The sequence below is a fragment of the Monodelphis domestica genome, chromosome 3 (genome assembly GCF_027887165.1).
Source record: "Monodelphis domestica isolate mMonDom1 chromosome 3, mMonDom1.pri, whole genome shotgun sequence".
Lineage (NCBI taxonomy): Eukaryota > Metazoa > Chordata > Mammalia > Didelphimorphia > Didelphidae > Monodelphis > Monodelphis domestica.
In genome coordinates, this window is record NC_077229.1 from 177,261,421 (window position 1) to 177,405,599 (window position 144,179).

Genomic DNA, 144,179 nt, shown 5'->3' on the forward strand with positions numbered 1-144,179 from the left:
GGCCAAGGCCTTGAACTCCTGCCTGGCTCAGCCTGAGTCAGAACAGTTTGAGTTAACTCTTTTCTCTCTCTCTTTCTTTCTTAATTTCTTCCTTCTACTGTAATTAAATCACCATAAAATTCCATTCTGATTTGAGTGTTTCATTTAGGATTTAAGAAATTAAATCCTTGATGACCAATAATTATTACATTCAGTATCAACCCTAAATTTACCCCTTACAGTCCAATATTTGAATTTTAATGTGTTGCCATCTGAAAGAGATTAATATTACTTAAAATTAATAAAACCACTTGAGAAAGGAGAACCAGTACTAATGAATGGGAGTTATAGGAAGGTAGATTCTGCTATATAATGTGGAAGTGCTCTCTAAAGGTTATAAAGAAACAAAAAAAGATGGAATTGACTGCCTCATGAAGCCTTCCACCAGTGGAAATGTTCAAGGTGAAACGAGATGACCCATTGTGGGAAATGATATGCAGATTATTCTTGCATCAGGCAGGGAGCTTGACTAGATGAGCTTTATGGTCCCTTCCAACTCTACCATTTTATGAATCAATGTCTAAAAGAAATGAATGAACTTAAAGTGGTCCACAAAAAGAGAAATGAAATTCTATCACTCAAATAATGCAATGTGCTTGACCTTCCCTTTGTTAAACCTGTGTTTGAAGGGCTGAGAAGGAAAGAGTCTCTTGTTCAGTCAAGCACTTTTGGGACCCTTTGTTTATAACAGGCAAAAAAAAGAGAGAGAGAGTAGTAAGAAAGAAGCAATCTTTCTTGTAGAAAGTAGTAAGAAAGAAGGACTAGGAAGGGGCACTACACCACACTAGAATTATTTTTGCCAAGTAAATTTCTGATAGGCTTCATGATTTTTAATGTTGTTTTGAAAGATGTCATCATAATGATCTCAATCAGTAAGTTCTTCAGGCAAGATCATTAAAAGAATAAAGAGGGAAAAAAAACCTGGATTGAATCAGGCATCAAATGAAATCCAAATATTCTTCATGGATTTTCCTGGTCCAAGAATGCCTCTTTCTAGAACTGGCTACTGCCTTGGAAAAATTGGCCTGAGTACTGTGAGAATTCAACTTTAGGGAAAGCTAGGCACCACAAATTTGATGCTTTCTAATTTTGGTGCTAGAGAAGACTTTTGAAAGTCCCTTGGACAGGTAGGAGATCAAATCAGTCAATACTTAAAGAAATTAATTTGGGCTATTCACTGGAAGGTCAAATACTAAAGCTGAAGCTTAAATACTTTGGCTACATAATGAAAAGAAAGGATTCACTGGAAAAAGATGCTGATGTTGGGAAAGATTGAAGGCCAAAGGAAAAGGGGACAGCAGATGAGATGGATAGATAGTATCATGGAAATAACAAACATGAACTTGGACAGACTTTGAGAGATGGTGGAAAAAAGAAGGGACTGGTATGCCATGGTCCATAGGGTCACAAAGAGTCAGACATGACTAAACAACTGAACAACAAAATTGTAGTAGAGAAGTCATGGATTCACAATGATGTTTGCACCTGGATTACCTAAACAACCATTCAAGTCATAGTTTAGAACTGAAAGGGAGGCATAGCAATGGTGCTCTATCTCAGCTCTCCAGGTTTAGAGGCTGTGCAGGTACCATAGTGATGAAGCTAGAGACCATGTTATCATCAGTCTCTACATGGATGAAAGGCTGTAGATTTGTTCGAATTTTCTGAAGTCATGCAAAATAAAGTGCTACAATTATTGTCTCATTCATAATATGCAAAGAGATTATATTATATAAACCGAGGGTCCTAATAGACATTGGCTATTAAGGAGAGCAAGTCTTTGTGCAACTGTATGGTGATGAAGCAAAATTTTTAAGGCAGAAAAATACCAAGAATTAGCAAAAGAAAAAGAGCACAGTATCTATGTTGAACAATGGCAGTGATCTTCAACATAGATCTCAGTTTCTTATTCCCATGAGAAAATCTAGATTGCCTTGATGATATGTTGTGTTTGGTGAAGTAACAAAAAGAATGGATGTAATCAAGAAATGTAATGAGACTTTTGTCCTTATCATGACATCAAGACTTTGAACCTTATCATGATATCAGGATAAATCATATAGTGATTTTAGATGACCCATTTGAGATGTCCAGTTCTTGATCAATCACTAGAACCAGCCAAGGAACAACTAGATAGTGGCTGAATAGTGTTATAGGTAAAAGTTTATATATATTTAACTTTTACCTACAACAATAGGAAGGGATGAAGAAATTGGTGGTTTCAAAGGGAGATCAGCCGAAAAAAAAACTGAAAAAATATTGGTTGAAAAGAAAGCAATCTGATGCAGAAACCAAACCCTCCAGAAAAATGTCTTGTTTGTCTACAAATTTAAGGTAAGGGTTCTTGATTTGTTTGTTTGGTTTTTTCCACATCAATATTTTTAATGGTTTGCCATGAAATGGTAGAGGGGGAAAAACCCCATTGCCTTCTGCAGATCAGTTTCCAGGGTCTAGTTTCAGTATTTGAGGTAAGTAACACTAGTAAAAGATCTTCCACCTGCTAGAATTATTACTTTCATCTTGCCAACAGTTGCCCATGGCCTTGGAGCACAGGGTTTTGTCACAGAAGAGGATTCAAGAAGAGGCCAGAGCTGCTGAAGTGGAATAGCAAAGTGATTTTTTCCAGGGCAAGGTGTTTGAAATGTAGTGGGGATAGGGGTAGCAGGGAGTGACCCACCCACCCACCCAAGGAACAGGCAGGTCAAACCTCAAGAGTTATTCCTGACATACAGATACTGATTCACTTCCCTCCCCCATCAACCTTCTCATTCTCCTATTTCTTGCACCTCCTGGTGGCTCAAGCCCAGGCAGATTTTTAAATCTCCCCCAGGCTTGAAGATAGATAGTAGATAGATAGATAGATAGATAGATAGATAGATAGATAGATAGATAGATAGATAGATAGATAGATAGATGGATGAGTGGATAGATGGATAGATGGATAGATAGGTTTAAGTCTGGTCAGTTTCAAAGCTGTCAAAGAATCATGGGAGTGGTTGGGGTAAGGGGTATCCAGCATTTGAATAAGGTGATGATTCCTTTGGCGAGAAAGAGCCCAAAATGAATTAGAAATGGAATGGAGAGAAATAATATTGCTATTCTCTTTTATGCTCTGCCCTAACCCCCAAACATCTCTGAAAATTCAGTCCATGACCCAGGGGCTGCACACCTAGTTTGGTCTTAGCTGATAATGGAAACACTTTGGACATTACTGCCATTGCAGTTGACAGTTTGACTCTATTCAGGACTGGAAAAGGGCTTGAACTATTTTTCCCTTTAGTGACTGAGGGGGACAGAATTGTTCACCATTCAGACCTTCTCATCCTCCTCTGCAATAAAGGGGAGGCTCTGGGATTTTTCCATTCTGTTTCTCTGAAATCGTGATGGGTTCCTTGAGTATTAGCCAAGTCATACTCTCATTCATGGGTAATATGTTCAAGGACCCTAGGTAGGTCCAGTAGTTCAGGTTCATGGATAGGAGGTATTTGGGGTTGAAGCTGTTGCCAAAGTTAAATGGAGAGGGAAAGGTGGGAGATATCCCAAAAAGTATTTCAAAGAATATGAAAAGGATCAGGAAAGAGCTTCTTAATTTCTTCTCAAAGATAAAGTAAAACCCAAACAAGAGGCAAAATATGTTCTTGTGCTGGACAAAGAGATAGAAGATTTGAAATCAGATCACACTCAAGTAAAAAAAAAATAAGACGAAAAATTGTTACTGCTCTGAAGAGATTTCTAGAACAGTAAAAAAAAGTCTAAACATTCCAAATGGAAGTGGCATCATAGCAGATATGAAGAAAACATTGTAAGAAGAGGTAAAAGAGTGAAAAGAGAGAGAGGTCTCAAAGCTATCCCCTCAGCCACAGTCATCTTGGGATAAAAATGTCTGTTAGAGTAACCGTAAACCTAAACACCAAATAGCACCCCATGAAAGAGAAAGGGATAAAAAGAGAGACAAAAGCACAAGTCCAAAGAAAGTCAAAGACAGGAAAAGATCTAAGTATCAATAAAGACAAACAGAAGAAAAGGGTTTACAAATTTTCTCTACTGTGGCATATTGTGCTAATTAAGGACTTGTATAAACCCAAATCAAAGCAGTCAAGAAACTATTCTCATCTTTTACTTTCTTAAAACTTTCACTAGAAATAGACATTTTTCAATTAACACAAAGTACACAGGGCAGTGATAGCATCAATAGATTTTTTAAGTTTAAAAAAAAAAAGAACTAAAAGGGAATTTGCCACACATCCTCACACATTTTACAGATGAGGAAACAGAGGCCCAGAATGCAAGCAAGGGAAGGAAATCACTTATTAGTTTAGCAGCAGTGGAGTCACAGGGTCAGAATGAAGGTCAGACCATCATTATATGGATACTTTCATCTATTCTGAATAGATCTATATGTATGTACCTGCGCCATATTGTCTTCTCCATTAGAATGTGGAAGGATGTTCCTGGACACCATGTTTTTGCTTCTTTTTGTATCTCCAAGTGCTTAGCACAACGTCTGGCACATGGTAAGAGAACAGAACCAGAAGACCATTGTGCACAATAACAAAAATGTATGATCATCATCTCTGAATACCTTAACTAGTATCAACAAGAAGACAAAAATCCAAGACAACTCCAAAGAACTCATGATGAAAAAGAATATTTACCATAACAGAAGGAACCAATGGAGTGTGAATGCAAATGAAATGTGCCTATCTTTATTTTATTTCCTTCATGGATTTCTTCTCTAATGTAAGAAATCTGTGTTTTGTTTCACAACATGATGAACAGGGAAATATGTTATATGATAATATATGTAAACTTTTATTACTTGTCTTCTTGGGGATGGGGGAGAGGTGGGAAGGAGAGGGGGGAAAAAAGAATAGGTTTTCAAATATAATGTGAGAATTTGTTTCTCTTGGATAAGCATATTTAATATAATTTATTACTTATTTAAAACAAATAGTATGTATTATTTTACATATTATGTTGTATATTTTATGTTACATATTATATACATATGTATATTATGTTACATATTATGTTGTATATTTTAAAAATTAAAAAATACTAATTCAAAAAAATACTTGCTGGGGGGCAAGTAGGTGGCTCAGTGGATAGAGACTGAGGAGGTTTTGACTTCAAATCTAACCTCAGATACTCCCTAGCTGTGTGACCCTGGGCAAGTCACTTACCCCCAATTGTTTAACCCTTACAGATCTTGTGCTTTGGAACTGATTTAGACAGAAGGCAAGGGTTAATTTTTTTTTTTAAAGAAAGAAATGCTTTCTGAATTCCAAAGGACACCTGATAAAAAATGCTATCTACCTCGAGAGAGAGAACTAATGAACCCCAAGTGCAAACTGAAGCATGCTTTTTTAAACTTTTTTCCTTATTTTGTGGGTGTATGTTTTCTTTTGCAATGCAGTTAATATGGAAATGTGTTTTGCATGACTTCACATGTATAACTGATTTCATATTGCCTTCTCAATGGGTGGCAGAAAGCTGAAAGGGAGGGAAAGAATTTGAAATTCAAAATTTTCAAAAATGAATGTCAATTTTTTACGTGGAGTTGGGAAATATTTAACAATATATGTATGTGAGTATATATAATATATGTGTATTTACATATATATATATTAAAAATGCTTGTTGACTAATTCTTTTTCTTTAGCCCTTACTTAATTAGAATTGATACTAAGTATTGGATCCAAGAGAGAAAAGTGATAACGGGTAAGTAGTTGGGGCTAAGTGGCTCTCCCAGGATGATAGCCAGGAAGTATCTGAGGCCAGGCATCTCTAGGCTTGGCATTATATCCACTGAGCCACCTCAATGCTCCCGATGCTTACACTTTATTTATTATTATTATTAATTTTACTTATTATTTAATATTATTATTTATGTGGAATGCACATAAATAGGCTCATCCCCACCATGAGACACTGGGTTCCATCTTCCTGCCCCTTCAAGTACAAGACTATTTCTTTCCAAAGAAGCAGGAATTTAAGCTGATAGAATAAAATATAGTAACTTTTCTTTCTTTATTTATTTTCTTTCTCTCTTCTTTTGAGAGGGGCTTGCTAATTTTTAAAACCATGTACAGTAAAAAATAACTAGCAGCGGGTCACTATCCCTTTCATGAACCTTGGCATAGCCCTCCCACTGGTGACTGTACCCACAATGGTCCGGCTGCTGTGAGGTCTAATAAACCCTGTAAAGCAGCTTTCTGGCAAGGCCTCGTCCTGTCCTGCTGTGTATCTAAAAGGTCAGATTTAGAAACTGACAATAATTAAGCCCAACTCCATACCGCCAGGGCAGTGCCGGGCACTGTGTGCTCTTTGTGAGGTCTGCGGCACCTGCGTTCCCTGGCACCAGGGACAGATTGGGGCCGGAGGAACCTGTCCCTGGAACCAAGAAGGGCGGAAGGAGGGAAACGGTGATAAAGCTGGTTGGTTGGTGCCCAGGAAAGAAAACATCTCATCATGGGGAAAAAATGTTTCCGTCTGAAAGATAAAAATAATTATTATTAGTGAAGAATGAGATAATTAGTCTGGAAGCAGGGAGCCAAGCTCCGGATGGAATATGTGTCTCATGGAACAATCAGCTCTGGGCACCATTCTGGGGAAGGGACTGGATGGATGGAAGGTGTGGAGGTCGTGGTGGAAAAGGAGAAAAAAAGTCTTTCAAAGCTGGGTACACAGCTGTGGTTGAAGACAAACTCAATCTGAGGCAGCCCTGGCTGGCAAAGGGAATTGAATGGAAAGTCAGAGATGAGATCCTATTACTTTTCAGAGTTCTTATTAGGCTGCCTTGTGGAAAACTCGATCCTGTCCCCATGACCCATCGCACGAAGCACTGTGCCTTGAGTAAAGAGGAGAGCCTCCAAACTAGCCTGGGACCTGGAGAAATGGGGGAGAAGGCAGATGCTCACAAAAATCAGGGAAACTGAGAGAGCCCCACAAAGCTTTTCTCAAATGAAGGGGGAAAGAGCAATACACTGAAGAGAAAAGTTTGCTCTTTTTCTCCTTCATTGGTTCAGAAACTGGAGAATGCCACATAAAAATGAGGAAGCCAGGAATGAGTGAGGAATCCCAACAGAACTCATGCATGCTGAAACATATGGAATAAGTTACTGAGAAAAGTAGCTGTAACCAAGGGTTTATAAGAGCTGAAGGGGGGCAGTTATGCTTCTTTTAGAGACAGAGGAGATTGAGGGTGTGGTGAAAAAATAGCAAACCAGGATTAGGATAAAGTAAAACAGAGGAGAAATGCTGGGCTAGGTGAACTTTCACCTACCCTAAAGTGATTTATGTACTTCTCAATGGTGAGACTGGACTTCATTCCTGGGGATAAAGGTGGAGTGTGAACCTGCACGCATCGAACTTTTCTTGAAGAATTCTGTGAGCCATTCACAGGGCTACCTTCAGGGACTGATCAATCAATCAACAAGCATTTATTAGGCACCTCCAACATACCAGGCATTTTTCTAGGTGCTGTGGATACAGAGACAAAAACTAAAAACAGTCTGACCTCAAAGAGCTGCAGTTTATTATTGAAATCAGTTTTATTTTGTTTTAGGGAGATTTTATCAGTCTGGAAACTCCCCGTGTACAACTCCCTCAGCTGCTACAGATCAGGAACTCTTCTGTAAATTATAGATTTAGAGAGTTGCATGGTGTCTTCAGAAGAGAAGTGACTTACTCAGGGTTGCACAATTAATAGGCAGCAGAGCAAGGGTTCAAAGTCAAGCCTCATGGCTCAAAATGGAATGCTCTTTCTACTGCCCCAGTAGCACACTGGTTATCTGATATATTATTGGATTGACTAGTTATCACCTTGGCAGATGGGCTCCTAAGAAAAGAAAAGAAAAGAAAGGCTAGGTAAGATTAAAGGAAAAAGTTTGGGGGGATAGGGAGAGCTCATGATGAGAGCAACAGTCCAGATGCTCAGGCCCTGGATGAGGGAGAGGAGGAAGAGGAAGAGGAGGGCAAGAAAGAATGATTAAGAATCCTCAAAAAAAGGAAACAGAAAAGAACCTTTGTGGAATACAAAGGTCCTATCCTGCTGGAATTCTAATTCTGCCCTAACGGAGATGAGAGTCTAAGAAAAACCCTTACCCAACATGAGCCTCAGTGATTCGCTGTGAAACTAGCATTTGCCCTTATCGAATAGCCTCATTTTGTACGCCCACTGGGCAAAGACTGGGTCCAATTTTGTGTTTTGTACTGCACAACACCTAGTGTATTATTGACACTCAATAAATGCTAACTAATGTTGTGTTAAGCAATAAATTGCCACCAGATGTTTGCATGGCTTTGGGATCTTCAGATGAAACTGCCTGCACAAAATAGTAGTTTAATTATTACATCATATATCTCAGTAATGGAGAGCGTCTGCCTGTCTTGGGGCTGAAAACTTGCATTCGACTTGTTGCTTTAGAGTATGAGTAAAATGTTCAAGGCAAAGTCCCTGAGGGCCAGTATTGGGGAGAGCCAACAATCAGCCTCCCATGACCATCTTGAATTGTTTTCTTCAAAGGCAAACTCTAGTATCCAAACCCCCTGAAGAAGATGTAAGATGTCAAGCAAGAAAAATAGAGGCCTCCAGCTGAAATGAAGCTTAAGAATGAAACAAATATCCATGGCAGCTGCAGAAAGGCAGCTAAGTCTGAAGATATAACGGCCTGGCTGCTCAGCAAAATTAAAGGTAATTAGACTAATTCACTCCTTTTTTGTGTATGTGAGGTCATTAACAATCTGCATTGGGAGAGGGCAAGGAGTCCTTTAGTTCCCTTCTGGATTTTCACAAATGGGGGTGCTAAAGCCAAGTTATGTTTGCATGCAGGATATAACCAGCTTAGAAAGAAAAGAGTTCTAGAAAGAAGAAAAACAAGTCAAAAAGATAAGAAAGGAGATTGGCCACCATAGTGGCCTGAAAGCAACAACCAGAAAAATCACATAAACAATCAGCTTTGCCTCAGTCCCCTACCCTGCCGCCAAGGAATTATGACCAAAAAGAATTATCCAGCTTAATTTGGGAATCATTTATTAGACCTCTTACATGAGAATGATTCTTCTTAGTCCATAAATGGATAGCACAATATGTTTATACTAGCCTGCTTTCTTTTCCTAACACATGGTACAGATTCAGGCTAAATGTTGCCAAGAAATGACACCAATAGAATTGGGCAGGTTGCAAAAAGCTTTGGTTTTTATAAATATCAATACTAATATTATAATATCAGTTTATTCATCAATTTATAAATGGGTAACATTTATAATTTATATAATTTATAATTATAATAAATAAAAGTATAAATAATCATCCATTTACAATATATAATTATAAAATAAGATTTTAGAGTTGGAATGGATCTTTGCGGTCATTTAACCCAATTCCTTCATTATATAAATGAAGAAACTGAGATGTGGAGAGCTGGGTGAGCTGTTCCCTGCCTCTTACACCCTCTGAGGTTATCTTGCTCTTATTTTATCTTACTTTCCCCAAAGATGATCTGGTACTTGTTCTGTATATATCTAATATGTACATATAGTTGTTTGCATGCTGCTTCCCCAGTTACCCAGTCCTTACCACCCTTCCTCTGATACTTAGTATTGATTTTTAAATGGAAGATAGATTTTTAAGAAAAATATTGGCACAACTGAGGCACCTCCAAGGAAGAGGCTTGTTAATTTCATTTCTATGTATATTCTAAATAAAATGAATGTTTTAAAACTGAAGGGCCTAGAGTGATCTCCATTTCCCTTATCTAATTACAAATTTTAAAACATATTCATTCATTTAACACATTTATTGATTGCCTGGTATATTCTATAAAGGTACATGAGATTCAATTAAAAATTAAATGTCTTCAAGGAATTTATGATCAATTAGCAGAGATAAAACATGAACACAAATTGTTATATGAAGACAACATATTAGGAGAGTCATAAGTCATTAGAAGATTTCATAAAAGAGAAAGGTCATTTCTGACTTAGGAAATGAAGGAAATTACCATAGAAATTATTATAATTGAATTAAGTCTTAAATTAAAAGTTGGGATGGTAGTTGAATTGCTCCTTGGTTATGGGAGGGGGGAGGGGGGGAGGAGGAAGGGAGGAAAAGAACATGAATCATGTAACCATGGAAAAATATTCTAAATTACATAATTAATAATTTTTTCAATTAAGGGGCAGAGGTCAGTTAAGTGACTCAGCGAATTGAGAACCAAGACCTAAAGAGAGGTCTTGGGTTCAAATTTGACTTCAGATACTTCCTAGATGTATCTTGGACAAGTCACTTAACCCTCATTGCCCAGCCCTTACCACTCTTCTGCCTTAGAACCAATACCTAGTATTGATTCTAAAAAGGAAGGTTTGGGTTTTTTTTTTTTAGTTAAAATAATTTTTTTTAAAAGAAGTCAGAGTAAGGAGGCTAGCTAGTCAAAAGTAGATTGAAGCTAACAATATTTAAATTAATCACTAAAATTTAGTTTACACTAAGTGTAAAGTCTGGCACTTTGGGTTAAACTACAAGATAGTTTTAGAAATAGAATAATGGAAATAAAGGTTTAGACAGCAATTGATGTAAAAATATAAGAACAACCTAAGAGTTCCAGTGACCTGAAAATTTAATGAACTAGCAATCTGATATAAATGCCAAAAAAAAGTCAAAGCTGCATTTTATAGATTATTCTCCAGAAAGGAGGAATGGTTCTCCAACCTAGTCAGACCACATCTGGAGTATTGTGTCTCATTATGAGAAACACATTTTAGAAGACACCTGACAAGCTGGAGTAGACCTAGCAGGAGCACACCCAGAGATCAACTAAGATGTTGATAGAATTGGAAATTGTGTTCAATGAGAATTAATCAAAAGAACTAGAAGTAGTTAGCCTGGAGATAAGAAGATCTGGGGGACATGATATTCAAATATCTGAAGGGCTGTCATGTAGGAGAGGATTTGGACTTGGTCCCCAAAAACTGAACTAGGGCCAATGATGGATAGAAGTCCCAGGAAGACAAATTCTGGGAAAAACTCCCTAACTACTAAAAACTATCCCCACCCCCAAAAAAAAAATATGGAAAAGTCAGTCCTGGGGAAAGAAAAAGGTGGAAGGAGAGAAAGTGAAGGGGGTAAGTGAACTCTCCACAAGTGGAGTTTTCTCAAGCAGACATTAGATGATCACTTATAGGAAGCCTTGAGATCAAATTCATGATTTGATGGTTCAACTAGATAACCTTTGAGAATTTCTAAGAGTAATAGAAGATACAATTGAGGAGATAAAATTGAAAAGATGCATGACCCAGCTTGCTAAAAGTATTAAATTTTGGCCTAAAGAATTTTTGCTTTATTTAGCAGGTATTGGGGAATCATTGAAATGTTTTAAGAATTAAGCAAAAAGAATAATAAGAACTTGAGTGCCTCAAGAAAACTGATATGGCAGAAAATTGATATAGAATACATCATAGGAAAAAAGAACCTAGGCATTAAAAATCCAATAAGGAAGCTTTCATAGTTGTTCAGCCAAAATCCTGAACTAAAGTAGTGACCAGTGAAATAGAATGAATGAAATAGATCCAAAAGACATAGCTTTTCCACATAATTTGCAATTTAGTACCCATTCATCCTCCTCAAGTGATCTCAGGCCACCTCTCAAAAGTCGCAGCCCTGGATTGCCATGTCTCCACCATTTAAGCACCTTTGGTGTCCTAACATTTATATTGTTTTTTTTATTCTTTTTTATATGCTTTAAATCAATATATTCATATACCTCACTTAGATGTACAACACAATAATCTTATGAAGTAAAGAGTAAAAGTATTATTATCTCCATTTTATATCTGAGGAAACAAAGACACAAAGAAGTTATTTGCCATGGTCATAAATGTACTGTCTATTCTTTCCACCATTCACATTGTCTCTCCCCTATATTAAATGGAACTTTTATGAAAATTATGGTAAGAAGTTGTGATGACGAGGAGAAAGATTCAGCCTGGCACTTATTCTTATGTGCAAACTTTCTGTCACAGAGTAAACAAAAATTACTCAGGCATGGATGCATTGCATGAGGTCATGGATCTTCTGAAGACCTAAAAAACATAGTTTAATAGAAATAATCCCCTTTGGGGGTTGTCTGTTTGTTTTATACCCTTATCTTCTGTCTTAGAGTTGATAAGTATGGGTTCCAGTGAAGAAAAGTGGTCAGGCTAGGGTAAAGTGACTTGCCCAGTGTCATATAGCTAGGAAAGTGTCTAAGATCAGATTTGACCCCAAGACCTCCCATCTCCAGGCCTGGCTATCCACTGAGTCACCTAGCTGCACTCCCTTTTGTTTTAATAGCCTGTCTGTCACACTTCAGTCAGCTGGTTCTGGAAAGAGATCTTATTCCCCCTGCAAGGGGGACCCCCTCCACAAGTGGGTGAATGTTCTCATTTCAGAAGTACTATCTTCTTTCTTTTTTTCCCACTTCTTTTTTGTTTTACTGATTTTTTTTTACAATACTGTTACTTTCCCCAAACTTTTCATCCCTCAATATAACCCTCTTTGTAATAAGTACAGTCAATAAAAACAAATCAATCTATTGGTTGCACATATATCTACTTTACCACCTTTTTTTTTTTTTAAACCATTACCTTCTGATTGGCTCCAAGGAAGAAGAGTGGTAAGGGCTAGAAGTGACTTGCCCAGGGTCACACAGCTAGGAAGTGGCTGAGGTCAAATTTGAACCTAGGACCTCCCATCTCTAGACCTGGCTCTCAATCCACTGAGCTACCCAGCTGCCCCCTACTTTACCACCTTTATGCCAAGAATTGGGAGGCACACTTCATCATCAGTCTTCTGAAATTTATTGTTTTTCAGCTATACCCTAATCAGAATTCTGAAGTCTTTTAATGTGATTTTCCTGTACATTATTTGAGACATTGTGTAAATTATTCTTTTGGTTCGTTTCTTTTATTCTACATGAATTCAAACAAATCTTCCCAGGTTTCTCTGAATTCTTCAGTCATTTCATTTATATATATACATGAAGCATATAAATATATTTCTATAAATATGTTTATATATGTATACATTTACATAAATTTATATAAATGTAAATTATATAAATATATATGTAATAAAATAATACAATTAAAATGTAAATTTATATACATTTATACATATATTTATATAAATTTATGTATATATAAACTTATATTTATAAAAATTTACATAAATATAATTTTATATATACTTATGAAAATGTAGTTTTTATATATTTATATAAATATATGTATAGCTATATATAATTTTATATAAATGCTATAATAGATGGGGAAATGGAGCCACCCACCACGTATACTTTGAGATTAGAGAGTGAGAGAGGTGGGATGGAGTCAGAAGATAGAGAGGGAGGAGAGATTAGTCCTCCCCTCTCTTTCCCTAGTGAGGACGGCTCAAGTTGTCTGTGGAAGGAACAAAATACGTCCCTTCAGAGACTGAGTTGAATGTAAGTCAAGGACTGAACTGATTTTCCCTCCTTGAGGAGAAACTACAGCCTTCCCTCTCCCCCACCCCCTTCCCCCCCCCCCCCTCCATGCTTCAGATCTCTCTCCCTGGATAGTATGAGGCAGGCACTTGATCTAAAGAATAACTATTTATTCTAAAGGGACACACACAAAACAGGGCGAATAGGGTTGTTGAGTAAGGAAGTGGGAAATGGGAAGTAGGAGATCCCTAAGGCTAACAACTGACCCCTCCCCAAATCCTGAGGGAGCAGGCTGCTTGTCTGACCCTCCTAGGTCAGTTGTGAGAACTGACCTAACTTCTACCCTGACTGTAGTATAAAGTTCAAGGACAACTTTAGAGGATGGAGAGGAAAGTCTTCTTTGGGTGGATGGCTTTAAATAAAAGTCCCCTCCACTCCTTTTCTCGTCAGCTGGATCCAAGACGTTTGGGTTCACAGCGAGATGGTCAATGCTCAGAAGGTCCTCTGTCTCAGAGATTTCTCTTAGACCACCCACCCTTGAGGAGCTTCCAAAAGAGAAGTGAAGAAACTCCTTCTGAATCTTCTCGGCTCCTCCGTTCTTTCCCAGAATTCTCCGTCTTCCCTTGTTCCTCCCACCCCACCCCCACCCCGTTGCTTTTCTGCATGCTGAATCTGATTTTCCTCTTACATATATGTGTATTTATATATAGTCATATTCCATTATGTTCACAGGCCACAATTTTTTCAGTCGTTCCCCAAGTAGCAGGCGCCTCATTGGTTCCCATAAATTGCTATCAAAAATGTAATACTATAAATATTTTCATATACATGGGAACTTTCCCACTTCCTTGGAATATGTAGCTAATAATGATATCACTGAGTCGAGAGTAGGTACAGTTTAGTGACTTGGAGGAGGCATAATTAAATGGTTTCCAAAATGTTTGGGTCCATTCATGGCTCCCCCTCCCCCCACCCCCCAAGAGTATTCTTTCCCTGATCCAGGCTGTACCGGTAAAGCGTTGGCCGCTAGGTGGCGGAGTGTAATGTTAATGTGATTAAAAATTATCCAAGAGACCATTGATTAGATACTACTGTCAGTCACCGAATCAATGCACAAAGATCATTATTTGCATGTTTTATTTACCCTTAGAACGCTCAGGATCACTTGTATGAAAAGGCAGAGAGCCCAGAGCATCAGCCTCAGCAGCCTTATAAAGAATGTGAATACTTAAGCAGCAGAAAGAAAAAAAAAAGAGGAATTCTATGGAAGGTAGGAAGGAAGATAGGAAGGGCTCCTCATGTATGAGATCAAGTAATAGAAGGAGTAAAATATGGGCATCAGTCAACTTGTCGATGCAAGAGCTGTAGCTTCTTTTCTGTACTTTATTTTGCAGGTGTTGTGACATTGAAATTCCAGGAATAATTTCTGAAAGCTCAAAATAGAGCCTGGGGCAGGGTCCTCTTTTTACTGCAGTGGTAGCAAGAAATCTAAGCCAAGACTTTCTTTTCCATCACTGTCTTTTCTCTTAATATAGTGGCAGCAAGAGACTTGAGCCAGGAAATCTCTTGCCACAAGAGAGTGTTGGGCCTGGAGCTAAAAAACAAGTTAAAATCTAGCCTCTGACATTTATGATCTGTATGACCTTGGACAGATCACTTAACCTCTGCCTCAAATTCCTCAACTGTAAATGAGGTTAATAATAACAGTTACTTCCCAGGGTTGTTGAGAAGATCAAATGGGATCATATTTGTAAAAATTTGTAAAAAAAATATTTATATACAGCCATGTGCCCTGCAATGTACTTAACATAGTATCTGGCACATGACCTTTTATAAATACTAATTTTTTATTATATGTTTAACTGGGAGGAGTTGGGAGGGAGAATACATGATTCATTTTAAAGTTTAATCTGCATTTTTTTAATTTATTCCAAATTTAAATATAAAATAAACAAATGGAAAGTGGAATTAAAAAAGAATATTGCACATGAATCTGACTGTAAATACCTTACTTTTCCATTTAAGTTTAATCTGCATTAACATTTCATCTATCACTTTTTAGGGGGGAAAAATGTCTAGACAATCAACAAAATAATTGAGAAGGCTTACACTGAAAATTTAAGAATGTGGTCCTGAGAGAGAACCAGTTTGAGTTGACTTGAGTATACCATTGCACTAATCCTATTATTTAAATCCAAATATGACCCCAAACCACTATGCCCTTAAGAGACTTTTTATTCAGGGACAACTAGATGGCTCAGTGGATACAATTAGGTCTGGAAATGGAATGTCTTGGGTTCAAATTTGACATCAGACACCCTGGGCAAGTCATTTAATCCTTACTGTTCTGCCTTGGAACCAATACTTAGTAATTGATTCCAAAACAGAAGTTAAGGGGGGGGGGGGGGGGGAGAAAAAACAAAGAAGCAAACAAAGAAACAAAATCAAATATGAACAAATGTTCTAAATCCATCTTGTTTAGAGAAATGCAAATTAAAACAACTCTGAAATATCACCTCATACCTATCAGATTGACCAATGTGAAAATAAAGTGATAAATGTTGGAGGGGATGTGGCAAAATTAGGACACTAATGCATAGTTGGTGGAGTTGTGAAATGATTCAAACATTCTGGAGGGCAATTTGGAACTATGCCCAAATGACTATAAAATAATGCATACCCTTTAATCCAGTAATGCTACTACTAGGTTTGTATTCCAAAGAGATTTAAAAAGGGGGGGGGGGGGAGGGACATGGGGAGAACCTACTTGAACAAAAATAGTGGTGAAGAATTGGAAATTGAGGGGATGTACATCCATCAATTGGGGAATAGCTGAACAAATTGTGGTATGTGATAGGGATGGAATACTATTGGACTATAAGGAATGATGAACAGGATAATTTCAGACATAGCTGGAAAGACCTACATGAACTGATACAGAGTGAAATAAGCAGAACCAGGAGAACATTTTACATAGTAACAGCAATATTGTGGAATGACCAAATGTAACAGACTTCGATGCTATCAGCAGTGCAATGATCCAGGACAATTCTGAGGAACTTATGACAAAGAATGCTATCTGTCTCCAGAGAAAGATCTGTGGGAGTCAGAATGCAGATCAAAGCATGCAATTTTTCACATAAGTTTATTTGGGTTTTTGTTTGGGGGTTTCGGTTTTATAGGATTATTCTCTTACAAAAACGATCAAAATGGAAAAATATTCTGCATGATAATACATGTATAACCCATATCGAATTGCTTGACAGCTCCAGGAGGTGGGAGGGGAGGGAGAGAGGGAGGGAGGGAGGGAGATAATTTGAAAAATATAGCTATAGAAAACATGTGGAAACCTTTTATTACACATCATTGGTAAAAATAAAATATCTTTATAACAATGTTTAAAAGAGGAAGGAAGGAAGGAAGGAAGGAAGGAAGGAAGGAAGGAAGGAAGGAAGGAAGGAAGGAAGGAAGGAAGGAAGGAAGGAAGGAAGGAAGGAAGGAAGGAAGGAAGGAAGGAAAAGCTTTTTTAACACTCATAAATGTGAAATGATGAAAACTGGTAATGGTATTATAAACATATACTGATGAACTCTGACTTGGAAATTTTCCCTTAAGAAAAGAATTTAGGAATAAAGGTGTCTAGTTGAGTACTATCACTTGCTAAGGACTCCTCAGGAATTAGAAAAACTTCTCATATTTTAAAGGAGTATTTTCCATATATGTGGGAGAGGAGGAGAAGTGTAATCACATTAAAATAAATAATAATATGTAAAGTTAAATGTTTAAAATAAAATATTATTATGTCAATAAACTTACATTGTCTTCAAGACCAGGATCACATCTAAGAACCATATCTAAAGAAAAGATGGAAAAAACTCTAGGTAAAAAGAAAAAAACTCACCATTACTATCTTCTGAATGAAAATATCACCTCTTCCAGCGAATACACATTCCCTTTGCCCCATTCCTTCACTTATACTAAAACCCCCTTACCTCCCCAGTTATTCCCATTCTCCCTCCTGGAATCAAGCCAATGATTAAGAGTAAAAAGAGGGGGCAGCTGGGTAGCTGGGTAGCTCAGTGGATTGAGAGCCAATACACAGTATTGACTCCAAGAGGGAAGGGAAGGTTTTAAAAAAAAAAGAGTAGAAAAGAATCATTCTCCCAAAAGTAGCAGTATACATGGCCATGGGCTCTGAAACTTTTCTTCCAGATTTAGAGAAATTGGAGGGAACAGAAGAAGAAAGGTAAGGGTGTTGGAACATTGTGTTACTCTAGGCAAAATATGAAGTAACAGCATATTTCTTTTGCAATCCACCATAATTAGAGAATTTAGGCAAGAAGAGTTGCTCTACTCCTGTTTTAGAACAGAAAAAAAAAGGGGAAGAACATATAACCTACAGATTACGGATGTTTAGTTTCCATCTCAGAGATCAGAGATCTGGCTTCCCTTTAAAATGTAACACTGCAAGAAAATTAGAAATGTACAGAGCTTAGAATACTCAAAAATACCTTATTTTCATCAATTTATTCCTTCATTCAACAAACTATATTGCATACCCACCATATGTGTTAGATATTGTCAGATGATAGAAATATAGGGCTGATCTTATCCCATCCCTCTCAGAATTTACACATTTTTATAGGAAAGATAAGGCATTTATATAAGTAACTGCAATTTTAAAAAACAGTGTAGATATGACTCAAGGAAAATCAAAAGCAAACAGTCCTACAAGAATTTAGGGAAGAGAAAAAAGAGCTCACTTTATTAGTATCAAGCACAAACACAAAAAGAATAATCCCCAAACCTTGTGACAGGGTATTAAAGATAGACAGGTCATTTTATGACCACTAGAAATCTTCACAGCTGAAATAACAAATAAGATGAAAAAATAAGATAAACTTCCCTAAGGAAAAGGAATAATCACTCTACATTAAACAGTCTTGTTGGTCTTAAAATGCTCTGATTGAAATATGGGTCAAAGCCTATTGTAATAAATACTGTTACAATGAAAATCTCTGCATAGACAAAAGATTTCCAACTCACTTTTCCTTGCTGGACCACAGTTTCCTCAACAGTTAAAGGAAAAGTTTAGACCAAATTATCTCTGAGACTTCTAGCTCTAAGACTACATGGACAGACTAATGGCAGCCATAGTGATTGGATTATTGGCATGTAGCATCCTGTTTCCAGTAGGGAACTTCTAAATGCTTGTCTTGCATAGTTATGGTAGAATGGCAGAGAACTATAGCATGTGAGGAAACCAACTTTTAAACCCCATAGAATTAACATGGAGAATTGCAGAGATTAGGGATTGTGCCTCTTCTTAGAGCTTCAACTAGGGTTGGGGCACCAAGACATTCTCTCAGGGGACTGAAATTTGGAAAGTGCTACCAGCACTTGTAGCTTTTCATCAGAAAGAAGTAACTGAGCCTAAGGCCTAATTAGCAAGAATCATTAGCAAAAACAGGAAGAATTCCAAATAACATACTCCCTCCCTAATTTGGGCACTCCCCAAGTGAAATCTTCCCATGCCAGCACCATCTTGTTTCTCTATTACCCCATCATTAGGCAATGACCTTTCAACAGTAGCTTCCACAGAAGCCAGGGTCCCAAGATTGCCTTAAGGGCAAGACTTTTCTATATATATGACTTACAACTATATCCCTCATTAGAATATGAGCTCCTTAGGAGCTAGTTCCCTTTTTTCTACTTACAACCCAAGAGCTAAACATAGTGCTTTGTGCTATATATTAAATGCTGAATACATCCATTTCTCGCCCATTCATTTCATTCAGATTCATTGATTTATATTCCCTGCTTCTTTAAGCTGATGTTATGTTAAAGTTAATTTGAGGACATATCTCTTGCTGCTTATCCCAGGTGCAAAAATTGCTTGTTGCAATTCTGAATCTTCCCTTTCTTTAGGTCAGGAGCCCCTGAGAAATTTTTAAAATCATCCCTTCCATCTAGAACATGAAGTCTTGGATTTATCCCCCAAAGGAGCATGGATGGATAAAAAGTAAAGTGTTATTAAATAGTATCCTCTTGACCCAGAAGACAACAACTAAATCAGGGTTACTACTTTTACTCTGATCCATGGCAATCAAAACTGGTTCATACTTGGTTGGTGACTTTTCTGAGAACCTAGTTTGTCTTTATTTAGGACAGAATAAGGAAAAGAAAGGTGTCATGATGCAGAGGAATTTACCTATTCTGGTTCTGTTAATTTCCTTTTAAAACTGAAGCTTAAATAGGTTCCAAGATCAATGTTTATTTCCAAACCATTTAATTAGTTTGACTTTACCCATACAACCACAACCATTTGTTTCCAGAGGACACTTTCAGTCTTTTTTCAGTCATGTCCAGCTCTTCATGACTACATCGGGGTTTGCTTGGCAAAAACACTGGAGTGGTTTGCCATATCCTTCCCCAGCTCATTTTACAGATGGGGAAATTGAGGCAAACAGGATGAAGTGGCTTGCCCAAAGTCATATGTTTCTGAGGCCTGATTTGAACTCATGAAGATGATTCTTCCTAACTCCAGGCCTACCATTCTATCCACCAAGCTCCCTTATTATGTCATAAAAATAATGAATGCAAACTATATGAAACATGTATGAAATGATGTGTAAGCAGCCCTAAAAAAGCAAGATATACAATGGCCAGGTAAATGAGAAAAAAAGGAAGGAAGGAAGGAAGGAAGGAAGGAAGGAAGGAAGGAAGGAAGGAAGGAAGGAAGGAAGGAAGGAAGGAAGGAAGGAAGGAAGGAAGGAAGGAAGGAAGGAAGGAAGGAAGGAAGGAAGAGACGGAGAGACGGGGAGAGAGAGAGAGAGAGAGAGAGAGAGAGAGAGAGAGAGAGAGAGAGAGAGAAAGAGAGAAAGAGAGAAAGAGAGAAAGAGAGAAAGAGAGAAAGAGAGAAAGAGAGAAAGAGAGAAAGAGAGAAAGAGAGAAAGAGAGAAAGAGAGAAAGAAAGAAAGAAAGAAAGAAAGAAAGAAAGAAAGAAAGAAAGAAAGAAAGAAAGAAAGAAAGAAAGAAAGAAAGAAAGAAAGAAAGAAAGAAAGAAAGAAAGAAAGAAAAAAGAGCTCAGTGGATAGAGAGAGGCAGGCCCAGAGAGGGAAAGCTTTGGGTTCAAATGTGACCTCAGGCACTTATTCCCTACGTGACCCTGAGCCAATCATTTAACTCCCATTGCCTAACCCTTCCCACTATCAATTCTAAGATGGGAGGTAAGGGTTTAAAAAGAAGAAAAGGCAGCTAGTGGTTTCTGGCACTGAATGTCAGCACAGGGAATGATGATGGAAGGATGGAAGTTTTGCAGTTAAGCACAAGCAAGTGCTCCAATTTCTTAGGCCATTTGAAATCTGGCCAGAGAAGTGCTTGATTTCAGCATCCTGAGGCCCTCAGTGATGATGCAGCAAGTGATCTTTCCACATGGGATGATGTATTTGAGGGACCAGAGTTTCCTCAAGCTTTTAAGTGCCTTGGGGCTCCTGCTCCTTTTTCAAATTACTGAGATGATAGCATCCCAGGGAGGACCGTGATTAGTCTAAACTCTCCACAGCTGTGAGATGAAGGCACCAATTCCACTCAGGATTCAGTCTCTTCTGGACTGAATTTACCTCCATGACACCAAGGCAAATCGGAAGGACGACTTAAAAGGCCGAAGTCACATCAATGCCATTCAGTTTCTTCCATCACATTAACTGTTGGGACACCCAGGCTCTCCCCACACTGATGCCATGGCCTAGGGCGGGATGGGGATGGTTAGAAGACCTGAGAGGGCCCAGGGAAGGAGAACCCAGACCTGCAAACAAAACTCTGGTGCTTAGGAGTTCAAAGAGGCCTTGCAGTTCATTACTAATAGAACCAGGAGGATGATAAAACACCTTATAAGAGAGGGGGCTTCACCTGGGGTTGTGGGTGCAGGGCGGCCAAGGGCTCCTGGCAAGAAAGAGCAGTCCCTGAGCTTTCTGTCTGTTACCTGGAAAAGGCAGCCAGGTCTTGTTTTCTTAATTTAGCCCTTCTCCTCCCCAAAAATGTGGCCTTGGGTTACTAAGCAAACTTAATAATAGACAGCCTGCCCCTTCATCATTTTTATTAATGTGTTATCCACCAAAGTGGCTTGGCTTTGGGCCCACACAGGCCATCTGACCTTCTGTGAGCCTTTGAAGACTAGGAAAGGGATGTGTGACGATACAAGGAACTCACATCATTGTTTATACACACTTATAAATATAGAGAAAATAAATTATATTTTGAACTCTGGAAAATGAAAGGGAAATGGGAAAGTCCAAAGGGAAATGTTCTCTTAGGAAAAAAATTATAAATAAAAACAAATTGGCCTTACTGGATCACTCATGTGAACTGAGGTAGGGAGACTGCAAAGCCTTTTTAATTCGCACATAGATCTGCCTGCAGAATAACTATCCACTGCAAGTCCCTGCCTACAGCTGGATTTTTAATGGGCTATTATCTATCATCTTGCAGTTTGTAATATGGCCCTACAGAACATCTATAATGTGTGGCCTTCCTTTTGAGGACGAGGAATCCAATCATACTCTTTCCTAAACAAACTGGAAAAAGGAAATGGCAAAAGTCAAGAGACCTATTGAAAATCTGAATGAGCTTTAAACCTGGTTCTCAAAATCTCCAGATCTGAAGGTGGTTCTCCAAGGGAATGCCACAACTTTCACTAGGCATGCTGTGAAATGCAGGCTGCTGCCTTATTGCTGGTAAAAGAAAATATAGAAATTATATTTTTAATATGTTTTACTCACATGGTATATAAAGATGAGTAAGTATTCACAAAGTAAACAGAATTTGCCTATTTTCCTTAACACATTAACCTAAAAAATACTTTGGACCTTGAATTGGAAAAGAACTCAACAAAAACAGCTGTTCTTATTGAAGGTAAACTGCATATGGATGAATCTCACATACTATTGCTAACTTTTAAATGCTCCCTGCACCGCCAATCTATGTGGCAAAGAATGCTGTGCCAGGAATAAAAAAGTTTGGGAACCACTGATCTATACTTTGATTGTATTTATGATTTTATAAAATCAAGAAAGGGCTGGTGCTTTATTTCCAAAGAAAACAAGGGATACAGCCACAAAAAAAAAAAAAACCTCATCTTGATTCTATTTTCTTTTTGTATTATTTACATAAATGCTTGGTATACTCACATTCCTAGTGCTTCTGGTAGGCCACCTTAACATCCATTGGAAAAAACAGTGAGGGGGCAACTAAGTAGCTCAGTAGAGTGAGAACCAGGGCTAGTGATAGGAGATCCTGGATTCATATCTGACCTCAGACATTTCCTAGCTGTGTGACCTTGGGCAAATCTCTTAATCCCCATTGCCTAGCCTTTACCACTCTTCTGCTTTGGAACCAAAGCACAGTATTGATTCTAAGACAGAAGGTAAGGGTTTAAAAAAAGAAATAGTGATTTTAGAGTCTAAGAACTTGGATTTGCTTCCTGCTTCTGCCACCTGTATGATCTGGGGCAAGTCACAATTTTTCTGGCCTCAGTTTCCAATAAATCTGTAAAACAAATGTCCCCTAAGGTTGCTTACATTTATAAATCTATGATCCTATGACCACAGATTATTTTTTCAAAGAGAAACCAAAAAAATTCCCTTAAAACCAGGCAAACTGGATGACTACAAAAGGATTTGCGATATCTAGTCTATCAGGCACTATTGGTATCATGACAGCAGATAATGGAGAGGAAGTCAAAATTATTCAACTCTAATTTTATTCCTACTTTCTCTCCCAAAAAGAATGATTTTCATATTCCAAAGGAGAGAACAAAATTTATTAACAAGAGTTGAAATTCAAGATAAATAAGGAAGTGGTCAGAGAGCATGGAACTGCCCTCAATGTGTTCAAGGCTTCAGGCCCAGACAAACTATATATCCCTCAGTCCTTAAAGGATAGATAAATGTGATCTCTGAGCCACTGTCAACAGAACTGGAAATGAGCAGATATCCTCCCAGTTTTCCAAAAATGGAAGATGTTGGAACTGTCAAATTCTAGGCCAGTAATATTACCTTCAATTCCTAGCAAAATTATAGTCTGTATAATAAAAGGAATAGTTGGCGAGGGTTTTTAAAATGAAGACTCAGCATGTGTTCTTCAAAAGGAGATTAACCTTATGTCAGGTGAATTTCATTTTTTTTTTGAAGGGTTATTAGGTGAGTAGATTAGAGAAACGCTATAGATATGAAATGCCTGGATACAGTGAAGCATCTGGCAAAATTTGTCCTGGTAGCCTTATGGAAAATATGGAGATACGTGGGTTAGGTAGCATTATAGAAAGGGAGATTCTGAATGACAAGCAAAGTATAATGATTAATGAACCTGACAACCTGGAAAAGACCCCAGAGATCTGTCCTTGGCCCTGCTCTGCTCATTTTAACAAAGGCATGAATACAGGCATTTAAAATACACTCATCAAATTGAGGTAAACAAAGTTCAGGATGAAAAGAGGGTTTGAGTTAAAGACAAATAGATGGTATGGTGCCAAGATGTCAAACTTGCAGCCCATGACTGCAAGTCCCAACCTCCCAAGCCTGGCCTGAATCAGATTAAAATGTGGCTGGGAATGTTTAACAACAACAACAACAAAAAAAATACAATATAACATAGAAAATATTAATTTGTGGTTTTCTAAGTCAATATGTAGATGGCAGGGATCTATTGTCCTTTAAATGGTTAGAGTTGGGGACCTAAAATAAGGAAGACCTCAGTCTGAATATTGCAGAGGAACCTTACCAGCTTTAACCTTGGGCCAAACATTTAATTTCTATCAGCAGCCTCAATTTCCTCACCTACAAAATGGGAATAATTATATTATTCTTCATTCCCCACCAGGCTATACTCTGACTCTCCTACTTTTCTCTATTCCCTAGTTATTAGTTCCTCAGACCCCAGTTCTTAATCCAATAACAAGGATCCATGAACAAGACGCTCCATCTCTCAGCTCTAGATGTTTTCTCTGGCAGTATTCCATGGCTGGAATGTTCTCCCTCCTTTGCTCTGACCACTGCCTTCCCTGGCTTCCTAGAAATCCCAGCTAAGAGTTCACCTTCTATAGGAAGTCTTTGCCAACCTGTCTTAATTCTAGTAACTTCTCTTTATTAATTATTTCCTGTGTTTCTAGCATATAACTTGTTTATAAATATTCTTGTTTTCTCCCCCATTAGATTGCGAGCTCTTGGGACAGCAAATGTCTTTTGCCTCTTTTTGTATCCCCAAGGCTAGTGGGGCTTAAATGCTTACTAATTGATTGATTCCTTCAGCCCTTCCCTGTCTTTCAGCTTCCTACTCTAGGGTTAAGTCATCTTTTATAGGCTGATTATAGGTGATCTGAGAGAAGGAGAAGGGCTGGCTCCCTCCCTCAAGATTCCTGGGAACAGATAGATGCTGCTTACCTGCTCTAAAGATCAATTGCCAAGGCCACGATTGTGATAGCCATAACAATCAAGTTGGAGGTCAGAACCAACAGCCAAAATGATTTCAACATGAAAGGACAATGAGCTGCATCTGAGATAGAATGGAAGAGAAATACCTGTAAAGCCCTATGTTTGAGTTTTTAAAAAATAACTGAACAGCTGGTCAATAAGCATTTTTTATTATTTTTTAAATTCTTACCTTCTGTCTTAGAATTAATACTGAATATCAGTTCCAAGGCAAAAGAATGGTAAAGACTAGGCAACTGGGGTTAAGTGACTTGCCTAGGGTCACACAGTTAGGAAATATCTGAGCCACATTTGAACCCAGATACCTTCTAGGTTTGGCACTCTAGCCATTGTGCCACCTAGCTGCTGTTCAATAAGTATTTATTAAGCATCTACTATGTGCCAGGCATTGTGCTAAGGTCTAGGATCAAAGAAAGGCAAAAGACAATCCTGCCTTCAAGGAATTCACACTCTAATGGAAGAGACAAGAAACAAACAAATCTGTACAAAGCTATACACAGGATAAATGGGAAATCATTACCGGAGTGTACCGGGGGTTCAGTTCTAGGGACTGCTCTTCAGGCAGGAAGCTGACAAACTCAAGTACATCCAGAGAGGGGGAATCTGAAAATCATAGCAAGGAGTAAAGCGAGCATAAGGAAAAGGAGATAGAGTGTGTAAGCAGCTTGAGAACCATCTTTAAGGATTTGAAGGGCTTTCGTGTAGAAGGGGATTAAACCTGAGTTAGCCTCCTTGGGCAGAACTAGCAGCAACATTTACAGAAAAGCAGGTTTTCATTTGATATAAGGAAAACCTTTCTAAACAATGAGTGCTATCCTAAAGTCAAAAGGTTGCCTCAACAGATTCTGGGTTTCCCCTACGTCTTGGGTATATCATAGGGATTTTCAGATTGGAGTTATATGGACGTTCTCTGCGATGTCTGAATTCTAAAGTTCTGTACTTGAACCGTAGAGACCATTGGGGGTGAGGGAGAGAGAGGGGAGGGAGAACAAAGAGTTTTGATTTTAAGAGGGGACACAATAAACCAAAGAAATTACTCTCTACAGGTGGCATTGCAAAAGTAGGAGGTGGCAAAGAGAATTTGGGACCTCAAAAGCCTTTCAAGCTACTACACCATAGAAGTGAAATGCTGACCCTCTTCACTCATTACCTCGACTTTGAATTAGCCCCTAGATTGATTCAGGCCCTTATATTTCTTTATGTTCAAGGAACCACCATCACAATCAAAAACATTTATTAAGTGTATATTTTCATATTGCCTGTCCTGAGAAAGAAGTTAAGCAGAACCCCGAAGGAGATGAGAGGACTTTAATTAATTCATTGAGATTACATTGGGAATACAAAGAAAACAACAAAATAGTCCCTGCCCTCAAGGAATTTACATTCTATTGAGGAAGACAATATAGACATAGATCTAGATCTGCTACTGTATATGAGTGTCCTCTCATGTCCCCTTCCTCTCTTTCTCTTTCCCTCTCTCCCTCCCTCTGTCTCCCCCCTCTTCCCCTCTCTCTCCTTCTGTCTCTCTTTCTTGCTCTCCTCCCACCCTCCCTCTCACTCCCTCCCTCTCTCTCTGTCACTCTCTCCCTCTCCCTTTTTCTCCCTCCCTTTTTCTTCTCTACATGTTCTTTATACATGTGTGTATACATATACATGTGTGTTCATGTACCTAAACACGTGTGCAATCATATAATATATACATGTTTCATTGCCTTCTCTATATATACACTCTCATGCATACACAAGTATGTCCTATATATACACACTTGTGTACATATATCCATGTCATGTATATAGGTGTTGTTCATGTACATACCTGTGTAATATATAAACATGTATATATGTATATATATGTGTGTGTGTGTCTCCCCTCCATATTGACTCATTTATTTATTTATATACATCACCTGTAGAGGTGTGTGCATACACATATGTCCTTTCTCTATATACAAGTACACACATGTCACGTGTATGCATACTCTTGAACATATATGTATTCTTCTCTCCACCTATAACATACATACACACATACATGTCCAAGAGAAGACATTTATAGATAAATACCCATGACTAACAGACATTTAAAAAGAGAGTGGTGAGAGAGGGCACACGTATATAAGGCATACAAACACAAGCTTACACTTAAATAAAGAACCCAATTCCACGAGTATTTTAAGTGTTTACTACAAATTAAAAAAAAACAACAGTAGGAGTTGAGAATGCAAAAAAAATACTCTTGGTCTTCAGAAAGTGGGAATGTAGTCAGAAATTGAGGAAAGTTACAATTTTATCAGCCTATCAAAATCATTTACCTAATTTATAGGATCACGGATCTGGAGCAACCAGAAGTTGTTGCGAGGCTTAAAAGAGGTCCTCTAAAGAAAGCCCTTTGCAAACACTCCTATTTTTGTGCTCAGACTCCCTCCACAGGGCAGATAACCACTAGGCAGTTTTCAGGCACATTTGGGGGGGGGGGGGGAGGGGGGAAGGTTGCAAGCTACCTCCATTGCCTCAAAGGCCAAACAACGCTAGTAACCATCACCATGCTAAAAACAATGCCTTGTATAGGTAAAGTGTATAGGTAAAGTGTATAAGGTAAAGTATTTTACAAAGTGTTGGGGGCGGGGGGCGAGGGATGAAGGGGGGGGGGGGACTCCGCGCCGACTTTGAATTTGAACTGTAAGTGCCAAGTGCGTGGGCTGGATGGATAAATGGAGAACGTGGGGTGGTGGATGTACCCAAGGGACCAAGATATGGGCGTGGGAAGCGATTGTCAGAAGGTTCCGAAGACTTGCAGGAAAGGATGTGATCCGGAGAGGTGAGGAGTGGAAAGGGCAGTAGGATGGAATTCCGCCTTTCATTCCCAGGAACGAAACAGGTAAAAAAAGACAAAGCCCGTGACAGTGGCCGTGACCCGGTAGCTCGGACCACGCCTCCCTGACAGTCATCCAACCAGAGAAAGAGGGGGGTCAAGTCTGTGCGTAAGCGAAGAGTAAAATTTTAGAGATTTGAAGGCCTTGGGTTTTGTAGCGCGGGCGACTGAAAGAGACTTTGCAATAACCAAGGAGGAGAGATCATCTGGAGAATTGAGGAGCTCAGTACAACTTCCCCAGAAGAGCCTTGTCCAACGGGACGGGAAAAATGAACCTGTGACGTGACGAAGGAGTCTTGTAGGCTAGCTGCCCAAAAATTACAGCAGCAGTAGTCGTGGCCGAGTGGTTAAGGCGATGGACTAGAAATCCATTGGGGTCTCCCCGCGCAGGTTCGAATCCTGCCGACTACGAGACAGTTGAATTTTAGCCGTCATTATTGTAATAGTCAAAGGTTTTATTTTATTTTTCATCTTTTTACCCGTCCGCGTCCTGCCCCCTATAGAAATATAAAAGGGGCCGGAGTGGGAGGTGAAAAGAGGGACCTTCTGGGCAGGGTCGTGAACAGGGCCCAGGGAGTATGCTGAGTGTTTTTCCTACATAGAGCCAGAAGAGGGAGAGAAAAACAACCGAGACAAGCCAGAGGCCAAGTGGCCGCCAGAATTCCTGCCTCCTCCCCGGCGCAGACTGGCATACCCGAGAGCAGCGGAGGAGAACCCGCGTTCCGAGCCCCAGGGAAATCTCTCGGGTTCGGCCCCACGCGCACCCCGGAGGGTAAGAGGAGAGGGGGAAGGGAAGCGCGTCCTCCAAAGCCCACCCCCTACGCGCCCGAACCAGAGGCTGGCAGCGAAGTTAGTGGCAGGGGGCGCGCGAGGGCGGAAGACAGCGCGCGCCACCGGGCTACGCGTTGCCCTAGGCAACCAGCGGGCACTATGGGATGACAGTAGCGTGGAATGGGAAAGGAGCGGGGGGCGGTGGAAAGAAGGGCAGGGACCGGCCAAGATGGCGGAGGACCTTGACGAACTGTTGGATGAGGTGGAGTCCAAGTTCTGTGGGCCCAAATCGTTGAGCCCGGAATATCTCGAGAGGCCGTCGGCCAGGGGCACCACGACAAGCTCCAGCAGGACCAGCACCGACCGAGAGATGGAGGACTATGACGAAGACGACGAGGACGACGACGACGATGACGACTTCAGGTGACAGAAGGGGTGGGAGGGATTCTGTTAGAGCCTGAGTTAGGCCCTGAGGCCCCTCCGTATCCACTAGGACCTCTGAGGACGTCTCCCCCGAGACGCCCGAAGGAAGGGAGCATCCTTTCCTCCTGACCCTGGAGCGTGTGGCCGGGGCGGGGCTGGAGATCGCCCCGCCCCCTGAGTCCATCTCCCGCTTTGGGGTTGTGTTCTCACGGCTCTACCTCTGGCCCTTGGATCCCAAGCCTGAGCTAGCTACGGTCTTTCAGGGCCTAAAACTGCCCCAAAGGAGACGGAAGAGTGCAGGCCCTGACCAGACACCAGTAGCGGCCTGCAGAGGCCAGGGCTGAAGAGAGTAGATGGGCCGGTCTGGATGGGATGGGGTTTGATGGTTCTGACTTCTCCACTCAGAAGTATGTGTGTGTGTCACTGGAGCCAATATGAAAGGGTGCTGCATATGCCCAGCCTGTGAGAAGTGCTTAAAGCTGAAGAAAAGCAGGACAGACCACTTTATTTTCTCATTTTAATAAAAGCTGCATTCCAATAATATTGCAGACTGTGACTATAAAGTCCTGGTTGGTCTTGGTGTTTTGAAACCATACCAAAATGCATATACATCCAATGAGGCCAATCTCTTTCCAGGTACAATCATAGAACCAGAAGAGACCTTGAATATTATTGTTTCCAGTACTCCTGTTTGTTTGTTTTTTGTTTGTTTGTTGTTTGTTGTTTTTTTTTTAAGATTTGGAGACAAGACTCTTAAGAGGTTAAATAAAATCTAGGATCTCTCAAATTTTAAGTGACTAGACAGCTAGGTGAATGCTATGTTGATGCAGTCAGAAAGGCCTGTCATTCAGCTAGTATTTAAGAGCCTGCTATATGCCAGGCACTGTTAAAATATTGGGGAGTCAAAGAAAGTCAAGACAGTGTCCCCAAGATGCTTACATTTTACCTCAGACAGTTTACTAGCTCTGTGACCCTGGCTAATAAATCAGCAAACATTTATTTAGCCCCTACTATGTGTCAGGCACTGTACTAAGCTAAGCCCTGGGGAGTTTAAAAAAAAGGGAGGGGTAGTAAAAGACAGCCCCTACCCTCAAAAGAGCTTTCTGTCAAAAAGAGTAGACAACAAGCAAAATATATGCAAAGCAAGCTATATATATAGAAGATAAATAGATAATAATTAACCAGGAGAAAGAGCTAGACTTAAGAAGTATTGGGAAAGGATTTTTTTAAAAGATGAGTTATTAGTTGATACTTAAAGGAAGCCAGAGAAGTCAGTAGGCAGAATAGTCACTTAACCTATGTCAGGCTCAGTTTCTATATCTGTAAAGTGGTAGCACCTACCCCATTCTATACTCCTGGTTATTGTGTTATTGTGAGGATAAAATGAGGAAATATTTAGAATATTTGTAAAATTCTTTGTGGCAGGATTTGAACCAGGTCTTTTGCAACTACCACACCATCCATACCTCTTAATTAGTCAAACAGTAAACCCAAATATATTAGTTAACTACAGTGTGCCAAGTACTGTGCTAAGTGCTAGAGATGCAAAGGCAGAAATATGAACCCTGGTTAGGAGGAGCTCACATTCTAATGAGGAATTCATTTACCTATAGCATGTTTCTGAATAACCAGGCATTTGATATAGTGAAAAATATACTGACACCTTTAGGGAAATAGAGGTACAGTGCCAACCCACAACAATTTATGTGATGTACAGTTTGATGATTAAGCAAGTCATTTTTCTGGGGCTTAGTTTCTTTCTATATGAAATAAGAAATGATAAAGTTAAACTAGATGACTTCCATGGTTCCTTACAGCTTTGAAATTCTATAATTCTTTGAATTATTTTTTACTTTTCCTGCATATATAACTTATTTCTACATACTTTTTGCCTGGTGTGTCTCCTATTAGTTTGGGAGCTCCTTGAAGGCAGGGAGTGTCTTTTACCTCTTTTTGTATCACCCTGACTTAACACAGTGGCAGCTGTTCATTTGTGTCTACAACCCCATTTGGGGTTTTCTTAGCAGAGATACTGGAGTGGTTTGCCATTTCCTTTTCCAGCTCATTTTATAAATGAGGAAACTGAGACAAACAGGGTTCAGTGACTTTCCCAGAACTCAGAAAAAGTAATCTTCCTGACCCTCACTTTCTGAGAGTGGCCTGGCCCCTTGCCACCTAGCTCCTTATTCCACTTAGGCCTTACTGTTTTCTGATCTAGTAACCAAACCAGAATTTTATGTAAATGATCATTTTGAGCCCCAGGAAGATTGTATTCAGGCATTACCGTGTACTATGGTAATAGTGGATTAACTTCCATGACATTAAGCATCAGGATTCAATTCTGGTTTTATCACCTTGGGCAAGTCACTTCACCTTTGTAGACCTGTTTTTCTCATCTGTGAAATGAGATTATATTGGATAACCTCCAAGGTCCCTTTCAGTTTTAAGTCTATAATCCTGGTATTTTGTAGCTCTATTTAAACCAAGTATATAATTTAATATTTATTTGATAATAGTTAGCATTTATATGGTTCTTTAATGGTTCCATAATGCTTTACAAACATCCCATTTTCTTCATAACAACCATGGAAGATAGTAGTATATTCTCTTCTGTTTATGGATAAGAAAACTGAGGCAGATGGGGATTAAGTGACTTGCCCAGGACAACTTCACTAGTATGTGCCTGAGGAGAAACTTGAATTCAAGTTTTCTGACTCTAGACCCAGTGCTCACTGTACCATCTAGCTGCTCAAACAAAATTGTCTAATCTAAACATAGTGTGGTCAATCAACTATATAATTTGAGATATAGTGTTCATTCCAGCCAATGAGCATTTATTATTGTTGTAATCTACATTCTAAGAATTGTTCTAGACACTAAATATGCACCCTTTTAAAATTTAGACATAAACAACATTATTTTTAAATATCAAGTTTGTAATTGAACTCATATTCTCTACAAGCAAAAATTAATCATTGCAGTAACCTGAGTAATTAAGAATCTCTACTTTAGATTGCCTTTTAATTTCCTTGGCTAAAGGCAAATGTTCTTTGATTCAGAAACATTGAGACCATCAAGAAAAATTAAAATGTGTTAAGTAGTTGTCTTTTTTTAAAAACAGAAAAATTTGACCAATGAGATTAGTCTATAATAAAAATGTAACTTTGTGTCCTGTAAGACTGGTCAGATATCAGTGATATACTCTTTGGAGAAGGTCAGTAGTAGATAGCTTTTAAAAACCAGAAACTTTGTTTATATCCAACAGTGTTCTAGAATCTAGTTTCTAGATAGCTACTTACTTTTTCTAGAGGGAAGCGAGGTAGTAGCAGAATTATAGGAATGGTGAACTGAATAGTTTATACCTGAGAAAATAAATGAAGCAGAACTGAAACCATAGGAACTGGAGCTATAGCCAGACACACAGCTCTTTTGAAAAAGGATAGCATATTTGATAAGACCTAACATGACTCAGATTATCTGCATACTTTATGTTTTACTTGACATTAACACAACTGATTTACACTGAAGTCAATTGTTTAATCTTTATCCAATAGTTACATAACCTCCCCCAACTATAATATTGAATACTTTTCTTAAATTTTTTCAAATTATATGTATATATAATTTTTAATAATCGTTTTATGACATTTTACAATCTATGTTCTCTCCCACCCCTCCTCAAGACAGCAAGTAATATGATATAGGTTGTATATGTCTTATATAATCATATTTCCATGTTCATTATATTGTGAAAGAAGACATATCACTTCAGAAAAAAATTGTGGAGTAAATAAAGTGAAGGATGGTATGTTTCAAGCTATATTCAGACTCTTGTCAGTTCCTCCTATGGCTGTGAATAGCCTTGTTTTGAGTCCCTTGGAGTTACCCTGGATTCTTGCATTGCTGATAATAGTTAAATCATTCACAGTTGATCAACATATATTATTGTTGTTACTATGTACAGCATTCTCCTGGTTCTGCTCATTTCACTTTGCATCAGTCTTTCCAGGTTTTTTGTGACTATCTTGTTCATCATTTCTTATGGTATAATGATATTCCATTACAATCATATACTACAGCTTGTTCAGCTATTGCCTAATTGATGGACATCTTTCAATTTCCAGTTCTTTTCCAAAAAAGAGTTGCTATAAATATTTTTATAAAAGTTGGTCCTTTCCCACTCTCTTTGATTCTTTAAGAGAACTAGTAGTAGCATTTCTCCATCAAAGATATTGCACAATTTTGTGGCCCTTCAGATATGGTTCCAAATTGCTCTTCAGAATTGTTGTATCATATATAACCCAGATCAAATGGTTTACCATTTCCGGGAAGTGAGAGGGAAGGAAGAGAGGTTAGATAATCTGGATCACATAACTTCAGAAAACTTATGTGGAAAATTATCAGATGAAATTGGTAAAATAAAATATCTTTATTTAAAAAAGAATAGTTGTATCAATTCATAGCTCATAGTTTATTAGTGTCCCAATTTTACCACATCCCCTCTAACATCTATCATTTTTCTTTTCTGTCATATCAGACTGTAGAACCTCAAAGTTGTTTTAATGAGCATTTCTCTGATTCATAGTGAATTGAAGCATTTTTATATAACTAAAAACAGTTTTATTTTCTTCATCTGAGAATTAACCATTTATCATTTAGGAAAATGCTTTGTATTCTTATAAATTTGATTCAGTACTTTGTATATTTGAGAAATGAGACCCTTTTCAGAGACATTTGCTATAAAAAATTTTTTCCAGTTTGTTGTTTCCCTTCTGATCTTGGTTGCATTTGGTTTTGTTTACCGCAAATTTTTTTAATTTAATATAATCATAGTTATCTATTTTATATCTGGTAATGTTCCCTGTGACTTGTTTGAACATAAATTCTTCCCTTATCCAGGGATCTTTCAGGTAGACTATTCCATGATTCCTAATTTCTTGAAGGTATCATCCTTTATTTCTAAATCATTTATCCATTTTGACTTTATCTTGGTATATGGCATGAGGTATTGATCTCTGCCAGTTTCTGCCATACTGTTTTCCCAGCAGTTTTTGTCAACCAGTAAGTTCTTCTTCCGAAAGAAGTTTGTCAAACACTAGTTTACTATGGTCATTTACTATTGGGTGTTGAGTGCCTAATCTATTCCATTCATTCACTACTCAATTACTTAGCTAGTACCAGATTGTTTTGATGCTTACTGCTTTATGATACAGTTTGAGATCCTATATAGCTAAGCCACCTTCCTTCATTTTTTTTCCATTAATTGCCTTGATAGTCTTGGCCTTTTGTTCTTCCAGATTCTTTTTTTTCCTCTAGCTTTATGAAATAACTTTGGAGTAATTTGGGGCAAATAATTAGGTAAAAAAAATTTAGGTTGAATTTTCATTTTTATTATATTGGCTCGGCCTACCCATGAGCAATTAATATTTTTCTGATTGTTTAGATCTGACTTTGTTTGAAAAGTGTTTTATAATTGTGATCATATAGTTCCTGGGTTTGTCTCGGCAGGTTGACTTCCAGGTATTTTATATTGTATAGTTGTTTTATTTAGTGGGATTTCTCTTCCTATTTCTTGCTATTGGACTTATTGGTAGTATACAGAAATGCTGATGATTTATGTGGATTATAACATATAATACATTAAGATTTACAGTGTGCTTTGTATTTTCTTATTTAAGCCTCACAACAGCCTGGTATGGTAGGTAATACACTGGACTTGGAATAAGGAAAACATGAGTTCATTTTCAGTGTCAGACACTAGTTATGTAACTAGGCAAATCACTTGACCTCTGTGTGTTCTTTGGTATCCTCATCTGTAAATGGAGATAATAATAGTACTTACCTTTCAGGTTAAGCATAAGAATAGGTTTGCTATAAGAATAAAATGAGATAATATTTGAAATAGGCTTTGCAAACCTTAAATCACTGTATAAATGCAAGCTGTTATTAACTACCAAGGGGTAATTATTTCTCTGACAATGAAACTGATTTTTTAAAAGGACTGGTTGACTTGATCCTACTTATAATATTGACTTTTATTAATAATAATAAATAGTATTTTATTTAAAACTTTAAAGTTTACAAAGTACTTTTTTATGTTTTCTCGATATATTACATATTCCCCAAATTGTTGATATAATTTAGCAAAAAAGCTTAGCTTTTCTTTACATCTATATTATAGCTTTAAATGTTCTACTACAAATGTAGGGACAATAATATATATGAAGTTTGCCCTGTATACCAAGACACATGGTATTAATGTCCATAACAAGGAACAATTAGAAAAACTGTTAATGTCCTATTTCTCTTTATACTATCAATTCAGATTTTATTGAATTGTTTGAATAACACTTTTCTGATTCTGGTTGATTTATATATTCTGAAGCTTCTGTCTTTTTTTCAGATCAACTAAAACATCATCAAAAGGTGATGATGATCTTGATGGCCTAATTAATGAAATCTTTGAAGAGCCCTGTTTTCACAGAAATCCTGTTGTAAGTAGAATTCCACAAACACTGTGATTTTTTTTTATTCCTGTGTTTCAAGATACATTTAGAGTATTCAGAAAATATGAAGACATAAGTAATGTACACATTTGTTTGAAAGAGCACAGTCTGTAGAATCAAAGGACCTGGGTTCTGACCCTGGCTTTTTTACTTATTACCTGTATAACTTGGGGCAAACTAATTAATCTCTCTGATTCTTAGTTTTTAATATGAAAAATTAGTTTGATTCTTATGACTAATAAATTCCCTTACAACTTTCTAAATTCTGTGATCTTGAATTTCATTGTAAAAAATAGCATTGTTATTTTGACTGTAGATGCAAAAGGAATTTAGAAACTTGGTGATTTATAGTAACAGTTAGAAATCAGTACCAGTAATGACATCATAAATCATCAAAGTCATTAAGCTAACAAAATGTAAGCTTCTTCAAGCAAGAGACTTTTTCACTTTTTGCCTTTGTCTTTTTAGTGCCTAGGATAGTGCCTTCTACATATTGTATATTTAATAGTCAGGTGTAGATTCAGATCCATAATTTATGTTGTTTATCATTGGGTACTTTCTACTACTACCAAGTACTACATCCTGTATAATTGTGCACAAGTTAAAATGGTGACATAAAGCAATATTATGGTTCTTCTAAGAATTTACCTAATGGAGGCAACTGGGTGGCTCAGAGGATTGAGAGCCAGGCCTAGAGACAGGAGGTCCTAGGTTCAAATCTGGTCTCAAACAGGTCCCAGCTCTGTGACCTTAGGAAAGTCACTTAACCCCTATTGCCTAGCCCATACCACTCTTCTGCCTTGGAACCAATACATAATATTGATTCTAAGACAAAAGGTAAGGATTTATTTTTTTAAATTACCAAAAAAAAAAAAAGAAGAAGAATTTATCTAATATTATGTGTTGGTAACTAGAACTAAAGCAAAAAAAAATAAGCAAAATCCAAGTTCAAAAAAAAAACCTAGAATAAATACTGAAGAGCTAAAGGAAATTAAACAAGATTAACCCAAAGAACCCACATGCAGACTGTGCTGTTAAAGAGTGTAATGCCATTTGGTTGTCTTTTTGACAGCCAGCCTGAAAATGAACTGAAACAGGAAGCATTGACCAGAGGCTCTGGAGAAACAAAGACAAAAGCAAAATACCCTCAAGGAGCTTACATTTGATTAAGCAAAACAATATGTACATAAATAAGTGAATACTAAATAAATTCAAGATAAATGGTTGTGGAAGGGAAGAGGGCACTAGCAGCTGGAGGGAGCCCGAAGTTTCAATATAGATGTCACTTGGCAGTTTGGGAAAGACTTGGACTCCTTGGAATAATGTCTTTAAAATTATACTGAAATGCAGTTATCAACTGAAAGTAATTCATGAACTGTGAAGTTAAAAATCCCTACTCTAGTTCAGCTTCCACTCATACTATAAAATTCCTGTCCCAACAAGTGGTTATCCTTACCTTAAAGATCTCTCATGACGGGTAGTTCCATTACCTATTGAGACAGCCCATCAACTGTCAGGGTCAGAAGCCAGACCTCCTGGCTTCTGTTGTGTCCTGAGCAGTGGCAGTACAGAAATTATTTTAAGATAAATAAATGGGATGGTTTTGTGATTACAGATTGTTATTAGGGGTAGCAGCATGGACAGGGCTTGTGAAGAAAGAACTGTACATAGGGGCCACAAATAGTCCTAAAAGAGGAGGAGGCATAACTCCCAAGTCCCTGATTTGATGCATATATGTTTCTCAGATCTAATGAGATAATTTTTAGAAAGTGCATAACACAGAACCTGGCACAGAGTGTTGTTGTATAAATACTTGTTCCTTCCTCTTTCCCTTTCTCAACGCCATACAGCCAGCAATATAAGTTCACATAGAGCATGTTCCCAAAACAAAAAAGGGAGATTGAGATACTCACACTTAGGGAAAAAAATCTTTTCACTTAAAATAGGAAGTTTACTTCAATAGGAAGTTTACTTCTGTAGGAAGGGAAAGGAAAGGGTAGTAAGAGATATTTTTGTCTTCATTTAGTTTGGTCATACACCAGGCAAAATAAAGGTCTGTCTCTGCAGAATTAATCCTGCCATTTCTCTTTCTCTTCATCTTTTCTTGGCAAAGAGCCTGCTTCCTGGTTGGTAGATGTTATATAGTATCACATGCATAGTTAACACTTAATAGGAGCTAGGTAATGATGAAGATGTTATGTAACCATACAGGAACCACTGTAGAGTTGTAACTAAGTATCTGTACATTTCCCCTGATTTTCTATTGGCTAAGACCATTTCATTTGATTAAAATTAATATTACTGAAATTAACTAGGTGTGGGCTAGTTTATTTTTGGTTCAGGTAAATACTACTCAAATACTTTACAAATGAGTCTGTTTCCCCCCCCCCAACTGAATTTTCCAGAATAGTGTTTTAAACAGCATGTTCTTCATATTAAATCATTGAACTGAAATATTAACAGAAGAGTTAGAAAGTGTCTCTAAATCTTCATACATCAATAACAGCAGTATATCATTTCCCTAGACTAAAAGTTAGCAGTGTGATTTGCAGATTCCTCAGGGAGTTCTGTTTATGTTTGCTACCCCTCAAGGATTTGGTCATTTTTATTCCAGAAACTTTCAAATGGTTACATTCAAATTTTTGTTGAAGCTATTTTTAAAAGAATCTTTTTCTTATAAAATAAAGCAGAACTTGAGCTTTACTGTTATATTTCTCTAATGCTGTCCTTTTTGTTTGTTTTGGACCTTTTAAACAGAAATTAAAATCTAAATCTTCAAATAACACATCTGTCAGAACTTCTATTCAAATGCTTGGCAAAAGGTAAGTTGAAATTTTAGTGAATTAAACATATTAGTGAGCAAAAACTAGAAATGTAGTCTAGTCAGTTTTTGTTACTATTTAGAACACATGGACATTAAATAACAAAGCATTACTTTTCAAGAGAAGGACCAAAAGCAATATCTTATAATAGGCTGATGGCTTGTGACCCCATGGTGTAAAGGAAGTTTCCATTTTGGAGATTATTGCTATTGTAAATAATCTTCTGCCACATGAAAAAGAGTGTGAACAGTTGCTCAGAATGAATGTTCTGTTATATTCTCCAGGGTTGGCTTTCCCCCCCTCATATTATTTGGCAAACACTTTTTCTCTGACTCATTTTAACTCCTTGAGTGTTCGAGAATGTGCAGGTTACATCCAATAAAGTAGCACTTATGATCATGAATAAATATCTCCTTTCCTGAAACAATCAGCCTATATGGAAAAGAACATTTTGATTACCAGAACATAGCCTTCTAATTGTAATTCATATTTCTCACATTTGTTAATCACATTTAGATGCAGTCCAGTATACCTTGGAGGAAGCTCTGCTCCATGTGGTATAGGAACAAACACTTCCCAGAGGTAGGAAATTTGAAATAAATGTCACTTTATTATAGTTACTTCTAAAAATGATATTTTTTTTTGTTTCTAGCATGCACGACAATGTGTTACATGTGACAAATAACTTTGTTTTATAATGCCTAGTATATTTTCTTTAACCATCTTTAACATACTTTACAGAAATTTTTAATACTCTTATTGATCAGGAACTCATTAGATCTTTGATGCTTTTTTTTGTTTGTTTATTTGTATAAGGGTAAAAAGACTAGGATCCCAGAGGGCTAGATCATTCAACATGATTTCTTAGGTTGTTTGCCTAAATGCTGCCATTTTTGTGACTACCATTTCTCCTTTGAGAAAAGTTTCTACTTTTTAGTAAGTACCTTAAAAGTTACTTGAAAAAATAAATTAAGAAGTCTAAACATCTATACATCTTATTCCCATACTGAATTTAAGTTTTAGCAGGAAGTGTACACACCTTACCTTTTTTATAGTTTATTAATATTGATTTTTTTCCTAGTTCAATACAAAAGCCAAATAGTAGAGCCAAAACAGTATGTAAAAGCAATGAGAATAGGTAGACTTCAAACTTAGACAATGTTAAAATACTTAAAAAGGTATTCTAAATTGATGAATCTCACTTTCTTGTGGAAACAATATATTACAACAGGGGAGTTACATTCCTGATCAAAGGAATTTAACTTTTATATATTTATATTTATTTTCTAGAAATGATTGCAAATGTATTTAATTAACAATAAAATAGATACACTAAAGTTTTATCTTGGTTAATCAGAGCAGCATAGAAACCAGTTACAGAAAATTATATGAAATACATAATCTACCAAATTATTATCTTCTTAATTCCTACCTTATTTTTAATGCAGCAAAATCAGTTGATGATAAAAAAAAAAACATTTTCACACAGAGTCATGGAATTATAGGGTGGACATCAATGGATCAGTTTGAATGAGGATCTTTGACAAAATTTTGGGTACTTAATGCCTTTTTTTCTTTTACATTTGTTTTATACTCTTTTTCTCAGAGCAACCTGAGTCTTTGGAATTTGATCCTTGGAAAAATTAAAAACATATTAAAAAGATGGCTAGTGATTATCTAAGAAAAAGAAACACTGATCTTAGTGATGTGGATTCATCAAGAATAGGTCATATCAGGATATAGACTCTAAATCATCACCCTAGTGGCATGTTGGCTACGGGAGGGGGAGGGGAGAAGGGAAGAGAAAGAACATGAATCTTGTAACCATGGGGAAATATTCTAGATTAAATAAATAATTAAATGAAATTTTCCCAAAAAATAATAGGTCAAATCAGACTGACTTCATTTCTTGTTTTGATGAGGTTACTAGTAGGCCAGGTGCTGAATGATATGCCTTTATAGAGAGGAACTAGATATGGTTTACCTAAATTTTAGCAGAGCCTTTGGCAAAGAGTCTTATGTTAACTTTCTGAGCAATACTTCCTAACAGAGCTATCCAAAAGTAGAAAGTTATTATGTAGTATGTAGTGGATTTCCCTTCACTGAAAGTTTTCAAGAGAGGGCTAGGTGATTATTCATTAAGAATATTACTGAAAGGATTATTAGGTACAGATTGGACAAAGATGGTTTCTGAGGTTTAAAGAGATCAAACTGTTAGTCTTTCTGCTTAAAAGACTTTCTGCTTTCTTGAACTATTACTTCACCAATGGTAAAAGCCTTACCTTACACTCTGATTTTAAAATTCATGAATTAATGTATACTTTCACTGAATTTTCCATTCTTTGATCATTTTATTGCTTCACAATGTCCAAAAAACAAAAATAAACCACAAATTCACAATTCTGAGTTTGATTTTGGCCTTGCAAAATTCCAAGTCTTTTCATCTCAGCCACAAGTCATAGGATCATAGACACATATTTCCCTTCATCTTGTTAATAAGAAAACTGAATTTCAGGTCAATTAAGTGACTTTCCAATGGTTATATAAGTAGTACGTGTCCGAGGCAGGATCTGAACCAAAGTCTTTTGACCCCAAAGCCAATACTCTTTCCATTCTTCTCAATGCAAAGTATTAAATAATTTTGCCTAATAAAAGCATAGTTTAGACTTTTGAATCCTGTTAACAACAAAATGGAGGACTAAACATTTTCTCCAATCCCTATGACCTCTCAGTCCTCTTTTAAACAAAAATTTTGTTTCAAAGATAAAGCAACTTCAGCTATCTCCCTGTTCTAGGACACCTAGAATCCTAAAGAAGGTTAAAAAAGGCCAACCATGAACTGATGCTCACTTAACCTGAGCTCACTCAGCATCCCTCCCCCAATTCCCATATTACCAGCAATAAGGCTGTACTATCAGACTCAAGGACCCAAAACATGAGTATGGGCTTGCAGCAAAATCTAGCCTGTCCAACCCCCACCCCTGATGCTTTTCTGTACCATGGAATCTGGAAATTTGTTCTGAGAACTTGAAGCAGCCAGCGTAGCTGTTGGCAGTGCACTAAAAAAGCAAAAGGCTTTTGGGGACCACAACCTGGTACCATCAGCATTGCAAAATTCTAATCTGCTAGTGCCACAATAGACAATTCCATGGCACCAGAATTGCTGCTCTCTGAGCCAAACCAAAGAACTGAGAACAGAGGAATTGGATGCCCAGGTAGCCTATAGCTGGGGATGTGGGATGTTGTGCAGCAATAAGACTGAAGGAAAGAGCATGGCATCTAGCTAGAGCCAGTTTTCACTCCCCAGAAGTCCCTTGGTGCAGAGACCTAGGCTGGTAGAGCCATGCCATCATGTGTAAGACTATACTGAGACACTTTGAGATCCAGCCCCAAAACAAACTACTGTCAGAGGCAACAGAGTCAAGAGAGTGAATAGGAGAAAATCAGAGGGAAAAAAGACTGAAACTACCAAAAATCTCAGGAAGAAGGAAATTCAAAGAATTTGAACATGAAAAAAACCATTAACAATAGAAGGAAATATGATCTCTAGATCTAGTAAAATTAATTCAGGAATCTGTGAATAAATATTACAAAACAAGGGGAAATAATCCAATACTTGATAAGACAGAGGACCCTGTAGTCCTTTAGGAAAAGATGGAACCACAACACTGAGTAGTCAAAAGCAAAATGAGAATTATGTGAGTGGGATTTTTGACCAACACAGCAAAAATAATGGCCAAAAAACTGGAATCTCAATGACAGGTCTCACCAAAGAAGCAAAAAAGAGAACAATAGTTTGGGGTTGCAAACATTCAGAAGTGAAGGACCCCCTCTAGCAGAAGAGAAGCAAAAAAATAGGAAAAAGAAATTATGTGACTCAGTGGATAGAGAGAGCCAGGCCTGGAGACAAGGAGGTGTCCTAGGTACAAATGTGACTTCAGATTCTTCCTAGCTGTGTGGTGATGAGCAAGTCACTTACTCATCACGTAGCCCTTATTGCACTTCTGCCTTGAAACCAATACATAATATCAGTTCTAAGATGGAAAGTAAAGGTTCAGGAAAAAAAAGAAGAAAAGAAACTACTCACTATTCAAGAAAAGTATGCTGATCTTAAAAACAGAATACATTGTGAAAACCTAAGGATCATAGGTCTTCCAGAAAAACACCATAATGCAAGAAATAATGTGCTCTAAACTTCTGAATACAGAAAATGAAATACCAATTGAATGAATCCTTAGGTCACATCCAAAAAAAATACTAAAGGCTGGAAATTTCAAGCACAAAGTGGATAAATTTAACAACTCAATTCAGAAACAAGTTCTCTAAATGATGAGAGAAACAAAGGAAAAGAAATCCAAATAACTTAAGACTTGTGTTCCACCAGGTGAAAATGAATTAAGGTCAGCCAAAGAGCAATACAGCTCAGGATGCAGCCCAGGTTGGTCTACAGTGCAAATCTGAGTTTAAACAAAATTTTTTAAAAGACAGATGTTGAATATTTAAGAGGCATTTGAAACATAAAAAAAAAAAAAAACCAGACTTGAAGAGGTTATTCGGTTTTCAAATACCTGAAACAACAGAAATGCAGGAGTGAACTGCAGCCAAGGATAGTAATAACTACAGATGTCAGTAGTTATACACAAGGAGACAAGAGTGAAGGTGGACTTCCTATGGAAGTTAACACAGAAGTGGTGGGCCCTAAGGCATTATGGACAGAGCCTGGTGATCCCCTGCCTATAGGTAAATCACTGTTTTTATGGGAATATTTTACAATGTGAATGTTGGGAAGGTGGAAGTAGAAAATAATTAGAGAACTTCTTTTTGGAAAAGAGCACAGAAAATTCACTTTAAAAACTAATATGGGGCAGTTATGTCACTTAGTGGATAGAGCATCAGACTTGGAGCTAGTCAGTCCTGGGTCCAAATCTGACCTCAGACACTTCCTAGCTGTATGATCCTGGGCAAGTCACTTAACTCCCATTGTTCAGCCCTTACTACTACTATTTTCCCTTGAAATCAATACACACTATTGATTATAAAACAGAAGTTAAGGGTTTTTTGTTTTATTTTGTTTTGTTTTTAAGAGTACCAGATTAGATAAAGAGGAAAAGTCCTGCAATCTGTTGCTTACAAGAAACATATTTAGAAAACACAAAATACACAAAATAAAACTGAAGGAATGGCAGGAAAAAAATTGACTATGCATCAAGTTGAATCCAAAAAATTAGGCATTGCAATCATGCTATCTGGCAAAGCAAATATTAATATTAAAAAAATAAAAAGGATAAACAAGGGAGTTATATTATGCTTAAAGAAACTACAAACAACAAATGAATGTGCTCCAAATGCCTTAACACCTGAATTCATAAAGGAAACAACTGAACTACAAGAAGATGTAGACACTAAGACTTCAGAGTTTCTCAGCTTGGGATACATAACAGATAAACAAAATGGAAAATATAGAACAGAATAAATTGATAGAGCCATTTTACCCTTTTATTTAGCCAGTCTGATAGGTATAAGATATCTCAGTTGTTTTGATTTGCATTTATCTAATCAAGAATTATTTCAAGTGTTTTTATATAATTGTATATAACATTGACTTCTTTATTTAAAAAGTATCTGTTCATATCTTTTGACCATTTATTAATTGGGGAATGGTTCATATTCTTGTAAGTTTGACAAAGTTCTCTATATATTTTATATATGAAACTTTTATCCAAGAAACTATCTATAAAAAGTTTTCCCCAATTTTATGCTTCCATTCTAATCTTGGCTATATTTAGTTTTATTTGTACAAAGCCTTTTAAATTTAATGTATTCAAATTCGTCTACCTTGCATCTCACGATGCTTTCTACCTCTTACTCATAAATTCTTCTCTTATCTATAAATCTAATAGATAATGTGTTCTCAGTTCTAATTTGCTTATGACATCTCTTTTTATATCTGGCTAAGCTTATCTTGACATAAGATATTGATTGATATCTACTTTCTGCCAAATTGCCTTCCAGTTTTTTTTAATAAGATCAGGAGGGAAATAAGAATGCCCATTATCACAATATTAGTTAATATTGTATTAGAAATGTAGGCAACTGGGTAGCACTGTTGATAAAGTATCAGGCCTAGAGCTCAGAGGAACTGGATTCAAATCTAGCCTCGGATACTTCCTAGCTATGTGATTCTGGGCAAATCACTGTAAGGATTTTTTTTTAAGTCATCAGAAATAAACTAGCAATAGCAATAAAAGAAGAAAAAGAAATTGAAGGAATCAGAATGGATAAAGAAGTAATTAAACTATTATTTTTATGGATGATATAATGGTATATATGGAAAATTCGAGAGACTGAAAATTAGTTGAAACTATCAGTAACATTAGCAAAGTAGCAGGACATTAAAATAAACCTACATAAATCATTACTATGTCTATATATTATCACAATCTGCTGCAAGAAGAAATAGTAGGAAATAATCCATTCAAAATAACCATGAATAGAATAAAATAAGTAGGAGTATACCTGCCAAAATAAACCCAGGAACTATGTGAACATAATTATAAAATACCTTTAATGCAAATAAAGTCAGATGTAAATAATTAGAGAAACAACAATTGTTCATCTGTGGGTCAAAGCCCATATAATTAAAATACCTAACCTAATGTACTTATTCAATGCCATCCCAATTAAATTACCAAAAAGTTATTATTGAACTAAAAAATATAATAAAATTCATCTGGAAGATAAACAAAAGGTCAAGAATATCAAAGGGAAAATGTAAAGGATAGAGGTCTAGCAATTCTTTTAAGCTATATTATAAAGCAGTGATTATTGAAATTCTCTGCTACTAGCTAGAAAAGTCAATCAGTGGAACAGAAAAGTATTAGAATAGTAGTAGTGTCTGACAAATGTAAAGATCCAAGTTTTGGGGCTAAGAATTCCCTACTATGTAGTTCTTAAATTCTAGCAGTAACAACAAGGCAAGAAAAAAGAAATTAAAGGCATAAAGATAGGTAAAGAGAACTAAGCCTATTTACTGATGACATGGTGGTTTACTTGGAAAATCATAGGGAATCCGCAAAGATATTAACTGAGATAACTAATAGCTAGTATAATCACAGGCTACAAGATCTTCAAAACTCAATAGTATTCCTATATATTAACAAAACATAAGAAGCAAACATAGAAAGGAAAATCTCAATCCATATAACTAAAAATGCATATATCTGGATATCCACTACCAATGCACATATCAGATATATAGATTCAATTACAAAATTCTCCTTAACAAAAGAAAGAACTTAAATAACTGAGATAGTACTAATGGCTAGGCCATGCCAATATAATAAAAATGACAGTATTACCAAAATTAATTTACATCTTTAATGCTATATCAATCAGATTACCAAGGGGTACTCTATACAACCTGGTAAAATAATAACAAAATCCATTTGGAAAAACAAAAGATATAGAATTTCAAGGGATATGATCAAAAGAATAGATAAAGAGGGAATAGCACTTCCAAACTCGAAACTATATTATATAGCACAAATCATCAAAACCATCTGCTCTGAATTTAAAAACAAAAACAAAACAGGGAGCAGCTAGGTGACTCAGTAGATACAGAGCCAGACCTGGAGATAGCAGGTCCTGGATTCAAATGTGGCCTCAGACAGTTCTTGGCTATGTTACCCTTGTAAGTAACTTAGTCCTACTGCCTGGCCCTTAGCCCTCTTCTTCCATGGAACCAATAATTATTGATTCTAAGATGGAAAGTAACCCAGTATTTTACAAAGTAGAAAACAAATTACCTAGGAAAAAACTCCTTATTTGAGTTTTCTCTTCTGGGAACTTCTAGGAAAACTGGAAAGTAGTCTGGCAAAAATTAGTCTTAGACCTTCACTTTATACTGCACCCCACATATTCATTCTAAATGGATACATGACCTTAATATTTTAAAAAAAGATCATATTACCAAAAAAAATAGAAGATAAACATCCTATATTTCACAGTTTTTGATAGGAGGTATATTCTTAAACCAGAAACAAAAATAATTCCAAAAAATAAAATAAATAACTTTGATTTCAACTGAAAAGCCTCTCTACTGGCATTAATGCATCCAGAATAAGTAGGGAAGTGTTTGAATGAGAAAAAAAATCTCTGTACCCCAAAGAAACGGTTAATAAATCTAGAGTTATACCCATTTCCCAAAAGGTAAGTGGTGAGAGCATGGACAAACAGCTCTCAAAAGAAGAATTGCAAAGTATTCACAATCACTTGAAAAAATGCTCCAAATAGCTAATAATGAATGTGTTTTGTTTATACATATTTGGACAATGCCTCCCTAATTCGATTTTGAGCCCCTTGAAACCCCTTGCCTCTTTTTGTGTCCCCAGCACTTAGCAAAGTACCTGGTATATAGTAAGCATTCAATACATGTTGAATGATTGAAAACAATGATGGTATAAGAAACAAAAGATATCATTAAAAACTTGTTTTTTTGAAAAGTGTTGTAATTCATTAGATCACTTTTTTCCTTTAATCAGTTATCTTAATGGATCTAGAGATACATTAAAGTGACACTTACTTGTCCTAATCCAGCTTACTCATAGCAATAAGTATTGTCTCCTTAAAACAGAAATCAACAATACTCACATTAATAATACTAAATTTATTAGCAAGTGACTATTACCAGTTTATTCTACCATTTCTTCTTTCTGTTATCCCATCTTCTAACTTGATTTAGATTTTCTGGAAAACATTTTTGCTATCACCAACATTTATTTATTTTTTATTATTCATGCATAGTTAATTATAGTTAGTTCTGAGTAGGAAATTAACCTCCTTGCCTTGACGTGGTCATCCTTTGTCTGCTAAGAATTTCATCCTCTCTGACTCATTCATCTCAAATCAAATCACTCTGGCATACCTTTCATACTTACAGAGATTTCCATTCACTTCTATTAGCTTTTACTTACTTATCTTCGTTGGATCTGTTTTTTGTCTCTATAATATTCATTCAACAAATTTATCAAGCTGTATGCAAAGAGTTCTGCTAGGTGGTATAGAAAATGCAAAGATTAGATAAGACAGTTCTCTCAAAGTTACATGCTCATGGATATGACCTCTGTTGAAGGGATGAACTACAAACACACATAGCCATAGTATACCATATTTTTATCTGGTTGATAGAGGAAAAAGTGGAAGGAGATGGTTAAAAAGGGAAAAGATGGTATTAATGAGTGTATATGAAACTAATGCAGTGACTTTAAGCCAAGTAGAATTTTAGTGAGGCTAATGATTTTTTAAAACTACTTGCAAGGCTGGATTATTCCATGGACTGGTATTAATTATGATCTAATAGAGTGAATCATAGATATCACAGCCTCAGAATGATTTCTTAACTGCAAGTTAGTTTTATTTTTCTCTGAGGATACTGTTTGTAGGAAAATGTGGTAGTGTGAATAGATTTGAATAAACTACTATATTTTAAATTAAATTCAAAAGCTGTATTCAACATTATGGTTGAGATTTTACACATTCAAAATGTCAGGAAATTCAGAATTATGGTTCCCACAAGAGCTATAATTCAACCAAATTGCACATATGTATTAAGGCATTAAAGTTAACACTCTCTACAGCCATGTAATAAACTACATATGTGAAAGAAGACAAGTTATGGTAGCTTTGGGAACCATAATTTTACATTTCTTGACTTGTGCATTCAGAATTTCAATTTAACTTTGCACTAATATAATTGTGTTGAATTTTTATATGCATGAATACATCTTGGCAAATTTTTAAGAGTCTGATAAGAGATAATAGGACCTTGGATGTAAATTAAAATACCTTTTGTTGTTGTTGTATAAGTGAACATTTTTTAAGACATAAAGTATTGATTCAAAAGTAAATTTGCAGGCTAATAAAAAAGTATGAAGATTTGAAGTTTAACCCAATCTGAGTTTTTTAAGTGTAAACAAAATAATTTTTAAAGTTTTTAAAGGTCTTAAACATTTAAAACAAAGGAGGAGGGGCCCTAAGATGTTCTTTCCCTCTGTAATTTAAAATGATGGATAAATCACATTTTTCTTAGAAAGCATTTAAAATAAATCCTAGCAGTGAATCCAAACTCTTTCTGTACTTACAGGACACTATAATTTGATTGTTTTTTTGCCACAAAGCCTTTGCACTCCCTAAAAGTACTATATGGTTAATACAATATTTCTTTTTCTTAAATTAACACTAATTTTGTTTTGAGAATTTCTTGACATTTCCTTGAGATATTGTAAAACCAATGCTAAAAATAGCTGCATTTTAGAGTAAATATGAAATTTTTTGCAGGAAAAGGAAATTTGTTTAGGGAAAAAATGTAAGCATTGAATGAAGTTTAATTGAAGGTAATTTACGGTGAAGTTCAACACGAATAATCAAGATCCTTTGCAAACATTCTATATATTCCCTTGAGGAACCACACACAAAGGTCAAGCTCATGATTTCATTTTTTATTTGTTTACCTTTCTTTTCATTTTCCTAAAGAAGACTCTTGGGCAACAGATTCTTGAGATTTGATTTGATTTCTGAATTGAAAAGTAAAAGCATTATTTATAAATGCTAAGCATTCCAAAATTTCAGAATTTGAAGAGATTTCATATTTTATTTAGTTTAACACATAGCCAGGTGATAAATTTTTCTAAAATATCTCATAAGTAGTCACTTAATCTCATTTTAACAAATCTCAACTAATGGAGAATTCACTACCGTATAAAGTAGCCCATTCCACATTGAAACAATTCTAATTTTTAAAAAGTTTTTGCCTATTTAGGGGGACCAATCAGTACATTTCTGATCCATTTTACACATTTTGTCCTTCAAAAAACATTAGAACAGCCAACTCTTCTTCACGCTAAATATTTTCTGTTCTTTCATGCAGCTCTCATATAGTTTGCTTTCAATCTTCTTGCCATCCTCATCTCCTACCTCTGGTGATTTCTTTCTCACCCTTGACTGGATCTCAGTGCCAAAGATCAGTTACTGTTTCTTTTGTCAAACATTTCATTTTGGTTGCCTATAAAATTCCCCAGATTAAAAAAAAAATACTAATCAGGGCACTTCTGGCTACTCAGAGGGTTCAGTTACTTGACCAATTCCAAAACCAGAAAGATTGAATGAACAGTCACTGGATATATCGTACAGGGAATTACTTTTAGGTGTGGGTTGGACTAGGTATCCACTGAGGTCTTTTCCAATTCTGAAATTCTGTAAAGTTTAGTTCCACAGAAAATTTTAGGAATATACTGAATTAGAAAAAAACATAACAAAGTTCATTTGGAAAAACAAAAGATCAAGGATATCCAGGGAAATAATGAAAAAAATGCAAAAGAAGGTGGCATTGCAGTCCCAGATCTTAAACTATACTATAAAGCAGTGATCATCAAAACAATATGGTACTGGCTAAGAGACAGAAAGGAGGATCACTGGAATAGACTTGGGGTAAGTGACCTCAGCAAGACAGTCTATGACAAGCCCAAAGACTCCAGCTTTTGGGACCAAAATCCACTATTTGATAAAAAAAAAAAACTGCTGGGAACATTGGAAGAGATTGGGTTTGGATCAACATCTCTAACCCTACACCAAAATAAACTCAGAATGGGTGAATGACTTGAATATAAAGAAGGAAACTATGAGTAAATTAGGTGAACACAGAATAGTATACATGACAAATCTTTGGGAAAGGAAAGACTTTAAAACCAAGCAAGAGTTAGAAAAAAATCACAAAATGGAAAATAATTTTGATTACATCAAATTAAAAAGGTTCTGTGCAGACAAAAACCAATGCAACCAAAATTAGAAGGGAAGCAACAAATTGGGAAACAATATTCATAACAAAAACCTCTGACAAAGGTCTAATTATTCAAATTTATAAAGAGCTAAATCAATTATACAAAAAATCAAGCCATTCTCCAATTGATAAATGGGCAAGGGACATGAATAGGCAATCTTCAGTTAAAGAAATCAAAACTATTAATAAGCACATGAAAAAGTCTTCTAAATCTCTTATAATCAGAGAGATGCAAATCAAAACAACTTTGAGATACCATCTCACACCTAGCAAACTGGCTAACATGACAGCAATGGAAAGTAATGAATGCTTAAGGGGATGTGGCAAAGTTGGGGCCTTAATGCATTGCTGGTGGAGTTGTGAATTGATCCAACCATTCTGGAGGACAATTTGGAACTATGCCCAAAGGGCACTAAAAGACTGTCTGCCCTTTGATCCAGCCATAGCACTGCTGGGTTTGTACCCCAAAGAGATCATAAGGAAAAATACATGTATATAAGAATATTCATAGCTGAGCTCTTTGTGGTGTCAAAAAAATGGAAAATGAGGGGATGCCCTCCATTTGGGGAATGACTGAACAAATTGTGGTATATGTTGGTGATGGAATACTATTGTGAAGAAAGGAATAAAGAAATGGAGGAATTCCATGTGAACTGGAATGACCTCCAGGAATTGATGCAGAGTGAAAGGAGCAGAACAAGGAGAACATTGTACACAGAGACTGATACACTGTGGTACAATCGAATGTAATGGACTCCTCCATTAATGGCAATGCAGTGATCCTAAACAACCCAGAGGGATTTACGAGAAAAACCACTATCCACATTCAGAGGAAAAACTGTGGTAGTAGAAACACTGAAGAAAAACAACTGCTTGATTACATGGGTCAAGGGGGATACTATTGGGGATGTAGACTAAATGAACATCCTAATGCAAACACCAACAACATGGAAATAGATTCTGTCAAGGACACATGTAATACCCTGTGAAATTGCACGTTGGCTATGGGAAGGTTGGGGGAGGGGAGGAAGGAAAAGAATGAGATTCTTGTAACCAAGGAATAATGTTCTAAATTGACTAAATAAAAAAAGAAAAGAAAATTTAAGGAATATTTCTAGTAGATATTAGAAAGGCATCAGCAGTAATATTAGCAATATTGGTAACAGAGTAGACATGGTGGATAAAATATTAGAGTAAGACTTGGAATCAGAAGAGATCTGGGATGAAAGCCAACTTCAAGTACCTGTCACCACAGGCAATTCACTTAAACTTATTTTACTCATCTGAAAAATGGAGCTAAAAATGCATAGTAGTATCTATATAACAAGTGTTATAAAGATGAAATTAAATAATATAAGTAAAATGCTTTGTAATACTTAAAGTCCTAGTCAATTCAATTAAAGTACTATATTATTACCACTAAATAAGTATTCTTTATACAACTATAGTCCATTTGAGTCAAATCCCACCAGCTCTAATATTTTCATGAATATGTGATCTCTTTGAGTAGAACATGTGACCAGTTGCGCTGTACAGCCTGTGATTTTCGTGTATTAAGCTTTGATGACTACATGTGGGATAAATCCTGTGATTATCTGTTTTTCAGGTATGTTCCAAAATGTCTTAAATTAATACTATCTTTCAAAATTTTGCCTGGTATAGTTTGATGTTTCTTGTTCTGCTTTAAATCTATTTTCAGTAATATTGAATGAATAAATTCTGCATTTAGTGTCTATCAAGAAACAAGATTATTATTATTATTCAAGTTCTCTTTTTGTTCATGGGAATCTTGCTGTACTGTAACATTGTTTATTATGGAGTACTATGTATAATAGAGCATATTTTATTGATCCTCATCCTAGGGAGATTAGTTACTAAAGTACCAGGTGAACTTTAAAATAAGTAGGTCTTATCTACCAGGAATATAAATCTAGAAATAACTTTATAGCAAGAATTCAGTGCACCATAATTCTTGCCATAATGTGCACATAATAAAATCACTAAGAAAACTTTCCCAGAAAGGCAAGCACTTAGAAGCTACAGATGTATGCCTGGGCAGTAGTACTGAGTCTTTACTGCATTGCAAACTTGAAACAAGTTTCGCACATTTATGCAGTCCTACTATATAGGACTTTTATCATGAGAATAAAAAAGGAAGATATTTTCTAGACTGAGATTCACTATCATTTTGGGTTATCCTTAATAAACATACAGAAAGCTTTTCTCCAGTAATATTCCTAATACTTGGTAAGATGCAACTCTTGACTATAATAGAGCACTCTTCTTGATCTGATTCTGATCATTAAGGAAGACTTGGTTGCTGAACTAAAGACAAGAAGCTTGTGTGGCAGTGACCTTGTTATCTTAGTTTATGTGAGAGATGAGGGAAATCTTGGTCTTAGTCTGGTGGGAAGTCTAGACTTAGGGAGTACAAATTTCAGCAAGTTCACAGATAGGTAAGATTCCATGATCTGAGGCCATAAAAAGGAACTTAGCTCAAGAGGGATGAAAATCATTCCAGAAGAAAATCTTGATGACACATTCACTACTGATTTTGATAAGGAAGATGGAGCTGAAGTGGCTTAAAAGAGATCTTACTGATGAGCTCATATTTTAAAAGAACATATGCACAAAAGAAATGGAAGCAAAGTCAAATGATTTAGTGTGGATACAGTAGGGTGGCAAGGTCCAATACAAATAAACTAAGAAAAGATAATAATCAAAGCCCAGTTTGAGCTAGAGCTTATGTTAAATATTAAAGACAATTAAAAATTACTTTTGCGTATGTCAGCCAAAAAAAGAAGATTTTTTTTAAAGGATGAAAACCCCCTGTTTACTGGGGGCAGCTGGGTAGCTCAGTGGATTGAGAGCCAGGCCTAGAGATGGGAGGTCCTAGGTTCAAATCTGGCCTCAGACACTTCCCAGCTGTGTGACCCTGGGCAAGTCACTTGACCCCCATTGCCTAGCCCTTACCACTCTTCTGCCTTGGAACCAATACACAGTATTGACTCCAAGACAGAAGGTAAGGGTTAAAAAAAAAAAAGCCCTGTTTACAACATACATAGGAAGATTGATTATCAATAATGGAGAAGATAAAACTCAATTAGTATTTCGTTTTTGTTTTCCTTACCTTAGAAAATAATCTTTGAAAAGAACAGGTAAATGGAACAGGACATTTAAGCCTAAGATAAGGAAATAGTTAGAGAGTATTAACTGTCCTTGATGAGCTCAAGTCATGCATGCTTGTATGAAATGTATTCTAAAGTACTAAAGACCTTGTTGTTATGATTATTGGACTTCCATCAGTGATCTTTGAGGAAATGTGACAAATGGGAGAGGGCTTAAGGACTGAAAACAACCAAATGTCTTCATTTTCAAACCAGAGCAAGGGGTTTGGGACACTTCAGACCATAGACCAGTGGTGTTTACTAAAATTCTAGAAGAATCAAATGACTTCTGAGCACCTGGAAAAGGCATAATTGATCTCTAAGAGTCAGTGTAAGTTCATTAAGCACAAGTTGTAACAGAATAACTTTTATTTCCCTTTTACAAAGTGATACTGAATTGATACATTAGACAGATACCATGAACACAATATTTCTACATTTCAACAAGACCTTAGGGTTTCTGGTAGTCATAGAGCTAATTGGACTCAAAAAGTTTGGTTTAATAGATTTATGTCATTTTGAGGTCTGTTTTTAAGTCTGTTCTGTTCAAAATTTTTATCATTGCCTTGAATAAAGTCACAAATTACATTCTTATCAAATTTGTGGATGGTTAGTGCATTGGTTGGCAAAATTGGAATCCTAAAATATTTTAAGAAGCTGAAATAGTGGGTCAAAAAATAAAAAGAAAAGTAAACTTAATATGGATTAAGTCTGAAGTCTTTCACCTTAATCAGTTACACAAGTTACAGAATATGACTAAAAACTAGTTCACATGAAAAAGATGGGAGTTTCTAATGAACAACAAATTTATTATTAGTCAGCTGTGTATGTGGCAGTGGAAAGAATTTATGCTGCATTAATAGAAACAGGGCCGGGAAGGTAATAGTTCTGCCCTGGTCAGACCACATATTGGGGATTTTGTCCAATTCTGGATGCCATATTTTAGAAGGGATGTGAACAAGCTGAAGTGTATTGAAAGCAAGGTAATCAAGATGGTAAGGAGATTTGAATCTATGCTATACACAGATTAGTTGAAGGAACTGGGAATATTTCATCTGATGAAGAGACAATTTAGAAGGGTGTTTTCAGATATTGGAAGAACTGTAATCTGGAAGAAGGGCATGTTCTGCTTTGCTTCTGGAGAACAGAACTAATTGCAATGGGTAAAAATTTCAGGAAAAGATATTTCAGTTCAACATAAGGAAAAACTTTCTTCCTGTTGTTGTACAGTCATTGCAGTCATGTCTGATTGTTCACAACCCCATTTGGGATTTTCTTGTCAAAGATACTGGCTCAGTTTGCCATTTCTTTCTCCTGCTTAATTTTACAGATGAGAAATTAACACAGAATTAAGTGACTTATCCAGGGTCACACAGCTAGTGAGTATCTTTGAGGCCAGATTTGAACCTAGGAATGTGAGCCTTCCTGCTCTAGGCCCAGTGCTCTATCCACTTTATTGTCCTTATTATTAGAATTATCTAAAAGTGGAATAAGCTGCCTTGGTATGAGTAGTAAGTTTTACATTACCAAAAGTCTTTAAGAAGAAGCTGTATAATAACTTATTGGAGGCATTAAATATAGGATTTATGATTCAGGTAGAGACTGGATGCTAAAGTCCCTTCCAGCTCTTAAAGTCCTATGATTCTCTGGTTGACACAAGTTCACTCCACAACCCACAGGTTAGGAAAACTGGCTTTTGTTAAGCTTTATGTGCATTTTTACTTTACAATGCCTAACTCTTTGATCCTGCAACTTCTGATTAATGTTTAACTACATAGCAAGATTATATGTATGAAGGCACTTTATAATGTATAAGATGCTCCAGTTATGTGAACTATATCTCTAAATCATACCTTCATTCAACATGCAAGTAACCTCAGTTCTTGAAGACTGTCAGTTAAGAATTAAGGTCTGCAGGTCCAGCCACCAACAGTATCTCAGAGAGACTTATCACTAGCAAGGTGGCAACTTGACATTACTTTTTTTAAGCCTTTATAAAGACTGGCTATTAGGTTATGAAGAGGTTGTAACCTATACCAACAGAGGAAGTATCCTACTGAAATCTTTTGAAGTTTTTACAGAAGCAGCATAGTAATTCAGTAATTAGAAATTATTTTTTAAACCTAAAATACAGTATAATAAACTCACCACTAAAGTAAATGTCATTTCATCTTTTTTTGATGATATATTGGACACTTAAAGGTCATATAGTGCCCCAGAGTCATAAGGAGTATCAGTGGTTGTACTGTTGTAGGCATGTGGAAGGGCTGGTTAATACAGTGTTCTGCTTTAACAGAATGCTGAGTAAAACAGGGTTTATTGTAGCTAAATCAACACTGAGCACCTCCTGGGTGCCTGGCATTGTACTAGATACTTTGGGGGCATCAAAAGAAATAGATACCACTCTTGCACTCTAGGTGGAGATTACACACTCATTTGAGACATATATACATGAAGCAACTAAAGAGTTAGTATTATGAGCATGCAGAACTTCTTATAAATGTGTTTCATTTTGCCAGGCATATTAGCATTTCTGTTTTATAGAAGACTTTGTAACCATTAGTATTCAGCTAAATTGAAGCACTGCGAAGTTAGTTTTGTTTGCCTTATGGAGAAAAGTCATTAAGTAATAAAACATCTAAATGGCACAAAATTTGTTGTTTAAATTGTGGACTTGCCACACAGACCCATGACTAAATAAGGTGCTATTTATGCAGTTCAAAACCCAATAAAGAGTCAGCATGGCATGGTGCATAGAGCTTCACCTCTAAGCTCAGGAAGATCTGAGTTCAAATCCTGCCTCTGACACTATCTAGCTATCAGACCATGAGCAAATCACTTCACCTCTCAGCATTCCAAGCAATTCTTATAAAACCATTAAGTCACAGACCTTGCCCATTTGTATCAGTAGAGGGGGCCAGGAGCCTCCCACACTGATGAAATCACAGATCTAAACATCCTCTCCTCAGAAAAAGGCCCAACTAAAGGATATGATTCCTTAGGAAGAAATATTTGAGTAATCTTTTTTATGGAAGATTGGCAAATGTGAGTTTCAAAAACTTTTTGATTAATTCCTCTTATCATTCTTTCTATTTCTTAGCCCTCTCCTATTTCAAGTACATATTAAACATATTAATGCTTATTAACTGTTGGTAAATTAACTAGAGGATATTGTCTTTAACCAGCTTCTTTTTCTTCTTCTTAAACTGGCATTTGCTATGTAATAATACATTTGTTAATTATATTTGACCACCAGAGGGCACATTATATTTGTGTAACACCACAATGTAAGCAGCAAATACATATAGTTTTGATCTATATTACTTTTCCTTTTGATATCACTGGGACATTTACTTTTTTCTGTCAGAGGCTATTCGTATAAGCTATCTTCAGTTTATTGTGAAAATCATAATCAATGATCTGAGATTAAAACACAATAACATTTTGGGGCAACTAGGGTTAGCACAGAGGATACAGTACCAGTCCTGGAGTCCAACAGAAGTGGATTCAAATCTAGCTTCAGACACTTCCTAGCCATATGACCCCAAGCAAATAATTTAACCTCATTTGCCTTACCCTTGCCATTCCTTCTCTGACAATTTCTATGGTGGTCATTGTCATTGATATAATTATTTTAACCTAACTAAAAGCATTCTAGAATATGCAGTTATGTTGTTAAAAATCAGTGTGACAGAATGAATTGAAGGCCAGTCTTGGAGTCAGGAAGACCTATATAAAAGTCTTCCCTCTGTTTTGTTGTAGTTTTATGGCTGACAAAACCACTTTGTGTCCCTGAATACCAGATAATTTTCTGAGACTGGATGACAGAGGGTTGTAAGTTTATATTAGTAGAAGGAATTTCCACTCCAGAAGTTCCTCATTCTATTGAAATCAAGGATGCTGACTGTGTGTGTGTGTGTCCAAGTTGAATGAATTAGGCAAATGCCTGATACAAATGAAAAAGTACTAACACCAGCTTAATATACAGACAGACCTGCTTGCCAAACCAAGCTGCCTCTAGACCTACCCTGGCTTATGAAATGACCCCATGATGAGGTCATCCAAAACAAGATCTGCAGCCCTATACTTCTCCCCGGTATCCACATGCAGACATGTGCCAGAGATACAGAGACATGTTGGGGCCCTTTGCTGTATCCTGTGGTCCCATTAACTACAAAGTTAGTGATTCTTCTGTTCATTGTATCAGCATTTCTATACTTTGACTAGCAAAATGAACTAGAGGATTTTGCTTCTCATGGCCATTGAAGACATAGAACAAGGACCAGAACAAACTATAACTGCTTTTGTTAGAGGCAGTGAAATGAAGGTTTTATTTGAGCAGTTTTCTTTTTCTTTTTCTTTTTTGTCTAATTTTTCCCAAAGTAACTTTTAAGGTTAGAGAATTACAAATGTTAAATTTCTTCTTTAAAAAAATGTTTATTCACAAGATTACCAAAACAGAAAGTGTTGGACAGTACCATAATGTTAAAATCTGCCTCTTTTACTGTAGGAATAACATGCCTGAATTCAGCAAGTTGAAAGCAAAGATGATAAAGCAGAAAGGCACACGAGCCTATGCTTGCCAGTGTAGCTGGAGAGATATCAAAGAACTCACTGACCTCCGGACTGATCAGCAACTTCGATGGGTTTGTGGTAAACATATCGAGTGAAGTTTTCTCACCTCAAGCCTTTTGTTAGTATGGAAAGGCCAGCTTTTATCTGAACAGACTCTGGAATGATTTTATGGTTAAGTAAGGAAGACAATTATCATTTGTGCCTCTTGGCAAAAGAGAGTGGATTTATTTGGCTGATTACATTTTACAAATTTCCACAAGTCCAACAGGCTAGGAAAGATAATCAGGATTTAACGCTTCAGAATCATTCTTCTCTGCTTACTCACTAATATATGTAAGCAGGATCACAAGTTAAACTCTCCCTATTTCTTGACACCCTGATATTTGCCCTCCTATCTGTCTCTTTTTAGGCCACTTGATGTTCTTCTAGCATCAAATATCTATGAAGTCTTATTAACAACTACAATAATATAAACTAGAGACATCCAATATAAATATTGCTTGTGTATATAGACATTAAAGAAATGCTAACCACTGCACACAGAAAAGTCCCTAGCCCCTAGCTCTAAACCATATGTGCATTGGTATCTTCTATATCTGTCCAATTTAGTATTGCCAAAGACTATAATAAGATGTAGCAGAAACCACAGATTGACAGTGAATTCTTCCCCAGCTGATGTTCTCTCATCATCTCTGGAGACATTTTACAGAATTCTCAAGTAAGATTACCCATTTTTGGCATAACTATCCTCATCTTGGTCACCTTTACACTCTCCATTACACTCAGAAAAATATCTTTTGATTGGCCATTGTATTTGTGCATGGTTGTGTTTGGGCATGAGAATTTTTGGTGAACCAAAAACAAATATTAAACAAAAATATATACATAATACATAAATGCAACAATGATATATAGATGCCATTGTTTTCATTTTATAGGCCCTTTTTAGCTTTTGACATATTACAGGAAGTAAGTACAGAGTAGTGCTCATGTAACCTTAAATTTGCCAATGGATTATTTTTTAGATGTTGGCTAGAGAATAGAATTGAAAAGAAGCCCAATAAAGTGGCATGTCTTCATGGAAAACTCACTCATAATCCCTCTTACTACAGCCATTAGATTGAAGGGAAATATTAGACCAGACTGAGATTATCTAGGAATTTCCCAATTTGCTATAATCCAAAGAAATTCCAAAGAATCTACCAATAGGATCCCTAAATACATAGCTCAACGCATACTAGAACCATACTTTTCATATCACTTTTCTTGAAATATCCAAAGACGAAAAAGCTGCATCTGATCACAAAATCTTTCTCTAGCCATAACAGTAGCCATAACAGTGATGTGCAAAATGCTAAACTTACTCTATTAATAAAGTTGGCATATGTCAATATTGAAAATCTGGTTATGGCATTCAATCTACAGAGGGGCTTACGGCTATTTTTATAGTAACTTTTTATTACTTGAAAATCACTTGAGTCCAGAAAAATTATTATGAATATATTTGCCAAAAAGAAAAACCATTAAAGTCACCTATTCCATAAAATCACAGACTAAAACACATGTACAGGGACTAGACCTACTAGATATATTGGTTATAAATATATCAATATAGCCATTGTTGGGGGAAGGGGAGTTAGGCTGGGATAGAAGTTTCTTTTACTGAAATTTTTGTTCAAAAAAGTTATTTTATTCAAATTTTGGAGGCCCTTATCTTCATTTTTCTGTTTCCATTAGTCTAGTATACCTGACCTGTGCCTTCAATCCAACATTTTATTGATAATAATATCCCAGTGTCAGAAAAATAGTTTTGAGTTCTCATCAACTTTTTAGTACCATACTATTTTGTATCTAAAATGCGGATAAAGTATTATGTTTATTTATAAATGGATATTTTATTATAGATTATAATTTGGTTAAAATATGACTTTTAGTATAATAGAGAAGAAAATTATATCTCCAAATCTTAGAAAAATAGATTTTAAGCTGTTTTCAGATGTCCTACCATTACTGAATTTAAAAATTTTTTGTCTTTACCTAATGTATATCTTGTAAAAAAAAAAAAAGTAGCCAGTGCACTCAGACCTTGATCCTGCCTCAATAAGATGTCAAAAATAAGATTCATGGTCTATGTATTTTCATATTTTCTATATCATTCAATAAAGGTAGTACTGTAAGAGTTAATTTGAAATAGTCATTTTGTTTGTTTGCATGGGGAAAAGGGGTGTGCAGTGCACACAATAAAAATAGAAAATTGCAAACAGTTATCAGTTATTTAAAAAACAAAAAACTAATCCAACTCCCCTATTTTCCAAATGAAATAACTAAAGCCCAAAGATTCCTAATCACAAAATAAGGAGGAAATAGGTGGCAGAGCCAGGACCCCTCTGCTGGGCTTCTCATTCAAGGATCCAGTATTCTTCCCACTACGCCATATTGGTTTGTTGGCAAGTTAGGAAAATCTCTATTATAAGGAGTCATGTCTCTGCAAATGCCACATATATGTATACATAAATACATGTGGTGTTCATCCATATATGTATACACACATGCATATACATGAGAAAACATCTTTTCTGTGTATACCAAAGCATCAGTTGTGCAAACAAAGCAGTTCTAATGAAGGAAAAAAACTCTTAGAATGGTAGATTGTGTGGGTTCTAAACCCTGATTTTTTAGTCAAGTCAGAGTGACAGATATGAACGAAGATCATCCCTTTTCCCTTCCTTAGTGTCCCAGATGACAAAATCTTGGCTGTGACCATAAAGTAAGAAAAAAAGTTGTTGTTTCTGTATATTGTTTCTAACCAGGAAAATTATCATAAAACCTAGCAATATCTTTCAATTGTTGATGTTTACAGATGGACATTTTAAATTTTAAAATAAGAATCCTTACCTCCTTGGGTCATGATTTAAATTACACTAGTACTGGTATCACTCTGTCCTGATTCATTTGACTTGGTGACACTGTCTGGTCCTTGGGCATCCTTTGTAAAAGGGCTCCTGAAGCATGTTTAATTAAACAAATTCATTTTAAGGATTGTAAAAATGGAGATTTGAACCCCAGACTTCAATTCCCAGAAGTCCTTGGAACTTTTTGGTAGCTCCCAGAATTCCCTCTAATCTCCCTGAGTCCTCACCTGGGCTGAGAAAAAAAAGGGGGGAATATTTAAACTGACTGTACATGCGGATCTCTCTCTCTCTCTCTCTCTCTCTCTCTCTCTCTCTCTCTCTCTCTCTCTCTCTCTCTCTCTCGGCTTCCGCTTCTAGGGACAGGCAGCTCTCTACCTAGCCGGCAAAATGTAGGTTGCACGTGCTTTCTTATTTTATATTTTCTTTATTTCTTAATCTTTAATAAACCTCTAAAAATATAATACTTTTAGCAGAGAAACTAAATTTTAATCTTAACAGGATTTACCATCATCTCTTGAAATAATTGGAGATGATCCAATGTCTTAATGAGAGCACCAGTTTCTGGCAGCTGCTGCTTCTCTGTTGTTTAACTGTCATGCCAGCACCCCATGCTTGTCCTTGTTCCTGGCTCCTTGTGATCCCTCATTGTCACAGTGTCTCCTGGAGTTCTTCTTTGTCTGCCCAGAGTCCTGCCTCAGGCCCAGCAGCTGGCACCTTTAAGGATTTAGCCACAGCCTTTATTCATTCTGTTTCTAGATAGAGGAAAACAAACAAGAGCCTCCTCTTCTTAGCTTTTCCTTTTTTTTAACTCTTACCTTCTGTCTTGGAGCCAATACTATGTATTGGCTCCAAGGCAGAAGAGTGGTAAGGGCTAGGCAATGGGGGTCAAATGACTTGCCCAGGGTCACACAGCTGGGAAGTGTCTGAGGCCAGATTTGAACCTAGGACCTCCTCTCAATCCACTGAGCCACCCAGCTGCCCCCTATACTTCTTTCTAGTAGCAGGAACTCCTTTGCAAATTCCCCAGGAAATCCATGTTCATATTTTGGGAACTGCAAAAATTAAAGGGAAAATAGTACCAGATCTTAAACTATACTATAAAGCAGTGATCATCAAAACAATATGGTACTGGCTGAGAGACAGAAAGGAGGATCAGTGGAATAGACTTGGGGTAAGTGACCTCAGCAAGGTAGTCTATGACAAGCCCAAAGATCCCAGCTTTTGGGACCAAAATCCACTATTTGATAAAAACTGCTGAGAAAATTGGAAGACAATATGGGAGAGATTGGGTTTGGATCAATATCTCTCACTCTACACCAAGATAAACTCAGAATGAGTGAATGACTTGAACATAATATAGAAGAAAACTATAAATAAATTAGCTGAACACAGAATAGTATGCATGTCAGACCTTTGGGAAGGGAAAGATTTTAAAACCAAGCAAGACTTAGAAAGAGTCACAAAATATAAAATAAATAAGTTTGATTACATCAAATTAAAAAGGTTTTGTACAGACAAAACCAATGCAACCAAAATTAGAAGGGAAGCAACAAATTGGGAAACAATCTTCATAATAAAAACCTCTGACAAAGATCTAATTACTCAAATTTACAAAGAGCTAAATCAATTATACAAAAAAATCAAGCCATTCTCCAATTGATAAATGGGCAAGGGACATGAATAGGCAATTTTCAGTCAAAGAAATCAAAACTATTAATAAGCACATGAAAAAGTGTTCTAAATCTCTTATAATCAGAGAAATGCAAATCAAAACAACTCTGAAGTATCTCCTCACACCTAGCAGATTGACTAACATGACAGCAACAGAAAGTAATGAATGCTGGAGGGGATGTGGCGAAGTGGGGACACTAATTCGTTGCTGGTGGAGTTGTGAATTGATCCAACCATTCTGGAGGGCAATTTGGAACTATGCCCAAAGGGCACTAAAAGACTGTCTGCCCTTTGATCTAGCCACAGCACTGCTGGGCTTGTACCCCAAAGAGATCATAAGGAAAAAGACTTGTACAAGAATATTCATAGCTGCACTCTTTGTGGTGGCCAAAAATTGGAAAATGAGGGGATGCCCTTCAATTGGGGAATGGCTGAACAAATTGTGGTAACTGTTGGTGATGGAATACTATTGTGCTCAAAGGAATAGTAAAGTGGAGGAATTCCATGTGAACTGGAACAACCTCCAGGAGAACATTATACTCAGACTGATATACTGTGGTTCAATCGAATGTAATGGGCTTCTCCATTAGTGGCAATGCAGTGATCCAGGACAATCCAGAAGAATTTATAGAAAGAACACTATCCACATCCAGAGCTCAATGTGGATATGATGGGTTTTGATGTTAAAAGATCACTTTACTGCAAATATGAATAACATGGAAATAGGTTTTGAACAATGATACATGGATAACCCAATGGAATTGCTTGTTAGTTCTGGGAGGAAGGGAGGGAAAGACGGAAAAGGATCATGAATCATGTAACTATGGGGAAATATTCTAAATTTTAAAAAAGGAAAAAAATTTAAGGAAAAAATGTCTGGTAGCTCTATTGTCTCCTGAAACATGGTGTTAATGGGATATATGTAATGGACATGATGCTCTTTGATATTTAATACTTAATTTTTTTTAATCCTTATCTTCCATCTCAAAATCAGTACTGTGTATTGGTTCCAAGGCAGAAGAGTGGTCAGAACTAGGCAATGGGTTAAGTGACTCCCCCAGGGTCACATAGCTAGGAAGTGTCTGAGATCAGATTTGAACCCAGGACCTCTCATCTCCTGAGTATGTATGGTGCTCTATCCACTGAGCCACCTCATTGTCTCACATCAATTCTAAAATGTCATTTTATTTCCCAAAAGTTCTCTAATTCTTTTCTGCTTCTACCTCCCCAACTTTCACATACCCACCTACATTGTAATAGACTTCCACAAAAACAAAGTGATTCACCCGTAGGTAGGATATCCCCAGCTCTGTCCACAGGGCCCTCAGGCCCACCTCTTCTATGTTATCCTCCATAGGAAGCCCACCTTCACTCTTGTCTCCTTGTACACATTTAAAAGGAAGTTTCTTACTGTTGCTGACATTGGCTACTATGCTTGGCTGCAATTCACTTGTGCATTTCTGTTGTTTTAGGTATTTGAGAATCCTCTTCAGGTCTGGGTTTGGGGTTTTGTTTTTATATTTTATGTTTCAAATGCCTCTTAAATATTCAGCATTTGAACTCAAGACTTCATCTCTAGGCCTGGCTCTTTATCACCAAGCTACCCAATTGCCCTGAGACTTAATATATTATTGACAGCAGAAGTGCTTGATGTAGAAATAAGATTTAAAAGTTCCTGTTTTCCCTCCCACCCATACTCTCATCTTCCCATTGCTGACACAATAAAGATGATAATGTAGGAGCTAATTCAAAGCAGCTTAGATTGGGGGAAGGGAGTGAAAAGGAGGTTTTGCACAGTCCCTCTTTCATTGGTTTGGGAAACTGTAAAGACAAGCCCCAAGACATGAAGTCCAACCCCTGTATTTTTACAGATGAAAAAAGCCCAAGATCACACAGCTAATAAGTGTCTCCCATGACCTTCTTCCAGTGCAAGATGGCAATAAAGGGGTTCATTTCAACAAACATTTAATAGGCATTTGATAGGGAAAGGGAACTGCACTAGGCCCGAAGGGATACACAGATGAGGATGATCCCTTTCTTAAGAAACTTACAGTCTAGGGGGAAAAGGAAGTGAGAGCTTTAATGCAAAATGGAATATGATCATATGGATTATCACTGGATTCCTGTAAAAGAAGCACTGAATTTTGAGTGAGAGGACCCCGAGTTGGAATTCTGCCTCAGCCATTTTACTTTTTTCCTCATTAGTGTGAGGTTCAGCTCGGTGAGCTTGTGGATTCCTCCCAGCTCTCTGCCTTCAAGTGCCCAAGAATCTAGCATGATGTTAAACTCAAGGAGAATGGGCTTCCCTAAATTCCTAACATCCCTTCCAGGCCAAAGATTACATTTGTAGGAGATACATTTCTTTAGACAAAAATAGATATAATTATAGTGATTATTGTATCCTAAACTGGCTCCATGAAATTATTATCCCATCTTCACAGAAGGCCACAGAGCAGCAATTCTAAGCCGTGGTGGTGGTGGCTGCTGGGCTTGAGGAGCCCATAGGAGAACATTTCTCTTGGGGCAGCTGGGTAGCGCAGTGGATAGAAGCCTGGGGTTGGGAGGATCTGAATTAAAATCTGATGTTAGACACTTCCTAGCTGTGTGACCTTGGGTAAATCAACCCCAATTGCCAAGCCCTAGCAGCTCCTATGTCTTAGATATTAGATCCCTCTAGAACCCTTAGGTGGATCCATGGATAGAGAGCCAGGTCTAGAGATGGGAGGTGCTGGGTTCAGATTTGATCTCAGATACTTCCTAGCTGTGTGGCCCTGGGCCAGTCACTTAACCCCCATTGCCTAGCCCTTACTGTTCTTCTGTCTTGGAACCAATATATAGTATTGATTCTAAGATGGAAGGTAAGGGGGGAAAGGGGGACAAAAAGAATTGATACTTAGAAAGCACAGGAATTTTTTTTTTAAGCATTCCTTTCCCAGGCATTCATTCCAGTCATTTGTAGTTGAAAATTTTCTGAATCTCAACAGTTTCTCCCAGAAGTCACATTCTTGTATTAATCTCCACAACATCTCCTAGGAGACTGATATTAGCACTATTTTATGAAAATTTTTATTTTATGAAATATTTTATTATTAAATATTTATCTTATTTAATGAAAGTAAGTAGATCCAACCCAATAATATTGAACTTAAGTTGAAGAGAATATTATTCTTTTATTTTTCTATTCATAATCAACATGATTACGTAATATTAAATGTAAGACCCCCCACTTAACCTAGAGTAGGATTCTCAATTGGCTTTCTTCTACTTGGCCAGAAATATACCCCCAGTCATCCTACAAGATTAGACCACAAAAAAGTCGAGTTGTTTTTCAGGAAGCCTCTTAAAGTACCCACAGTGGAGGACAATGGGGGGAGAGGGGAAGGATGGAAAACTTGGATTAAACTGACTCATTGTTGCCCATGTGGGGTTGACATGGATTCCATTATTAGCTTAGCTGTCACCTTGATAAACAGAAAACTGGAAGGAGAGCTACTGCCCTGGGGACCCCAGGTGGATCAAAGAAACAACAAATGTTTTTTGCTTTTTGTTGTTTTTATCAGCAAGGTGAAAGGCCAGCAAAGAAGGTCCAAATACAGGCCTCATTGGTCATTGGGATGTTATGCAAGTTGGGACAGCAAGGAAAGAAGGATGATAAGCCACTAAGCATTACATGGGAAGATTAAGAGTCAGGAGACATGGACTCTGCCACAGATTTATCTCTGTAACCTCAGGGAAGTCCTTTAACATTTTAGCACTTAAAAATACATTTTCCTATGGAAACAGAATTAAAGGGTCTGGAGAAATTCCCAGGTTAGCCCGTGGAACCTAGCTGATGCATATGGAACTGAAATACAGAGCATTTGCCATGAAAAGGACTACAACCACTAGTGTTACAATAAGTAAATGAAATATTTTTAATGGTTTTTAAATACTGGTGCTTGAAGAAAAGCAGACAAACTGGGGAAGGAGGAAACAGCAGAAAAGCTTTTGCAGATTTAAAAGAACAAAATACCGGAGATGAAGACCTGAGATTTCGAAAATGGCCATATCAGAAGGTGTAAGCAACAGAGAAAAACTCAAGGCGGGAAATAGACATTGCCAGGTGTGGAGTTGTATTATTCATTAGAAAGAATTCAAATATAGGGGGAAAGGGAGATGGAGAACACAGCAGGGCAATGAAGACAGATCCCTGTGATGGCCGCCAGGGGGCAGAACGAGCTCACGCTATCTCTGGCCTCAGTTTCACCTGTAAACAATTTCTCTGCAGGACTAGTTTGATTTCTAGCTGTAAAGGTCTCGGTCCCCGTCTTTGAAGTGACGATTAAGGTTTCACCATTCTGGAAAGGCTTATCTGGGCTCAGAACTGGGGAAGCAAGGGGGGAAGGGAGAAAAGACCGGAACTTCCCTTTCTGACCTAAAACTGCGGCTAGAGACTGGCCTCTGGCCTCAGCCTTCAAGTCCCTGGGAAAGTGTCCCCTCCCCCCCCTCCCCCCATCTCGCTTCGCCTCAGGACTAGAAGGGGGCGGGACTGGGACTGTGGGACCTCAGGGGCCCTCAAATCCAGGCTCTTTGTTACATGAACGAGAAACTGAGGCTCTGTGGCTGAGTCAAAATTTGAACCCAGCTCCACCACTCTTTCCATCGTCCCCCCTGGGAACGTGAGGCCCGGAATCTAGAAAGGAAATACGAAGAGAGAGTAAACGCGAGTCTGGCCCACGCTCCCAGGGCCGCTTCTGCAGCCCCAGTCCTGAATTTCACCCGCCAGCCTGAATTCTTCATCCCCCATTTTCTTCAATCTAATTGGTTCTGTGGTTTCACTGATCTCCCTCCAAGGACTAGGTCTGCATTCGCGCCCTCCCTAGGAGCCCGGCGCTCTTCGGAATTGTTCGTTGATTACCGCTGCGGCGCCGCCTCGCGCTTGTGCATGGCCTTCTGGGTGATCCCTCATCTTTGGTTCTCCCGTGTCTCAGGGTCCCAAAGAAACCCTGATAAAATGCGAGCGCCGACTGGCTGGACCTGTGCTTGCCTGCGGAGCTTGGACTAGGTAAAAGAACTCTTGTAATTTCCCAGCGGCGGGGAAGCCTGAACTCTCCAGGCCTGGGCCGGGAGCTGACTCATCCCGCCATAAGAGCATACAGAGTCCTGGACCGGTTCTTTTGGATGTTGCCACTGGAGCAAGCTTTCTTAGAGAAATCTTAGCCAGTTTTTTCCATGGCCTCAATCCACATGAAGGCTAGGTTTGTTTTTCCTAAAAAGTATCGAAACCGGGGGCGGTTGGGTGGATCAGTGCATAGAGAGAGGTTCAAATCTGGCCACAGACACTTCCTAGCTGTGTGACTCTGGGCAAGTCATTTAACCCCCATTGCCTACTCCTTACCTCCCTTCTGCCTTGGAACCAATACACAGTATTGATTCTAAGAGGAAAGGTAAGGATTTCTAAAAGAAATGCTGAAACCATCCTAGGAACTTAATTGGCTCCAGCTATTTGCACCATTTCCGGGTACCTAGAAAGCCAGGACAGGAGGAGTCACCTGACCCCTCCCTCAGGGTTTCTGACCAGCTGACTAGAATAACCCATCACAAAAATCGTTTTTTAAAGTCTCTGAAAGGATGTGAGGATGACCTGGCTGCGACTCCTGTCACTCCACTGATCATCAAGGTTGATTCGGCTGATCTGGCTGGCTAGGTGGGTGTCCCCTTTCTCCCTCACCACTACATGTGTGTCCCTCCCGAAACTGGACACTGGTTGAAGAGGGCAACCTTTGGTATAGCAGTAGCTGCGCTTCCTTGCTAGAACAGGCTCCCAAGGTCCATTTGAAAAGTCTCAGATATAAGTCTTCTGAGTGTTTGCTTCATGGGGAGGTGTGGAGAAAGAGATCCCAAATAAAAGAGGGTGACAAGAGAAAGGGGCAATAGCAAGCCAGTTCCTAGGCCTTGGACAGAAAGGAGAAATAGGGCCAGACCACAAATGGGGATGACTGTCTGTGTATCTTGGCGGGGAGGGGATGCAAGCAATGACTCTGCTAGAAGGCCTCCCCAAAACGTTTATCCTACCCTAACCACCTTCCAGCCTGCTGTACCGGGTCCCTACAGGATGGATTTGGAGAAGTCCCCAGTGCTTTCCTAGCCACAGAGTTGGGGCAAAGGTATCCCTGATACCTAAATCAGAATCCTAAAAGCCTATCTCCATGAAGTTATTGGGTTCTACACTCCTGCATACATAGGTGCATGCCCACATTAAGTTTTGTAACATCACAAACCCTAACCAATGATGATGAACCTTTTAGAGCTAGAGTGCCAGACCTACCCCTGCCCCACCCCCCAGACCTAGTGCCATGCCCCTCCCCATCACCACATCCTGAGTATGCCCAATCCCACCCCTTACCCAACCCAGGGGAGGAGAAAGCACTCCCATTGGGCTATTGGCCAGAGGGGTGGGAGATATGAAAAAAATGTCATTGTGAAGAAGGGGTGAGGAACAGCTCCTCCCAAGTCCCTCTACTTTTCTAGTAATGGGAGGGGGTAGCACGTGCCCACAGAGAGTACCCTGAATGCCATCTTTGATACCTGTGCCATAGGTTCGCCATCACTGCCCTGACCTTATGCATTACAAAGTCTCCTATGACATTTGCCATAAGTCTAATTGCTAGAGACCAGTTCAGTTTCCCACTAAGGCACCTATTGGTCCTAATTCAACCCAATCCTAGCCAGGCAGAGGCAGTGTGGAAATGGAAAGAATCCGTCCATCACCTCCAGTAAGAAACTCCAAAATTAATACTCCCAGGAACATGATAACCAAAATCCAAAGGCTCCAGATCAAAGTAAAAATATTTCAAGCAGCCAGGAAGGAGTCAAGTCTAAAGGAGTCACAGACAATATTACACACAATTAACCAGCCATTGTTATATTTAAAAGAGCTAAACTATGGCATTTAAAAGAGTGGGAGCCATAAACTGTGAGAGTTAAAATGGTTGAGGTTGTAAACTGTAGTGAGTTAAATAGTGGAAGATATAAATTGTGATAGGTATAAGAGTGGGTGAGTAAATTGTGACCACAGAAAATATGTTTTCACTACAGTGTCTTGTTTAAAATCAAATATAAGGTGGTCGCCAGGGAAATATTCCCGATTATGAATATGCCCAAGTCAACTGGGTTTTATAGAGACTTTAATAATACAATGAGGAATTAAAGAAAGAGAGAGAGAGAAAGGAAATAAATGAGAAAAGAATAGGACAGCCCAGGACAGCCCTGGCCAACCCAGACCTAAGCCCTTAAGAGAAAGAATCAGTCAGTCCTTTATCACTCACCACAAGATTTATCCAAGCAAGGATTCAGAGGGACAGAGTCTCCTCAGAATGAGTTCCAGCCAGAGTCCTCCTCCCTTGAGAGACCTCCTTAGAGATTGTCCTTCAAGAAATTCCTTCTCAAGAGATCCTCCTTAGAGCCTGTCTCTCAAGAGCTTTCTTTCTCAAGAGAATCTCTTATATAGGGGGTTTTCTCCTATGTCACCTCCCCTAAATTCTTACATCCACCAATCACAGTAGACGTTTTTCAAAGGACAGACCATTCTTAGTCCACACCTAAGAAGGCATGTGTGGATTTTTGAGTAATTCACACCAGGAAAGCTCTGAGTAAGTTTCCCAGTTCTTTGTTCCTTGTAAATTCACAAGTTGCTTGACCTTTATAGGTACTTAGCGCCCTTTTTGCCTTATTATAAGTATGGGTTTAAGTACTTTTCATTGTTCTACAAGGAGTTTTCTTCCCTAAAGCAGTCTTAAGTACTGGTGGAGTAGAGGTCCTCCCATAGCAAGGAGTTTTCTCCCCTAAAGCAGTCTTAAGTACTGGTGGAGTAGAGGTCTTCCCATTTCTGATCTAAGTAGAGTTCTCACATGTTAGATCTAAGTAGCTTCATTGTTTAAAATGGGGAATAGTTCCAATAGGGAATTGTCCCAATAAACAATTCCCCAATGGGGAATTTTTTAACATTCACAAGTCTGAGAAATTTCAAGATTCACACCATCACTTTGAAGAAGCAGAAAACTTGGAATATACTATTCCAGAAGCCAAAGATAATAGACTTACAGCCTAGAATAACTTGCTCAGAAAAACTTAATAAATTCCTACAAGGGGGGGGGGAATTAATTTCATGAAGTGGACTTACAAGGATTCCTGATTGGGGGAAAAAAAACCTGCTTGCAAATTTTGAAGTTCAACCACAAAAGTTAGAAGAACCATAAAAAGGCAAAAATGAATGCACACTCATAAGGGACTAATGTAACAAGGGAATCACTTTAAAAGACTGATATATATTAATTTAAGGTCGCCAAGGAATCAGCTATGTAATTCCTAAATGAAAAACTCAAGTCAGCCGTCAGCCTTTTTTGGAGTTTAATTACAATAGGAGTAAGAAAGGAATTAGAGATAGAGAGAGAGAAAAAGGGAGAGAAGGGAATAGGGCTTAAATACCCCTTCTGTTTAGGCTGGGCCAAAAGGCCCAAGCCCTTAGATAGCTGGGGCAAAGAAAAGAGATCAGTCCCTATTACTCACGTGTCCAAAATGGAGAAACAGTCTCAGAGGCCCCCACCTTCAGCTTCCTTCAGAGCAAGCCTTCTCAGAGCCCACAGGAACCACACCGACCAACTCTCCCCCTCCCCTCAGTTCTCCCATCTACCAATCACTGTTCATCAATTTCCCTGTGCCAGTGGAGGCTCTAGCTTAACCCAGGACCGCCCAGAGGTTTCTGGCTTTTGCACATGTCTGTTGAAGGTCATATTTTCAAATGATTAAATCTTTACTCCTTTGCTACAGCCCTTTCTAAATCCTGTTAACCTGAGTAGGGTAGAGATTGGAATAATTAAATTTTGATCTAGGCTGCAGCCCTTACTCAATCCTATTAGGACTGAATAGGGTGGAGATTTATTCCAAGTATCTCCATTGTATCAATTCTAAAATCAATCAAGACTCAAAGAAATTCCTGTTCTATGCTTAAGCATAGGTCAAAGTCCTTTCCATTGTTCAGCAAAGGGTTTCTGTCCTAAAGTAATCTTAAGAAGGGAAGAGAAGGAACCTCCCATGCCAATGGGGTTCCCATTCCAATAGACTATCAGTAAGAAATTTTCCAAGTATGAAATATCCCAATGGTGAAATTTCCAACATTTATAAGTCTAAGGAAATTTGAGGTTTACACTAAACAAGGACAAACTATTTACATTTACCTTCTACTATGGGGAGATGATGCCCATGTCCCCTCTGAACTCTGATCATTAAGGATCACAGTGTGAGTCTAATAAAACAGAAGTCCTGGGAAGGCCTGAATGAAGGTAATAGAAGAATGGAGAGAGGGAATTAAAAGGAATTAAAATACACAGCAGGGGGAGAGGAAAGAAGGTTAGGGGAAATTATCTCATTTGAGGTACCCAAGGAGAAGTCTTTACAAATAAGGACAGGAAGAGCTGCTGACAGTGGAACCTCTGACCTTTGACCAGTTCAGGTAAAAGGAGGGAAGTATACACCCAGAATTGGGTATGGTAATATACTTAATTAAACAGGAAAATAAGAGGGAGAAGAACGAATTAGAAGGTAAAGAGTTTAGTCCAAAGCAAAATAAACTCCAAGAAAGTCCAAAAATATAGCTCTTTTTGAGGTGGTAAATAAGAGGAATCTGAAGGAGTGCCCACCACCTGGACATGGATGAAAAGGTTTGGGTATATAAATGTGATACAATACTATTGTGCTATAGGAAATGATCAGGAGGATGATTTCAGAACTGAGAATGCTTGTAAAAACTGATCCAGAGTAGGGTGAGCAGACCCAGCAGAACAAATTCTACAGTGATGACAATATTAAAGACAACTTTGAGGGATTTAGGATTTCTGATCAGCATAGTGACCAGCCACGATTCCAGAGGACTAGAGATTTAAGCATGATTCCTGAGAAAAATGGGAGACTCAGAGTGCAAAATGAGATATGCACAATTTGTTTGTTTGTTTGTTTGCTTGACTACATGTTTGTAAAAGGAATTTCATTTTTCTTTCAGTCTCAATGGAGGAGAAAGTGGATTGTGGATTCTTACTGATTTTTTTAAAATGTAAAATTTCCATTTTAAAAGTTTAAAAAAATAATTCTAGCCAGGGACATCTTCTTTTGAAGGTATATTCCCTGGAATTTTCTATTCCCCACCCAATACCAGAGCCAACCCACATTTTCTTGGGTCTAAGTCCTCTCCTTTTAATATTTGGGCACTCTACTCTTTAGAGTAGAAACCCTTGACCCTTAGAAACCCTTGACCAAACCAGAATCCCCAGAATTATCCATTCCAACTCTGCTGGCCTTGAGCCCAGAACTTCCCTCAACCTTTTGCCATCCCAAATGCTGTACCCAAGAGTAAACCACAAATACCCTTTAACTTGTCCCTAATATTGTTCCTTTGGAATAAACTCTTTTCCAACTCCCATCTCCTCCAAAATGTGGCTAAAGTTATTATTTTTGTGAAACCAATCAAAATTGTTAAGAATGATGCTTTTAATTACACCCTGATAAAAGGTACTACAGACAACAAAACAGTATCAATGCAGGAGGCAACCAACTGGACAAGAGGTCCTGGGTTCAAGTTTGACCCCAGATAATTCCTACCTGTGTGACCCTGAGCAAGTCACTTAACTGTCATTACCTAGTCCTTACCACTCTTCCTGCCTTGAAACCAATACCCAGTATTGATTCTAAGACAGAAGATAAAAATTTAAAAATATATAAAAGTACCAAACAAATGTGCACCAAATGACAAAGCATCCAAATTCCTAAAGGAGAAATTACATGAGTTATAGGAGCAAACAGCCAGTAAAACTGTTCTAGTTGGGGACCTTAACCCTGCCAGAAATATACAAATCCAAACAAAATATAAACAAGAAGTTAAGGAGGTTAAATAAAACTTTAGATATGATAGACCTCTGGAGAAAACTGAATGGGAACAGAAAGGAAAAATACTTTTCCCCAGCAGTCCATGGCACCTTCACAAAATTGACCATATAATAGAGGACAAAAACATCATAACCAAATGTAGAAAAGCAGAACTATTAAACGCATCCCTTTAAGATCATAATGCAATAAAAGTTATATTCAACACATAGCAGTAGAAAGTCCAAAATTAATTGGAAGCAAAATTATCTTGGCCTAATAAATTATAAAAACAAATAATTTTATTAGAGGGAATGACAATGAGAAGGTGGCATACCAAAATTTATGGGATTCAGCCAAAGCAAAATTTAGGGGAAAATTTATGTCTAAATGCTCACATCAATAAAACAGAGAAATAGTAGATCAATGAATTGGGGATGTGATAAACTAGAAAAAGAACAAATTTAAAATCCTCGATTAAGAATGATGCTTTTATACAATTATATCTATATGGTACTATAACCCTACACTTCTGGAATGCGTTGGGTTAAAATCAAATGTTGTGGGCTGGTAACAACTATTGTTCTCTGGGAAAATGCCTTCCTGATTTCTAAACAGTGGACAAATATAGAATCTTTTAGAACACAATACCTGTGCCACAGCAAGCTGGGAAGTACATTTAAAAAGTTCATATTCCCATCCACCCTTAACCAAGCCACATGCTTGAAGGAAACTTCCAAAATCTGAAAACATTGTCTTCAAAGATTAGGGCACTGAGATTATTACAAGTTTATAGTAAGAAAACTCAGATCATCTGATGAGATTAGGCCCTTGTAAAAATAAAATAAAATCAACATCCAGAGCCTAGACAAGGCATTTGTGTATGCTAGATGAGGTAAGAAAAAGGTGGTCCCACTCCCACTGCCTCACATTATAAAACATTACCCTTTGTGTACTATATGAATGAATGAGAAAAACATTTATTAAGCTCTTCAAAGCAGGCAACTAGGTGGTGAAAAGTATAGATCTGGAATCAAGAAGACCCAAGTTCAAATATAGTCTCAGACACTAGTGTGACCCTGAGCAATTCATTTAACTTCTGTTGGCCTCAGTTTCCCCAACTGTAAAAGGAGCATAACACTAGTACCTGCCTTACAAACTCATAAAGATCAAATGAGCCTAGTGTCCAACACACTATAAGTGCTTAACGTGCTTATCTTCTGCCTTCCTTCCCACCAAGCACTGGATTCAAGTAAGAACAGCAAGACTTTGAATACCAAGTAAAGGACAAGGAGAATGGTTGCTGCGGAGTGGAAGTATAAATATATACGTGACATAAAAGGCAGAAGTTTCTGACATTAGAAACTGACCCATTTGTAGTCCTGTGGGGCCACTCAGCTCCCATCAGCCAACATTAGCCTTTTGAACTAGGACCACTATGAAGAATTTTCATGGAGATTTCTGGGAGAATCTGCTAGAAAGGATAGAGTTGAGGAAGCAAGGTCAGAGTCTGTGGGGTATCTTCTCTTCTACACTGTTCAAATCTTTACTGTGATTCCAAGAAAGGCGCTGATGCTACTGATTCAGACAGTAAATGGGTCAAAAAAAATTGTGACTAACTAGTATGTGGGATGCTGATTGGGCCAGCTTTGGTGGAATAATCCCAGCTGTTCCTTAAAAAACTTATTCTCCCTTGATTTCAAATCAGAGAAGGAAGCACATACCCCAGCTTTCCTCCATGAAAAGGAATTTAGAGTGCTGCAGTTAGCAGCATCTCCCATTGCTTCTGTAGACCCAATAGCTTTCCTCTTCCTTTTAATCCTCAGTACCTTGTTTTTATTGTTGTTCACTCATTTCTGCTACATCTGACTCTTTGTGACCTGATTTGGAATTTTCTTAACAAAGACACCAGAATGGTTTGCTTTATCCTTCTCCAGCTCATTTTACAGATAAGAAAACATAGGCCAACTGGATTAGGGGACTTGCACAAGGTCACACAGCAAGGAAGTTTCTGAGGACAGATTTGAACTCGGGTCTTCCTGACTCCATTGTACCACCTTCCCCAGGTTCCTATTGCTACATGAAAGAAATTAGTGGCCACCATCAAAATAAGTCCCTTAGAGGATAGCCTTGAAGCAGCCCAGAACAAAGAGAAAGGGAAAGAGTCTTTCTCATGCAAAACTCAGTTAATCATATTTGTATAGTATTACTAAGATAATAGCACTGTATACTCTTTTATCTTATCTCCTCACAACCACCCTCGGATGTAGGTGCTATCATTATCCCCATCTTACAGGTGAAAAAACTGAAGCAGACAGAGCTTGAGTGACTTACCCAGGGTCATACAACTGCTACACATCTGGGACTGGATCTGAACTCAGGTCTTCTAGACTCCTAGCTCAGTCCTCTGTCCATAGCACCACCTATCTCATTATGCCTGCCACATGTGTTATAGAGCAGCCCTTGCAGTGTGTAGCATTTCATGATTTACAAAGCCTAAGCTTCACAGCAACTTTTTAGGTTAGAAAATATAAATATTATCATCCCCATTTTACTGATGAAGAACCCGAGCAGAAAGTCAAGAGGCTCCCTCTGGCCCAAATACCAAGTAAATCATTCAGGTCTTCAGATTTCAAAGCCTGGTCCGCCTCCAGAGGACTCCCGGTGGTTCATCTGTGGATGTAAAGGAAGGTTGTTGGGCACGTCCTCCCTGGCCAGGAGAGAGAGGGATGAGGGCAGCTTCCTTCTGCCAACACGCTAACAGAAACGTCAGCCTATAGAAAGGGAAATCATCAAAAATCGCTGGCGGGTGGGAAGAGCCAGTGCCTGCGATGCCGCTCATCAGAAATGAGAGGCGGTACCTCCCGGGCACATTTTTATACAGGTAGCCTCATTTGGCCCTTACAACGGAACCAGGGAGCAAGCGCCAATATTTCCCACTTTTTGCTGATGAGGCAGATGAGTCTAGAAAAGGTTAAGTAGCTACCCAAACACAGCCAGGGGCATCCAGGCGGCACAATGGATTGAGTGCCAGTCCTGAAGTCCCGAGGACTCCTCTTCCTGAGTTCAAATGTAGCCTCAGACACTTAGTAGCTGGGTAAACCCAACAAGTTACTTAACCCTGTTTGCCTCAGTTTCCTCATCAATAAAATGAGCTGGAGAAGGAAATGGCAAACCGCTCAGCGACTGCCAAGAAATTCCCAAATGGGGCCGCAAAGAATCCGGCACAACTGAACAATAGACATAGCCAAGTGGCGTAGTGGTTAGAGTATCAGACTGCGAGTCAGGACGATCTCAATTTCTATCTGGCAGTAGACCCCAGACAAGCCACCAAACTTCAGTTTGCCTCAGTTTCCTCACTTGTCAAATGGGGGGAGTCACACTGCCTCCCTCCCAGGGCTGAGAGAGGCAAATAAGATGCTCATAAATGCCAGCCTTAAAGCTCTATGCAAATACTGGCTATTATGCTAAGTGGGTGCCCAGTGTTTCAGGGCTGCTATACTGGGATAAGAAGGAGCCCGGCTGTTCCAGCATTCCAGTCATCCGGGCTTCTTTCCACCATTGCCGATGTGATCAAAATTAAATCACTCAGCTACAGATCAGTGACTGAACTAGAAATGGCGCTGTTCCCCAGCAGAAATGCTACAGCATAAACCCAGCACCATAAACGTCCCCATTGTGCATTTCTGCGACATCTTCCCTTATGGGAGTGAAATCTCCTTGAGGGCAGGGACTGTCCTGGATTTTGCTTATATTTGTATTTCCAGCGCTAAACACATGCTCAGCTCTCTGTCTCTCTGCCTCTCTGATGGAGGGAGAAAGAGAAAGAGCGTGGGATAGCTAGACACACACACAGATACAATGGAACAGTGGATAAAGTGCCAGGACTGAAGTCAGGAAGACTCATCTCCTTGAATTTAAATGCAGACTCAGACATATACTAGCTGGGTGACCCTGAGCAATTCACTTAACCTATTTGTCTCAGTTTCTTCATCTGTCATATGAGCCAGAAATGGAAATGGCAAACTATCCCAGTATCTTCTTTGCCAAGAAAACCCCAAAGGGTTGGACATAACTGAAATGACTGGACAAGGGCAACAACTATATAATATATATATATATAATATATATATATTATATATATATTATATATATGATTAAATTTAACTCTCCCCCCTTTGTGGAAATTAAACTAACTCTCCCCTGATTGTGAAAATGAAATTAACTCCCTTGCCCATTTTTAAATCTAATCACCAAAAGTGTAAACATCCCACTTAATCATTAAGTGGGGAGGTTTGTGACCCACTGTGTGCAATAGTGGGTGATGAATCAGAATCAAACTGACTGCCCTGTGGGCCATCTTAAGCAAAGCTTCCACTATGATTGGTAGATGTAAAATTAGGGGAAGGCACAGGAAGTGACGCAAAAGAAAGTGTCTTTAAAAGGAAAACAAGGTCTTCATGTTTGAATAGAATTATTCAGAAAAGACATCCAGGCTCCAAATAGCTTTTGCAAAAAAAAAAAAAAAAGAAGAAGAAGAAGAAGAATTGATTTGTTCAACTTTTTGAGTTTTGTTGTCTTTTTTCTCTCTCATTATACATACACTGTATCCCAAAATCTATTAAAAAACACTTTGAAAAAGTGAAAAAATATTTTGGGGGCAGATGGGTTGCTCAGTGGATAGAGAACCAGGCCTAGAGACAGGAGGTCCAAGATTCAAATTTGACCTCAGAGACTTCCTAGCTGAGTGACCCTGGGCAGTGCGTAGCCCTCACTGCTCTTCTGCCTTAGAACCAATACTTAGTATAGATTCTAAGACAAAGGAAAGAAAGAAAGAAAGAAAGAAAGAGAGAGAGGAAGGAAGGAAGGAAGGAAGGAAGGAAGGAAGGAAGGAAGGAAGGAAGGAAGGAAGGAAGGAAGGAAGGAAGGAAGGAAGGAAAAAAAGAAAATATATCTGTCTTCACCTTCATCCCTTTTGTTCTTCCCCACTGCACTTAGGGCTCTGCACATAATGAACATTGATTGCATGCTATGAACCTGGAAATTATAGAAACTCTCAAGTAGAAAAAAAAAAGAGATGGGTTCATTCAATTATTTAAACAAGCATTTATTAAACACCACTTTGCCAGAGATATAAGATAAACAATACCTGCCCTCAGTTGCAATTCATTTAGCCCATCACAATACCTTAGGTCAGTGGTCAAAAATGGCACACAGAGCACTCTCTGTGGCATTGCCATGCCCCCCCCCCCGTTTGTTACTAGAAAGGCAGAGGGACTCGGGCAGAGCTGCTCCCCCCCACCATCACCATGCCTAATGATATTTTTTCACATTCCCCCACCCCTCTGCTCAGCAGCCCAATGGGAGCACTTTCTCTCTCCCCATGTATGGGATAAGGTTGGGGGGAAGAGCACACCCGGCACTCAGTGGGGGGGGAGGGTAGGGTTAAGGTTAGCACTCAGTCTCTAAAAGATTCACCATCACTGTCACTGTCATAGGCCTTCTGGAGAAATACAGACAACAAAACAAATAACAAGTGTGAATTAAATCAACCCGTTCCTTAACAATCGAGCTCTCCAAGATCTCTTATTCTCTATTACCCCTTCACTCTACTTTCAATCTCCCTTCCCTTCCTCCCTTCTCTACCTAAACAGGAGGTAAAGAAATAAAGGATATTAGTAGCTTATAGAGAACAATAAAGATCTAAAGTTAGGGAGGACTGAATTCAAATCCAGCCCCAGGCACTTACTAGGTGACTGAGCAAAACATTTTACTTCTGTTTGCCTCAGTTTCCAAGTTTCCAAGTGCAAAATGGGGATAATTATAGCACTTACCTCCCCTGATCAAATGAGATAATCCTGCTAAAGCACTTATCCAAGTGCCTGGCACATAAAGGGCATTTAAATTCTTGTTCCCTTCCTATCATAGGATGAAAAATGTGTGGAAATGCTATTAACCTGCTAGACAATATATTCTACGCACAATAGACCCTTAGTTTATTGAACAAATGAATGTTTTTCTAAGCAAGAATATGTAGACAGGATTTGGACATTTTCCCTGGAATGCTAAGTCCCTCTGTGCCAGTAGGGGCAGGGACCCTGGACTCCAGCCATAGCACAAGAAAACCTAGGTGCTGCTCATCAATGAACAGCCCAGTTCCATCCACCCCACCCCACCCCCCATCCCCTCTCCCTCTTCCACCTCAAATACCTTTGGCCAATCAACACCTGGCCAGTAGCCAAGCACAGGTGGCCAAAGAAGCTGTTGCCAGGAGTAGCCACCAGCAGGAAGGAGAAGGGAAATAATAAGAAATTCAGGCATTGGTGCCCCATTGCTCCAAGAGTTCTTGTGTACTACTGCTGGACAAGAGTTCTCAGGATGAGTGAGTGCCCTTCCCTCCCCACTGCACCTGTTATGAATTGCCATCTAGGTTAACCCACTGGAACTATTCTTCTGCCTCTTTCGTGCCCCTACCACTGACCAGGGCTGCCATATTTCTGCCAGCATCATTCGCTCCAGATGTTCCTGTTGGTTGATGTTCTTCTAGTCCTATAGCATATGCTTTGGCTCTCACTGGACTTTGAGCTGGTTTGAGCAGATCTCCTCCATCCCTAAAGCCAGCTGAAGGTCAGGTTTCCACGGCACCTCCTCTTCCCGTTGCCCCTTATCCCCTCCCCTGGATCTCTCCATGACTTCTCTCAGGTCCTCTTGTACTCCTAAAGAAAGAACAGAATGGGCAGGAACACTCTGAGGAAGGGGGGATCCTACCCCTGAGGTAGTTAGACGTTGAATGGAATAGCTGGGCCAGCAGAATCAGCAGGAGGCTGAGGTCTTGGGGGAGGGGGGGAACAGAGGGGGAGGCAAGGACAGAACAGGAAAGGCGTCAGCTGCACCCAGGTCATTTATTCCCTGACCTCATACTTAACTCTGATAAGCTATGGCTCAACACAGGAAGGAACTGGGAATATGCTCAATAGATTAGAGAAGGGAAAACACCGATTCTTAAACATGCACAGGGTTTGCTCCTGCAGAAGAGATTTTTGTTTGTGTTATTAACTACAATTCTTTCTGAACCTGGTATTGAAGCAGAGGAAGGGAGAAAGAGTATTCAGAAAATGCCAGGATTCTGGAGCCTAGACAAGAACAAACTCCTTTGACGTTTAAACCATCTAACCATGCCATCCTGTCTCTCTCCTCGCCGCTGGGAATCTAGTAACCTCCAGGAAATAGTTTTCTCCATGGCTTTGACACATGATCTAAAATCCTCCCCTTCCCCTCTTCCTTAGCTGTCAAATCTCAGAAACTTCAGCGTTCAGACTAATGATTCTTTGAACTCTCCACCCTCATAATTTCTCATAGCCCTCAGCTGCCCACAGCAGCATCCTTAGACCCAGACATCACTTCAGGGAGTCAAGCTTTGGAGGACTCATATAGTCGAGGAAAAAATTATTAAAATAAAAATAGGACACACAGAGTAAAATAAAATAATTTTGGATGATCTGCACAACCAAGAAAGTGTTACCTTAATTGTAGGAGATGAGTACAGGATGCATGAAATTGTATAGGATATGGGAACGTCTGAAAAAACCTAAATTAAGCCAGTCCTGGAGTATATGGGGTAGAGGTGACGAAGTGAAGTGGCAGAAATTCAAAGCCCAGCTCAGCAGAGGGAGGTCTCTATTCCCAGCTCTGTCAGGATGAGCAGCTGAGGCTTGTCCAAGGGAGGTTAATTTGAAACCTCTAACCCCCCAACATCACCAACAGAGCTTAGGATGAGATGATGGAGGAAGGGGGGGGGGGGTGAAGAAGAAACTCCATTCTGGAGAACCTGCCTTGACTGTGCCCTCTGTCCCAGGATACTGTGTAGATTGCCTTCCCCAGGATTTGCCAAGTTCTCTCTGTTGGGCAGGGGGAAACAGTTCAGTCCCAGACAGCCCAAATCTTCCCTCCAAATGCAGAATGAAGTACATAAATGCATGCATGTTCCATAAACTCATTCTCCAAGTGCCACCCCCAAATTCCATGGGATGGGACCATGTATATAGCAGAGACAGAATATCCACAAAGGTTAGCATTGACACAACACTTTAAGGTTTGCAATGCGTTTTACAGACATTGTCTCATTCAATCTTCACAACAACCCTGGTAGGTGCTATTGTTGTCATTTCCATTTTTCTTGTTCCATTGCTTTTTAGTTGTGTCTGACTTCCTAACCCCATTTTGCAGTTTTCTTGGCAGAGATATTGGAGTGGTTTGCCATTACCTTTTCCAGCTCACTTACAAATGAGGAAACCAAGGCAAGCACCAGGGTCACAATCATTAAGTGTCTGAGGCAAGATTTGAACTTGGGTCTTCTTGACTCCAAGTTCAACAATCTCCCCACTGTATCACCTAGACTAAATCTCTCAATCAATGTCTGAAACCTCAGAAATAATAAATTTTGATTTGGAAATAAATTTTTTCATTCTTTGTTGCTTCAAGTGGTAGGATAGGAAAGCGGGGGAGAAAATAACTAGAAGTTGTGATTATAGTCAGCAAAGAGGCAGATTTTACTTCCCTGTGGAACTGTTGAAAGACACCTTAACAGGGGGCATGGGTGGCTCAGTGGATTTAGATCCAGACCTAGAAATGGAAGGTCCTAGGTTCAAATCTAGCCTCAGACACTTCCCAGCTATGTGACCCTGGGCAAGTCACTTAACCCCCATTGCCTAGCCCTTACCACTCTTCTGCCTTGGAACCAATACACAATATTGGTTCCAAAATGGAAGGTAAGGGTTTAAAAAAAAAAAGAAAGACAACCTAACTTAGAAAAGACTGGCTCCTGACACAGGCCAGCTATGTGACTCAAACTCTCTACATCTTTGGCCAACATTCTCCAAATCATTTTGACATTTCCCCCCTATCAGTTAAAAAAATTTGCTTATCCATAAAGTGTATGTACTCCTGTACTAATTTGTTACACTGTGAAACACAAGATATTAAAGAAATAAGAGCAAAATTTAAAATTATATTAAATATTAAATTAAAATGCCATTTATGAATAGTGCAAAAAAATCTTTTTGCTCTTACTAATATATTGATTTTTCTTTTAGTGAGAATAGTGTGATTAAGTATGTTCTCCACAGACTCCTAAATTTCTCCAGACTTTGTACTTTGCTATGGTTTGGACATGCCTCAGAAGGGATCAATACTTTGGGGTTGTTGTATGATAAAATCCCTTTTCAGACCACTCTGAGTCAACTGTCTTTCAAACAACTCCAAATGAGTCTTATCTTATTCAGTTCCCCTTCCTATACTCTTCATTCCACTAAGATGGAGTGACCTTCATCTGTCTCTCAGATTTTCCTTATTCTCTCCTCCATTTCTGGAATGCACCTTCCCCTTCAGTTGTTCAAGTCGATCCCATCCCCAGCTGCCATATTCTCTGTGAAGCAGTGAGGGTCCAGTTGGAATTAGCCAGCATAAATTTGTAGTCAACATATTGTGATGAATTCAGCTCAATAAGTTTCTAGAGACTGTGGATCTAATTGAGGAGGCCTTTGAGCAGTGATGGCGAACCTTTAGAACTTTTTAGAGATCACATGCCTGTGCCGTGCCATGCCACGCCCCCCCCCCCCCCCCCGAAGCAATGTATCCTGTATGGAGGAGGGTCCACTTTTCAGGATGTGGTTGCCCACCTTGGGCAACTCTCTTTGGGAAAAGTCAAATGGGTGAGATTCCTGGGTCAGCAAATCCTGCCACCATTCGATTAGGGGAAGGAGAGGCAGTTTAAACAGGGTTCTAGAATAAAATGAGCTTCCCTTTTTTAAAAAACAAAATCATCCTTTGGGGCAGCTAATCCTGATCTGGATTCAGGTCAAGTCCAGGCTTACAAGAATTGCCTTACCAATGATTCTGGTCTGGCTGCAAGTCTGACTGATCTGAAGTCAGAAATTTTTTTTTCACAGCTGATTTTTAAACCAAAAAGAAAAACTCAGCAGGGTAAAAGGCCAACAGTACCATTTTGGAATATGCAATATTATTTCTGACTGGTTATGTATGGAAAATACATAACTAAGTGGCTTGAATGAGGAGGAAAATAACCAGAACTGAAAGAAACTCAGAGATTATTTAATATAAACCTCTCTACAGAGGTTCTTGTGATAAAGGAATCTGTAATTTGTCCTATATCAATCACAATAAATGTTAATGGGAGAACAGATCTAGAAAACAAATTTCCTGATTATTACTAGCTCAGTGTTCTTTCCATCCATAAGGTTTTTTTGTTTTGTTTTGTTTTAAACCCTTACCTTCTATCTTGGAATCAATACTGTGTATTGGTTCCAAAGCAAAAGATCCACTCATAAGTTTTTGTTTTTGTTTATATCAAAATGCACTTCTTACTAAGATAAATAAATAAAATCCAAGCAAACCTACCTACACAGAATCCACTTTGGTAGATTTCAGTATAATACCTAGTCTATAAATAGCATTTTTGTCCTTTTTTATCCATTAGTGCTCATCTTCTGGGCTAAGAATTATTTAAATTTTTTTATTATGTTGCCCTTTCTCATTCCGCATCATCTTTGGCCAGCTCACCATGTTTCCAGCGGCTGCTCCAGATGGATGTGGCAGTAGCAGAGCATCCCCAGTCTGCACTGTCACAGATGGAGCCAGCCCAGATTCTGATCTTGAAAGCAAAGGAGGAGCCCCATGGAGGGGGCAGAGGAGGCTCTATAAACTCGGAAGTCCGATGGAGGCTGGGCTTTCCGAGAGCCTCCAGTCTCCACCGCTGTTTCCTTCCTTCCAGCCACCCAGGGCAGCTGGGCAGCCCACAGCATTCAAGTCTTGGCCTCAGGTCACAGGAGCCTGGGCCAGGCAGGGGAGGAAAAAAGGCAGGGGAATGGCCTGAGCCCTCCACTAAGGAGAGGGAGTAAGCACAGAGGGGCAGTGGGCAGGGGAAAGGGAGCAGCTCTGCCAGGGATGACCCTGTGTACCCACAGAGAGGCTTCTGCATGCCATCTTTGGGACATATGCCATAGGTTCACCATCCCAGCCTTAGAGTATTCTTGAATTTGACTCTTTCCACACCACATCATCTGCAAACAGGAGCATCTGGAAGATTTCACCATCTATAGGGAGTCCCTCCATAAGCAAACACCTTTACTTATGGCTTTATACTCAAGTATATTAAAGGCAACTAGATAGTGGAATAAAGTTCTGTTTGCAGAGTCGGGCAGTCCTAAGTTCAAAACCTGCTTGAGATGCTTGAACAGTTCTGGGCACTTCATTTAACCTGAGTTTGTGTCCTCATCTGTAAAATGAGGGAGATTAAACTTGATGTCCTTTAAAGTTTCTTGAAGCTTGAAATCTGTGATCTTCTGATCTTTCATGAGGTTTGCTTAGTGCCTCAAAGATGTGTTATTGGGAATCAGGATCATTGAACAAAATTATTTCTGTGGTGGTAGCTATTAGGAAATTTTATAGTTATCTATTTGTAGAGAGGACCTACCTTATTTTCACCATCAGGTCTCCTGAATCATGGAACACCACAGTCAAAATTGCTGGTGACCCAAAGACCAATGGAGAGAGCCAAAGTAAGAGAATTAGGACATTATCAATATGATTTGTTAAAAAAAAAAGTGTCATCAAAGAAACACATGAGCAAACAAAGAGGTCCCCAGGAAACAGCTTTCCTTTGAGCCTTTTACTGTTTCCTGGGGATCTCGTTGTTTGCTCATATGGGCAAGAATCACAGGCTTTCAGGATTGGAGAGGATCTCAGAAGCCATTTAGCTCAACCCTAAGCTGATCAATGAGGTCCCACCTCCTTCCCTGAACCCAATATGTCTTCTCAGGAAGAGAGGATCACAGATTTAGAGGTGAAAGCAATTTGGATGCCATTGAGTCCAACACACTTTCATTTTACAGGTAAGAAAACTGAGATTAAATCAAAGAGATTTAATCTCTTGCCAGGGTTAACATGCCTAGTATGGAAGGCAGGGTTTGAATTCAGGTGTTCTTGACATTGAGCCTAGTGTTCTATCCACTGCATCACCAAATTGCCTCAAATACCAGTATTGTCTCTGCTTACTAAAGGTAGGAAACTCTTTACTCCTAAAACAGTATATTCTACATTTGGGCAGCCCTGTATATTCAGAAGCTTTCCTTTAAATCAAGCCCACACCTACTTCTTTGTAACTTCCACCCATTATTCCTAGTGCCGCCTTCTGGGGCCAAGTAGAACAAGTCTAATCCCTTTTCAAGGTGACAATACTTTAAATGCTTGAACAGCCTTCCTGGCGGAGTGACCACAGTGCCGTAGTTTCTCCTCTCCCTGTTTCCTCATGGTAATATGGGGAACTACTAGTGACAATAATGGTCTTACCTAACCCAAAGGACTGTTATGAGGCTAGAATGAGAAGAGATGCAATAGGCTTGTACTACTCACCCTAAACATCTTATCAGATGGTAAGACCCTGAGAGGATTTGCCCTTTAGGTTTTGAGATGGATGTAGAGATACACCTACAGGCTCCCCCTTGATACTATTGGGTTGTAACTAGAACAACTATATGTCCACTAAACTATGAGGGTTGCCCCCTATGTATTCAGGCAGACCCTAGTCAGATGACCAACACCCCCCATTCCCCTCACTGTGCCTGAGTGCATGCTCACGTCTTCACTGTTGTAGAGTATAAGGACCCCAGAATTGATGACCTCTAGGAGGCAGCTTTGTCCCCCTCTAGACCACAGCTTCCCACCTATGCTGTCCTCCTGGCCAGATTCAATATTAATTTCTAATTAATTCTAAGAAAATTTCTTCTAAATTAATAAATTTGTCCTTTTTTTCTAAACCAAGTTTCAGAGTTCTGCATTCTTGCAAAAGGTACCCTTCCCAAACCCCTGAGGTTCATCTCCAGCCCCCCACAACAAACCCACTAATGCTAACTCATTACTGCTAAGTCACAGGATCTATCTAAATAGGAGCTGGGATGGGACAGGGGATACCAGTCTCTTATCTTTTGCAGGAAAGAGAGAAACAGGCCTGCTTAATCCCTAGGGCCCCTAAAATGAAAGAAAAGTAATAGCTGAGGTACCCTACCCCAGAAAGAGAAATTGTGAGAAATTAACACTAGCCTACACCCCTTTTCTTTCTCTTGGTACCCTAAAATCAGCCTTGGATTTTAAAGGGAAAGTTTCATAGTGAGTTTGAAAATAGCCATTCTCTGAAGAATTAGGTTGCAATTCGACCCCACCCTTTGTCTGAAGTAAGAACAAGGCTGATACTTTATCTGTCAACAAACTATGTAAGATAAAGGGGGACTCCTGCACCCTCTGGGAGGACCATAGCCCTCCGGGCTCTCTGGCACCAGAACACACTTGCCTCTTGTCCCATGTGACTCTGGCCTCTGGAAGACCCGCCTCTCATCCAGATTGAGGACAGTCCAACAAATTGGGACTCAGAAGAGTGCCATCACAAGAAGCTTAATTTAGGACTGAGACAAGGAAGTCAGTCTCTTTTGCCTCGAAATCTCAGTAAGAGGAGGTGGCTAGGTGAGCACTGCCACACCCATGGTGTGACCCCACCGCTGGCTCAGGGAAAGCAACTAGGAGAGTGCTGAGCAAGGGCAAGCGTTGGCAAAGTGTGAAGGCAACAGCCAATCACATGAGGCTGGTGTCTTCTCTTTCTCTGACCCAGTTTTAAAATTATTTAATAAATAATTAAGATATCATCTCCAGAGAATTTGACTCTTAACAGAATGTCTCCAAGAGCATACAGTGACGAGAGATCCTGTCCCTACAGCTCTTTGGCCTGGAGCCCAGGATCTTGGAACCAGAGGAGCCTCAGTGAGGGTTTGGGGAGAGGGTGGCAGGATGGAGGCGGACACTTTTGCTTCCTTCCTCTGTCTTTTCACCAACACCTCCACCCCCACCTCCATGAAGCAAGGAGCCTTCCTGGCAGCGCAATTTGGATATTGAGAAGGACTTTTTTTTTTTTTAATTGGGAGGGGCGGTTTTCATAGCGCAATTGTGACACAGGATGGTAACAGTTCTGAGTTTGAATTTATAGCATACAGGAAAGTCTCCTACCATGGTTTGAGGTCTTTTTTTTTTCCTTCTCATCATTAAGGAGACATGGAGACAGCAGCTGTTCGAAAAACTATAGTCCACCTTTGGCTTTGGTACCTTGTTATATAGGGCATATCACCTCAGGGGATCTTATTCCCCCATTGTACTAGTCACCTCAAGGTCCAAGGCAACAGGAAGTGTCTTCACATAGGCTAACGCAGACCAAATAGGAGAAGACTGGATAGAGATGTAGACTCTTTTCTGCTTGAGTTGTGAAGCCCTTCCCTTTCCCCGTTCTTCACAAAACCTCCCTACCCTCCACCCCCAGAGACTATCCATGGTGTCCAGGATTACTGTGGCCAACCTTGGACATCCTAGACTCAGGTCTGGGAATGGAGGTCAATAAGTCTGACAAAAAACCAATGGCATAAGAATCCAGGTTAGTGTTCCTGGCCCCTCCCATTGGAGACAAGAACTCTACGAGATCCCAATGTGATGATAGAAGGCACTCCCTAAGTTTGTCCTGCCCCACACCCCATTTTTCCATGTGTACATTGCCGCTCCCGGAAGGTAAAAGATGTGGGGTGTAGTGTTCTCTCTCCCTCTCTCTCTCCCTTCTCTCCTTTCTCCCTCTCTCCCTTCCCCCTCCTTCTCCCCCCCCGCCCCCCCCCCGTCTCTCTCTGTCTCTCTCTATCTCTCTATCTCTCTGTCTCTGTCTGTCTTTGTCTCTGTCTGTCTGTCTCTGTCTCTGTCTCTCTCTGTCTCTCTGTCTCTGTCTGTCTCCCTCTCTTTCTCTCTCTCGGCTTGGAAGGCTTTGGATTTCAGCTTAGATATTTTTCTAGATAGATTTTCTGTCCCTTTCCTTCATTTCCCTTTTTCATATATCTCCATTTTTATTAAATTACATTGTTAAGAGCTACTAACAGTACTCCTGTCTTGAGAGGAAATTTTACAACGGTGACCACAATATTTTATTAATATTACATTTAATAATTTTACTTTCATTACACCATTATACCAGGGAGAACAGAGCATAAAATCTCTGTAGAACAGGAGACTGAATCTTGGAACCAGTTCTCTTCTCCATCTTTTCTCTCAGTTCTGCAGTGTGTCACCTTTCGCCCTGGAGATATTCGACTATCTTGCATCTTGAGATATTACCAAGGAGGTAGGTAGCTAAAGGACAGCCAATGCCAAAGAAGTGTGGCAGCCTCACAACTATGGTTCCAAACTTTGGGAAGCTGGCATTGTTTAAGTTTGCCTTGGTGAGATTCTCAATATGTTTTTAACATTCATTTTAAAGAAATAAACCTGCCCAACACTGCCCTTATTTTTTATCTGTGCACATTGGGGTTATGTGGATTTTAAATATAGATTTTTTTAGAGAATGTATATATTAAGTTTGTAGTAATGTGTGTATAATATGTATATACACATAAGATATATAATCTCTAACTTTCTGCTAATTTAATAAAACTAATGTGTATGCCTGGTCTCTAAAAAAAAAAATCAACCATTAGGTATAGGTAAAGAAAGGTCAAAGGGCACAGAATGGCTAGAGCCACCAATCTATCAATAAAACATTTATTAAGTAACTACTATGTGCCAGGCATTGTGCTAATAGCTAATGAAATTGCAAAAGAAATTGGAGTTAAACCGTGTCAAACAAATGAGTCAACAAACAACACTAATGCTGTGTATAATGTATGCTTTGTATGAAACATTTATGTTGCTCTATATTGATGGCTATGTCTTCCATTTTGTATTCATGATATGTAGTACTGTTTTTATATGTGCTTTTTAGACTTTGATGGAAAAGATTTATATTATTTGCTTATAGATAGATAGATAGATAGATAGATAGATAGATAGATAGATGGATAGATGATAGATGGATGGATGGATGGATGGATGGATGGATGGATGGATGGATGGATAGAAAGATAGATAGATTGCATGATCTATCATTTTAAAAAAATACCAGAGGAATGAGGATGTGGGGACAAAACATTGGAGGGAAATGTGAGTGGAACTGAGCTGGAAAACAGGATAAAGAGAATTTCCTTTAAAATGGGATGTTTTTGGCAGAACACTGTTGATAGAGCTGTGAATTAGTCTATCTCTTCTGGAAAGCAAATTGGCATTAAACTAAGATAGGGAAAGAGAGAGGGCCTGAACCTGTGATTTCACTGACACAGGCAACAACAGGTGAGGAAACATTACTATCAGTACAGGATAGCACCTTCTCTGAAAGTTAGTCTTAGAGCATTGCCTAAAATAGTGGTATCATACAGAAATAGGCCACTAAACCCTAAATCAGTATCCCTGCTGGCAAAATACTGATTAGAAAACCAAATATTAACATCATCTATGTTATATTGTATCTTTATTTATTTTGGTAAAAATTTCCCAATTACATTTTAATCTTCTTCCAGACTTGGCACTAGGAGCACTGAGTGCTGTGTGTGCTTGACACCCCTGACTATGCCCAGACCATTTCATTGAGAGATCCCTATACTAGTCATATACATTAAGGAAATTAAAGAACAAGGGGAATATTTGTAGCAGCAATTTTTGCAGTGGCAAGTAACTAAGAAACAAAGTCAATGCTCTTCAAATGAGAGTAGGCTAAGCATACCCTGGTTTAAGAATGTGATGCAATATTACAGATAATAATAATAAAAATGCAAATAATTGAGAAGACTTACCTGAACTCATGCAAAGTGAGGAATCACAGAATTCATAGTATGAATGAAGAAAGATGGAATAGCATCATGGAATCAAGGGGGGAAAAACAATGACTATAACAGTGTAAATTAAAACATCCACCACAGAAAGAAAAAAAAAACCTGAAGTACAATTATACTGATCAAACTTGGTCCAAGAAAAGAAGAAAATGCATCTCTTTCCTTTCTTTGCAGAGGTGAGGGATTATGGATTTAAAAAAAATATATATATATATATGGCATAAACTCTCAGATTCATGGCATCAGTTTCCCTGAACTGCTTTTTCCCCTAGAGGCAATAAGTGGTACAGTGCCTAGTCAGTCAGACCTGTGTTCGAGTCCAGCCTCAGACATTTAATAGCTGTGTGACTCTAGACATCGAATATTTTTAAATAAAATGTGATGTTTGGTGACCCTCCCCAACACTGGGAAAGTACAGTGGGATGGTGATTAACAAATGAGACAAGAAGAAATAGAGAAACTCTGTGCCATACCCACAGTCTTCACTTTAACAAGGGACTGTGGGTCACTGGCCAACCCTGCTCCATATTTAAACCCCATGTAAAAAGCAACTTACAAAGCAAGATTAAGGTATATTGTAGGAATGCAGCAATGGGTGGGTGTCTCTAGGTCATCATAAAGGGAACCTTAAAGAATAACTACGGACCATCTGTTCCACATAAACAATGATGGGTCATGGCCAGATTAAACTCTTTGTCTTCTACTGTGATCCAGGATTCTATGTGCTCCTTCACCAGAAGTACTAGCATCAGATAAAATAACTGTCAAAACTTTTCACCCAGTGTCATTATTTAAAATCTCCAAGACAATATCAAAGGCATTTAACAAGCTTGTTCATGAGCTCAGTTCCTAGGATAATACAAATTACTGTTAAATATTTTTTTTCTTCTGAAGGTTTTTACTTATTTTTCTGTGAAATAATAGAAGGATCTGGGTGAGTTAGGGGTTGAGGAGTTGTGAGGAGGTAGGGTAGGAATATGTCAAAAGTGATTATGAAAGGAAAAAGACTTGTACAAAAATATTTATAGCAGTGTTCTGTGGTGGCAAAAAATTGGAAAATGGGGGGATTCCGTCCGATTGGAGAATGGCTGAACAAATTGTGGTATCTGTTGGTGATGGAATAGTATTCCAATAGTATTGTGCTCAAAGGAATAATGAACTGGAGATTTTCTATGTGAACTGGAACAACCTCCAGGAAGTGATGCAGTGAAAGGAGCAGAACCAGGAGAACATTGTACACAGAGACTGATACACGGTGGCACAATCGAATGTAGTGAACTTCTCTACTGGCAGCAATGCAATGATCTAGGACAATTCTGAAGGACTTATGAGAAAGAACGCTATCCACATCCAGAGGAAGAACTGTGGGAGGAGAAACACAGAAGAAAAACAACTGCTTGATCACATGGGTCAATGGGGCTATGACTGGGGATGTAGACTCTAAACAATTACCCAGTGCAAATACTAATAATATGGAAATAGGTCTTAATCAATGACACAAGTAAAATCCAGGGGGATTGTTTGTTGGCTACGGAGGGTAGGGGGATGGGAGGAGGAAAGGGAAAGAACATGAATCATGTAACCATGGGAAAATATTCTAAATCAATTAATTAAATAGCATTTTTCAAATAAAAAAGTGATTATGATATAAAAGCAAAAAGCAAAAAAGATTTATTTTTAAAATACACACATAGATATAGATACAAGCCTATACATGGACACATGTATGTATATGTTTACACATACATATGCACCTTTGTATGTGTGTTCTTGTGTACCAGAGTGTGCATAGCAGCTTGCTTGACATTATGGCTGGAGAGATGCCTGCAAATTCAAAAAGCCCGAGGTTGGAATCCCTCCTCTGACAAAAACAGACTATGAAACTCTAGGAAAATTGTTTACTCCAGGCAACTCTCTAGGACTGTAGACTGTGTTGTGGTTGCCAATGCACATTGATAGAGGGAGTTTCCTCCCTGGAAGTTTCCTAAACTAATAACAGAGAGATTTGAAAGAGCCTGGAAATCAGAGAAAATGTCTAGTCCACCATCTTGCTCTCTCTACATTAATGAAATCACGAATTTGGCTCCAAAAAAATAAATTCACAACAGCCACCACAGGGTTAAATATTTTTTGCTATAAATCATCTTCAGGCTTCCATATGCTTTGACAGCATTTTCTTTATCTACATCTATTTTATGTAGCTGAAAGTGATGGATTATCTACTTCAAAAAGCTTCCTCTAGTATAATCAGATGCTCATTAATGCATAATGTACAATTTTCTTCTGAAAGCCATGCAAGTGCAACGACAGCTGCTGAAGAACATCTGTGTGCAGCTATTAAGACATCCAAGCCCATTCCAATTATCTTTTTTGCTAAAGACAGAATAAAATGTTGTCCTCTCTCCCCAGCACTCTTTTGAATATGGCTTATGTGAACGGATTGTCTTCATCTCCATTTCCTCAATCCAAGTTACAAACCGACACCGCTCCAGGCCCACACAGAACTGGTGAATAGAGGGCCTCTAATCGTCTCTTTGCATCCAGCAGAAGAGGAACCCCAAATGGGAAGTGTCTTGAACAAAGCACTCAAAAGGGGGCCTTCCTGACTCCCCATCTCAGTCTCTTTCCTTGCTCAGCTTAAAGGTCTCATGGAACTGATAGCAGTGATAAAAGCCAGTCACCATGTTGTACTTTGTGAGAAGTGCCTGACAGAACTGGACTTCACAGACCTGCCTTCTATAAGTCATCAATAATTTCTTAATTGGGAATAATATAATTTCCTCTTCTCCTGGACCTCTTGGTAGCTTCCAATACGATCGACAGCCCTTTCCTCCTGCGTTTTCTCTCTCTCTGCTCTGCTCCTAGTTGTCTAATCACTACCTTCTTAGTCTCCTTTGCTCATTCATCATTCATGTCACCCCCTACTAACCCTGGGGGGAACCTCAAGACTCTGTCCCGAGTCCTCTTTTCTCTTTGCACACTCGCTTACTACTCTCCAGAGCTCTCATGAGTTCAATTATCATCTCCACTCGAGAATTCCTCTGGAACTCCTCCACCATTCCAAGCATCTCTTCTGAGTTCCAAGCAAGGATAGACTGGAGAGAACTAATATTGGCTCCTATAAGCCAATAGTTAAATTTTAGGAGTGAGCATTCATACTTTGGGAATCAGTGAAGGCTACAAATCATGGCTTGATTTATTGTTTTGTTGGTTGTCTAGACTTAAAGAAGTAATGGAGACAATGGTACTAATTCAGACTAAATTTAAAGTAGAAAACCAGTTTTAAACATTTTATCAGAACATCCCTTGTTCTCGTCCTGAATCATCAATTGCCTACTTATTGTTCAGCTGTTGCAGTTGTGTCTGACTCTTTGTGACCCCATTTGGGGTTTTCTTGGCAAAGACACTGGAGTGCTTTGCCATTTCCTCCTCCGGCTCACTTTACAGATGAAGAAACTGAGGCAAAACAAGTTTTGACTTGCTCAGGCCACACATCGAATAGGTCTGTGAGGCCAGATTTGAACTCATGAAGAGGAATCTTTCTGACTCCAGGCCTGGCACTCCACCCATTTGTGCTACTTTTTTGTCCATTGGATATTTCAAACTGGACTTCCCATAGGCATTTCATACTCATTTCCAAAAAATAATTCAATGTTTTTCTTCCCAAAAAATTCATCCTTCTTCAGAATTTCTCTGTCAAGGGTCTGTCCTTTTTTCCAGTTACCCATTTCAATGTCATCCTCAACTTCTAATTCTTACTCTCTTATAAATCTAATTAGCTGCCAAATCTTGTCATTTCTGTGTCTAGAATATGTCTCCTCTCTACTCAGAGTCAAGGCCCTGGTTCAGATCCTCATCATCTCTACTCTCTGTACTCTACATCATCTGCACTCTCACCTCTCACCTGGTAGTTGCTGTCCCCCTGCCAACAGTCTCTCCCCATTCTAATCCAGCTATTAAGGTATTTTTCCTAAAACACTGATCCAACCATGTTACTCCTCTGCTCAATAAATTCCAGTGACGGGGGCAGCTGAGTAGCTCAGTGGATTGAGAGCCAGGCCTAGAGATGGGAGGTCCTGGGTTCAAATCTGGCCTCAGACACTTCCCAGCTGTGTGACCCTGGGCAAGTCACTTGACCCCCATTGCCTAGCCCTTACCACTCTTCTGCCTTGGAGCCAATACACAGTATTGATTCCAAGATGGAAGGTAAGGGTTTAAAAAAAACAAACAAACAAACAAACAAATAAATAAATTCCAGTGACTCCCTATGGCCTCCACAATGAAACACAGACTCCTCTGCTATTTAAATATCTTCACAACCCAAACCCTTCCTATCTTTATAGCCATAGTATGCTGGTAAATGTTTAACAATCAGTTCTCTAAAAACTCACAACACACTGTTAAGTTTATTCTTCACACTCATATTTTCTCCACCACTTTCTTAAGTCTAGCCACCAACAAAATAATAAATCAATCCATGATTGGTAGTATTTACTGATTTCCAAGATGTAGATGTTCACATAAAAATGTAACTATTAGCTTTTCAAATTGTCTTCAGCACAACTGCACAAAATTCTCCTCCTCACACTCTGATCCAGCTATATCAGCCTGCCCACTGCTCTACACACCCTACACTTTATCTGTCCCCACGTCCTTGCCTAGCTGACTCCTGTGTTTAGAATGCTCTCCCTCCTCACTCCTATCTCTACGAATTCCTGGTTTCCTTCCAAACTCAGTTCAAGCATTATCTTCTATGGCACATTAAGCCTTTCCTGATCACACCCCCTAGCTCCTTGTGTGCTCTCTCTAAAAACTACTTCTGTATTCATTTTCTATTTATTGTGTATATTTTTTATATCCATATGTTTTCTCCTCCGTTAGAATGTAAACTCTTTGAAGATAAGAACTGTTTAAATTTCATCTTTCAATCCCAGTGCTTAGCTTACAATAAATGCTTATTACAATAAAAGAGTTTGGGTTGTGAAGATATTTAAATAGCAGAGGAGTCTGTGTTTCATTGTGGAGGCCATAGGGAGCCACTGGAATTTATTGAGCAGAGGAGTAACATGATCAGATCAGTGTTTTAGGAAAATTACCTTAATAGCTGGATTAGAATGGGGAGAGGCTGTTGGCAGGGGAGGCGACTACCAGGAGAGAGGTGAGCGTGCAGATGATGTAGAGTACAGAGAGTAGAGATGATGAGGATCTAGATTAATTGATTTAGATAGATTAATTGATTACCATAGGATCATCTAGACTAGCCCTGGAACTAATCATAGGTAGATCTCTCAGGAAAGGGAAAGGCCCCACTCAGATGCTACCATTTATCAGCATGGAGAGCAAATCAAATGGGATTTCCAACCCTTTTTGTGCATAATTATACTTAAAACCTTTAATATTCCTATGGTCTAAAAATCTCCTAGGATCTTATCAAGAGTGGGGTGATTTTCTTAAAGCATAGCTTAGTTAAATCCTAAGATTTGCCTTGGTCAGATGACTTCTACAGAATAGTCCTACAAGGCCACAAGACTAAAATCAGTCTTTACCTCTTCCTCAACTTCCTCAACATCGCAGCTCTAAACCGTAGAAAAGATATTATAAACTCCCTGAAATCAGGAACTATATCTTTTTTTAGCTCGATTTCTCCTGTCTTTCAAAAAACTCTACATCACACAGAGGCCTGAAGATAGTTGGTGCTTATTAAACACTGATTTAACCCATTGTCGAGGGCAGACAGATTTCAGTCTAGGAGACCTCCATAACATTGGCGTTTGTGCCCCTATCCAGCAGGGAACAGCTGACTTTGATTTGTTTCTAGTTCTATGTCTGCATCTATATCTTTGTCTATCGATGCTTTCAGTTCCCCTGCCAGTGCCAGCACCACGTTAAGAGGGACTGAAACACAAAACAAGTTTATTACATGAAAAAAGAGAATACAAAAGAGGATTCATGTCTAAGCCCAAAACCAGTCAGAACAATTTTCCTCTTGGTGGACCCAACCTTAAGGTTGCCTTATGAATTCCATAAAGATGAATAGTTTTATGACCAGGTTGAGTCTCCTCCAAGCAAGGAAACAAACCACTTCTTTCTGAAAGGTCCCATCTTTCTACCTTTCTTCAAGATCTACATGGGTCCAAATGACTCAGTCCCCACGAAAGGTAAAATTCATATTTGTTCCTCCACACTGGGGCTCTGAGCCCATTAGAATTTAAGTTACTGGGGGCAGCTGGGTAGCTCAGTGGATGGAGAGCCAGGCCTAAAGATGGGAGGTCCTGGGTTCAAATTTGACCTCAGACACTTCCCAGCTGTGTGACCCTTGGCAAATCACATGACCCCCATTGCCTAGCCCTTACCGCTCTTCTGCCTTGGAGCCAATACACAGTATTGACTCCAAAACGGAAGGTAAGGGGTTAAAAAAAAAAAAGAATTTAAGTTACTTGCGGAGAGGAAGTTTGCCTTTTATGTATTGTTAGCATTTAGCAATGTGCTTGGAATATAGTGGATACTTTTAAAATGCTATATTTCATTTTATAATTTATTTTTATTCTTTATTATATACTTAGTAACCACCAACTATTATATACTTAGTAACTACCAACAACAACAACAAAAAAAACATTTAACTCAACAATTGCATGATTATGTACAAAACCAGACTCCACATTGCTTATAATTTGTTGAAAATTATGTAAATTATATATATGCTAACATGAACATCTTCTGCTTTTGAGTTCCCTTTTCATGCATGCTGCATGTTAATTATACCTTTATTGAGATCATCAAAGGATAAGAGAACTTTTGCAAATCAAAGGTGCATGATGCAAGTCAGAGCCAAGGGCAGGGATGCCTCTTATGGAGACTTGTCCTGGATTCCAATAGTGGCAGCCTGCACTAATGGTAAGAGCCTCAGGAGGTCAGAAGAGCAATGACTCCCATAGCTGCTATTGCTTTTTATACCTCACCCCAACATTCTGGGTGCTACATCTCAGGCAATTGTCCAGACAGAGGGGGCTCCTGGGGCAATTGTCCAAACACAGTCATAAAAGCAAACCATGTGATGTTACTTGTCCTCGGGACTTTGCCCCTTCTTGTTCTCTACATAGTTAAATTTTTACTATTCCACAGCCCTTGGGATGTTTTCTGTCTGTACCGCTGGGAATTGGTATGCTTTCAAGTTTTGCAGTCAGGGAAAACATGGAAAATACCTACAGCAGAAGTAGATCACACGTGGACAGAAAAAGCAAACCAGTGAAGACTGTAAGAATTGCAAAGTGGTGATGGGAGAATCCAATTAGCCAGACATCCACTGGAGCCTTCTCACTACTAAAACAGATCAGAGAATAATTTTTTCACTTGACGATGATAATTTGATCCTTGGAAAGATGAAAGAATCAGCAAGGAGAAGTTGTATTCCACATATGATTCTTTCTAATAGTGAGAGACCCATTGCTAGATTAGAAATGATGGAACTATTGAAGGGAAGTAAGCACTATCTCTAAGAGTTCATGCTGGAGCAAAGGAAAGCTGGTTATAGTATGGTGTGCAACTTAGATTTTGGGATAGCCCCAATTTAAAAGAGTTCAAAAGGATTGGTGGACTTCAGTAGCCTAAAATTCTACAGCAGAAGTCAATCCGGTAGAAATAAGAATGAGAAAGTCAAAAATGAAATTCTGAAGAGACAAAAAGAAACTACTTCTATGAGGAAAAAATGAGAATCATCTAAAGATATCAGTGCACAAACACCATAACTGACCAGCTTAGATTTTAAAAGATCTGGACAGAAATATGTGTAGAAAGACTAAAAGCCCTTCTCAAATGGATGCTTGGTCAAAGAAAATGAATACGCAGTTCTCCAAAGAACAGCAAACTATTAACAGCCCTATGAAAGGTTATTCCAAATCATCAATAATTAATAATTAATAATAAATGCTAGCAGGGGCAACTGGGTGGCTCAGTGGACCTAGAGGTGGGAGGTCCTAGGTTCAAATATGATCTGAGGCACGTTCTAGCTGTGTGACCCTGGGCAAGTCACTTCACCTCCAATGCCTAGCCCTTACCACTCTTCTGTGTTGGAACCAATACACAGTATTGATTTTAAGGCAGAAGGTAAGGGTTTTTAAAAATAATAATAATAATAATATAATTGCCAGCTATTTCAGTAACTGAGTATAATATTAATCTTGGCCAGGAAACTTTAATTCATCAAGGGAACTTTCAGGTATGTTTTGGACTAAATGGTTCTTGAAGTCCTTTCCAATTCTAAATTACATGAAATTTGATTAAAAAAGAAAAGAAAAGAAGGGGGAGAGGGAGAAGAAAGAAAGAAAGAAAGACAGAGAGAAAGAAAGACAGAGAGAAAGAAAGACAGAGAGAAAGAAAGAAAGAAAGAAAGAAAGAAAGAAAGAAAGAAAGAAAGAAAGAAAGAAAGAAAGAAAGAAAGAAAGAAAGAAAGAGAGAGAGAGAGAGAGAGAGAGAGAGAGAGAGAGAGAGAGAGAGAGAGAGAGAGAGAGAGAGAGAGAGAGAGAGAAGGGGGGGGGGGGAGGAGGAGAAGGAATTTCAATGCCAAACAACAAATTGCACAAGGAACCAGAAGGAATTGCACAGGCTTTCATTTCATCAAGGAATTTCAATTTGAATAAGCTGATCTAATTCTATAACCACAAAAAATCAGAAAAGGAATTAGAATAGGAGAGTAGAGATAGCAAAGGAGTTCAATATGTCTCCTGAATCACTTACTCTGCAAAGATGAACCTAGTCCTCAATGAAAAACATGAACCTTACACAAAAGTGGGGCAGGTACAGCATTTCTAGAGTAATGAAAAAGGTACTTACATATTTGACTTGCAAAAACCCCAAACAAGAGAAACCCAAGAAAAATAAATGATCATCAAGAAAAGGCTGAGCAATGAGAACAATTTTCTTGTGGTTTCATTGTTGTTTTTAATGAAATTAGAAAAAGAAATAAAGAAGAGAACCAAGAGGGATAATTAAGGGACAAAAAGAATCTAGGAAGGAAATGAGCATTTTTTAAGCACCTATGTAATGCACCAGGCACTACGCTAAGTGTTTTATAAATACTGTCTCAATAACAACATGGAAATAGGTTTTGATCAAGGGCACATGTAAAACCCAGTGGAATTGCACATCAGCTACTGGAGGGGTTGGGGGAAGGAGGGAAAGAACATGATTCTTTTAACCAAAGAAAAATATTCTAAATTCACTAAATAAAATTTTAAAAAGAAAGAAAGAAATACTGTCTCATTTGATACTTATAACGATTATTTCTGTTTTATAATTGAACAAACCAAGGCAGACAAAGGTTAAGTGATTTGCCCAGGATCACACAGCTAGTGTCTAAGAAGCTCAAATTAAGTACTTCAGAAGTTCAACTTCTTATGAGGGATATAAAAGTATATGGTTAATAAATGAGAGAATAGACTTCAGAATAAATAAGCCCAGAGAGGACCGATGAACTCTGAATGCAAACTGAAGTGTGATTTTTTCACTTTGTTTTTCATGCTTTTTGGCAACATGACTAATATGGAAATGTGTCATGTGATTTCACATATAATAATTTCACATACACAAAATTACTTACTCAATGGATAGGGAAAGAGGGAGAGAATTTAAATTTTTTTGGAAGAATGTTAAAAAGAAATAAGTGCATGAGTAAATAAATGAATGAATAATAAATAATAAATGAATGAATGAATGAATAGCATGGTTGAGATACAATGAGGTCCTGAAATAGCTTGGTGGTAAAAGAGGTGGAAAGAAGAGGAAAGGAAAATACTACTAAGGAAGGGGCTGTGAAGAATTGTTCATTTTCATCTAACACTTTTTTTTTCAGAAAGTCTTTTGGGGACTTAGTTAATTAGAGGAATTCTATTCTGCTATACTGAAACTCTTGAATTTTAAGTATCCAGTTCAATGAGGTAGCCCAGTGGTTAGAATAATAGGCTTGGAATCAGGAAGACTCATCTTCATGAGTTCAAATCTGCCATAGACACTAGCTATATAACTCTGGAAAAATCAGTTAATCCTGTTTGCCTTGGTTTCTCATCTGTAAAATGAGTTAGAGAAGGAAATGACAAACTATTCCAGTATCTTTCACAAGAAAACCCAAAGGGGATTATGAAGACTCCTCTTTCAGAATTCAAATCTGGCCACAAACATTTACTAGCTGTGTGACCCTGGGCAAGTCATTTAACTCTATTTGCCTCAATCACCCTCATCTATAAAATGCACTAGAGAAAGAAATGGCAAACCATTCCAGTTTCTTTGCCAAGAAATATCTGAATGGGATCAGGAAGAGTCAGAAACAACTGAAACAACTGAACAGCAACCACAAAGAATGTTCAATAGTCCTCCCTTGAAGCAAAATCCATTTACCGGGGAGCCCAGGGGAAGAAAGATGCTGAATCTGATGAAGGAAAGATGCCATCTTAGCATGACTTGTTTCCTAATCATTTCACCATTTGAATTTTGAGGCTGCTCAAAAGCGTTATTTCAGAGTTCACCTTTTCACAATCATTTCTATAAAGAGTCTTTCAGGGAAACGGAGGTCACCTCTGGCAAAAGGCACCATCGACACCATTTCATTCTCTGCATCACAAGACTCTTCAGCCAACCTGGGGACAAGGAAGCCCAAACTGCAGTGTTTCAGTGAGGAAGTCCATTTGATTCCATTTGACAAGTATTTTTTGAGTGCTTCATTTTTAGCAGCCTGAGGACTGAAGGGAAACTCCTAACTTCCGGACCAGCATTCCCTCAAGAAAGGCTTCCCTTGTATCTTAGTCCTGCCTGGTCCCCTTCTGGTAGCAATTAAATTCTACTCGCCCACCTCCAGGATTCCTTTAAAGTGGGTTCTTGGTGGAATCCACCTACTGCATCTTGAAAATAATTTGGTGAAACAATTCTTTTCCGAGAGCGAAATCACCTGGTCCAGGCTTCCTGGGGAAGTCTAGGCAATAGAATGACCTTTACTTTTAGAGTCACTAACTCATATAAACACAGGCAGGGCAGAAGTTGCCCATAGGGGAAAATATTCATCCAACCCTACAGTCTAGATATTTATTAAATATCAGTCATGCGTTCTCACCTAATACCCTTCATAGTGGTTATTAACCTGGAATTTGTGATCTTTAAAATGTAATATTATTTTTGTATTTTTTAAAATACAATAAATAATAATATATAATAAAATATATATTTAATATATATGTATATAACTAGGAAAATGTACTTATCTCCTCTCTTTACAGAAGTAAGAGTCAATAGATAAGGAATATTATATATACCATCAGACGTGATTGGTTTTTCAAAGTTGTTTCAGAAAAAAAAGATTTCCTTTGTAATCATATATATTTTATCTTATTCACTTAAAAACCTTATGGGCCTCAGACACGTCATTATGACCCTGTCACTTAACTACAATTTGCCTAGTCCTTAACTGCTTTTCTTCCTTGGAACCAATACTTAGTGGCAATTCTAAGGTAAGAGCTTAAAAAAAAAATTATACTAGGAAAGGATAAGGGAACAACATAACATTTTATTTTTTCCTATTTACATATAAAAACAATTATTAACATTATTGTATTTATTTGTTGAGTTACAAATTCTTTCTGTCTCTTCTCCCCTCCCTGATATGGTCAGCAATCTGATACAGATTTTACAGAAAGAAGTATTTTTAAAGTGTTCTCTATGTACCAGGAACTGTGCAAACCACTTTACAAATATTCTCTCATTTAATACTCCCAACCACCCTGGAAAGTAGGTGCTATTATTATCCTCATTTTACAGGTGAGGAGACTGAGGCAGACAGAGGGTAAGTGGCTCACCCAGGATCACCTATCGGTAACGGTCTGAAACTAGATTTAAATCCAGGTTTTCCTCATTCCAGGCTCAGAGCTCTATCCCCTGCCCCAGCCAGCTGGCCTAAAGAAGAAGTCAGTAAGCTTCACCATACTGGCATCCTTGGCATCAAAAAAAGAGGTTCAATATTCCAGCCTTTGGAAAGACCTCCATGAACTGATATAGAATGAAACAAGCAGAACCAGGGGAACATTGTACACAGTAACAGCAATATTGTGGAATGATCAATAGTAAAAGACTTAGCTATTATCAGCAATACAATGATCAAGGACAGTTCTGAAGGACTTATGACAAAGACTGTTGGACTAAGAATGCAGATGAAAACATTATTTATAGCTTGTTTATTTAGGTATATGGTTGGGGTTTTAGTTTTGTTAGATCACTTACAAAAATGAATAATATGGAAATATGTTTTATGTGATAATATATGTATAATTCAGATTGAATTCCTTGTCATCTCCAGGAGAGGGAAGGGAAGAAGAAAGGGAGACAATATGGATCATATAACTTTGAAAAACTCTTGTGGAAATTTGTTATTAAAATAAAATAATAAACAAATGATACCTGGGAGAAAAAAAAAGAATTCCAGTCTTAGGGAATCATGAAAGAAGGGAAAGTGCTCCCCTTAGCTAAAACCACTAAACCCCTTGGTTATCTCAGCCCATTCTGAGAGGCTGACTATTTTTAAACAGAAAGGAAGTCAGTGGGTCTTACCTTCCCTGGGGAAAAGAAAAGCATTGGGTATGATGAACATGTCTCCCTTGGGGACAAGGAAGCTCTGGTGTCCCCAGCAAGTCAATATGATATTCCAAGATTATCCATCTAGAATTGAAGAAAGAAAGAAAGAAAGAAAGAAAGAAAGAAAGAAAGAAAGAAAGAAAGAAAGAAAGAAAGAAAGAAAGAAAGAAAGAAAGAAAGAAAGAAAGAAAGAAAGAGAGAGAAAGAGAGAAAGAGAGAAAGAAAGAAAGAAAGAAAGAGAGAGAGAAAGAGAGAAAGAAAGAGAGAGAGAAAGAAAAAAGAAAGAGAAAGAGAGAGAGAAAAGAAAGAGAAAGAAAGAGAGAAAGAAAGAAAGAAAGAAAGAAGAGAAAGAAAGAAAGAAAGAAAGAAAGAAAGAAAGAAAGAAAGAAAGAAAGAAAGAAAGAAAGAAAGAAAGAAAGAAAGAAAGAAAGAAAGAAAGAAAGAAAGAAAGAAAGAAAGAAAGAAAGAAAGAAAGAAAGAAAGAGAGAAAGAGAGAAAGAGAGAAGAGAGAAAGAGAGAGAGAGAGAGAGAGAGAGAGAGAGAGAAAGAGAGAAAGAGAGAAAGAAAGAAAGAAAGAAAGAAAGAAAGAAAGAAAGAAAGAAAGAAAGAAAGAAAGAAAGAGAGAAAGAGAGAAAGAGAGAAGAAAGAAAGAAAGAAAGAAAGAAAGAAAGAAAGAAAGAAAGAAAGAAAGAAAGAAAGAAAGAAAGAAAGAAAGAAAGAAAGAAAAGAAAGAAAGAAAGAAAGAAAGAAAGAAAGAAAGAAAGAAAGAAAGAAAGAAAGAAAGAAAGAAAGAAAGAAAGAAAGAAAGAAAGAAAGAAAGAGAGAGAGACCCAGGAATGTCTTTTGCCCAAGGTCACACAAGAACTAAGTATTCAAGGTCAGATTTGAAATGAGGGTTTTTGACCCCTCAAGGCCAGTGGTTTTCCCCCTGGATATCTATGCTCAAATGTCAATTAGAGACAAAGACACAAATGACTTTAGTCACAGGAGATACCATGCCCTCACTTTCCATAATTATTATTATTAATGATGATGATGATGATGATGATGATGATAGCCAGCATTTACATCATACTTCAAGGTTGCAAAACACTTTGCATATGTTATTTTATTTGATCTTAACAACTCTAGGAGAAAGGTACTATTATTATCCCCATTGCAAAGATGAGGAAATTCAAGTTAAATGAATCACCAGGGATCATATAGTTAGTAAATGTCTGAGGCAGAATTTGAATAATTCAAAGTTCAGCACCCTATCCAGTCTAGCACCTAGCTCCCTCCAAACTGCACTAATTCAACTTGAAAAAGAGAATGACCTCCACTAGCAGGCATGGAGGTTGGGTGGTGATTCCACACATGAGTGTGTCACTTGTTCTACAAATCTATCTCTTGGCACAATGTGAAGAAATTTTACTACATAAAGGAACATGATGTCTTGTTGCCTATCTGTCTGTCTCTTTTTCTCTGTGTGTGTGTGTTTGTGTCTCTGTCTGACAATGGCAAACCACTCCAGTATCCTTGCCAAGAAAATCTTAAATGGGGCCACAAAGAATCATACACAACTGAAAAATGATTGAACAATAACAGGAAAATGACATACAAACTCACTTCCAAAATGTAAACAGGAAGAATCATAAAATAAAATGAAGGTCTATATAATTATAATGACCAAGCCTAACTCAAGAGAAGGACAGCAAGCTAAGATATTCTGACTGTGTTCTAGATGCCTCTCCTTCCTCTCTTTACAGAATGAAGTGGGGATCAATAGGTATGGAACAGTTTATACACTCAGTTGTGGTCATGGAATTGATTGGTTTTTCAGCTTTAACCATCCCTAGCCCTTGTAGCTGTGCCCTTTCTTGACTGATTCACTGAGCAGGAATACAAGAGATAGAGGATATTTTAAACTGGGGAACCCTAACTCCTCAAAGCTATTTGACAATTAAGTGGTGCTATGGGTAGAATAATGAGCCAAGAGTCAAAAAGACCCCAGTTCAAATATAATTACAGACATTAATTAGCTGTGTGACCTTGGACAAGTCACCCAACCTTTGTCTGCCTCCTAATAACACATCCCTTACCAATTGCCATGAGACTAAAATGGGAAGGGAATAAACATTATATAGCACCTACTATGTGCCAGGCACTATGCTAAGCTTTAGCTTTTTTTAAACCCTTACTTCTATCTTAGAATCACTACAAAGTATTGGTTCTAAGACAAAAAAGCAGTAAGGGCTAGACAATTGGGGTTCTGGCTCAGAGTCACACAACTAGGAAGTGTCCAAGTTCAGATTCGAACACAGGACCTCCCATATCCAGGCCTAGCTCTCTATCCACTGGGTCATCTAGTTGCCCCTATGCTAAGCTCTTTTAAAATTTTAAATATATCTAAATGGGATAATATTTGTTAAAGCACCCAGTCACAATGCCTTAATAAATAGTCCTTTCCCTTCCTCCCTTGTTTGGTACTTATTGGACAAATGGACATCATCTAGATTGTAGTCTAGCATTTACAGTTTGAAAATAGGAAGTAAATGGAATCTTAACTAGAAACCAGGGTGAAGTCTCTGACAAAGGGACACGTGAACTAGACTAGAAAGAAGGGTCTAAAACAGGGATGGGGAGCCTAAGAACACCATTTACATGAGTTCTAGAGATATGTGTTCTGATTACCTGTGTTCTAAAGAGCTTGGCTCTTGGTGCTAAGAATGCCCTTCTTGGGAGCTGAAAGGCTCAGTAGTCCCTGCAGCTCTTAAGAACAAGACAGAAGAAGCTTTTTCTAGTCCCAGGACAAGTGTTTTCTGCTTTTTTCTAGAAGAACTGGAGAAAGTCTTTAAGTGACCATGGCAGCATCTCTATGAGATAGATAGAGACTGCAGTGAGGCAAAACTAGAATGATGAACACTTTATGGGAACAGCATCCATCAGAGACTACAGAGTAGCAAGACACCCAGTCTTTGGGAAGTCCCTCAACTGGGGAATGACTGAACAAATTGTGGTATATGATGGTGATGGAATACTATTGTGCAATAAGAAATGATAAACAGGATGATTGCAGACAAAGCTGGAAAGACCTACATGAACTGATGCAGAGTGAAATAAGCAGAACCAAGAAAACATTGTACACAGTAACAGCAATATTATGGAATGACCAAATGTGATAGAGTTAGCTACTAACAGCAGTACAATGATACAGGACAATTGCTCTCTGGTTGACTATTGAAAGGTGTACATATCGGTGGGCTTGTCAGTTATATTTTCAGTTACTCTGAATCCACAGAATACCCTAAACCAGGGGATCATCATCTTCATATACTTCATATAAGTACATGTTTAATCTCCTACCCAAGGCATAAAGCTAATAAGAGACAGAGCTGGGATTTGAGCCAAGTCTTCTTCTATTCAAGACCAATGTTCTTTCCACTACACTCAATCAAGTTTCTCTCATCACATTGTCTCATACTGCCCCTTCGACAGCGAGCATGTTTCAGGGCAGTGAAGTGGTATGGTGGATTGAGAATCATGCCTAGAGACAAGAAGTCCTGGGTCAAATCTAGCCTCAGACACATCCTAGCTGTGTGACCCTAGGCAAGTCACTTAACCTTCCATTGCCTAGCTCTTACTGTTCTTCTGCTTTGGAACCAGTACACAGTATTGATTCTAAGGATGGAAGATATGGGTTTTTAAAAAAGAAAGAAAACCAGGCTGTTCAGGTCACTCATAATGTGGCTAAGGCTATGGAGCCAAACACTAAAGAAAGAAGAATGTTGTGGAAATAAGTAGTAAAGGAGCCCTTTTATTTACAGTCAGACATTGACTGACAGCAGTTACAAATAAGATCATCACAATAATAATATTGATAATAGCTCTGATGTAGAGCTTCCCTATCCACTAGGTAACGTGTTACAAAAATCACAGAGACAGAGAAGGCTTCTAGTCCAACCCCAAATTGGAAAATTCCTCTACATCATGCTGATAAGAGGTCATCAAGCCTTCCCTTGAAGACCTCTAATGTGGAGGAACACATCTTCCTCATGAGGTAGCCCATTACAGCTTTTGATATGGCTAGTTGCTGAGAAGTTTTCCTAAATCTGCTTCTCTTCCATTGATTGCTCCTGATCAGCTCTCTGGGCCAAGCAGAACCAGCTGAATCCCACTTTGACACGACAAACAGTCTTTCAAATATTTGAAAATGATGTTTATGTAACCAAAATCTTCCTCTCTCCAGGCCTTAACATCCTACACTTTTTTCAACTACACCTTTTTCTGTAAAAATCTCCAGCCTACATGGTGGGATGTACAAGGTGTTCAGGGAAGGCTAGTATTTCTGGTATGAGAACTTACCAAGTCCTTTTTGGGGCTGCTCATCCACCTCTGATGTCCACCTACCACCCAGCTCTCACCCAGGGCTCCAAGAAGCTGCCACATGCACAGTATCCTCACCCCAATAAAATCATCTCAGCGACAGGCTCCACACCTGTGGGTGAGTAAAGGGGGTTTCTACCCAAGCATGGAAGACCACTTCCTGTGGAATGGCAGTTGAGAACATTTTGTTCCGGTGGCCATGAAGGCAGCTTATAAAAATGCTATAGAGAGCTTAGAGATTCTCAGCATTGAAGATGCCAAGATCATCCAGTGTATCCTGGGCCTTTGCCTGTTTCCTGACCTTTGTCTTACCATTACACTTGGATGACTCTGGAATAGAGAAGGAAGCATACAATTTGGCACAACTCTGCCTCACTTAAATTCAGTTTACTCACAAGTTAAGATGCCAACTCATGGGGGTAACTGGTAGCTCAGTGGATTGAGAGCCAGGCCTAGAGACAGGAGGTCCTGAGTTCAAATGTGGTCTCAGACACTTCCCAGCTGTGTGACCCTGGGCAAGTCACTTGACCCCCATTGCCTAGCCCTTACCACTCTTCTGCCTTGGAAGCCAATACACAGTATTGACTCCAAGATGGAAGGTAAGGGTTTAAAAAAAAAGATGTCACCTCATGATGTCATTGGTTCTCTTTAAAAACAAAGAACAAACAACAGCCTATTGTGGTCCTTTCTAAAATGTGGGTCCCAGAACTGAAAACTAATGCCCCAGTTGTGTCTAAACAGAACACAGAAGACTAGCATATCCCTCATTGTGAACACTCTGCCTCTCAAAGCACCCTACAATCATATTCAGGTTTGTTGTTTTTTTTAATTTTGTAGTTCTCTTGGCACATATTGAGCTTGCAGTACATTAAAAATCCCAGATTTTTTTTTTATTATGCAAACTACTCTCCTGCCACCTTTTTCCCATCTTGTATTTGTGAAGTTGATTTTTGGAACCCTAGCAAGGATGTCTACTAATATTATCTTCTTAGATCCAACTCAACATTCTAGTCAGATATTTTTCACTGTCATTCAGGATTAGTTGTCTCTCATAGTTTAGTATAACTTGTAAACTTGTTAACTATGCCATTTATATCTTCAAGTGCCTAGCATGTGCCAGAGGGGCATAGTGCATAGTCATGAAGGAAACTCATGTCTTTCTGACTCTAGATCTGGCAAACTATCATTGTGCCACCTAGCTGCCCCTCTGGCATATATTCGCACTCTAAATGTTTATTCCCTTGTTTTCTCCAAACACAAACACACACACACACACACACACACAATCTGGATTTAGCTCATGCTATCTCCTCTCCTTTGTGTACTCTATTCTTCAGCTAAACTAGACTCTTTTCATCTTCATTGTCCTCCTAGATGCTCCCATTTATCTGTGCTCACACCATCCTTTACCTAGAATGGCTTTTTTCCTACATCTTCATCTATTGAAAGCCCTTGCCTTGTTTCAAAGCCCAACCTAGGCACCATCTCTTCCATGGAACCTCCCTTGACTTCCTGTCCAGCTCCCACCCCCAATTTGTGAAAAATTAATTCACCTGTAAATTTCTTAGAACACTTTGCCTGGACCTCTCTTTTGCCTTTATCTTGTTCTTAGTCATATGTCCAAGCCATCTCTCTCCCCATCAGACTATAAGAGCTTTCATTTATAGCCTTTAATTTACAACCTATGTCAAAGTTACCTTCTTATTCTTAGAGCCAGCACAATGCTTTGAATACAATAATTAATTAATAAATATTTGTTGAATCAAATCTTCTTGTAGATTTCATTCTAAAGAAATGACTCATAATTTGCTGGTCAGATTTACTTTCAGTTTTGGTAATCAGATTGGTAGTTCCATACTCTTGGCTACAGGAAGTCTTGCAAAAGGACAGCTGAGATCACACAGAACAAATGAAGCAACCCTTCAAGAACTTTCCCACACCCTCTGATTCCAGTCAAGCATGAGTCTTCCTATGTATTTTCTCCTACTTTCTCATATAGCTCGTCCACTTAGTCAAATCAGTCTACTTGCCATTCATTTCCAAATGTGGCTTCCATCTTCCCACATTTGCCCACACCCTTCCTTCTACTTGGAATGCCCCAACTCATCCCCAATATCTGCTTATCAAAATCCCAAGCCATCCTTCCAGACCCCCTCTCAAATGCCACCATCTTCAAAAAAGCTTTGGTAAAATACTTGCACACTGAATGAATGGAAAAGCATTTATTTCTGGGCATGGTGTCTCATCTCTATGATCTCAGATACTAGGAAGGCTAAAGCTGATGGATCTCTTGAGCTTGAGATCCTGAGCTACAATGGACTCTGCTAAGTTTGACATCAATATGATAAGCCCCCTGGGAGTCGGGGACCACTAATAAGACAAAAAAAATGAGAATGGGAGGAGGGTTTCTTGTATTAAGCACTTAGTCCAAAGCACTATGCTCTCAGAGCTGAAGAAGATACAAGGACGAAAAACAAGACAGTCCCTCCTTTCAAGCAGCTCACATTCTTAATAAGGGAAAATGGTACCTACAGCAGGTTTCAACAGTCAAGTGGAATGGTCTTCTGGTCCTTAGATGCAGAAGTGAAGCAGAAGATAATGTATCTCCCTTAATGTCACTTCCACTTCGCTTGATAAAGCTGTAGGCTTTTGATGCTAAATAGTTTGACAATGCCAAAGACTTTGGTTATAAGAATTTGCTTAGTAGCTATTGCTACTAAATCAAAGTCAAGTTCATAGCCCATAGTAATCAGACTTTCTTCTTTTTTTTCACAATTTGCCTTTCTCCAGTTCTGTTATTCTTCTGCTCTCCATGAAATAATTTTTTTTAACCCTTAATTCTGTTTTAGAATCCATACCATGCATTGGTTCCAAAGCAAAAGAGCAATAAGGTCTAGACAATTGGGGTTAAATGACTTGCCTAGGGTCAAGTGTCTGAGTCCACATTTGGATGCAGGACCTCCCACCTCTAGACCTAGCTCTTTATCCTCTGAGTCACCTAACTACCCTTTACATGATTCTTTAAAGATAGCTGACATGACTTGGCAACTATAGATTCTTTCACCTTCTAGCTCATTTGAGCCTGGTGACTTGAATCCAAGAGCAGGTAGGTACTTTCCTACTTCTTGGCTCCCTGTTACTTATCTTGGATACCAATTCTCAATTGGTCGCTTCTTGCTATTCTTCCAAATCCAGAAATCCTCATCCTTGTCAGAGAAAACAGAATCAAAAGAAGTTGAGCACTTCTGCATTCTTTTATTTCCCTTTTTCCCCCAGTGGGCCTTAAATATTTATTCCCACTTTCAAATTGCTCTAGTATGGAATATACAAAAAGTAGATTTCAAAACAACTAGAGGCAAATAGAATTTTAAATCAAAGAACAACAATCCAGCCAGGTCGATATTCATTATACAGAATATTTTTGTTTATTTCTTTTTAAGAAAGAGAATATCCTAAAGAGTCACATGATGCATTTCAGTGCCCAGCTTTTTCAGGGAGGATAATGGAGACAAATACTTGAACAAATGTATAAAGCACTTATATGCTTTTATTTATGGCTGGTAGCTACAAGACATAATCTGTTACCTCCAAGCATTGTGTAGTAACAAAATCTTTCTCTTCTAGCATAAATGAATATGAAGGATTCTTACTTTTACTTCAGCTCAATTTCTTCTTTTTCAATATTTTACCCTAACTTTTTAAACTTTTAACTGTTTAACTATTTTCTAATTTTTAATCTTTTTTTAAAAGTTTGAGCCAACTTCTCACCTGCCTTTCCTCCTCCCCTTCCCCTTCTCTGAGAGGGCAAGCCATCTGATATAGATTTTACATGTGTAATAGTGTAATAAAACATCTTTCTATATTAGTCATTTTGTGAAAGAGAACTCAAACAAACAAAAGTGAAGAAATAAATAGAAATATAGCATGTCTATAGGCTGCATTCAGACTCCATCAGTTCTTTTTCTGGAGGCAGATGACATTTTTCATCATGAGCACTTGAGGATGATCTTGGATCATTGTATGAATCATTCATAAATGTTCATCATATAAGATAACTATTCCTGTGTACAATGTTTTCCTGGTTCTGCTCACTTCACTTTGAATCAGTTCATGGAGGTCTCCCCTAATTTTTCTGAAATCATCCTTCTCATCATTTCTTGTAGCACAGTAGTATTCTATCACTATCATATGTGCCACAACTTGTTCGGTCATTTCCCAATGGATAGAAAAGCCCTCAGTTTCAAAATTCTTTGCTACCACAGAAAAGACTGCTATAAATATTTTTGTACATATGGGTCCTTTCCCTCTGCATTCTTTCATCTGCTGTTCCTGTTGTGATGACCCAAAAGAATCTCTCCCTCCTCTGCCCTTATCATATTCTAGTTTGTGTGATAGTTCTATGTTTCTTTGTCTTATTTCCCCTGCTAGAACATAAGTTCCTTGAGAGCAGGGCCTGAGTTAAAATTTTCATATAAGGCAAACAACACAGTGCTTTGCATATAGTAAGTATCTGGCAAATGCCCAATGAGCACTCACTCTTCTTTGAGAACTAAAATACAGCCATAAATTGACAAATGAAAATGGAGTACATTTTAGTAGAAATTATAAAGAACAGAGCTGAGAAGAAAGTGACCCAATGTACTAATCTGGAAATACCAGTTCTTCCAAAATATGACAATGTAGGTAAAAGGGAAGAGAATTGGGCTAGAGCGTTAGGAAACCTGAATTCTAGACCAAGCTCTGCCACTTGCTGTGTGACCATTATCTCTTTGGACTTTTGTTACTTTATCTATAAAACAAGGAATTGAAATTAAATGATCTCTAAGGTCCTGTTAAGCCGTAGATCCATGATCTATACTCATCAAGTCCTAGCTCTGAATTCTATGATTTCATAAATTGTTTGCAAGAGAAGATGAACAGGAGGGTAAGCTAAGTGGTCAGTAGAGAGAGACAGGTCTAGAGATGGGAGGTCTTGGATTTGGCCTCAGATACTTCCTAGCTCTATAACGCTGGACAAGTCACTTAACCCTGATGCTTAGCCCTTGCTCTTCTGTCTTAGAACCAATGCATAGATTGATTCCTTGGACAAAAGATAAGAGAGATGGAGGGACAGACAGACAGACAGACAGACACAGACAGAGGCAGAAACAGAGAGACAAATTCAGAAACAGAGAGACAAAAAAAGACAAGGAGAAGGAGGAGGAGACAGAGAGGGAAACAGGGGATACAGAGATGGAAAGAAAGAGAGAAAGAGAGAGAGAGAAATAGAGAGAAAGAGAGAAAAAGAGAGAGAGAGAGAAAGAGAGAGAGAGAAAGAAAGAGAGAAAGAGAGAGAGAAAGAGAGAGAGAGAGAGAGAAAGAAAGAGAGAAAGAGAGAAAGAAAGAGAGAGAGAAAGAGAGAGAGAAATAGAGAGAAAGAGAGAAAAAGAGAGAGAGAGAGAAAGAGAGAGAGAGAGAGAAAGAAAGAGAGAAAGAGAGAGAGAGAAGAGAGAGAGAGAGAGAGAAAGAAAGAGAGAAAGAGAGAAAGAGAGAAAGAAAGAGAGAGAGAAAGAGAGAAAGAGAGAGAGAAAGAGAGAAAGAGAGAAAGAGAGAAAGAAAGAGAGAAAGAGAGAAAGAGAGAAAGAAAGAGAGAAAGAAAGAGAGAAAGAAAGAGAGAAAGAAAGAGAGAAAGAGAGAAAGAGAGAGAGAAAGAGAGAAAGAAAGAGAGAAAGAAAGAGAGAAAGAAAGAAAGAAAGAGAGAAAGAAAGAAAGAAAGAGAGAAAAGAAAGAAAGAGAGAAAGAAAGAAAGAGAGAAAGAAAGAAAGAGAGAAAGAAAGAAAGAGAGAAAGAAAGAAAGAAAGAAAGAAGAAAGAAAGAAAGAAAGAAAGAAAGAAAGAAAGAAGAAAGAAGAAAGAAAGAAAGAAAGAAAGAAAGAAAGAAAGAAAGAAAGAAAGAAAGAAAGAAAGAAAGAAAGAAAGAAGAAAGAAAGAAAGAAAGAAAGAAAGAAAGAAAGAAAGAATTGGGAAATCAAGAATACTAAAGCAATCTTTCCTCAGACATTTTTTTATTCATGTATTTCCACCTCCTCCTATAAGGCAGGAAAATGACCACCTGTTCTCAGTACCAGGTAATGACACTTGCCCAGGTGGGGCTGAAGTCTCTTAGCTGGAGGAGGTCACATTCCCATAATGTCAGACCTCTAGATTGAGTTTGATGAGTGTAGGAAGAAAAGAAGCAAAAGGGAAGAGGATACTCCCCATGCCCCAAAATGTAAAACTGTTACGTCATAGAGGCTGTTACATTTAAAAAGAGTGGGAGCCATAAACTGTAAGAGTTAAACAGTATATGTCATAAACTGTTATATTTAAAATAGTTGTATGCTATAAACTGTAGTGAGTAAAATAGTGGAAGATATAAATTATGGTAGATATAAGAGTGGGTGAGTAAATTGTGACCACAGAAAATATGTTTTCACTACAGTGTCTTGTTTAAAATCAAATATAAGGTGGTTGCCAGGGAAAGATTCCCAATTGTGAATATACCCAAATCAACTGGGTTTATAGAGATTTTAATTAATAATACAATGAGGAATTAAAGAAAAGAGAGAAAAAGGAAATAAGTATGAAGGGCCTTAAGCCAACATGGCCTAGACCTGAGTCTTAAGAGAGAGAGAGATCAGTCAGTCAGTCTTTTATCACTCACCACAAGGTCTGTCTAAGCAAGGATTCTAGTGACAGAGTATCCTCAGAGAGAGTTCCAGCCAGAGTCCTCCTCAAAGAGCCTTCCAGCCAGAGACTGTTCCAAAGGGCCTCTCTCCAGAGCCTCCAGAGGAACAGAGTCCCCTCAGAGGAGCTCCAGCGAGACCTCCTTAGAGATTGTCCTCCAAGAGCTTCCCTTCTCCAGAGCCTCTCTCTAGAGATTCTTCCCAAGCGATCCTCATCAGAGATCCTCCAAAAGGATTCCCTTCTTAAGAGATTCTGCTTTTTCTTATATAGGGGTTTTTCTCCCATGTCACCTCCCCTAAGTCCTTACATCTACCAATCACTGTAGACGTTTTCCAAAGGACAACCCATTCTAAAAACACTGCTGGGTCGACTAATCCCTTTAGTAAGTTTGAATCAGAAAAAACACTACTGGGTCGACTAATCCCTTTAGTAAGTTTGAATCAGAAAAAACACTGCTGGGTCGACTAATAGCAGATTAAACACCATCATGTGTGGACACCTCTAAAGTCAACAGGGGTCTAGATATTCCATTATTAAGAAGCAAACAAAAAAGATTTACTAGAAAGCATTCAATTGAATCCCAAAAATAAAATTAATAGACATTAGAAACATTCTAAGTATCTATTTCCCAAATAAGTACATTCATTCCTACTCTCTTCCCGCATTGATCCATGTTTCTATTGTAGCGTAAGGAAAGTAGTTCCACAGCTGCCAAGTGAAACTTGTTTCTTGGCCATCCTTCCTCCCCAGCTGCAGCTATCTTCATCCCCAACAAGAAGGGGGAGAGACAGAGACAGAGGCAAAGACAGAGAGACAGAAAGCCAGAGAAATAAATAGGAAAGAGAGAGACAGAGAAAGAGACAGAGAGACAGAGACAGGAAGGGGGAGGGGGTGAATCAGAGAGTGTAATACAAAGCCAGAGAAACAAAAACAGAGACAAGAGAAAGGGACAGGGAAAATGAATATATGAATACATGACTGAGACTGTCAGAATGCAGCAGGTGCTTCCTTTGAAAAACTCCCTTTTCCTGAAATAAAGTTCAACTTCCAGAGTGTGTACAAGAGAGACAAGCATGAAAGAAGTTGCCATGCTTGTCTAGGTTGGCCCAGATCAAGGGATCTCTTGAGAAAAATTAATGACAGCCCTTTTCTACTCTGAGAAAGTGTCCTTCAAGGAAAAGCAAGAGATCTCGTTCCTTTTACTATAAGCTAAGGCTCTCTCTCAACTTTTCTCCTTTGGTTTTTCACCAGGCTAGTGGGGAATTTATAGGATTATGGATTTAGAATTGGAAGGCCCCTTAGAAACCAATGCACCCCTCCTACTTTTTCAAACAGGGGCAGAGAAAAATTAAGTAACTAGTAAGCATCTAAGTTGGGATTTGAACCCAGGTCTTTTGTGGTCTTCCATCCCTTCCCCTTCTTATTAGTCCACACTGCTGCATCTCTTGACCTCATGTTCTGATAAAGAGGCAAGTTTAGCATTTCAGCATCTCCCTCTGGAATACTCTACAAAAGTTGCACCCCCCCCCCCAAAAAAAAACCCTCCAGCTCCGGCCACACCTCTAGGACTTGTGCAAACCAGAACTCCACATCATTCCCAGATCGTGCAGAGATTCAGCCCCCAGAGCTGAGAGAAGTGATGAACCCAAAGTCTCCCTGCTCCCTGATTAAAACGTAGGAATGAGATCCAGATTCTTGAGCAGCTGAGGTGCAGACAGACAGACAGACCGCTCGAAGCCTTCCTTCGTTGCCATCAGGTCTGTTCTGCTAGGCCTCTGGGACAACTAGGAAACCCTCCTCCCCCCTAAGCTGAGAAAGCAGAGTGCCTGCTATCTGTGTCAGTCAGTTGATGAGCACTCATTAGGAATCTATTATGTGCCCAGCACTGTGCCAAGCACTGGAGGTTTGAAAAAACAAACCCACAGTCCCTACTCTCAAGGAGTCAATGTAAAAATAACTCTAGAAACAAGCTATAGACAGGATAAATTGGGGGTAATCTTAGAGGCGCCCCCAGGGTGTTTGGCCCTTCTAGTTGACATCTCCTGTATTAAGAGGTAATCTGTGTTACTATTTATTGTTGAACTAACTAACTGGAATGTACTCTGGCTTGACTGTGGCTGAAGAACTGCTAAGGGAACCTGAGGCTGCTTGGTTGTAATAGAGATAGAAATGAGATACAGAGAGATGCTGAGAGATGTTGCCACAAAAATAGAGAGAAATGCTACAGGGGTTTGCCTACTGATCCCTATTTGAGGGCTAATGGATCAATCTATTTCCTAACCTCCTCCTCCCTTCACTCCCTCCCTTCTCCAATCCTCTCCCTCCCAGTTTCTTCTTGAAGCCTTTGACTTCCTCCTCCCTTCCCCCTCACCCCCAGTGAACTAAGATATTTATGAGAAAAAACTTCTTCCTTTCTTTTCTCAGGTAAGAGGTTTATTGGGATAACAGGATGGGAAACTGAGGAAAGAGGGATGAGGGTTTCCCTAATCTATATAGTAAATTTGAGGGTTTGGGAAATCAGTCCAGCCACAATTGTGACAGAGAGACAGTTAGAGAGATGGATGGAGGACAACTGTTTAAAATCTTCTTTCTTCTTCACAAAGCCATCAAGGTCTCTCAGACTAATTTCAGAAGCCCCCCTCAAGGGTCCTTCAGTCTGGGACAGAAACTAAATAAGATCAGTTCAGCTTCTTCCCCCTCAGCCAGCTTCAATTCCCAGAGCCAAAGACAGAATCAGTTCCTCCTTTGACCAGAGTCCAAAAAAGCGGAGCCTCCTCAGTTCAATAACCCCCCAGAGAGAGAGTGAGTCCCAAGGTCCCAATTCCTCTCCTCTGGTCAGGCTCCCCCAACTGCTTCTCCTGGGAACATTCCATTTGGAACCTTCTCCTTGATTGGCAGACAGGTCCCCAGTCTTGTTTCTTGCACCTTGGCTTGTCCTACAAAACCTCTCTCTCTTCATGTCTCTACCACACTCTTCCCCAGGTCTCTGCTGTCCACACCGCAGGCCTGTTTAAGCCGGCTTCAAGGTTTTGTGTTGCCCTTGTCCCCGCTCCCTCCCAGCCTCTGAGCCTGACCTGTGTGTGCACCTCTGGGCAGGGCTCCAAGCCCACACTGGCACCCCTGCGGCAGAAACGTCCCCAACAGGACCCTCCCAACCTCGCCAGGAGGATCAAAAGAGATCCCTTCTATAAGAGGCTGCCAGATCCCGCACATCCTACCAAACCCCCTACGTGTCTCAGGACAAACTTCTCCTTTGGTGTATTTTACAGATGAGTAAACTGAGGCAAATGGGGTTAAGAGCTGTGTCTGGGGTCACATGGCAAGGAAAGGCTCCAAGGTCAGATTTGAACTCAGGAAGATGAAACTTTCTGAGTTTCATGGCCCGGCTCTACCCCCAAGAAGAAGCTAAATAAAAAACAATTACTTACCAGGTAGAAGTGCCATAAGGACTGAGCAATGTAGGTTACATGACTTGCCCAGGGTCACAGATCCAGGATATATCTGATGTTAAATTTGAACCCAGGACCTCCCATCTCTAGGTCTGGGACACCTCGATACTCCTTGCCCTCTAAGGTTTACAAAATGCTCTTTCTTCACCACCACCATTTTACAAATGAATTATTCCCATTTCATCAAGCATCAGAGAGCAAAAAGGTGGCATAAATAAGGAAGGACATAGATCTTTAACTCTGCCCAAGGCAGAAAGGGTTTCTAAGGTCCAGTCTATCCCTGCCTCTGCCCAGCTGGCAGCTGTGGCACAACAATGATGCCCAGGAAGACCCCCCTGCCCACTGCCCAGAAGCCATCCTTCCCCCCCTCCCTCATTCATAAGTAAGGCATTTACTTTCAGTATTATCATCATAGAGCAAGAGCTGAAAGGGATCTCAGGGGAAACTGAGGCACAACTTGTGTCTCATAGTGGATACTGTAGCAATTAAAAGAGTTGATGCCATAAACTGTAATAATTAAGAGAATGGGAGCCATAAACTGTAGTGAGTTAAAATAGTGGAAGGCCTAAATTGAAGTAGATATAAGAGTGGGTGAGTAAATTGTGACCACAGAAAATATGTTTTCACTACAGTGTTTTGTTTTTAAATCAAATATAAGGTGATTGCCAGGGAAATATTCCCAATTATGAATATACCCAAGTCAACTGGGTTTTATAGAGAATTTTATTTAATTAATACAATGAGGAATTAAAGAAAGAGAGAAAGAGTAAGAAAGGAATAAGTATGAAGGGCCTCAAGCCAACATGGGCCTAGATCTGAGTCTTAAGAGAGAGATCAGTCAGTCTTTTTATCACTCACCACAAGATCCGTTCAAGCGAGGATTCAGGGGGACAGAGTTTCCCCAGAGGGAGTTCCAGCCAGAGTCAGCCTCCTTTGAGAGACCTCCTTAGAGATTGTCCTTCTCTCAACAACCTCCTTAGAGCCTGTCTCTCTAGAGACTGTTCTTCTTCAACAGCCTGTCCTTTTCTTATATAGGGGGTTTTCTCCTATGTCACCTCCCCTAAGTTCTTCCATCTACCAATCACAGTAGATGTTTTCCAAAGGACAGCCCATTCTGAATTCACACCTGAGTAGATTAATCCTTTTAGCAATCCACACCTGAGTAGACTAGAATCTCTGAGCAAGTTTTTTCCTCTTTGCTCCTTGTAGGTTCACAAGTTGCCTGACCTTTATAGGTACTTAGCACCCCTTTGTATTAATTCTAAAAATAGGCATGGCTTAAGTATTTTTCATTGTTCTGCAAGGAGTTTTCTCCCCTAAAGCAGGCTTAAGTACGGGTGGAGTAGAGGTCTTCCCATTTCTGATCTAAGTAGAGTTCTCACATTTTAGATCTAAGTAGCTTCACTGTTTAAAATGGGGAATAGTCCCAATAGGGAATTGTCCCAATGGAGAATTCCCCAATGGGGAATTTTTTAACATTCACAAGTCTGAGAAATTTCAAGACTCACAATACAGTGGAGGTCTTAGAATCAAGACTTGAGTTTCAATCGTGACTCAGATGCTTAATTGATGCGCAGTCAGCCTCAGTCCTCACCCTAACCCTTCTTCACTAGGATTTTATCCAGAATAAATAAGACACGCTGAACAAACCTTAAAGTATGCTAACTGCATTATTAAATGGCTAAGTCCAAAATGCCTGCAATGACTTAAGCTCAGGTTTCCTGATTCCAAGACCCCCACCCCAATACCCACTATTAGCAATATGGCCACAGGGAAAGGTAGGAGAAACTGTATCAGAATGAGCAACACAAAGAGAAACTCTTTCTTTTGTCATTTATTTGTGTTGTAAGAACTCATATTTTTGTGGCCTGACACATGCCATTAGGGGTTTTTCCCTTCCTCCTCACTTCTGCAACTCCACCTCCCTCCAGCCCTTCTACACCGGAGCCACTCACTCCTACCCAGCCCCTGCCCCTTCCAAAATAAGAAATAGATGAAGTTGGCCTAATTTAGCACCTTCCTTCCATAATCATAGCACTTCACTGACATCTGTGCAAGGCTTTATAGTTTACAGAATGCTCACCATCTCATTCCACGAAGGGAGTTAGACGGAGAAGGTCTAATTCTGTCATCCTTTAGTCTGAGAGGAAACCCAGGCTCAAATAAGTTAATTCAACAATTAAGTGGCTAAGACCAGATTTGAACCTAAGCCCCTATCAATCTATCATCTGTCTATCTGTCTGTTTTTCTATCTGTCTGTCCATTGATCCATCCATCTATCCATCTATATAGCTATCTATGTCTGTCTATCTTTCTATCTATCCATCCATCCATCCATCTGTCTGTCCATCCATCCATCCATCTTTCCATCATTTATCCATCTATCTGTCTGATTGTCTATCCAAGCACCCATCCATCCATCCATCCATCTATATGAGCAATGGATCAGTCCAAAAGTGGCCAGAGTGTGGTTCCTACTCCCATGAAAGCTCCACAAGGTAATCACTCACATTCTTTTTTTTCATTCTCCTTCCTCTGCCTCTCCCAAAGAGATGTTTTCCACAGGTAGGTAAAGAAATGAAATGATTCCTGTTTCCCAACCTAAACAGCTATTCACTCAGGAAAGTTGCTATTCCCAGGCCATGATGAAGAATATGGCCTTGTATGTCTATATATTCCCTCCAGTGCAAGTGGAGACCATGGGCTCTAGCTAGAAACCTGGGCCACATGACTGTGCATGATTAACAATGAAATAGATCTATTCGGTATTGAGTGATAATACACATATAACCCAGTGGAATTGCTTATTGGTTCTGGGAGGGGGTAGGAGGGAAAAGGGGAGGGAAAGAATATGAATCATGGAATCATGGAAAAATACTTAAAAATAAATTAAAAATTAAACCAAAACAAAACAAACAAAATAGATCCACAAGGGACTAGAATCATGGACCACCCTATGTCAGCTCCTGACTTTATCTAAGATTGCTGAAAAAAGAGAAAAGGTCAGTTTTACACAGCCAAAGCAAACAAGAAGTTGAAGTGATTATTTAAGGAATCTGGACCATTTAAAGAAGTCAATGTGGCTCTCCTAGTCCCCAAATCTCCCATGACTATTTTCTGGGAGGACAGATACTTCCCACTATCTCAGAGAGAAGAAAGTTAGGGTAGTAAACAAATGGCTATTTTATCACTAAATTTTCTCCTTCTCTCTCCCCAGTGCCTGCAGGTCAGGAGAATTCTCCTTCCAAAAAAAGAATGGATCTGCTAAGTTCAGTTCATTTTATCAGCTTCAATGCAAAGGTTTCTCTCAGTGAGGTCAAGGGATGGAGTGTAGAGTCCTGGCCCCAGAGAATGGAAATAACATGAATTGCTCTGGTTGTTGCTTTAGACAGTGAGCAATAAGGTTGGTTCGCCCTTATCTACAATCATGCTGAATCTAATCTTTCCAGGTTATCATAGAATAGCAGAAGATTAGAGCTGGGAGGGGCTTCAGAATTCATTTCAAGCACCCCACTCATGTCACAGATGAATAAACTGAGGCCCACAGAAGTCATGTTTTGCACAAGGTCACCCTACTGATTATCCATCAGCCAATGAAAGGCGTGTCACTCTTTCTGCTCACAACCATCCCCAAGCCCCCACTTGGCCCACAACCACATGGGACAACCCCTTCCACCCCCTTTAGGTTGGACCGAGATAAGACTGTTCACCAAGATGAAAAATGACTAATTTAGAGACTGGGGGAAGAGAGGCATTAAGAATAGTCATAGTATAAGTTCTAGAGCTGACAGTTACTTCAAAGGCCATCTATTCCAACCCCCTCATTTTACAAATGAGGAAACTGAGGCCCAGGGGGTTTAAATGTCTTGTCCAAGGTGACTGACATGTAGTAAAGAGTAGAGGTAAGTTTGAGCCCAGTTTCTTTGACTCCAGATCTTTTCTGCCTCTTCCAAAAATCTTAAAGACAGGAGCTGGCATAGGATGCTCCATAATCCCAATTTCTTCTAAATCTATTTCATTGTTAATCATGCACAGAAATATGGCCTGGATTTCCAGCTAAAGCCTATGGCCTGACTACTACATGTCATTCATGGAATAGACAATTCTCATCGTCCCCTTCTGCAGGGAAACCACAGAAGACTGGACAAGATGATCTCTAAGTGATGGCTAACATTCCATAAGTCTAGGTCAGGGACCTCCAGCTCTTTTTTCACTAATAAAATAATAATAACAATAATAACAATAAACTTCTTCAAATTCTTGGCAGTGAAGTCCTAGAGCAAAAGTCCCTCTGCCAGCCACAATCCCTTCCCTGTTGGGAATTCTGGCAAACTCAGGAGAAACATGGCGGCAGTAAATGGCTTGAAATATCAAGGCATCAAGGTCAGCTGCTAATTCCCATCCTGAGGAAGTATGATCTGGATTATTTGATGACTGTATAAATTGCCTAAATAAAGGGTAAAGGAAATGGAATGTTCTGAAATAATGACTTCAAAACAAGATAACACTCAGCTTTATCACAGTTCCCAGGACTATAAACTCAAATGAAATGGAGATAATTGCCCGGAGGCAGGTAAGGGAAGCAGTGGTCCTGAATTTGGAGTCAGAAATAACTACATTGAGATCCAACCTCAGATACTTATTGACTCTATGGGTCTGGGCAAGTCCCGAAAATTTCAGTCTGCCTCAGTTTTCTCATTTGTAAAATGGTGATAATAATAACGCTCGGGGTTGTTGTGAAGATCAAATGAGATAATATTTGTTAAGTGTTTTGCAAATTTGAACAAAACATATAGATGGTAGCACTATTATTATTATAAACATAGGATTTAGACCCTTAGAGGTCATATAGTCCAATCCATTTTCCAGATGAGGAAACAGGCCCAGAAAGGGTAGGTAATCTATCCAAAGTCACGTAGGGAACAGCTAAGTTCCCTGCAACAATTTTATTTTAATGAACCTAAGATCTGCACTAAGCATTAAATCAGACCTGCCCTGTTTTAAATAAGTTAAAACGTGTTTGGACAAAGAAACGCCCTTGAACAAATCTCCTTGGTTTCAGTAACTGGGTCACGTTAGATGGTGCGAGGCCCATTACAGCATCCCCAGTCACCCCGGGTCATCATCTAATTTAGTGCTTTCCACAATAGATCTTTCCTCTGCCTTAGTGGAGCTCACACTATACAACCTTGGCACTCATTACCAGTGGTTTTCTTCTACAAATTCCTACCGGTCCTCTCTGTTACAGACCTCAGGCAGAATGGCTGCTGCCAGCAAGCACTCTACCTACAAACAGCCCTGGAAGGTGGGTGTCTCCAGAGGCAGCTGGTGGTACAATGGAATGAGTGCTGAGCCCAGAGTCAGGAAGACCTAAATTCCAATATGGCCTTAGACGCTTACTAGCTATGTGTCTATTTGCTTCCGTTTCCTCAACTGCAAACGGATTAGCCCCTACCATAACAGAGTTATTGTCAAGATTGAATGAGATAATATTGTAAAAGTGCTTAGCACTGTGCCTGGCACACAGTAGATGCTTTGCAAATATTTATTCCCTTCCACCTTCCCTGATCTTGCAAGGCCTGTCAAGTTATAAAGGTCTTTTATCTTATGAGAAGGTAGTAAAGTAGTAGCAATAGAAGGATACTGGAATAGGAATGAACCTAGGCCCAGTTGTGTCATTCATTCAGAGAGTGATGGTTGGGCTGAGTTACCTGGAGTAAGTCCTTGAACCTCCTATGACGCTCATCTATCAAATCAGTGACTCTCATAGCACTGCTACTTATCTCAGAGGAGTATTTTTAAAGCAATATATATTTTATATTCTTCTCAATTACATGTAAATAAAATTTTTTAACATTTGTTTTTTTTTTATTTTGAGTTCTAAATTCTCTTCCTCCCTCCCCTCTGCCCTTTGAGAAGGCAAGCAGTTTGATATAGATTACACGTATTCTGTCATGCAAAATATTTCCATATGACTCAGAGGGATATTTTAAAGATAAAATGAGATAATAATCATGAAACTGCTCGGGAGAGTATACAATGCTATGCAGTCATTAGATACTAGTAACTTGCAACTGTTGACCATATGCCACAGCATAGAATTGGAACTTCTGCAGATTAAAAAAAAATTGACCAAATTGAATCATAGGTAAAAAAGATGGAATGGACCTTGGAGGTCATCTTTCCCAGTTGCCTTCATTTTATAGATAAGGAAAGTAAGACTCAGAGAAAACATGTGACTTGGGGCAGCTAGGTGGCAATATGTATAGAGTGCCAGGCTTGAAGTTGGGAGGGCCTGGCTTCAAATCTGGCTTCAGAGAGCTATGCAATCTAGGCAAGTCACTTAACCCCATTTTCCTAGCCCTTTGACTTTCTGACTTACTAAGACAGAGAGTTTTAAAGGTTTGTTTGTTTTTTTTTAAAGGAAAAGAAAAGAAATAAAGTGACTTGCCCAAGGTCACACAGCTCATAAGAAGCAGACCTGAGAATCTAACTCAAGACTCCAAAAACAATCCATTGATCCTCTCTGCATACCCATATAGGCAACTGAGCCATCCCCACTCTGGATCTCAGCAACTACAAAGCCATAAATAGAGCTGTCCCCAGGCTGCTCCTAAAACTCCTGAGAATGGAGACTTTGGGGTGATAATTACCCATTAACACATGTTTTAGCAGAAACTTTGCTACTCCCTGGTTATTGAGAACACTTGCCAGATTCGAGAACTGTCCAGAACCTCCTGGATTTCTCTGTCCAACCATCACCTCCGTTCCCTCCCAGACTTCTCTAACCATCAACTCCATTCCCTCCCAGACTTCTCTAACCAACCATCACCCCCATTCCCTCTGACTTCTCTAGCCAACCATCACCTCTGTTCCCTCCGACTTCTCTAGCCAACCATCACCTCCATTCCCTCCTAGACTTCTCTAACCATCAACTCCGTTCCCTCCCAGACTTCTCTAACCAACCATCACCTCCATTCCCTCCCAGACTTCTCTAACCAACCATCAACTATGTTCCTTCCCTTTCTGCTGGAAAACTGACTTTTGTCACCCGAACCACACTGGGTTTTGATAGGCCAACTTTTGCTGGTTCCAAGCCTGTATAGCACTTTCTGGGCATCTTCAGCCATGCAATGGGAATGTTCACCTTTCCAGTTCCTTTTTATGTATATCATTCTGTCCCAAAGTCTCTTGGTATGGGACTTTCTCCTTTTTGGTGGAGATGAATGCCCTGCTCTAACTGAGGGGTGATGTGAATAGTCCAAAGGCAAGCAAGCTCTTGCCTTCAATAGTTCCCCTTTGAGGATTCATCATTTGGATACTCCCAGCTTCCAAGTTCAAGAGAGAAGATGAAAGGGGCCAACACTGCTTCAGGTTGCTGAAGGAGAAGACTCTAGGAAGACTTGAGAGGAAGGGGCAGACTCCATGTCTCTTTTCCTGGCTCGCCAATCCAAATACTCACCTCTTGGGTGAGATCAAAGATACTCTCTTGGTTGGACTGAACTATCATGATTCCTATGGGAGAGAGCCTTCACTCTGTATTGTCTAGTATATATTCTCCTATGCATAGCTTCTCTGTTTTGACATGATTTGGAAAAATGGGTTCTTTGCTATTCTCTATGTAGGTTCATTGTGGAACTAGTATTGGCTTATAAAGGAGTCAAGCCTTGAATATAGAGCTTGGGGTCCTCTTTCTTCCAAGATGACAAAGTGATCAAAAGTTAGTTTGAACACAATTGTATCTGCTAGACTAACAATCTTTAAGGGAGCAAAGAGATAACATAGCCAGACCCTCTCTCTCTGAGAAGAGCAGAGGGGTGACTTCTTGTTTCCAACTTCCTGGTGAGAATAAAAGTCTCCTTTGGAGAAGGGTAGGGGGAGAAGAGGCTAGAGATGTCTATTCTGCCTCCTTTGGAGCCACACACCCAACTTAAAACACATGGAGCCTCACTACACATGTAGAGCCCACCCTCCATTCAATCCCTACATGTATCAGGGAACTAGGTGATGCACTGGAATTGGAGTCAGGTAGATTGTGAGTTTAAATCCACCTTCAGATATTTACTGACTAACATGGGGCAAGTCACTTTACCTGTGCCTGCCTCAGTTTCCACATATGCAAAATGGACATTATAATAACACCTGTCTCTCAAGACTGTCGTGAAGATAAAATTTGTAAAGCATTCTGCAAACCTTAACACTATGTAAGTCCTCATTGTTATTATGTGTTGTCTTCTCCCATTAGAATGGAAGCTCCTTGCAGAACTGGAAAAAAACTTAAAAAAAAACCTAAGAACTCTTAGCTTGTGGCTTAAGAAAAAGGGGGCAACTCGGTGACACAGTGGATTGAGAGCCAAGCCTAGAGACGGGCGGTCCTAGATTCAAATTTGACCTCAGCTACTTCCTAGCTGTGTGACCCTGGGCAAGTCACTTAACCCCCACTGCCTAGCCCTTACCACCCTTCTGCCTTTGATTTTAAGGCAGAAGGTAAGGGTTAAAAAAAAAAGACAAGAACATCTCAAAATAATGACCAACCATGCATCCAGAGGGCCAGTTATGAAGAATGCTACCCATTTCCTGGGTGGATGGTAGAAGGATGATGGACTCAAGATGCTGAATGAGAAATACACTTTGGGGCATGGTAAATGTTGGAATTTGTTTTGCTTAACTTTACAGTTTTTTTTTACAAAGGTTTTATATTTCTTTCAGTGAGGAAGGGGAGGTAGGAATGAGAGAAATTAATGCTCATTAACTGAAAAAAATTTTTTTGTTTCAAAAAAAGACTATATACTCCTTGAGGGCAAGGACAATTTCACATGCTTCTGTTTGTACTTTCTGGTAACAAATGTTTGCTCTCACTAGCTAGCTGTCTGCATAACGGGGACGGGGGAGGGGGGCAAAAATTAGAGACACAGAACTTTTAGACACAGAACCTTGTATGCCCCAGGATGACTCAGTTCCACTCAAAGGACATTTATTAAGTACCTAGAATCTGTCTGTGCTAGGCACCGCACTAGGTGCTGGAGAAACAAAGGCAGAAACGGAACAACTCCTACCTTTGAGGGATTTGCACTCCACTATAAAGAATAAAACATGTATGCAGATGCACTACACGAATGCCCTATCATCCTTGGCTTCCTGGGATCTGGGAGAGAAAAGCCCTGTGGTCAGCTGAGGACTTTGAACATGTTATTTAGTTCTGTATTTAGTCACTAAGTTACTGTCGTACTAGGGGTCAGCATCCTTAGGCAGGAAGGGCTGTGTCAGACCTCATGGACTTGGGACTGTCAGGGTTTGATCAGCTCCACCCAGGAGAGTTGAGAGGTAGGGCTAGGAGAGGCAGCATCTTTATGTGCCCTGACGAAGAAGGACCCAGCTCCTTTTGGGGGAGGAAGGGAGGGAGAGTGCCTATTTAGAGCTTTCCTAGACCCGTCCTTGAGAGACAGATATAGCTACTGCATTATAAATGGCTTCTGTCCAAAGCCCTGTCTGGAGCTAACTAGGTTGGGAGTGGGCGATGCACAAAGTTTAGGTTGGAATCCTAACTTTGCTACCTATTATGTGTGTGGCCATGGGCAAGTCACTTAACTTCCCTAACAAGGGGGCAAGAGATTTAAGAGCAAAGGATTTAACTGGGTTACCAAAAAGTCAAGATTGGAAAGGGAAGAGAATATAGCTAGTTCAGGATTTTCCCTTGGAAAATATTAGAGAGTGGAGAAACTAGAGATGCTAGAGAGGATGAAAAACAGGTTTAGAGACTCTATAAAGCTATATAAAAAAGATACAAAACTAAAAGCTTTACACAAAGGAATCAGGAGTTCGGGAGTATGGAAGCAAAACTTGTAGGTGATAGCAAAATTAATTATATGACCATCTGTGTGGAATTGAAGTAGGATGGAGGAAATGTCATGGGAAATAAGTAAACTGAGGACCCAGAAAGTTTGGATGTTTGGGGGAACAATATTTCTGCAGAAGTCTTCTAGTATGAATACAGGAGTCAGGATGGAGAGAAAAACTGTGAGCCAGGCGGGTACCTAACTCATTGAGGAAGAAAGGAGAATATTCTGGGATGAGCGCTTGTTGCTAGTCCTTCATTTGGAAGAGGACCGATTGCATCATGGGTTGATGTCTTGACTTGTGCATGAAATGGATTCAAGCGAGGCAGAGTTGCACAAAGTCATCAGCCTCGATCTCTCTCCCAGAGACATTGAAATCCAGAGACAAGACAAAAGTCACAATGACTGGCAATGTCATGGGATGCAATGGACGACCTTGACATCTTCAATGTCTGACCAGACTCTAAGTACACCAGAGTAGCTGCTTCAGCCTCCTTTATGGCCATTTGAACAAACTGTTCTCTGCACATTATGCCAGGGAAGTTTTTACATGCTTGGGGTAGACGTCCCCCTGACTCACCGACAGATTTGAGGCCCATTGGTTACTCTCAACCTGGTCTGGTCCATCTGCCAAGATGGTTTCACTGGGGTATGGCCACTGTGCATGCTACAGTTTCTTGGAGCCACAGGTGAGAGTTGGGTGACAGGTGGACCAGTTCTGAAAAAGGTTCGGCAAGCCTGAATGCTCCATATACCCCATATCTGAGGGTAGATATATCATGACCACTGAGATCTGGACTAGGTAATATGTTTGGATAATAAGAACTTCAAGAAATGACAGGTTTATTAGTGATGACAGTAGATACAAAGTCTGGAAGTGACCATGGGAAACAAGGAATACCTTGACTCTCCCATTGGGACCAGTAAGTGAATCAGGGAGTATGAGAGGAAAGTATAGCCAGTCTTGGAAAGGGTGACAAAGGAATCAGAATGGAACCAAGTCCCAATATGCCAGAAGATAAGAAGGGGAAGGGTTCAAAATAAAAGGAAATTTGTTTATTAGGGAGCTATAAATCCAGTAGGAGACAGGAGCGTGTTGGGTATGTGGGAGCAGGGATTTCCATCTCCATTATGAGTGCAGCTAGATAACCACTAAAATCCCTTCCAAATCTGAAGTTGCACAATCATTCCTGGTTTATAAGATGTGAAGATTAAATTTAACTCTCCCCTGATTGTGAAAATGAAATTAATTAACTCTCCCCAACTGTAAAAATTAAATTAACTTCCCTGCTCATTTTTAGATTTAATCACCAAAAGTGTAAACACTCCATTCACACTTGAGTGGGGGAGGTCTGTGACCCATGTGTGCAATAGTGGGTGACAAATCAGAATTAAACTGACTGCCCCTGGGCAGTCCTAAAGCAAAGCTTCAACTGTGATTGGTAGACATAAAATTAGGGGAATGCATAGGAAGTGACGCAAAAGAAAGTGTCTTTAAAAGGGAGTGACAACTTCCTTAGTGGAGTTTTACTTGGAGTTCTACTTGGAGTTGAATTTCTTGTGAGAGGTTCTTCATTCTTTGGAGTTCAGACTGGAAAAGAATCTGCTGACTGGACCTGCGACCCTGTTCCTGGTGATGCTGTTCTTACATCTCTTCCTTTGGACTGACACGTGGTGAGTGAAAAGGCTGACTCCTTTCCTGGATTTTCTGGGGAAAAAAAAATTAGCCTCAAGAGAGACCTACCTCTTGAGAAAGACTTCCCCAGGTCCTCGGCTTTGCAGAGGCCAGCTAAGAACGAAATCTCCCTGCCCAGGTTGAGCCAGGGGTAGGGAGTAAATTACTTAGTGCTTAGGCTAGATATCTTACCCTATCCTCTCTCTGATTTTCTTACTTCACTCTTTCTATATTTTGTAAATAAATTGTAAGTAAATCTCTTTGGAATAAATTAAATTCTTGGCAACCCTATTTTAAGTTTAATCCAGTCCATCCTTTTTAATAAATAACCCATTCCCCCCCCTCACAAAGAGGAACCAGATTTGGGGACAGTAGGGATGTTCCATATAAGCAAACATATATATTTTAGTTATGGTCTTGATCTTTAAGGTTTAATTTCTATTCCTGACACTTTCTGGTTGTATGACTCTAGACAGATAATCTAACTTATCTTTTGCTTAGTTTCCTCAGATGTAAAATGGCATAATCATACTTGTTTTCTTTGCTTCACACTAAATAATAATAATAGGCAGATAGGTGACATGATGAATAAAGGGCTGGGCCTGGAATCAGGAAGACCCAATTTCCAATCCAGCCTCAGTCACCTACTAGTGGTGTGTCACTTAATCCCATTTGTCTCAATTTCCTCATCTGTAAAATGAGTGGGAGAAGGAAATGGCAAACCACTCCAGGATCTCTGCCAAGAAAACCCAGACACGACCAAAGCAATTAAACCACAACAAAAATAATAACAATAGCAGCTAGCATGTATATGGCATTTAAGGTTTGCAATGCACTTCATAAATATTTTCTCAAATAGGCTTTCTTAATATTGCCATAATGGACTAAGTCTCCTCTATTCTCAAAAAGCCCTCCTAAGCATAAGGACTCCCCCCACAGCAATATCCTTTGAGGGTCCAAAATCACCTAAGCTAGTAAGATCTTATGGAGACCTATCAGATTGTGTCAATGATACTGACAGCAGGCATGCTTTTCTAGGAAAACAAATAGGACAATCATCCATGAATATGTTAGAAACAATGCACTAGTTCCTCCTCCCTCCACATCCTAATCCACCAATAGCACAGTCACTAAAGAGGACTGACCACAAGGGTTATGAGTATCTCTTGCTGGATTCCATAAACACAGTATGAATAATTTCAGCATTAGCCATCATTCAGAATTACTGGAACCTCTCTCTTTCCATTAATGTTGGTAGCCAATACTTAACTACACACAATTACAGCCTCCAAAGTTGCATTGAAGTATCCACTGAGTAGCCCAGTGGATAGAACACTAGACCCCAGAGTCAAGATCTGTGTTCCATGGGGGCAGCTAGGTAGCTCAGTGGATTGAGAGCCAGGCCTAGAGACGGGAGGTCCTGGGTTCAAATCTGACCTCAGACACTTCCCAGTTGTGTGACCCTGGGCAAATCACTTGACCCCCATTGCCTAACCCTTACCACTCTTTTGCCTTGGAACCAATATTGATTGAACCAATGTTGAACGGTATTGATTCCAAGATGGAAGGTAAGGGTTTAAAAAAAATAGATCTGAGTTCCAATATGGCCTCAGACACTAGCTATGTGACCCTGGACAAGTCACTTGACCCCCATTGCCTAGCCCTTACTCCTTCTGCCTTGGAGCTAATACACAGTATTGATTCCAAGATGGAAGGTAAGGGTTAAAAAAAATAGATCTAAGTTCCAAAATGGCCTCAGACACTAGCTATGTGACCCTGGGCAAGTCGTTAGACCTCTCTAAGACTCAGTTCCCTTAGGGACAGCTAAGTGACTCAGTAGATTGAGAGGTAGACCTAGAGATACAAGGTCTTAGGTTCAACTGGTCTTAGATACTTCTAAACTGTGTGACCCTGGGCAAGTCACTTAATCCTCACTGCCTCTCCCTTACCACTCTTCTGTCTTGGAATCAATACAGAGTATTGGTTCTAGAATGGAAGGTAAAGATTTTTTTTTTAAAAAAGGACTCAGTTACTTCATTTGTAAAGTGGGCCACTATGAGAATCCCATAAGACAATATAAGTAAAAGTGCTTTAAAAACATTAAAGTACCATATGAATGACAGCCGTTCTTTCTGGAGCTTTGTTTCGTGTCTATGGTTCACCGGTGCTCAGAAGGTTACCTAGGGAAGGACTGAGCACTCACTGGATTTCTGGCTGAATTATCCTCCCTCCCTTCCACCCAGTCTGTTGTTTGGACTATTTCAGTGATGACAAATTTATTAGAGATGGAGTACCAGGCCCCACCTCCACCCCACCCCCACCAGATTGAGGGCTGTGCCCATCCCCCCCAGACTGTGTGCCATGCCCTGTCCCCATTACCCCACACAGGGGAGGGAGGAAGTGCTCCCATTGGGCTGCTGGGCAGAGGGGCAGGGATGTGAAAAAAGACATCAGGCCTGGTGGAGAGGGGGAGGGGATCAGCTGACCTGAGTCTCTCTGCCTTTCTAGTAACCAACCCTTGTGGGAATGGTCACGTGCCCACAGAGAGCTCTCTGTTTGCCATTTTTGGTACCCGTGCCATAGGTTCACCATCAAAGATCTATTGCTATGCCTTTCCCTACTTGGACTTCCCCCTCTTCCATACCTTCCAGATGCTGTAGTCATCATACCTAGATTAATCCATTATGATGATTAGCAGCACTGACTGTGCAGGGTTTTTCTGCCAGTGGAAGGGCTAGGAAATGCTGCTAAAATCACAAGGGGAGGACACCCCTCTACACTGCAAGGATAGGCACAATTTTCTGTATTTACCTCCAACCTGGACGGGAAGCCTGGTCAGCCCGACAATGAGTCACCTCTGAGAGCCTGGGTGGAGCCCTTGGGCAAAAGAGCTTGTTGTCAGGTGGAATTCCAGGCAGGCAGGCAGCCAGGCAGGGCCAGCCTTGTTCCTCACAGAACCTGGTCTTGAAGCTCAGAGAAGATTCCTCTTTCTAGCTTGGCCTCTATTTCTGAGGATGCTCTTTTGGGGAAGTTTCCCAGGAGTGCTACCAAGTGCTAAATGGACTGGATTAATCTGCCAGAAAGGGGAATCTCCTCTGCAAGACCAGTAATAAGATTATTAAAAAAATAAGATCATAACATTATAAATCAGTATACTAGATAATCAATATATATTATGGGGTTATACCAATAATGATATCAATAGTAAATCAGTATAATCAATACAATTGTAAAAACTAAGATCATAAGATTATAAATCAATATATTATATAATTGATATATAATATGGGTTTATACCAATAATATCAATATTAAATCAATATAATCAATAAGATTATAAAAAAGAGAATAAGTATTGACAGAGTGCCTATAACCACTATACTAAACATTTGACACATATCTCAGTCGATCCTCACTTAACAACTGTGGGAGGTAAGTGCTGGTATTATCTCCATTTTACAGTTGAGGAAACTGAGGCAGCATGAAATTAAATGGCTTGCCCAGGGTCACACAGCAAGTATGTGTCTGAAACCAGATTTGAACTCAAATCATCCCCCTCTTGACCCAGCCTTCAAGCCACCTTACCACAACATCTAGGGGCCTAAAGGAAGCTTCTCTCTCCTGTCCCTTCTTAGGGCCCCCATCCTGCTCCAGCTTTGGCTTCTTCTGCACCCTGACAGATACCAGGTCTCAGAGAACTGGGCATTGATTAAAAACTTATTCATGCTAGACTGTTGATGACTTCATGTGCTACTTTCAGAAGGATATTTGCATCTTTTTAAAAACAAAACTGGTGTAACCCAAGCAAATGAATCAGTAATTTTGTAATGGAGCAGTAGAGGAGATGATCTTATTTAGGGGAGCATTCAGAGCACCCCTGAACAGTGCCACACTGATATCCACTTACTCCTTTTAAACAGGATAGTGGCACCACCGAGGAGGCAAGGCCATCCTCAGATTATAGCCTCTGGGATACCCAATATTCATTGCAAATAGCTCCTCAGTCACCTAACTTATGACTACAGAACAGCACTTTAGAATACTATGTATTTATTTTTTTTAACCCTTACCTTCTGTGTTGGAATTAATATTGTGTATTGGTTCTAAGACAGAAGAGTGGTAAGGGCTAGAGAGTAGGGTGTAAGTGACTTGCCCAGGGTCACACAGCTTGGAATTACTACTATTCAAGAGCTTTTTTATTACTACTTGGAAATACTACTATTCAAGAGCACTGAGCCCAGCTAGAGTCAAAAAGACCCGAATTCAAATCAGTTTTCAGCACTTACTAGCTGGGTGACCCAGGACAGGTCAATGAACTTCTCTTTGCCTCAGTTTCTTCAACTATAAAACAGAGATAAAAATAGCACTTTCCTCCCAGGGTTAATTGGAGGATCAAATGGAATATTAATAAAGCACTTTGCAAATCTTAAAGTGCTCTATAAAAGCTCATTATTATTAGCTACCTTTATGGAGAACTGGGAGGAAAGAGTAGAATTTCCATTTCGATACCATCATCGGTTCAATAGTTAACATGGTGCCTTCCTAGCATTGTCTAGTTGCGTGATCCTGGACCAGTCACTTAACACAAATGCCTAGCCCTTGCCACTCTTCTGTCTCAGAACTGATATTAACACAGCAGGAAAGGGTTAAAAAAAGTGCCATATAATAGATGCAGAGCATGAGGGCTGCACAGGTATCCACAAAACATTAAAAGAGCCAGAGGAAGGCGCCTCCCTTTATCGTCAGATTCAAGGAAGAACCACAGGGGATGAGAGGACACGGACTGGCCATCCCCGAGAGACTGCCCCTAGGCGGGCACCACAGATCGAAATATTCAGTTCATCGATGAACATTTATTAAGCATTTGCTGTGTGCTAGGCATGGTGCTAAATTTGGGAGACACAGAAAAAGGCAAAAACGGTCCTGGAAGAGATTCCATTCTAATGGGAGAGAGAACATGGTTCACACATACACATCTACAGCTCTTTTACCCACTGCCCCTTGGCTCAGCTGCCTTAGTTTGGTGTTTACCTTTTAGGGGGAGGAAAAGATGGGGCTGTCAGAGGAGCAGACTGGGGGAATGCCCGGTATATTTGGGTGTACCATACAGGAAGGCATTGGTCAAGCTCGCTCCTGATTTCCTCAGGAGTAAGATGGGGAAATACGAGTTGGATGAGTGCCTTGAAGAAGAGACGTCGTCATTGTTGTTGTTTGTTGTTCAATCATTTCAGTCATGTCTGGTGCTTCCTCACCCTGCTTGGTGTTTTCTTGGCATGGATACTGCAGTGGTTTGCCATTTCCTCCTCCAGCTCATTTTACAAATGAGGCAAACAGGGGTAAGTGACTTGCCCAGGGTCACATAATTAGTCAGTGTCTGAGGCTGCCCCAAGAGAAGACTTAGGGGAGGACATTAACCCTTGGCTTTTCTGTCTATCTGGAAGGTTCTCCCATGGAAGAGGAAATGGACAAATTCCACATAGCATCGAAGAGAAGGACTGAATCCATCTACCTGGGATCTTCGTTTCTTGCCAGGCTGCACTGGGGACTTCTCTACCATATCTGCCTCCTTTTCAGCCTCCTTTTGTCTATTGTCTTCTCTCCTTAGAGTTTAAGCTCCTCAAGAACAGAGATTCTCTTTTTTTTTTTTTGCTTGTATGTGTGTTCCCAGCATTTAGCAGAATTCATGGGACGTAATAAGTGCTTAATAAATGCTTGTTGAAGGGACAGCTAGGTGGCTTGGTGAATAGAGAGCCAGGCTTAGTGATGGGAGACCCTGGGTTCAAATGTGACCTTAGACACTTCCTAGCTGTGTAACCCTAAGCAAGTCACTTAATCTCAGTGACCTAGACCTTACCGCTCTTCTACCCTGGAACTGAATCTTAGTATATCTTAAGGCAAAAGGTAAAGGTTTAAATAAATAAAAATGAATGCTTGTAGAGTGATCATATATCCATAGAGGCTGCCAGTGTTTCCCATTTTCTCCTTCTTCTTCCCCACTCAGCTTATTGTCACTTCTCAGTGCCATACCATGGTGTGACTTGGTTCAGAATCCTGTATTAACTAAGTTTCTATCTTCTCTTTGGAGCTGGTGCCAGAATTGCCCCCAGTTTCCCCCATTTCCTCAGATCCTGTTACGTTGTTGATGTTCCCCCTCTGTGGGGCCAGTAAAGTGAGGAATGTCCTCAGTGAGTATAGAGAGGGGAAGGGGAGTGGCTGGAGCATCCTACTCCTCTCCAGCTCTGCCCCCTGTGAGCTACCCATTGGCTGCTGGGCAGAGGGGTGGGGAATGTGAAACAATGTCATCAGTGAGTGTGGAGAGGGGAAGAGGAGCAGCCCCAGCACTCTGCTCCCCTCCAGCTCTGCCCCCTGTGAGTCACCCACCTTATCCCCTGTATGTTCCCATTGGCTGCTGGGCAGAGGGGTGGGGAATGTGAAACAATGTCATCAGTGAGTGTGGAGAGGGGAAGAGGAGCAGCCCCAGCACTCTGCTCCCCTCCAGCTCTGCCCCCTGTGAGTCACCCACCTTACCCCCTGTATGTTCCCATTGGCTGCTGGGCAGAGGGACTGGGAATGTGAATGGAGAAGGGGAGGGGAGCAGCTCCAATTGAGGCCCTCTGCCTTTCTAGTAACAAACTCTGGGTGGCAGGGGGAAGGCACCCGAGTACCCACAGGTACTCTGCGTGCCACCTTTGGCACCCATACCTCTGGATTGCTGTCATTGGGCTAGGCAATGGGGTTTAAGTGATTTGCCCAGAGCCCCAGAACTAGGAAATGTCTGATACCACATTTGAACTCAGGACCTCCCACCTCCAGGCCTGGCTCTCTATCCACTGAGTCACCTGGCTGCACCTAAGTTGTTCTCCTTTGATCTCCAGTTTGTGCATCTGTAAAATTTAAGCCATACAACATTTTTTATTTCCACTGTAAGGAGCTGTCAACTAAAAACAACACTCTTGGTGGGTTCAAAACATCACTTGAGGCTAAAACAGGTGGATGTGGAGGGAGGAAGAAGCAGAATCAAGTAAATGTGGTTTTTCCCTCAGAGAAGGGACAGGCCAGCCCTTACCCCTAAAGGGCGGGGAAAAATGAGCCCAGGAGAAAGTTAGCGCTGTGAGACATGCCTAGGGGTAGACCGTGCCAATTGAATTCTACAAGGTTCCATGTGGGAAGAAGTGGCAAAATGTCAGCACCCAAGGCAAAGCCCCCTTTACCACACACAAGTGGCAGCTTCTTGGAAAATGGAAAGGATATTGGCATTTCCCAGCTCATAGAGGAAGTGAGGGAAGCATCTTAAAGCGCTTTGTCAATGAGCATCATCTTAACCTCTCATCCTTCTGGGTTACAACAAGCCAAGGCTCTCAGGTCATTGAAAAATAAGTCATAAAACTAACCAAGTAGTATTTTGTAGCCAAAGGGCCCTAAAAACACTTAAGGAACCCAACACCTCTTTAGAGAAGGTACTGCAGAGGCAGGCCTGAAGCATTCCTGGCTGGCAGGAAGCCAGTGTTCCATAACAAAGGGAGCCATAAGTTTATCCCTGGAAACTGTTCTGCCAAGTCATGCCACCTTCTGGGGCCTTCCAAAGCAGGGGAGGGACAACTACAGAGGACTCAAGGCACACTTCAGCTACCAGTTGCAACCTGCCTCTTCCCCAGCCTAGACAAAGGGCCTATTGATAACATTACCTGCAAGTTAAGCCACTCCAGCCTTTGGCTTCTCAGCAAGCCCTGGGCCCACCAGTAACCCAAGTTTCAATCTTTTTGGTCATAGTACTTCTCTCCTCCCCTGTCCCAGTGACACCTGGCATTTCCTGGCCCCCCACTCTATGCCTGGGCCTTCTGCCTTTCACACTCCAATAGGCCTGTGAGTCACCAGCCAAGAAAAGATGTCTTGGAAACCCCAGGGGCTTGCACTTTCTGTAATAAGTCAAATAAAGACGCTAAAACTTGCTCAAAGAATTAAATAAACAAGAAATGTTTTTTTGTTGAGAAACGTGAGTTAGGAAAACAAAGTAAGCTATTATTGACCACTCTTCCCCCCACCAGAAAACCCTGTAGCTCCAGTTACAATCTGTATATTGGACAGTATTTTGGATCATAAAATATATTATTTTGCATTATAATCACCTTGCTAACATGCAAAAAAAAAAAACCCAAACAAAAACACTGGAATGGAAGTTAAGAAAATCTGTTACCCTAAAAAAGAACTACATATGCCAAGAGCCCACTGACTGACTTCCTGTCATTATGTACTTCCTGTAGACATAGGATAAGGGGTGTGGACTTTGGAGGCTCCCTCTATCTGATGTAGAATCAGCATTGATGGTCATGAGTGGGGGTTGACTAAAAAAATGGCTAACCAGCCATGGGCCCGTGGTCTTTATAAAGGTTAAAATTATGGTTGAGACTGAATGTAATAATTATATTTGGTCGCCAAGGATTTTATTTATAAAATCCTAATGAAATACCCAAGTCAGCTGGAATTTTTATGGTGATTTAATTGATAGTTTGCCCCACCCCCACCCCCCGCCGCTGCCAGTACCAAGTGGGGAGATTAGGAGATAAGGTTTTGGAGAATGAAGGAGGAAAGAGTCAGCCTGAACTCCAGAAAAAGAAGGGGCTAAACCAAGATGCCTGAACCTGAAACAGCTACAGGGCAAAACTCACCGCCAAACCCAGAGAAAATAACTGCCACCACTCCAGGATGTTGGAACGCCTAGCACCCTGCCAGCCAGTTACCCCTCCAGGGAAAGAGGGCAAAGAGAGCCAGTGAGTGCCTTATATAGACGGTTTTACATCACTTTCCTGCATCTCCTCTGTACCAGTGATCGCTTAGTTTGACTTAGGACAGCCCAGGGGTCTGTCCGTTTTTTCTGCACATGTCTGTTGCCTTTTTCTCAGATACTTAATCTTTGAGTTTGGTGCAGACCTTCCTAATCTTGTTAAACTAAGGAGGGCGGAGAAAATGTGAACTTCCCAAGACCTGATTCTGTTATTCCAAGTTATTGATCAGGAAATAGCTAAATCAAATCTTCTAAAGTACAGTATGATTAGGGGTGGAATAGTTTTAAAATTCACATCTTTATTTTGTATCTTCTTTATTCCTTGATTTCTAATGATCATTAATAAATCTCTTAAAATATAATATTATTATTGAGATTTAATTTTAACTTTTACACTCTGTGGGTTTGGGCAAGTTTCTCCAGGCCTCAGTTTCCTCATCTGTAAATGAAGACAACTGGATTAGATGACCTCCAAGTAAGATTCTATAATTCTCTACCCCTAGAGGTCAATCCATCAATAAATATCTGGGGCGGGGGTAGCTGGGTAACTCAGTGGATTGAGAGCCAGGCCTAGGGACCAGAGGTCCTAAGTTCAAATTTGGCCTCAGACACTGCCTAGCTGTATGACCCTGGGCAAGTCACTTAACCCCCATTGCCTAGCCCTTACCACTCTTCTGCCTTGGAACCAATACACAGTATTGACTCCAAGATGGAAGGTAAGGGTTTAAAAATAAAATAAAAATAAACATCTGGGGACATAAAGATATAAATGAAAGTTTGCCCTCATTCCTCCTGCCCTCAAGGAGCTCATTTTCTATCAGCAAAGAATCCTATCTCCTCTTACTCTGGACCTCTATCCCATAGTCAAAATTATACTTAGGAAGGAAGGAAGGAAGGAAGGAAGGAAGGAAGGAAGGAAGGAAGGAAGGAAGGAAGGAAGGAAGGAAGGAAGGAAAGAGGGGAGAAGGGGAGGAAGAGGAGGGGTGGAGGGAGGGGAGGAAGGAAAGAAGGAAGGAAGGGAGGGAAGAAGGGAGGGAGGGAAGGAGGAAGGGAGAAAGGGAGGGAAGGTAAAAGGAAATTCAGTGCTTTTCCCATTGCACCATCTAGTTGGATGTCTTCCCCTATCACCCTGCTTAGAATTCTCCACCCTCTGTCCTTCCTCCACCTCTACTACTAGGAATCCCTTGTTTTCTTTAATATTCCATTCAAGCAACACCTACTGAAGTCTTTCCAGATCCCCTAAACTGCTACTGCCCTTCCCACCCATAAAATTTACCTTGTTTATTTGGCATATACTTATGTATGTGCCCACCTCCCTACCAAAATGTAAGCTCTTGAGGGCAAGGACTGTCTCATTTTAAAAAATGTATCCATAGCACTTAGCACAGTATCTAGTATATGCTGTGTTTAATAAATGCTCACTGATTGATTTATTCCCCAAACCACAACTACTAAGAATTTAAATTATCCTTTTGTGATTTCTTTTGCCCTTTGATATACATATTCACTTGGATTTCACTGGTACAAATATCATGGAAGAGGCCTTGAGGAGAGTTGAAAAAGAGGGCAAACAAGGGCCTTCAGCCTGCCCCCAAATGGTACTGCATATAACCTTTTACCTAGATGGGAACTTGAACTGAACTGAATTAACCAAAAATTCCCCCAAATTATTTGCATGAGTTATAAGGCGGCCATCCTAAGAGACTTTCAAGTTTTGGCAAGCTTTGAATGTGGCATTGTGTGGTTGGTTAACTAATGGAACAGAAGGAGCCCTGAGCTAGAAGACAGAGGACCTGGGTTTCCTCCGGCTGAGATTTGCCACTTACTCTGTGGGTGACCTCTTGCAAGTCATTTCAACTTGCCAAGCTTTCCTTTTCCTCATCTGTAAAATGGGGCCAATAGTACTTGGCCTGACACTGACAGGGTTGTCAGGAGGATTAAATGTGACACTGCTGTGAAAATTATTTGGAAATTGTAGGTTGCTATAGAAATGTAATTTCTCTACTGAATACTGTTGTGGGGTGTAGAGGTGTACCCCTGGGGTTCAGGAAGGATACCTTTCACAAGAATGCAAGACCCCCAAACTTAGCTTAAAAGAGAAAGATTTATTAGTAATGTTGAATTTTTGGCCAGCGAGACAGAATGAGTGGAACAACCTGTAGGGTTGCTCCCAGAATGCCTCCATTCTGGGGTTTTTTATATTCTTTTATAGCCATGAGGAAGTGACTCTGGAGTAAGGAGTTGGGGGGGGGGGGGCTGAGGGCATGGGATTGGTTCTTGTGATTTGGAAGATGAATGAATGAATGGGGCTGTGTCTCTTTGTCCATCTCAATTGATGGGGCAATCAAAGGAGGGTAATCTTCAAGGTCTGGTGTTTTGGGTTGGGAGTCACCAGGGCCTAAGGGAGCAGAGGAATTTCCCTGATGAGAGTTTGCCTGAGTTTCTGGGGGTACAATGCCCATGCCAATACTATTCACAGGTCATGGCTCTCCCTCACTGCCATTTACTTTCGAGTGACTAGTCCAAAAAAGAGTCTAAAAATCTAAGTTTCTTCTAAGAATTTCCAAACCCTGAGTGAGCACTCTCACTTATCTCCCACCCCCACCCACAGGGGCACTATACAGAGTATTCAAATAGGGAGTCACAGAAGATTTCACAATAATGACATATTCTCTTTATTCAGCATTCTGATGGCAAAGGTTCTTCTGGAAGCCACAGGAAGGCTTAGAATCCCCAGATTGTTTGTATAGATTAAATTCAATTTCAGTATTAAATATCTACTAGGAATAGGGTGGGAAGATAGAAGAGAATACCATATATACACAAATAAAAATGATGCAACATAGATCCTGCCTCAGTTACAGTAATTGATTAGGCAATACTGTCTGTGTGACCTTGAGCAAGTCACCCTCCAAGGGTCTCAGTGATGGGATTTAGATCACATGATGTCTGAAGTCTCTCACAGACCAAGAGCCCATGATCATAGGACAAAATGCAACAGGGACTAAAGAAGCCAGGCCAGTGATATGAAAAGTCTGAGAAAGAAGAATGTCCTTTCATCTGTGCCAGGACTTCATGGATGAGGTAATAGCTAAGCTGGGCTTTGAAGGAAGCCCCTTCTAACTATGAGGTATGTGGGCAAAGACCCTGAGGTTGGGCTAGATAGGTAAAGAATAGATAAGCCCCTACACCATGTTAGCAGTTTGCTAGGGCCATGGTGGTGAACCTATGGCACCCGTGCTAGAGGAGGCACTCAGAGCCTTCTCTGTGGGCACACCGGCCATCACACCAGCACAGAGTTTGCCAGAGTTCATTACTTGAATGCCAGAGGGACTTGGGGCCAGGCTGCCCCCCTCCCCCTCCCCCTCTCCTGAGGACATTTCTCACATCACTCTCCCCTTTAGAAGGTTTGACATTACTGTGCTAGGTCACAGTGGAGCTGTGCTGGTTAAATGGGCAAAACCAATAAAGCAGTCAGCATGGGAACTGGCTTTTTCAGTGGTCTCTGCAAAGGAAGGCCTACTCAACCCACCGAACATCCATAAGTCATGGACCAGTTGTAGGAGGCATGACCTCTCATTCTCCCAGTTCTAACCCTGGAATCACCTACATCGTATAGTCAGGTTTGCCCATCAATCCAGGTATTCACAGAGCAAACAATTCACCAAAATGGGGAGAACTAAAATTTAGGAACCAGAGTCCTGGTTGCTTTTTGGCATGGCTGTACTAATTGAAGGAATTTCCAAGAAGGGAGTTCCATATGTGGAAAGTTAATAGTAATCTGAACCCCTTTTTGGCACCCCAAGCCAATCTTTGGATAATAAAGGGGGAAAAAAAGTTTGATCTTAAGTTTGAAGCCAAGAACTTGCTACTCCTTCTCCACCCCCACCCCCCCTTGCTAAAGTCTTTAGAGATAAGTTCTTTGTTTATGTGTAAGCAAGCCTCCAGTGGTGAAGCAATTAGCCAATTTGCTGAGATGGCTTTACTGGGGAGTAGCTTCTTGGAGCCACAGGTGAGAGAAAGGGCACAGGTAGAAACCAAAGATGGCTAAGCAACCTTGAAAAGGGCTGGGAAAAGCCTCATCCCAGAGGTGTTAGTCCTCCTTGAGCACCTATACATCCCACTTAAGAGAGTTTTAAAACACTAGTTTAAAAGCTGGGTTTTAAAACTTTTTTTTCCTTTAGATTTTACCTGAGAACATAAAATCACAGAAAGTTAGGATGGCAAAGGCCCTTTTAGATGGTCTTGTCCAATTCCTTCATTTTGTAGAGGAGGAAACTAAGGGGCAGAAAGATGAAAGATCTTGTCAGTCATTCTAAATAATGAGTGTCCTCATTTAACTCTGTTGGGAGAGTTTATAAGGGAAAAGGGAAAATGAGCCAAGAAAAAGGAAAACTTACAAGGGTTACCCTAGAAAAGCTTATAACTAACTGGTCCCTGGAAATTGACCTAAAAAAAGAACAGTCATGCCTTACTTAGCCAGCAACAGAAAAAGCAGAGTATGTCATGGTGAAAAGCATGTTCCCTTTAGAGTCAGGATCCCTGGGTTCAAATACTGCCTCTGCCCCTCGTTGGCTGCTTGGCCCACTTATTCTCTATTGGCCTCAGTGTTTTCCCCAGTAAAATGAGGCAGCTGGGCCAGATGATATCTAAGATCTCTTTCAGCTTTTAATCTACGATCCTGTGATATTCTGAAATTGTCCTGATTGTTCTCCTCAGGTTTTTTAAAGGGTGTCTTGAGAAAGAGGAACTGGCCTTACTCTGCTTTCCCCCGGAACACAGGCACCCTGCTCAACACTGGGAATGCCAAGAAAGAGACAAAAAACCCGGAGCTTACAATCTAATGAGGAGACAACAAGCAAACAAATAAATGGAAGGCTATCTGCATGAAATAATTAACAGAGGAAGGCACTAGAAAGAGCAGTTGAGGAAGGTTTCCAGTAAAATGTAGGATTTTAGTTGGGAATTAAAGGAAGCCAGGGAGATAAGTAGTTGGGATGGAGGAGGAATGACATTCCAGGCATGAGGAACAGGTGAGAGAAAATGCCAGGAGCCAAGAGAGATGGAGTGTCTTATTTATGGAATCGCCAGGAGGCAAGTGTCACTGGATCAAAGTGTAAGGTGGCAGAGAGTAAGGTGGAGAAGACTGGAGAGGTAGGAAGTGGTTTCATTATGAAGGGCTCTGAATGCCAAACACAGCATTTTTTATATGATCCCCACAGTGATAGGGAGCCACTGGAATTTATTTAGTATGGGGGATGGGATGGGGAGAGGACAGTGACATGGATGGTCCTGAACTTTAGGAAATAACTATGGCTTGAAATCTTTGTGGAGATTAGCTGAGAATATTAAAAAGGCAACAAATTCTAGTTTTTAAAAAGTAAAATGGACTCTGACAAAGGTTTAATTACTCATATTTATAAAGAGCTAAATCAATTGTACAAAAAAACAAGCCATTCTCCAATTGATAAATGGGCAAGGGACATGGATAGGCAGTTCTCAGATAAAGAAATCAAAACTATTAACAAGCACATGAAGAAGTGTTCTACATCTCTTATAATCAGAGAGATGCAAATCAAAACAACTCTGAGGTATCACCTCAAACCTAGCAGATTGGCTAACATAACAGCAAAGGAAAGTAATGAATGCTGGAGGGGATGTGGCAAAGTTGGGACATTAATGCATTAATGGTGGAGTTGTGAACTGATCCAACCATTCTGGAGGGCAATTTGGAACTATGCCCAAAGGGCGACAAAAGAATATCTACCCTTTGACCCAGCCATAGCACTGCTGGGTCTGTACCCCAAAGAGATAATGGACACAAAGACTTGTACAAAAATATTCATAGCTGCGCTCTTTGTGGTGGCCCAAAACTGGAAAACGAGGGGATGCCCATCAATTGGAGAATGGCTGAACAAACTGTGGTATATGTTGGTGATGGAATACTATTGTGCTAAAAGGAATAATAAAGTGGAGGAGTTCCATGGAGACTGGAACAACCTCCAGGAAGTGATGCAGAGCAAGAGGAGCAGAACCAGGAGAACATTGTACACAGAGACTAATACACTGTGGTATAATCGAATGTAATGGACGTCTCCATTAGTGGCGGTGTAATGTCCCTGAACAATCTGCAGGGATCCAGGAGAAAAAAACACCATTCATAAGCAAAGGATAAACTATGGGAGTGGAAACACCGAGGAAAAGCAACTGCCTGAATACAGAGGTTGAGGGGACATGACAGAGGAGAGACTCTAAATGAACACTCTAATGCAAATATTGTCAACAAAGCAATGGGTTCAAATCAAGAAAACATCTAATGCCCAGTGGACTTACGCGTCGGCTATGGGGGGTGGGGGGGAGGAAAAGAAAATGATCTATGTCTTTAACGAATAACGCTTGGAAATGATCAAATAAAATATATTTAAAAAAAAAGAAAAGAAAAAAAAAGTAAAATGGAGTTCAGTCTCTTTCTAGCTGGGGAATAAAATCAAGGAATAATATGTATTCTTCTTACTCTAGAATTCCCACAG

General features: G+C 39.4%; 1 protein-coding gene, 1 long non-coding RNA gene and 1 other non-coding gene across 6 annotated transcripts; all 3 read left to right on the forward strand.

The window, feature by feature from the left end:
- The first annotated feature begins 27,627 nt into the window (after positions 1 to 27,627).
- CFAP418 (cilia and flagella associated protein 418) lies at positions 27,628 to 60,138 on the forward strand. Of its 2 annotated transcripts, none has more exons than XM_056823297.1 (7): positions 27,628 to 27,803; positions 28,460 to 29,051; positions 35,455 to 35,545; positions 38,315 to 38,379; positions 38,896 to 38,961; positions 51,723 to 51,818; positions 57,890 to 60,138. In XM_056823297.1, exons 1-7 carry the CDS (start codon positions 27,689 to 27,691, stop codon positions 58,047 to 58,049), a joined length of 1,185 nt encoding a protein of 394 aa, XP_056679275.1. In that variant the 5' UTR covers positions 27,628 to 27,688; the 3' UTR covers positions 58,050 to 60,138. The 2 variants fall into 2 exon arrangements, with proteins under 2 accessions (XP_056679275.1, XP_007488196.1); XM_007488134.3 differs by lacking the exon at positions 27,628 to 27,803 and adding an exon at positions 27,981 to 28,247.
- On the forward strand, positions 28,187 to 28,268 carry TRNAS-AGA (transfer RNA serine (anticodon AGA)). Its single transcript has one exon. It is a non-coding gene; the product is annotated as a tRNA-Ser (tRNA).
- Positions 60,139 to 65,016: 4,878 nt separating the features above from the next.
- LOC103096306 (uncharacterized) lies at positions 65,017 to 72,990 on the forward strand. Of its 3 annotated transcripts, XR_008917562.1 has the most exons (4): positions 65,017 to 67,581; positions 68,137 to 68,223; positions 68,608 to 68,761; positions 72,574 to 72,990. It is a non-coding gene; the product is annotated as an uncharacterized LOC103096306 (long non-coding RNA). The 3 variants fall into 3 exon arrangements; XR_008917561.1 differs by having other exon boundaries at positions 68,137 to 68,761; XR_465230.3 differs by lacking the exon at positions 68,608 to 68,761 and having other exon boundaries at positions 65,619 to 67,581.
- Positions 72,991 to 144,179: the final 71,189 nt, after the last annotated feature.

Excerpts from the sequence above, each read along its gene's own strand:
- CFAP418 (XM_056823297.1), top strand. The coding sequence starts at position 27,689 with ATGGATAAATGGAGAACGTGGGGTGGTGGATGTACCCAAGGGACCAAG. Across the intron at positions 35,546-38,314 it reads GTTTTCACAGAAATCCTGTT|AAATTAAAATCTAAATCTTC; the intron begins GTAAGTAGAATT and ends CCTTTTAAACAG. Across the intron at positions 51,819-57,889 it reads TGTGATTATCTGTTTTTCAG|GAATAACATGCCTGAATTCA; the intron begins GTATGTTCCAAA and ends CTTTTACTGTAG.